General features: G+C 36.8%; 4 protein-coding genes across 7 annotated transcripts; 3 read left to right on the top strand and 1 right to left on the bottom strand.

The window, feature by feature from the left end:
* Nucleotides 1-29883: 29883 nt before the first annotated feature.
* Nucleotides 29884-34737, top strand: FUT8_9 (Alpha-(1,6)-fucosyltransferase; the record flags this gene model as incomplete). Of its 2 annotated transcripts, none has more annotated exons than XM_051218153.1 (3): nucleotides 29884-29930; nucleotides 31071-31200; nucleotides 32817-34737. In XM_051218153.1, 2 exons carry the CDS (start codon nucleotides 31198-31200, stop codon nucleotides 34002-34004), a joined length of 1191 nt encoding a protein of 396 aa, XP_051064592.1. The 2 variants fall into 2 exon arrangements, with proteins under 2 accessions (XP_051064592.1, XP_012797390.2); XM_012941936.2 differs by lacking the exons at nucleotides 29884-29930; nucleotides 31071-31200 and adding exons at nucleotides 32420-32448; nucleotides 32573-32603 and having other exon boundaries at nucleotides 32817-34004.
* FEM1C (Protein fem-1 C) lies at nucleotides 32661-85975 on the bottom strand. Of its 2 annotated transcripts, XM_035729735.2 has the most exons (14): nucleotides 85897-85975; nucleotides 82394-82598; nucleotides 82297-82352; nucleotides 80644-80823; nucleotides 78898-79051; nucleotides 73897-74036; nucleotides 67531-68809; nucleotides 64637-64749; nucleotides 63473-63708; nucleotides 61673-61918; nucleotides 58960-59353; nucleotides 48156-48389; nucleotides 45207-46103; nucleotides 34929-39829 (listed from the first exon to the last, which is right to left on the bottom strand). In XM_035729735.2, exons 2-13 carry the CDS (start codon nucleotides 82563-82565, stop codon nucleotides 45855-45857), a joined length of 3453 nt encoding a protein of 1150 aa, XP_035585568.1. In that variant the 5' UTR covers nucleotides 82566-82598; nucleotides 85897-85975; the 3' UTR covers nucleotides 34929-39829; nucleotides 45207-45854. The 2 variants fall into 2 exon arrangements, with proteins under 2 accessions (XP_051064591.1, XP_035585568.1); XM_051218152.1 differs by adding an exon at nucleotides 32661-32788 and having other exon boundaries at nucleotides 34929-43148; nucleotides 45207-53087; nucleotides 61673-63708; nucleotides 73897-79051; nucleotides 80644-85975.
* Nucleotides 85976-87971: 1996 nt separating this feature from the next.
* On the top strand, nucleotides 87972-97331 carry MS3_00009749 (uncharacterized protein; the record flags this gene model as incomplete). Of its 2 annotated transcripts, XM_012941934.3 has the most annotated exons (4): nucleotides 87972-88114; nucleotides 88610-88800; nucleotides 93630-93760; nucleotides 96639-97031. In XM_012941934.3, the coding sequence occupies 4 exons, from the start codon at nucleotides 87972-87974 to the stop codon at nucleotides 97029-97031; spliced, it is 858 nt and encodes a 285-aa protein (XP_012797388.2). The 2 variants fall into 2 exon arrangements, with proteins under 2 accessions (XP_012797388.2, XP_051064590.1); XM_051218150.1 differs by lacking the exons at nucleotides 87972-88114; nucleotides 88610-88800 and adding an exon at nucleotides 92524-92851 and having other exon boundaries at nucleotides 96639-97331.
* A 10659-nt stretch (nucleotides 97332-107990) lies between these two features.
* ATP11C (Phospholipid-transporting ATPase IG) lies at nucleotides 107991-143669 on the top strand. The gene is made up of 8 exons (XM_051219608.1): nucleotides 107991-110065; nucleotides 112840-113145; nucleotides 116118-116423; nucleotides 119764-120300; nucleotides 125153-125427; nucleotides 128414-128687; nucleotides 129679-129996; nucleotides 142838-143669. Exons 1-8 carry the CDS (start codon nucleotides 108398-108400, stop codon nucleotides 143165-143167), a joined length of 4014 nt encoding a protein of 1337 aa, XP_051064589.1. The 5' UTR covers nucleotides 107991-108397; the 3' UTR covers nucleotides 143168-143669.
* Nucleotides 143670-144179: the final 510 nt, after the last annotated feature.

The raw sequence follows: 144179 nt of genomic DNA, 5'->3' as shown, positions 1-144179 counted from the left end.
ATGAACGCGCTGGGGTAGCCGATCTCGGTCAGTGAGTTGTTGATACATTCAAGCTCCTGACTTAGAGTGTCTACTGTACAGAACTTTTTTGCTCTGCTAGTGAGACATCTGACCAAATTTCTCTTGTAACGTATGGGTGTGAAACTGCAGAAGTGAGTATATTGGCATGAAGAGGGGTTTCTTCCATACACGCTTCTAGTTAGTGTGCCGTCACTACGTCTGCTTAGTGTGACGACAAGGAAGTTCAGCTTCTTATCATGCTCGCTTTCACCAGTGAAAGCGATCGCTGGGTGAACACTGTTGAATTGGTCTAGGAGTTCCTCTTCACTAGTGTTTTGATCTACGATGATGAAGGTGTCGTCAATGTATCGGCAATATAAATCAAGTTTCTTAATAGTCTCATTGAGAGGTCCATTTTCCAGCTTTGCTAGGAAGAGATCAGCTAAAATCGGGCCTAGAGGCGAGCCCATGGCTATCCCGTCTATTTGTCTATAGTAAGTATTGTTGAAGACAAAATGTACATTCAGAGTACATCTTAGGAGCAGTTCCCTTGGGCTATCGTTAGGCAAGCCAGTGTTGATTTGTTTTTCTGATATTTGCTTGCATATAAACTTAATAGTCTCTATAAGTGGTACGTTGCTGAACAAAGATCCTACATTCAATGACATCATATTTTTCATACTAACATTAATATTTTCTACTTTGGAGGTGAAGTTGAAGACATCTTTTACACTATTTCTAACAACTGATGACGATCTAATTGAAAACGTTTGTTCGCTTATATGTGTTGTTTTTAATTTTCACAATGGGAATCTTTAATATTCTAAAATCATGAAATGTTTTGCTGTAACAAAGTCTTCGTTCATAACAGATGTTATATTGGTAGTTTTGATAGTAGTAGAAGTTCCAGTAGTGGTTTAATTGGTGCAAGTATTGTAATGCGTAGTAATATCATTAGTTTTGTTAGTGCTTTTAGTGATATGAGTATTAGAAGTATTAGTAATGGTAGTAATATTACTGGTATCGTCAGTAGTATTATTATTAATAGTCGTAGTAGTAGTAGTGTGAGTTGTTGTAAGATTATTAGCATTGTTAATTTTAATTATTGTACTTGTTTTAGTAGTATTGATAGCACCAATTTTAGTAGCGTCAGTAGATGTGGTGGTTGTAGTAACAGTATAAGTGGGACTATTGGTTTTGGTAGTTTTACGATTGTTATAAGCAGTAGCATCGTGATGTGTGCTACTGATGTCGACAGATATAAGTTTTATGTATCATCAATCGAAAGTGAAATGCCTGTAGTCTGAAGGTTGGAGTCATTGAATAGAAGAGAACGAGAACAGTGATTGATTGTTGTGGAGACAAAAGAACTATAAATTCTGAGACAATTGATTTACATTGTGCAATTGAAGTAGTTACTGTTTGGTTCTAAGAATTTACCAAGAAATTATGTAAAGTTGTATCAAAATACACTTGGTTGTCCCCACCTGCGTTCTCGTTCACTACAGTAGTAGTAATGGTCCAAATGTTAGCAATATGGAAAGGTTTTATATATATTGAGTGTTATTAAAAGGTATCTGCATAACAGATATACATAGGCTTCATAGGCTACTTGCACTTTGTGATGTTTTGGCGATTCTAACTTGGTTAACGACTGTTCTCTAGGAGTTCTGCCTACACCGTGCTTTTGATATTCGAAAACTCTACTCACAATCAAAGGCCGGTGATAACTTTGATGTCGCTTTCCACTTCCTACTATTTGTAAGGAATCTTATCAGTAGCGTGCTCCATTGTAGTAGTAGAAGTTGTAGTATTGTTGTGATGTATCTGCCTATGCTGGCTGACATGAATAATATTTAATACAAATCAAAAATAAAAGGTCTGGCAACAGAATAATGTGAAAATCGAGTTGAAGAGAACGTATATACATAATAAGGAGTAATTGTAACGCAAAAGAACTAAGGAACGATGAAGTTTATGAGGGAAAACTGACGGAAGATGTACGAATGAAGCATTTCATGTACGGTTTTCATATTTTACGACAACACTGTGATTTCGCATTTAAAATCAAATTGCTTGGCCTCACCATGTCTTCGTTCACTGTAGTAATGATAGTAATAATAAACATAGTATTAAAAATGGAAGCGGCAATAATGTCAGTGGTATTATTATTATGAATAATTGTATCTTTGTATTATGATCATTACTGGTAAGCGGTTTATTTATGGCACGAATGGTAGAATTTGTAGAAATAGCAACAATGATAATATATCTAATGATAGTATCGGCAGATGTAATCATAATAGTTAGTATAGGATTGGGTAGTTTGTCGAGTTTTATTTCAGAAGAGTCAATCAAAGTAGGAGATAATTTTCTGAGTTCGATTGGGATGCCGTGATCATTGTGGTTGATGTGCGTCAGGTATGGGCCAGTTACTCACATAAGACGATGGAGGATAGTCGCAAAATTTTGTAGATTCTTTGAAGTCAGACATTATCACTATAAGATACCGGCTCAATGATTTGAGGATAATCGATGGCGCGCGAGAATGTATGTCATGAGCTTTAGTCATACGAAAAGAACGTGTAGGAGTTTGTGGATAATGTAATTATTACCTACACTAAAATGTTTGCCATACAACAATGCATACAACTACGGAAGGAGTTTGAGTTCCAGACAAATATACATATCACATATTGAATCGATCTGAAATTGTGGTGGATGTTTCTTGTAAGACAGTTATGATCTAATGAATGTCTGAGTTGACTTGATAACATCATCTGGCTACAAACATTTCAGTTAAATGTTTCAATGACATCTTCCACATCCAGCTTGGGTTCAATTTGAAGTGCGTTGAAATGTTGTGATGAATATATTCAACAATGCTGTGTCTTTATGAAAACCAACACGTAACATAACAATCGAGTTCAACTTGATGAACATCTTGAAACGTGCAAATTTGTTTTCATCCGAGTAGACGCTGTGAAAAATCCACTGAAGCCACCATATGCAGGTCCTTTTAAAGTAAATAAACACACTCACAAATACTTGATTATCGACAGAAACGGGAATAAGGAGACCATTTCTATAGACAGAATAAAACCAGCTTTCCACAAAGCTTCTCAAGACAAAGAAGACAACACTGCGAATAAAAAATCCTTCCCATCAATTACTGCGAAACAAGAGATGGATGAAAAACTTAGCACTACACCTTCTTGTTTAACACGTTCTAGTTGACTTATAAAGAAACCTAAACGCTATGTACATTTTGTAGACTAGTAAAATCAAAAACATTCAATGATACAAATTACAAGGTTAAATCAACTCAATTTTCTAATGAAAACTATTTCTTTTCTTCACATGTAATGCTTAGATCTACACTTGTGTCTAATAATCACTCACATTCATCAGCATTACTTTTTGAACAGAATATAACAAAAAGATATTTGTCGAAACAAATGATTCAAATCGACTGATGCTGAACGTAATTCGTGTTAGTCTACACTAATGAACAAAACGTATCTGCATGTTACAGAGGTCTAACGCTCCCAAACAGATTCAAACTCGTGCTATTCAAATAAACAGTCTGACAGGTAGTCATCCAGCTATTTAGACCCGTACCTGGCTTCTGGTACTATTGAGATGTTTACAATTCATTAAAGTTCATTACAATTCATTCATCGTTGAAATCTGATCAATACTAAAAGATAAGACAAATAAAAAGTTGGCCAACATTCAGTGATTTATCAATTGTAATTGCTCCACAAAATCATGGAAGTTTGCTTTATATTAAGACAGATTATGCAGTAGACAATCAATCGCAGTGAACAAGTTCAATTTGTTTTTCATAGGGTTGACTAAAAGATCCAAATAACTGTAATTGCAGACACGACTGTTAAGTAATCATAATAATGGTGACAACAGTAATGATAATAATACTGGTTCAAGTGTTATGTAGATTTTCAGAAGTCATAACTAATTAGACATTTGAACAGATGAGATGCGAAACGGTTATTTTGACTAAACGTTAGAGCAGTAAAGCTCAGCATCAGAATAATCGTAAATCTAAAAAGAGAACTTGAATGAAACAAACAACGGTGAGATTAGACATGCACAAAAAATGATTGATTGCCGGTTTAAATGTGAAAAGCCCAACAGTAATACGTTTTGCTATAGGACATTTAATCGCTTTGCTATTCTGGTAATGGTAAAGTAAAATTTCAGCGAAGCTGGATAAAGATCTGAGAGATGTCCCAGCTCTGATCTCATCATGGCACAGACATTGGATTGTGTAAACATAGTAGGTTAATTGTAGATACATTCTTCTAATGCTCCAAATAATTAATTATTTCATTCATTAATTCATTCACTAATGATGATAATAATAGTAATATATGTTTCTGCTATGGCAGGTACACGCCATTTCTCCAAGCATGATTTACAAATTACAACATTCATTGTTTCACAGTACGCATCTCAAGCAGGGTTGTTCAATAAATATAATCTATAAAACTGAAGATCAGTTCATTCCATTAGATATACTGAGTAGTCTTGAAAATATTTTTCAAAGTGGTATGGCGTCCACGTTACACACCAGATCCAATCTCGGCATAATTGTGTTAGGATGTTGGTCGTGCTAATCATTTATGCAACGCAACTTCTTAAGTTCGTAGTTGTTATAAATTAGACTTGTGGAGCGCTTGGTGTGAACTATGACGTTGGAAAAACGCGTACATCGAGTTCGTGGCAAATGTCATTAGTTCCATAGTTGGTGCACTTAGAGCAAGATTCTGAAAAATAAGAAACCGAGGAGCAGCAAACCACTTGGATATGAACGATAAACAATGCTTAACGTTTTGCAGTGGAACAGACATAGGAATGATAAATTATTGGATCCAATTCATACTAGCTCTTGTTGTAACATAGAAATGTGATCAGTGGCTCCAGATGAGAGAATGCAGTAATAAAGAAAAATGAGAACAATGTGATACTGGTCAATGTGAAGTTAGTTCAAATGAAGGAATGGAAGTCATGTTTGGAATGAGGAAAGCTGTTTTATCACAACAGATAGTGCATACAGATAGTAAAGTGTTAATAAAACTAATAATTATATCCTTTATTGTATGATTTTTTCCTTTCTTTTTTCTACCCAATGCCTGCCACACAGTCCTAATTTAAAGTCGGAGTTAGGATGTTACAGACTGTCTTAATAGAATAGAAACGTGGTTACTAATAAACGTTCCATTGGTTCAGAAAGTGAGGACGTGAAAACAAACTGATTCTAGAAGAGAATGACCATTAAACTCACTTCAATTTAGATAGTAAATGGTTACAGTGTTTATTCATAGCTGAAACAAGACTAACTATGAATTGACTGCCAAAATATTTGTTTGCAAATTACTTGCTATTCACAAAAGCAGGAATGTTTTGTAAAATGAGACTTCCTTTCATCTCTGTTCTGCGTGTATGTAGATGACTGTCAGTCACATAAACACATAATTAGAAAGCGGTATTCATTATTCTAACAAAGTTTCATATCACGCGCACGACACAATAGACAATACCATATGATTTGAATAATTAAATATAATGAGGTGATAGATGAGGAGAAAGTATAATCATTGAAATTTCTACAAACAACTGAGGTCATCAGAAATATTCAGATGCTTCGCACTACTATTTCAGTGTTTTTTAAAAGAATATTTCTTGTGAGACAACGCATATCAGATAAGTAGAATTGAAGTAGATGCGATGATCATGTGCAATATTCAACTAAGTAAACTTGACTGAATCGTCAAGTGACATTCCCCAACCCGAATAGATTTAGGAGGACGTTAGAAGTACATGATGTGATCAAGCCAAGTAAAGACTGTTCATCGAGAATAATGTGTTCCTGTCGACCGATGTTATCTTCTAAATCCGTCCAACCATATCTTTTATTTACCAAACACATTGTGGTCTCAAATGAAGTACAGAAGTGAAACATGAATGCCTGCTTTATCAAAGTAGAGAAGACAAAATACAAATAGATAAACTAACAAGCAATCAATGATAATCATTATGGAACTGAAATCATGCTTCGCTGTATCTTTGAATATCACTAATTGTCAATAAAACTAATGAAGATGTTTCATGAAGAAACTTATCATCTTGACAATATCGACTCCTGAATTTGCACGATTGTATTTCCAGATTATGTTTTCGCATGTATTAGTGTGTGATATAACAGATGGGTGTTGCAGAATTATCGCAGATGATCAGACTTATTTATGCGGGGTTCAATCAAGAGGAATTTGTGTTGCGCATATAAATAGTCGAGATAATCAAGAACCTTCGAGTATTTGAAGCAATAATTTATAAATGGAAGGGTGTTATTTAATGGTAATCTAAGTCTTTGAAAGCTGAATAAAATAGGTTTCGTCCTTTGTCGACGTAGCAAACAGTCGAAAAGAGTCCACGTTGTGTAGTAGTATTGGCAGAGCTCAAAACAACAATCTATAAAACAAAAGATGGAGATAACTGTCTACTCAGTAGATGATGATGAATAGTAGGAGGTGAAGAGGAAGACGAAGGTAATAATCAGCAATTCTAATTTGTAACATTCGATGGGGTGCTAAGGCCGTTGACGAATAATAGATTAAACGTGAGTCCTCTCCTCCTGCTATAGCTTTGGCTTCATCCAAAGCTTTTTGAACCGGTTCTATCTATTGTGTAAGGGAATTTGAACGGAGATTCGCGTGATGGATGGCAACTGAATCGACTGTGTTTGACAACTGAGTTGTTGATTGATTTGTTCATTCTTTTAAATAATCATACAGAGTGGTGCTCGGATATTCGTTCATCAGGTACAGCCACAAACTACTTCACGAGAGTAAGCAAACTTGTTGATCAATATTGAGATGGCCAGAGGTAGCAAAGGATTCTTAAGACTTCCCTGAATGACTTTCATGGTTGATAAAACAGTTTGGAGCAGTGTATTAAAAAAGACGTTTTTCAAGGATTTGTACGTTTGTTCTTTGGTGTCTTAGATGCCCTGTCACCCCTGGATTCAATATTCGAGAACAGAACTTTCTTTGCAACAGTGGGAGATATTCTGACTTAACATCCCGGTCTCAGATTGCTTTCAATGCCCATGGGTTGGAGAAAATATTTCAGAAGCGTTTGTCGGATTATATTCAGTTCATCATCAATTTCGTCTACATTGCATATTTTGCGTCTCACTGAGATAGAGAATGGATTGAATTCCTCCTTCAACTCACAGCGCCTTACTCATGAAAGTTTGTATATAGCTCGTTCGGCTTCGTTTTGATTGACTTCCACTCAAGCAAGTTTGACTATCTTCGATAACTTAATCAACGCTCTATACTCTACCACAGAATACTACATACAAAATAGTTACCTATAAATGGGTTTGTAGAACTTCAAAAATTGATATTGTTGAGAAGAAAAATTTCCTCACCTAAACGTCTTCATTCTATTTTTTTCAGCGAATCACCATTAGTTCTAACATTTTTTGTTTAGTGTCTTCTCTTAATTGATACTGAAGTGGCTATTATTCTATCGTTACAAGAGTCACATTCCTGATCAGTTAATCATTCAATTTCACTACTTTTAATACTAGCCTTCCATCTCTACTTCGTCACTGATCTCAATGAGAATATTGGTTCAGTCAATCGAAAAGATACCTTACTTAGTTACATACTTACGCCTGTTACTACGAATGGGGTATAGTCCGCCGACCACCATTCTCCAACCCACTCTGTACTGGGCCTTCTTTTCTAGTTCCATCCAATTCTTGTTCATTTTTCTCGTGTCTATTTCCATTTCCCGGCGTAATGTGTTCTTTGGTCTTCCTCTTTTCCTTTGGCCTGCAGGATTCCATGTGAGGGCTTGTCTTGTGATACAGTCGGGTGCTTTCTTCAATGTGTGTCCCATCCACTTCCAGCGCTTCTTCCTGATTTCTTCCTCCGCTGTGATCCAGTTTGTTCTCTGCCACAGTAGGTTGTTGCTAATAGTGTCTGGCTAACGGATCCTTAGTATTTTGCGTAGACAACTGTTAATAAACACCTGTATCTTCTGGATGATGGCTTTCGTGGTTCTCCAGGTTTCAGCCGCATACAGTAGAACTGTCTTGACATTTGTGTTGGAAATCCTGACCTTGGTGTTGGTTGACATTTGTTTTGAGTTGTACATGTTCTTCAGCAGTAAATATACCGCTCTTGCTTTGCCGATGTGCACCTTCACTGTGTTCATCAATGATGCTGCCCAAATATGTAAAGGTTTCTACATCTTCCAAATCTTCTCCGTCAATTGTGATTGGATTGGTGCATGCTGTGTTGTATCGGAGAATCCTGCTTTTCCCTTTGTGTATATTGAGACCTGCTGCTGCTGAGGCTGCTGCTACACTGGTCGTCTTCTTCTGCATTTGTTGTTGCGATTGCGATAGAAAGACCAGATCATCTGCGAAGTCTAGATCGTCTAACTGCATCCTAGATGTCCACTGTATCCCGCATTTCCCTTCAGATGTTGATGTCTTCATTATCCAGTCGATCATCAGGAGAAAGAGAAAGGGTGAGAGTAGACAACCTTGCCCGACACCGGTCTTTACCTCGAACGACTTTGTCAACTGTCCTCTATGCGCGATTTTGTAGTTTAATCCATCACAGAAATTTTGTATGGTACTGACTATGTTCTCGGGTACGCCGTAGTGCCGAAGAAGCTTCCATAGTGCTGTTCTGTCCACGCTATCAAATGCCTTTTCGTAGTCAATGAAGTTGATGTAGAGTGATGAATTCCATTCAATTGATTGTTCCACAATAATCTGTAGAGTTGCGATTTGGTCTATACACGATCTTTCCTTACGGAATCCTTTCTTTTGGTCTCGAAGTTGGGCGTCTACGCGGTCCTTCATTCTGATTAGCAATACCCTGTTGAAGACGCTTCCTGTAGTTATCACAGTTGTTGAGATCGCCTTTCTTTGGTATCTTGATCAAATGTCCAGTCTGTTGGTACTTGTTCTTCATGTCAGTTCTTGATGATGAGAATGTGGAGTATCCTTGCAGTTATCGCTAAGTCTGCTTCCAGTGCCTCTGCTGAAATTTTGTCTAGTCTTGCTGCTTTGCCACTCTTGATATGCCTGACGGCCATGCTGATTTCTCCCATTGTTGACGGGCAAACATCGATTGGGACGTCCGTGGGTGCTGCTTCGATGTCGGGCGGGTTCAGTGTGGCTGGTCGATTCAATAGTTCTTCGAAGTGTTCAACTCACCTGTTTCGTTGTTAATCAAGCAAACGGGCTGGCGCGCTACGGACTGGACGTTACTTTCAGGCCGAGGCCTTTCTTTTTCTTTTTCTAGGATTCGCGCAGATCTGGATGGATTTTTGTTCTTGGAATTATGGAAGATAACTCAATTCTCAACTATTAACATATAAACTGTGAATTTCATGCCATATGATAAGATCTGAGTTTAACTTATGGTATTTGTGATCATATTTATACAATAATTCATATTCATATAATTACATATATTCATTTTGACTATACGATCAAACTATACTCTGTCACTTTGAAACCATATATAATCATATTTGACGAAGATTCGCATTTCATATCTGTATTCTATTTCTTAAGGAATATATGGTTATATTGTATTTGAATGCTTTAACCCACGTACTTTGTGCATCTACACGAGCTATTCAAACCTCTACCTAATATCAAGAAATATATATAACCGTGTATGCTAAAGGACTGTATTCACTATTTTATGAACTATCATTTAAATCGTGTTTGGATACTATAAATCATTTAATTTCCGAAATTACCTGTCCAATTCGGTGAGTCTGTCATAGTTTTTTTGACAGTACTTTTTTCCAAAAAGCTGTTTCATATCTTTGTTCATAAAGCAGCCTAATAATCTTGGACGGTAATAATCTTCTAAACTACTTATCTCTGCACCTCCCTTTTTTTCTAATACGGACTTTCAGTTTATTTATATATCACATACCGTACTTACTTTGATAGTTTGATACTAATTATCGACATTTCTAAATTACTTTACTTCGTGTCATATACATGTTAAAATTTATACAACTTGCTCCTTTATATTCTATTTTGCCTCCACACAGATACTGACATAAATACTTCATCTTCACTACTATCTTCCTGCCATTGTCATCTTTTGTTTTTGACACCACTAATCCTCACGATACATTCACTCTTGGTTAAAACATAAACTTTGATTTTTAGATGAACTTGGGTCCTCGGAATTGATTTTTTCCTCCCTTTCTATTTCCAACATTCTGTTCAATCCACTTGCTATACGCCACTTTCTTATCATGCCACAAAAGAAAATGAATACCTCTGCTTCAAGGCATCCAGCCAAAGTAGGAAAACAACACAATTTAACACCACTACTGGCACGATTTCCGACAGTTTCAACGAGACGAGCCACTCCGTTCATTCGGAAGCAGACAAGCTTTTACCAGTTGTCTCCATTCAAGACATGTTGAAAACTCTGCTGGTAAACAGTGATGATAATCGCAACTGCAACCATATGGATGCTATAAAAAAGTTGCAAGTAGACATGAACATTCTCAATTCGCTTAAATATCTCATCAATCCCAAGCTCACAGAGACTCTAGATCAAATGAATGACATAAATATTTTTCTAGATCGCGTTGCATCAGAGGTATTTGAAAGAATGAGACGATCTAGCAATGCAATTGTGTTTAATATACCGGATACACATGCCCTTAAAAATATTAAATCTAGTCTGCTTAGAGCCAGCAATATGACACACGTACCAGGTGTATGCACAAGATTAAAAAGAAGTCATCCTGGTATGCACTCACCGATATTGTTCAAATTCAACTCATCTGCAGACGTCAGTGAATGTTTAAGTTCCTCCAATTCATTGAAACAAAAACAGATTTTCAAGGATATTAAGACTCTTCCGCATAAAACACCATGCCAGCAAAAAGCATGAAGAGGTAGCTACAGACTACCAGCGTCAAACTCTCAAACGCATCATAATCCTAATGGTCGTAAAGTTAAGTCCGATTCTAAGAGGACGTCTAGCTTTACCCTTCTGAATCTTGTGAAGTTCAAAACCTAGAAGAAAGTAATCCCGATGTAGGTGGTGTCCATCCTCTTAAGAATGTTGACTTAGACTCAATCCGAAGTAGTTGTGTTCATGACGAATGGGATAACACAGCCCAAACCCCTGTTAGTGCAACACCCAGTTACAGTAACTGTGCAACGGATAACAGGAAAACTAATCATAACATTCATATAACTGACCACGCACTTAACGTTGATATATTCGAACCTCGCAAATCATCGCAAGTATGTTTAACAGCACACAATCCTCTCCAACTTATGAAGAAGCCAAAATCAACCACAAACCTTGGAAATAAACGTCCTAAACACGTTACCCATACGTCAGGTATAAATAGTTATCTGAATTGTAATTGGCCACTTGGCCGCACACATAGACCTGATAGCCTTCTTGGCCCGGCTCCCAATATGTACACTGTAGCGTGGCGTCGAGTTGAGATTAACTGTGAACACCGCTACCAAGAAACACGTGCCAGATAAATCACAAGGCGAGGATTGAACGTAACCAGATTTATTTCGTTGGCGATCTCGTGGTATTGAACGAATACCGAGATCGTGCCAAGAAAAGGTACAAGCGAAAACAGAAGAAAGGAGTACGTGTGAACAGTACCAAAAACCGCGGAACAATGATGGAAGGTAATGGAAGCACAAAATGGCTGCCATTATCACAGTCAAACAAAAGCACATTAAAACAAACACTGGTACAGTTGGTTATAATAATAATTGTTTTTATTGAACCAGTCGTGTTCTCGTGATAAACGTGAGTCACTACAGGAGCCCCCCGCTAAAAAAGGGTTTACACTTTCGATAAATAGCGGTTTGAATCGTGGGACTGATCGGCTGACGAGCGATTGTAGGACGGAAGAATTGGCGAACAGGAAAGCGATCGTTGATCGTCGAGTTGCCAACGAAGGTCGTTTACGGAGAACAGTACCAGGAGCGATGTGTTGTATTTATTGCTCGAGTTGGCATGCTACACCAGAGTGGTTTGTATCCAGAATCTGAAGAGGGCGTTCGTACGGGTCCGGACCATAAACGCTGCAGACGAAGGACGAAACCACGTTGAGCCAAAAGACCAGAAGCGACCATAACGACCAAGTCCGAGACCAAGCATATGCCAAGCATTCGAAACCAATATATCGACTGAGTACGTTGACAAGAGCGTGGGTGGCCAATCCAGCTTTCGCCAAAGTTGACTGAAGTCGACGGCATCAAACGGAGATGGTCGAAGGCGTGGGCTCAGGAAACAAAAAGAAAATCAAAAAAAGAAGAGTGTAGCATACGTGTAGTATAGGAATAATCCTACACCGTATCGGTTGTTGACTGTGCGACTATTCGCGGAAGCGTACGGGTAACCGTACTCGGCGACCGGAACGTGAGACGGCAGTCTCGTTCGCGTCGCGTGAGCCTGCAATCTCATCCGAAGTCAAGGGCGGCGTGGTCTGCTGATCTGGACGTGAGACTGTCGTCTCGTCCGTAGACGGTGCACATGACGCGTGCTGCTGACTGGGACGTGAAAATGAGGTCTCAGATGTATCTAGCGTGGGACCTGAAGATGGTTTGAGGATTCCGCTAGTAGGTTTGCTAGGTCTAGCATTGAATCTCAGGTTGTCAGATAGGGCACTGTCATCGACGTGTGCTGGTTTGAGACGATCAATGCTGACGATCTCGACGCGGCCGTGTCGATCAACCTTGAAGGTCTTTTCGTGACGAGCGATCACGCGAAAAGGGCCTTCGTAAGGTTGTTGCAAAGGTTTGCGTACCGAATCTACTCGTATGAAAACATGTGAACAGGTAGATAACTCTCGAGGAAGAGCGACCTGTCGATGTTGTATTCGAGTTGACACCGGAGGCAGCGTTCGCATAAATTCAGACAGTCGTTGGACGTAGTCTGATTTAGCGAAATTAGGTCTGCTCCGTGGTGTGAAGCATTCCCCAGGCAGACGCAATGTCGTGCCGTATACAAGTTCAGCGGCGGAACATTCGATATCTGCCTTTAAACTCGTTCTGATACCTAAAAGAACGAGCGGTAAGGTTTCGTACCAGTCGTCGTTTTCGTGTGCTCGAAGAACACTTTTAAGTTGACGGTGAAACCTTTCCACTAAACCGTTTGAAGCTGGATGGTAGGCGGTAGTGCGTATGCGTTCCGTACCAAGCAGCCGAGTAAGTGAGGAGAATAATGCCGACTCAAATTGTTGTCCTCGGTCAGTCGTGACAGTTGAGGGACAACCATATAGAACTATCCATCGTTCTACGAAGCGGTGAGCAACTGTCTCCGCCGTGATAGACGTGATGGGTATAGCTTCGGGCCATCTGGTGAAGCGGTCGATGCACGTGAGTATGTGATCATACCCGTGCGATGGTGGCAGTGGTCCTACAATGTCTAAGTGAACGTGATCGAAGCGAGCATCAGGCGTAGCGAATGTACCGAGGGGGGCGGCTATGTGCCTGTGCACTTTTGATCGTTGACATTGTGAGCATTGCTTAGCCCACATACGAACATCTTTATTCATGGACGGCCAGACGTATCGTGCAGCGATGAGGCGTAATGTAGCTGCGATACCTGGGTGAGATAATCCATGCAGGGCATCAAATACGAGACGGCGATAAGCAGAGGGTACGATGGGTCGAGGAAGACCGGTAGAAGTATCACATAGAATGGTGCCAGAAGTCGTGGCTAGAGGTACTTCCTGATACTGAAGGGACGTAGAGTGTGGTGCTTCTGTACAGCTGGGATCGTTTGCTTGGGCAGCGGCCATAGCAGGAAGATCGAGCACCGGCAGGGTAACTGCATTCATTTGGATTCGTGATAGAGCATCGGCAACACAGTTCGACTTGCCTTGGATGTGACGAAGGTCTGTCGTGAACTGGGAGATATAGTTCAAATGTCTGCACTCTCGTGGTGAGTAGCGGTCAGACTTGGTATGCAAAGCATACGTTAAGGGCTTATGGTCGGTGAATAAGATGAATCGACGTCCTTCTACTGCGTGCCGAAAATGTTTGATGGCGCAGTAGGCTGCTAGCAGCTCGCGACCAAAAGCGCTATATCTCGTCTCCGTGGCAGTAAGGCGTCGTGAGAAAAACTCGAGAGGTTGCCAACTACCGGAGATGTTTTGTTGCATGACTGCTCCTATAGCAACATCGGATGCATCAACCGCTATACTAAGCGTGGCTGATGGATCGGGATGGGCGAGAAGAGTGGCTTGCGCAAGAGCCGTTTTGATTTCAGTGAATGCAGTACGTGCAGAATCGTTCATTTCCAATCTGCGTGGGTTGCCGCGTAATAAGTCGGTTAGTGGTCGTAACCGTTCTGCCGCGTGCGAGATGAAACGACGGTAGAAGTTAACCAAACCGAGAAAAGCCTTCAGTTCCTTGAGTGAGGACGGCACGTTGTACTCCTTTATTGCTTGCACTTTGTCCTCACAAGGTAGAATACCCTCTTGCTTGATAACATGACCCAGAAATATTATTTCTCGTTTACCTAACTCGCATTTGTCTGGGTTAACTACTATTCCGTTATCCGAAAGGCGTTGGAATAATAGCGTAAGATGTTGATAATGTTCATCTACGTTTGATGATGCGATTAGCAGGTCATCAATATAGACGTGAACAAAATCGAGGTCTCGTACAATGCTATCGATAAACCTTTGAAAAGTTTGAGCAGCATTCCGTAATCCAAATGGCATTCGTAGGAACTCAAACAAACCGAAAGGAGTCGTGATAGCGGTCTTTTCGATATCTTCAAGAGCGACTGGGTTCTGATGATATGCTCGTACCAGATCGATCTTAGAAAAGATAGTCGTGCCCTTGAGCGATGCCGTGATGTCGTGTATGTGGGGTATAGGGTAGCTATCAAAGCGCGTAACTACGTTTAGAGCTCGGTAGTCGCCGCATGGTCTCCAACTAAACCCATCTTTTTTGCGCACCATGTGTAGAGGAGAGGCCCATGGACTGTGAGAAGGACGAATAATACCAGTAGCTAGCAAATTGTCAAACTCACGCTTAGCAAAAGCCAATTTGTCCGGTGCCAGTCGGCGAGGTCGTGCCGTGACTGGCGGTCCGCGGGTGACTATGTGGTGTACCGCACGATTGGTCACCGATGGAGGCTCCTCGAGTAGTTTAGTTAGTGTGGGGAATTTCTCGAATAAAGCGTGGAATTTATCGTCACGCGAGTAAAAAGTGCCGAGGATTCGGTACGCGTTCATGTGGGCTTTACAGCCCATGAATTTGCTGTTCGACGAAGTATCGATTAGCTGCAGCCTACGTGAATCGACAAGCAATTCATAGTGCTGTAGAAAATCGATACCTAATATGGCTGTGGGAACATCAGCAATGATGAACGTCCACAGATACCGTCGTCGGTTGCCCAGGTTGACCGCGAGTTGTCGTGTACCGTAGGTAGGAATGACTGAGCCATTCGCAGCGCGTAGTCGAAGCACTGTGGCTTGTGACTTGCTGCTACCTCGTGGTACGACAGAAACTTGGGCCCCAGTGTCTACTAGGAACCTAGCGTTTGTGCGATAATCGTGCACATAGAATAGGCGACCAACCTGGGGAGAAGGGCCGGCGAGTACGGCCGCTTTTACTCGCCTGCGCCGGCGTTTCCCGCCTTGTATGAGCATGGTGCTCGACAACGGCGGGCGCCAGACCCGAAGGACCTGTGGAACCAGCACCGACTGTCACTCGCTTCCGTAGCCGCCTTTCGGCGTGGCCTGGAAGATGCCCTTTTTGGGCGAGTGGTGACAGGTTTGCGAGAACTTGAGCGAGCTCGGGGGACGTAGGGTTGGGGTACGTTACAACGGTCTCGAAAACTAAGACGTGTGTGAATACACCCAGCCCTGTCACCATGAGCCGAGGAATGACCGGCGTCCATGTCTACTTTAGGACGTGCCGTCGAAGCAACTACATAGGTGTCTCTATTACTAGTCCTCGCCAAAATTTTGTCTGCTATGAGGGCTACCTGGTTAAGCGATGAGTCCTCGAGCAGTGCCGTCACAGTAGGTTGGATATGGGCTGGTAGTGACTCGAGCCATAATTCCTTAACTATCTCCGAGTCAGATGCTGTTGGTCCTGCAAGAGATTGCAGGCGCGTGAGGTGATGGCTTGGTTTAGCATCACACAGGGGGTGACGTGCTAACAGTGTCCTCAATCGTTCCTCCCTCGATGGGAGGAAATGTCGGAGAATTGCCTCCTTGAGGCGGTCATAAACATTAGGCACGTTAGAATTGAGGACAACCTCACGAACAGCTACTAAATGGTCCCCGGGTAACGATTCGAGAGCGTAGGCGTATTTTTGCCTTTGGCTCGTGATGCGTCGAGTCTCGAACTGAGACTCTATTGCAGCAAACCAGACCTCAGGGTCGTGGGGGATAAATGATACAGGTCGAAAATGAATGGCCTGTACGTCTGAGTCTATAACATTAATAGTATCCTTCTCGCTATCCGTCATGTCGTGTATATTATATATTAAAAATTGATATGAAAATATACGACAGACGTGGATAGATAAATAATAGACTCACCAAATTGGCTTCTTTGGAAGATTTGACCCGAGGTTGAGGCGTGTTCCAAACTTTGGGATCACCAATTGTAGCGTGGCGTCGAGTTGAGATTAACTGTGAACACCGCTACCAAGAAACACGTGCCAGATAAATCACAAGGCGAGGATTGAACGTAACCAGATTTATTTCGTTGGCGATCTCGTGGTATTGAACGAATACCGAGATCGTGCCAAGAAAAGGTACAAGCGAAAACAGAAGAAAGGAGTACGTGTGAACAGTACCAAAAACCGCGGAACAATGATGGAAGGTAATGGAAGCACAAAATGGCTGCCATTATCACAGTCAAACAAAAGCACATTAAAACACACACTGGTACAGTTGGTTATAATAATAATTGTTTTTATTGAACCAGTCGTGTTCTCGTGATAAACGCGAGTCACTACAACACTATGCCTTTATCAGATGTTGTATCCAATAGCAATGAGAAGACTTTTTTTGTAATTCCGCCGGCTTTCCTGCCGGCAACGGTAAACATATTTCATATGATGACAAAGTGGTTGAATCTGTTTCCCCTCGCAACACAACTTTTACCTTAGCTAATCCTACGAGTATTCATGGAACTACCAATTGCGATTTATACTCTAACCTGCTTCACTATGATAACTCTGAGTTTCTTATTCTTTCGTTCAATGCCCGCTCTCTGTCCAATAAAATTATTCATCTTAAAACTCTTTTATTCCTTGTAAATCCAACCATTGTACTTACTAAGGAAACGTGGTGTAATTTATCTATATCCGATCATTCCTTGAGTGTAGATAACTACGTTTTCTTTAGAACCGATAGATGTTATGGAATAGGAGGCGGTACAATTATCTATGTCCGTTCAGACATTCAAGCATGCAAATTTGAGGATAAGTCCCTTGATGCTATAGACGACTCCACTTGGGTTACTGTAAACTGTGGATCCCAAAATTATTTACTGGTGGAATGCATATATAGACCACCTCATGCGGATACTAAGTTTGATAGATTACTAACAAACATCTTTTCCATTGCTTCGCACCAACCGCATACTTTTAAAATCATCGGAGGTCATTTTAATCTGTCAAAAATTACATGGGGCTCGGCTCCGGTACCAGGTCGATATAACAAGCTAGTTGAAACATAAGAAATTTGTGGATGGGTTCAACAGGTCCGAAAACCGACCAGGGGGAATAATACACTTGATTTAATGTTCACAATCAACATAGACTCTATCTCAATGCATACCAGTCATGAGTTTTTTATGCGTGACCATAGAGTTGTATTGAGTATTATTCACTCTTTAAACGCCATACAATTGAACTCTAAAGCTTCATTGATGTACCAAAGCAGACATTTTGATCAACAAACATGGAAACGAACTGGAACTCTCATTCAATGTTTACCATGAGAAACTTATTTTACCACAAATAATGTTGACATTCCGCTTTCCAATCTATACCACAACCTGATATATTGTCTTGACTACACTGCTCCAGTTATTGGCCGTGTGGCTTATAATGCTAATGGGGGCCAAAATACTTTTAAAAGAGAGCTGGGGAAATTAAAATGCCGCTACTACGAGCAGAATGATGTGTATGCACTTCAGAGTATACCTAAATTAATAAACAGAAATGCTTCATCTAAACGTAGGTATTTTATGAATATAGAAAATAAAACTGTACGTAGTAAAAGCCCAGAATTATCAATACTTCGGCTTTTTAAATCCCGTGTAAAGTCAAATTCCCTTGGCACTACTAAATTCTTCATAGTTAACGGAAGCATTGTTAACGACCCGAATACTATATGCGAACAGTTCAGCAAGCACTTCTCGCAGTGCTACAAAACTGGAACTGAAAACTCCATCATTACATTTCCAATGCTGACATCCAGACATCTGTCGAATGGACTGTTTCGTGGAATATGCCACTTAATGTTGACAAAAGTGGATTTAATCACATTGATCGCTGCCTTAACTTAAATCTAACTGTACACACACACTGAAACCTCTCAACACTGTTCGTGACCTGGGTTTAAGATATAGCAACAGTCTGAACTTTTCTGAGCACATTATATCTCAAGTATCCAAAGCTAGAAAGCTGATCGGCTTGATAATGCTAAACTTTGATAATATCGAATCGAGATTGTTACTATACAGAAAATGTATCTTACCTATTCTTGAATATGGTATTTTAGTTTACAGTAATTGCAGACATAATGACCTGATTAAAATTGAAGGAGTTCAAAGAAAGTTCACCAAAGCTGTTCTGGGGTATTCTGATAACAAAGACTATCACCAAAGATGTCAACAACTCAACTTAGAACCTCTTTGGATCAGACGTATCAAATTAAATCTTGTCTTCATCTACCGGCTTATTAACGGTATTTCCTACTCTTCGGTATCCACCCCTTCATACCTTATGATATCATCCCACAATCTACGCAATAAGGAGAATATTCTAGCGATTCCAAGAGCCCACACAAACTTACGTCAGAATTTTTTCCTTATTCGCTACTCAACCATGTGGGACAGACTGCCAGTGAACCTCCGTTGCAGTGAAACTACAACCCGGTTCAAAAGTCTGCTTGAAGATTTTCTTTCCGACAGTGGACTATGTCACCTATTGAATATCAATGTATTTAGTAAGGATTTATACAAACAAGGTCCGTCATCCACTTAATTGCCTGGAAAACGAAATAAAATCTTTAAATCAATTCACGTCTATTTTATTTTATTTCTATTCATCTTGATATATGAAGTCTGCTTATGTTCGTATCTATAATTATTACTGTTATTAATATCATTATTGTTCCCCCGACATATTAGATATTCCTTTTATATCTTCTTATCTTAATTCCTGACTGTCCTTTGAAATTAATTGTGACTTTCATAGCATCATTCTTAATTATTATTGCACAAATATTTATACTAATATCCGGTTTCACTCTGTATACTATTACATAAATCTAAATGTGTTCATCTGAACGAATCTGTACGTGATCTATCCAGACAGGATAGAATAACGGTTATTTTTGGTGATTGGTAATTTTCTTTCATCCTTTATCAACTTTCTTATTTATTGTAGTTTAGATTTGATCAATTGAACAATTATTGGTTGGATAGCTGAGTGGTTATATTTGTTTGGGTAATAATGTACACTTAAATTTATGATAAATTATAGAACCGCTATCTTACCCAATTACTTTGTTTTTGGTTTCAAACGGGCGTGGGCGCATATCTAACTCATCCAGGCAGCTGTCCAGCAGTTCAAGCGTAGTTTGGATCTTACAGTATCTTTGATCCCGGACATTTTCTCTTCTCTTTGTGTTTGGTCTGGTATATGGAAGATTTGCTCCCAAAACCTAGCAATTGAAATTTTGTTCTGTAACTGTTATAATTATCATTAGAACGGTATCTGGGTTGATTGATAGTAATTTGCAAATGAATTTTGGTTCCATTGCTACTTGGATCGTAAATTACAAGTAGATAGATCTACTGTGCTTCAATAACGAAAGAAAGCAAAAACTCGAAAGTAGCTCTAATTATTCAGACTATGATATTCTCAATTGGAAATTGAAAAGATAGTCTTTGAAGTTCCAGAACATAACAACTCAACGAGTGATGTGATTAGCAACAGAGTGCCCGCCATTTTTGAATCATTTCGTGCCAACGGACGTTCTTTACCATCTGGAACCTACATACATCCGGTCAGGCAACAAGATGCAAGTATCGAGCACAAAAGCAAACTGGTACTGACTATCCCATATGTAGACTATAAAGGACAAGGTCAGGGACTATCTACTTGGAAATTTCAAAGTGGGTAGGTTACTCCCCGCCCACATAAAACTTATTCAGGTAAACAGGAAAGGAAAGTTTGCGTGTTTTAGATCGAAAGTATAAACTGCCTGTATCCAGAAGCGACGAGTTTACAGAACAAAATGCGGGAGTTGCATAAACTAAGCAACGTCATTAATATCCATTTATTAGGAATATCCGAAACATAGGTATCTTCTCCTATGACAGGCCATGAACCGGCAATAAACCGCATGTCTTTGTTCTGCAATAACAGAAGAACAGGAGTGAGGCGGGGTAGTCCTGTGCCTACGGTTCTAGTTGACAGGTCATCACGTACACACCCAAGAGTTTATCGATCTACATGAAGCTGTATGGTGATCGGTCAGATTGTCTGACATCTCAAGCTGTCTAGTATGAGTCATCTACAGAAACTTCACAGCTGACAATGAGCACGACAATTGTAAGCTGGATGGATCATATTGCTCTGTTCGTCTCTGATACGCTTACATACTGATTCTAGAAGACTTCCATCCCCTAAAGTCAACTTCGGCTGACACACGTACATTAGAGTTGACAACACGACCGAAGCTCGATACCTCAAACTCATCAAAGATCTAGAAATACATGAAGAAATAAGGCTAGCAACTCGCTCGAGAAATCGTCAGACGCTATCGCTTTTAGATTTCCTATTTACTGCTAAAGAATTACCAACTGACAAACTCCAGTCCTGACTCTCCTGGATAAAACTGATCACGTAGTCATAGCCTTTAACTTTATCAGCAAAACTGAGCTAAATCACCTTACATATAACAGGCATTGGAATTCCAGATGGTTGGATGTGCCATTTTTGCAGATCAATCTACAGTAGGTGGGCTCGGAAGCCAACCTTCAAATTGATGTGGCTGCTCATTAGAATTTCTAAATGGACACGATCTTAGATGCTACGAAACGGTCTGCTTCTCAAACGGTTGCCAAAAATAAAATGCAACGTACTACTATCAAGAATCGCAAAAGGTACCACTGAGCGAAAAGCAAAAGAATTGGTGAATACAGCATATATAGGCAAATCAAAAGGTAAAGAACTAGTGTGCAAACGCAACAAGAGGAGATAGAATCCATCACCAAATAAATCTAATCAGTATATTCGCCTTACGTTACTGTTATATCCGAGCAAAGATCAAATCACGAGTAACTCCTGAGACATATTAGTTTACTAATATTATCTATATATTCTTATGGTGTAACTAGTCAATAATTAGATTATGTATATTTATATTCCTTTTATTATAAGCTTCATTTTGGCCTATAATTTATTGTTGTACGATCTACTGTTCTTAGCTACGTTCAGTTTATTGACTACTGCCTCCCACGTTTACAGTAACCTTTTGGCTTTATTGTGTAACAACGTTATTTCCTATTTTATGGTGCGTTGAGGTCTGTTTGATTGATATATAAACCCAGTGTGTCTGAAACAAATGATTCAATTTGAGTAGTATATCGAGAGCTGGTATTTGGCATTCTGGACTCAAGTGGACGGGCTAGGCGGACATAGGACTAATACCTGTCGAACGTCATTGGTTTGGCACAACTCGTATTTTGATTGGTGGATAAATCACGTGATAAAAAGCTGGACATAAATTCACAACAATTACACTAACTTTCAAGGGAGTCTGACTTATCTGACCTTAAAGGCGGCCTGCTTGAATATCTGGGCTACCTGTTCCTCCGATCTAGATATTTCATCAAGTTATCTGTTTTGTTGTGCACACAATCTATTCAGGCGCGTTTATGAAAAGTTTACAACCTTTCACTATACGGGATACAAAAAGGTACGATCAGCGACATCATGGTGGCCGGCAATATGCATTGAAACGAATGAACAATAATCAAATGTGGATTACCGAATTCCTAACATCTAACTGGTCATCATTCAAAATTTATCGTCACAATCGATCAAGGTAAAAGGAAAGGAAACTTGTTGAAATACTTTATGCTGAGAATTCTATGTTGTACCAAAAACATAATGTTGAATAAAGCTTATAATAATAATGATAAAAATAAACAATAATAAAGCACTTCTTTCAGCACCCTCAGGAGTTATGCGGTTTCTGATTTAGAATAATTTACGTGAATACTTATTCTTTCCGCCCACCAACAACACAGTTTTAGAAGGAATCACTCGTACATCTAACCTGCTGACCGCGGTGGACAGACTGACAAACATGCTTCATCACAAGGACAAAGTTAATGTCACATACCTTTACTTCTCAAAAGCTTTTGATGGGGTCCATCATATATGCTTGTCAGTAGGCTCGAACGGTTAGGTTTATTGTCGGTGTTCATTGGTTGACTCGTTTCATATCTAAATAATCGACTTTTGGGGCCAGGGAAATATTTACTTCTCAAGCTATAGGATGTCCTGATTAGGTCCCCCAGGGTTCGGTACCAGGAACGCATTTTTCTAATTAACATAAGTGAACTTCCTCATAAATTGCCGTCTAATACAGTACTTTTAGCTGATGTCAAGCTTTGGAGGAAAGTATGCAAACTTGATTAAAACCTGACTTTTCAGGAAGATCTATCTCGACGTCACAATGGGATAACAACGGACTTACTTCTAGCATTTCAGTGTTAAGTAGACCATTTGAGATATGTTCCTAATTATCCATACGACAGGGGTCATTCCCCAGTACCAATATCTGAAGTTAGAAAAGAGCTGCGAGTGTTGGTACCCTATGATCTGAAGTCTTACGCTAACTATGACTTGCCCGCTGGCTTACTAGATGCTTGGAACCAATCCGCAAAAAACTAGCAGCCTACAGTTTGAAAGACAGCTTTGAATTTGGACAAAAACTTGATAACCTTAATGTCTCTGACAAATTCATGGTTTCGTTTGATGTCTCTTCGCTTTTCACAAATATCCCCTTGGAAGAAACGGCAGAGATCATATGTGAATATACAGAACTCCTGCCTTTACCACCCCAGGAATTTAAACAGCTCCTGTTTTTATGTGCAAAAAACATACAAATTAAATTTAACAGTGTTCTGTACCGACAGATTGATGGAATAGCAATGGGCAGCCCTCTAGGCCCAATTCTTGCCGACATATTTATGGGACATCTGGAACAAAAGAAACTGAAGCACGCAACCGACAGTACCACACTTTACTGCAGATATATGGATAACACCTTCCTTGTCTGCAAAAATCACCAACACTCCATGTAACTTCTTAGTCTGTTCAATAAAGTACACAAAGATATAGAATTTACCATGGAACATGAAGTTGATGATAAATTCCATTTCCTAGATATTGGAATTAGGCGAACATCAGATGGCACACTACAAAGACACATTCACCGCAAAAATACTTGGAGCGGAGTTTATCTCAACTTTAACAGCTTCTGTCCAATGAGTTATATAAAAAGGGTATTGTGCGAAACCCTTTTGACCGCGCACGAAAAATCTGCTCAAAAGAATGCCTCGAAGAAGGAATTACTACAATCACCAAATGCTTACGTGAAAATGCATATCCGGATAAATTCATCCACAAATATGCTAATACAAACCCTCCGATTAAGCATGATACAGTTGAAAAGAAAACTTACTTCCTATCCCTACACTTCAAAGGAGATGAAGTCGCCGGAATTATCAATCACAAAATTAATTCCGCTTTAAAAGTGACCTACCCGGCAGCCAAACTGACTACGTTATGGAAAACATACTGCTCACTGAAACAAACGAAAATCGACAAGCCCTCTCCCCTCAGTTGCTTCAACTGCATTTACCAATTCACATGTACGTGCCGTAGCACATACATTGGAAGAACTGAGAGAAGAGTACAGGTTCGCATTTTTGAGCATATTCCGAAGAACTTGACGCTGCGAGGGACTAAAGCTTTTAACAGTGCAATAGCTCGGCATCTACTTGACACCAGGCATACCGTCGATATTATGCGCGCGTTTAAAATTATCAATAGACAGAGATCTACTACCACTCTCCGCTTTGCTGAAGCCATTGCAATTAAGAAACTGAAACCGGACTTATGCATCCGAAAAGAGACTTTAATAAACTTATCACTACCCTGGTAATCTTTTTGTTTCTGTTTGTTTCGTGTTTTGGTTATTTTATTCACTTACTTATTCTAAGATAATTTATACTCCCCCCCTATTACCTAATTCTTAAAATAAATTTTATTCACACATTTCCACCACCTGATCCTCTTAAATTATCTTAACTTTCCAAACCCTATTTAATTATTATTACGTAATCTACCTCATCATTATTTAATTCCATTATTCTCTACAATTATCACACAATTTATGAACTTCACTAAATTATTACACCACCCACCCTGGATTAACCCCCTCTTTTGACCTCTGACCTGTTTCTAGCATATATATATAGTTATTATTGTAATCAAGTTATTTACACTCATTTATGTCATTTGTTTCACACTATCTCCATGTAAAAATTCTATCACAATTTTGGTTTGTAAGCAGCTGACGAGAAACCTCGAAATAATATGAATTCATACTATTCTGCATCAATGTTTGTTCTTGCTTTATTTATGACAAAAACGCTTTTCGAGTAAACCTTGCACTGTTAAGGTTGAGGCACATTTTGACTAGTTCGGCGGTAGAAATTTCCAATAAGGACATTCGGGATATGGAAATAAAAAAATTTCTCTTTTACTTCTAAAGGTTAAGAATACTTTGGAACGCATTCAGAGGCGAGCTACTAATTTACTTTGATAACACAAACTCAAACCTAATGAAAAGCACCATAAGTCACTGAGTTTTCGTACATCAGTCTTCAGTCTTCAGTACTAAGGATAGTAGGTTGATGAACCTGTGTTAATCATGACACATTGCTTTCCAGTGAAGGTCCAGCTTTTCCTTGAAAGTATTAACTGATGGAGCTGATACAACTTGTTCGGGTAAGGCGTTCCAATGATTGACTACTCGATGAGAAAAACGGGACCCCACTTTAAGTTTATTAGATCGTGGTTTATGAAACTTCTTGCTATGATCTCGGAGATTATTAGTGCTGGAGGGAGCAAAAAGATAAAATATATTAACACCCAAGTCATAATTAAAGATACAAAATGCCAGTATAAGGTCACCTCGTGTCCTACGATACGACAAGGGGAAAAGATTTAGGCGTTTTAAACGCTTATCGTAAGGGAGTCTAGAAAGACCCTTCACTAATTTCGTTCCCACACGCTAGACACGCTCAAGGGAGTTAGTATCCTTTACCAGACACGGGCTAGCTGTTTGGACACAGTACTCTAAATGTGGTCTAACATATACGGGATATAAGATTCGAAACGTTTCCTCGTCAAAAGATTTGAACGCTCGGCGAAGTGACCATAACGCACGAAAACCTTTGACAGCGGCTGCTTTGCAATGAGTAGTTGTTTTTAAATCATGACTTAATACTACTTCTAAGTCTTTATGCTCTTGAACGCATGGAAGAGGTTTACCCTCAATAGTGTAACCGTAACTATTACCGTGACCGATGTGCATTAGTACACTCTTCCTAGCATTGATTTCTAAGCCCCACTCTCGAGCCCATCTGACTAAGTCGTCTAAGTTAGCTTGAAGATCCACATGATCAGCCGCACTTTTTATTGTTCTCCAGATTTTTACATCATCCGCAAACAATAATGTCGACGACCTAAGTAACAGCGGTAACTCATTGACGTAGAGAAGGAAGAGCAGAGGGCCTAAGTTGGTGCCTTGGGGTACACCACTTTTGACAGGCTTCCAATCGGATAGCGTTCCATTGACCCTAACTCTCTGTTTGCGGTCACATAAGAAATTTCCTATCCACTCATGTACAGTACCTATTATTCCGAAGCTCGTGAGCTTCTGCATAAGACCTACGTGTGAAACCTTATCAAATGCTTTGCTAAAATCTATGAATATCACACCGACAGACAGACCGTTCTCTAGAGCTGCTGTCCAATCCTCCCTCGCAATAAGCAAGTTAGTCAAGCATGAACGTTTGTTACGAAATCCGTGTTGCTCAGGAGCTAACAGATTGTGTAAATCTATGTGGCTTAGCAACCTAACCCGAATTATCTTTTCAAGTAACTTAACGACTATGCTAGTTACACTGACAGGCCGGTAGTTAGATACTATCTGTCGCCGACCGTCCTTAAATATAGGACTAACTATAGCGTCCTTCCAATTTCTAGGGAGTTGAGCGAGTGAGAGGGACATGCTGAAGAGTGTCGCAAGCGGTTTTGAAATAATGTCCGCAAGAGATGACAGCAACTGTGGACGTAACCCGTCAGGGCCCGGTATCTTACCAGGTTTGAGGTTAGTTATCAACTGAAGAACAGTTTCCTCAATCACCTGTACAGATTCAATGGTTGGTATCTCGGTGTGAGTGGGACAAGTATTTGTTACAATAAACGTAGAAAAGACTTCGCTAAAATAGTCTGAAAAAGTCTCAGCTTTTGCTCGATCTGATTCAGCTAGTAATTATGAATTTTCGTGTAACAGTAACGGGGGAATACCATTACCACGTTTCATTTGCCGTTTAACATACGAAAACAATCGTTTCGGACAAGTACGGCTATCATATACTAACTGTCGTTCGTAAGTGGTACGGGATTTCGCTATGGTTTTCTTACAGATATTACGGTATTTTTGGTACTCACGCTTAAATGGTGCATGACCTGTCAACAACAATAAGTCTCAGAAATGTTTCCCACGCTTTAACAGCTTCCGGGTTTCCTTATTAATCCATGGAGGGCAATGTGATAGCTTACGTGCTGACCATGGGATAAACGGCGGCGTTACGGACTCGAATGTAGCCTTAAACTTAGTCCATTCATCTTCGATCAATCCATCCACGTCGACCGACCAATCAGTCGAGATAGCACAGTTTCTGATTTCCGGAATATTAGCTCGTCAGATTTTGGGACGGGGTGGAGAAGATACGAATTGTATACCATGTGTCCTAAACTTAAAGTGAATTACAACGTGATCACTGTTCACTAGTGGAGGAAGGTGCTGGATATCAAAGACATCCTCACAGTGGTGGGCGAGGGCGAGGTCCAGCAGTGACGGATCATGATTGAAATCAATATGTGTCGGTTTTGTGATACATTGTACAAGTGCACACTGAATAACGGTAGATAAAAGGTCGCTATCGAAACCACTACCTGGAGCTGTAAGCTCTATCCAGTTGATATGCGGTGCGTTGAAGTCCCCAATGATTAGACAACATTCTGCCATACTCCAAGAACAGATGTGTCTTAGGATAAAGTCGTCAGCAAGACAAGACGGACTACGGTATATTCCCCCTATAGTCACTAACCCATTTCTAGATTCAATCTTACAACATGCAACCTCACATGGCCACTGATATGAGCCTCCGACATGGTTGATTGTATACGACAGTGATCCCTAACATATAATATTATACCTCCCTTTTTGCGACTTGAAATTCTATCACTTCTGATACAGATATAACCAGCAATGAAAGGAGAACAGTCTATATCAACGGTGAACCAAGTTTCTGTAACAACGATTGTATCGGGACATAATTCTTTCACCATCAGACTTAGCTCGGATGTTTTATTTCTAAGACTACGAGCGTTCGTGTAGCACACACTTAAGGTGTCTTGGAAATCGATCGTTCTACCCATACAGGCCTCGGAAGCATTGGCTTCCAAGACCTGACTACCCGAAAACCCTTAATGGTAAGGTTATTTTCGTCAGCTTTCGACCATGACGTTAGATCCTGTATTTTAACCACAGGTATCTTAAGATTAGTCTTTACTGTAACAGAGTCCTGGGAGTCGAGCGAGTGACTCACAACAATGTTAGACGGAGCTTTACTATGGGACTTTGGCGGAGTGGTCTGAGAGTCCACCAAGGACTTATCAAGTAAACGGTCATTGGTTTTAGCTGTCTTTCCTAATCTTCTGCGTTTCCGTGTCATCCATATTCCATCAGTCGTAGCATCCACATTAGAACCACTCGCGACAGTAATTGTTTTATCTGGGTCACCGGTTGCTGCTGTAGCAACATGGCCACCAATATCTAATGAGGTGCCACTCATTGATTGTTTCGGGATAGACGGTTTAATAGCGGGTTGCGCAGTTAGATGTCTGGCTTGCGCCGTGACAGTGTAGAATTATAGTCTACTATGATATTAGTACTGCTCTAATAATAGACCTAATCCTAAAATTGTAGATTTGTCATGATATAACTGCCTAATCTATAAGATCTTACGTGGAAGTCACACCATCGACTACACCAACTCACTGTATCGTATCAATTACCAATACATGATTTAGAACAAGGTTAGGCTAGAGGAAGAACAATATATTTAATATGAATAGAAGATATAAGGTAACATTCAGCAGAGACCACGCCTGCATGGCCGAGCCATGCCACTCCATCAACTCCAGTCCATTCAATTCATTGTTCGCGCCTTCTCCATTGGTAGGTATTTCTCCGTGTTAAATATTGAATATCTATTTTCCGAGTAGTGTTGTGTTCAGCTTTGAAGATTGTGTGGATATGGTCTAATGCCACTACAACAGCACTCAAGACACTAACGCAATCTTCGCCATCAGCACAAATGTTATCAGTACAGCCCTCATCAACCTTCTTATTAGCCAACACCAGGAGACTAATTGCTTCCTGGATAAGCAATGTTTTGCTCGAGCAACAAAAACTACAAAACCAATGAGAGTTGGGCTTTGAGCACGTTTTATATGCAGTGGGGCTTAATCGGGTGCACATCTTATGGAACCACTTATTACACTCATCACATTGCATCCTTTCACCCACGGGAAATAAGGAGTATGGTTGTCCACATTTATGAGTAGATTTAGCCATCTTGAAAATCAACTAGAACGGTGACAAAAACAGGATATGTAAAAGGATTATCAAACCTTTACTAAATAAATCAAGTAAAAGTCGACCAAGTATGCTTCGATGCAATAAATACACAAAAGCAAAATCGAAAAACCCAATACAATATCACTTTAACTGAGGTAGATGCAATTAAAGTGTGAACAGTAGTTTTGATACGTAATTTACGATCAAAACAGTTAATTAACTCAACGAGAAAGAATACCACTGTCCTTTTAAATAGAGCGCGTTTTGATTATTCTCAACAATGGCTTTCTGGAGATTTATAGCACCCTAAAAACTCCTGAGCATCCCGTTAGACACCTACTGAACTCAATACCAACATGAACCTTATGAGTATCACCTAGAAATTAGAGACACAACATAGCAGAATAGACGGTGAGGACATTTTTAATCCTAAAATGTAATCAAATACTGAAAGTTGCCGTTAAATAAGAAATTGCAGGCAAATTTCGAGAATTTTTCCATTACAAAACTGCACATATTTTTAATGACTAAAAACAGTATCTTTTCAACGTTGTATAAGCCTAAGTATTTTGAATTAAAGCCGCGCTTTATATCGACTTGCGCTACGTCTCGAGTGGTGGTTACCGTGTTAAGTGAGTATATTTGGTAATTCCTGATACTATGGTGTTAAATTCCCATCAAAAATTCTCGGAAATGTAAACCTATTTGAGATATCCAGTGTCTTATCAGCCCATTCGAACCTTAAGGCAGTTGTTGGTGTGTACAGAAGTATTTCATTCTAGTGTTTCTGTTAATCTCCGAATGTGAGGACAATGATTTCTGTTAAACAGTCTGCAAGGCGTCTTCAGCCGACTTGGAATTTGGTGAGGCTATAACCTATGGGAAAACTAGTCACATGTAAGATAACTGCCCGAGCTCCCAAGTTTGGGGGAATTTTCAAAGTCAGATAACCTTGAACAAGGTTAAAGGGGAGTTTTGGGGAAATATTGGGGAATTTCTCCAGGTCTGGGGAAATGGCACAAAAACCTCAAAACTTCCCTAAAGTTCACTATAGCGGCTTCCCCAAAATGAGTCAAATTTTCCTCAAAATTGGGAGCTCGGACGGTCCTGGGTTTTGGCACGTAACTCATTCATCCATTTGGCTAAATAGCGTTTTGGCATTTTAGCTTATGTCAGTTTGTGATGAAAGCCCTGAATCTAACTCTTAATCCCAACTATCGACTGCGAGTCATAATTTTGATTCATCGCAACTATTTGTAATTCTCATTTTGTGCTAGCTAATAGGTGGACATCATCAAAGTCACTTTTGCGTCCCTCAAAGGTCGTCCATAATTTATAGTTTCACCCTAATTCTTTTTAACGGTTATTTTTCTTTAACAGCAGTCATTGGATAGAAGTTTGACCACTGAAAACTTTCTTGGTCTCACATTATAGCCTCTTCCAGGAAAGCTCTACTCTCCGACTTCGCAAAACTAAGCAGACGTGTTAATGCAACGGAGTTTAAAAACCTTGGTTGCTAACCTATCGTGTATTGTCAGCCCCAGGATCTGGACAGACCAGTGAAATATGAACCTGGTCTTATCATGACTAATAATGGAATATTACCTCTTAGTGTTGCTCCACCCTGACGGATAAAACATTCCCACCTAAAGTTCAGAGAAAGTAGTCCTTCAAGGGAACTAAGTGCCTTATATTAAATTACAGAATGAAAATTTTTTTAGATTATCCACTGTATATGATTTTTACTCGTGTCACTTTTTTGTTTTCTACAGAAAGACCGAAATATTAATCACGACGTTGAAAACGAATTATTTTTGAAGTATCTATCTTACAGAATTATTTCTATATACACCTCGTGAATTTCCCTGGTTCCCTCATTGTCTTATATGACACTGTATAATGGTAGGTTTATGAATTACGTATTTATAACTGTTATGTTTTCATTGACTTGGCATACAGTATCCCAGTGGTCTTGTTTCTAAAAAAACGTATTCAATTTAAGGCACAACCAGGTGTAGTAATAAACAATTCTAACCGATACTGAAGTGGTGTATTTGCCAAATAGAGATCTCTGTACTGAACTTCAGATCTCAAATTAGATGTGAGTGTCAGTGATACCACGTAGTTACCTGAACTAAGATAGGGTGGTCGAGTTCGAATATGTAACCTACTTGACCATGTCATCTCGCCGACTTTCACATCACATATTATTTACCGATGCAGGGACTGAGTGTACAAAGCGAACAACTGGTCACGTTATGATATAGTCCTCTGATATAAAAGATCTATATATAAGACTGAAATCTGTCAGTGCTTAGTTGTTAGGACGTTCGAATTTTGACCTCTAGGTCCTAGTTTCGAAATCTGTTCATTTGAGGAATGATTTCAAGTCTCATCGGACTTAATTCCTTTTAGCCACTTGTAAGATTATTACCCCTCAAAAAATATTGTGATTCAAACTTCCTTACGTCTGTTAGCATAGGCCACTCACCAACATTCTCCATCCAACTGTGTTCTGGAAAATTATTTTCCTGTGCTTTTGATTCACGATGCAGTGCGTTATTTAGTCTTTCTCTTTTCTGTTCTCCTTCAGAATTTCCCTCGGGATACAATTTAATGATTCAATGCTAAGTACATAAAATTCTACTGTGTAAATGAGATGAAGGATTAGTAATAGAAATGATAACTTGGTTTTCCAACACCCATTTAATTAAGATTTGATAACTGATCCTTCTTGATTCTATTATCATTTCGATTATCCCATTGTTTGTTTGTTTGTCTTTCATTGAATATTGATGGCGTCTGCTGGGATCACCGGGTAAGTAATAGTGAGGTTAGACGCAGGGTATTAGGAAATGATGGTAAATCAGTTGATGAGGTTGTGAATCTCCATCGACTGAGATGGTTGGGCCGCGTGTTACGTACGCCCGAACACCGATTACCACGACGTGCAATGCTAACCGGTGTTGGAGATGGTTGTAAGGTTAGGGGTGGCCAATCCAAAACGTGGCATCAGTGCTTGAAGTCACTAACTTATAGTCTGAGCCATGTTGGTAAATGTAGACTACTTGGTTGGGGTCCTCGTGACTATTCTGGCTAATGGTTGGAGACTGTTGGTGACATGGCTCAGAATCGATCACAATGGCGTAGGTGTATACACACTCTGTCTTCCCTTAAACACTGAGGTTAAAATCGCTTCAAATCTTTCATTCTACGAACTAATTCTTTCTTCCTGTACTATGTTCTTATATGCAATCTTTATTTTATATATTAGCACCACTGAATTAACTACTTTTATGAATCCGGTGTCCATCTCGTTGTGTTAATAAGGTATGGCAACTTGGACCGATGTATATATGTGCCTGGTCCTACGTTGTAGCTGACTTTGACTGACATTCAATTTGTTGTAGTTGTTATATCCATAACAGTTTCTGTTTTTCTAATTGTTTTATCGTAAACATGTTTGTTTGTTTTTTTTCTTCTTTTTTTTCTAAAAAAAAACAACATTCATTTTACAGACTTGTTTAAAATCTTCTATTAAAGAGATCATACAAAAAATTTTAATTAGTTCCGGTGAATCATTTCATACATCTGATCTTGTATTAGAATTAATTTATGATTATATACGTATAAATGCTAATCAAATGTTATTCTATTTATCCACAACTAAATTACCAGAATTATATGATTTATTAAATTTATGCAAACATCAACCCATTCGTTTAATTAGAATTGTAAAATATTTTCGTACAATATGTACTAGTTCATTTATTAAAACAAATGGATTAAGTATAATGAATGAAAAACAATTATCATCATTTATCAATGATGATGATGATGATGACCGTCGTGACGACGACGATGATGATGATGATGATGATGACGGTCGTGACGATGACGACGACGACGATGATGATGATGATGATGATAATATAAGAAAACCAAATCATATATTACCTAATTCTAAATGTTTCAATTCTTTTCTCCCTCATAACAATTCAAATTGGATACGTTTAAATAAATTATTTCATCAATTATCTATCCCTTTACCAACTATTCATCATCATCATCATTATTATCATAAGGATAATTCATTTTGGCAATTGTATCCATTGAAATTCAAACAAATTTATTATCAATTATATAAAGGTAAATTATTACGTTTAACAAGAATTGATTTAATGACATGTAATGAATCTATTGAGAAATTTTTATCATTTCATCGTTTAAGACAATCAGCTAGTTTATTAAATTTAACTAAATCATGTAATTTAAAAAAATTTCTTTATTGGTTTTACTATTGTACATTGAATAATAATCATAATCATGATGAAAATAAAATTACATTGAAAACTATCAATGAACAATATTTGAAAATGTTACATAATAGTATGACATGTTCTACTACTACTACGACGACGACCTCCTCCTTCTCCTCTTCGTTGTCATCATCTTCTTTGATCATCGATTCGACAGTACCATCTGGGTCATCATCCTCATCCTCATCATCATCACCTCATGAAGGTTTACATATACTTGCTTATTTATTAAATGGTGATATCTTAGATATAATTGATATGATTTTATTTAATCGACAAAAATTAAATATTAATTTAACATCACCTATTACACCAATTGAAATTAAACAAGTTTTACATATGTTTACTAATATATTGTATCCAAGACAATCATCATCATCATCATGAATAGATTGATTGTAGATAGTTCTCTTACATGAAATTCTGTTTTCCATCTAGATCTATTCAAATGAGATCTATGATAGATAATTTAGATCAAGTTTTGTTCTTTGAAATTGAATAGATAAGAATATTCATCATATTTCCTGAACACACTATCCCCCCTATCATCTCACTGATAGGTTAGATATATCATATGCATTTCATACTTTTTTTTGCATTTTTATATTAGTTCTTGTTCCTGTCTTTGTATCTAAGTTACTATTATTATTATTGGAATATTATTCACTGTTGATTATTCATAATAATGAATAATTACTTTGAACATATAGTTGGCTTTGGATTTAGTCCGATTTCAATGTGATCTGTTGTTGTGTTGTTGTTGGGTTTTTTTTATACTGAGATTATCCATCGGGGAACATTGTAGTGAATTTATGACTGCTGTGTAACATCTCATAGTCTATGGTTTGACAGTATTACATCTAGTGTTCGAATAAGTTAAATGAACTTTATAAAATATAAATTGTAAATTAGATACTTGGCTTATCAGTAACCAGGTTATGCATTCAAATAGTGGTGGTTGAGGGATTAAAGCATTCTACTTGCAATCGTTCAATTGTAGGTTCAAACAATCATTCGTGTAGCCCTCAAATGCCCTGGTAAGGCCGGAAGTGGGAAGAGTTAGCTTTCCCTCTCGAAACGCTCTCACATGGCCACGCGTATACAACCACTACCAAGGGAGTCTTACTCACTGCCTTCTCGCGGCATTACTGTTGTTTATGGAATTGAGAGGACGGAAAGCGAATGTCTGGCGCTTTAACCAGGTTGGTGGATAGAGAGAATCCACCTAGGGGAGTTGGAAAACCCTTACTCAACACCGATGGTGCACATGGTCTCCAGAATCTTGAGTGAACAAATGGCGTACAGACTTACTGTTGATCATCGGCTACCATGGGACTGCATCTCCTGATGTTGCTCCACTGCGTTGTGGATCAGACATTTAGGTCGAAGGCTCTGGGTGTGACCTAAGAAAACCACCTGCTTCGGTTTGGGTATTCAGGCCGTAACACAGCCCACACACAAATCGAGAGACTTGTATGGCGCATATGTACTCGATGCCCCTTTGTACCTATACTTATGTGTTCAAATAAATAAATAAAAATCGTGTACTTCACTTTGAGTGGCTGTCATGTAAAATATTATGGCTTAAACTTCAATAACTAAGTTGCATTAACTGTACTACGGATGGATACGCCAGTTAGTTTAAGATGGCATGTGGAGAATGGTTATTCTTTTTACGGCTGGTACTGTATGTCTCAAATGACCGTACAATCACTTCAAAATACATCGTATTATTCTCTATTTCAGCCATTAATACTTGATAGGTCAACCAAAAATTTATTTGTTACTTTTACAAGCAAGATGACATAATTAGAAATTCATTTGTATTTATAGACTAGCCTTGTGCATTAGACACTAAAAGTCTGGGTTTTAATGGACCATGTTTGAGCTCAGCTAGTATCAGTAAAGTCTTGGAACCCAAGATCGATAGGAAGATAGAGTGAATGTATCTATACTAAAATGAACAATTCTGAACCGTTTTACCCGATGTGTCCAAATTCTGATCGTAATTATCTCACAGAGCCTTACCAGATAATCTCCATCTCCTAACATGCCTGAAACCAACAGTCAATGACTACACGGACTGACGACACGTTTTGATTTAGCTTCGCCTAGCTTTCTTACAACTTATCTCTACATTAGGAAGCATCGTCCGTCGAGGTAGGCGATGGTTAGGCATACGTGACACATATTCTAATCACCTCAGGCAATGAAGTCTCAATACCTCATCAGCCGACTTGTCACTTTTAAAAAATAGCCTATACCTAACCTTAATATCGCTTACTCATCCATTCCATAAAATGTGAGCAATACTTCGATAGTCTTCAACGTATGTACGCCTTCTACTTTCACAGATAATTTTTCATAGTTATAGAGTAGAACAGACAGGATTGCTGTAAATCATGTACACCCTTCGATTGAGAAATGGACAACTCACCTACGTCAGAAGTGACGCAAATTGACAAACGCTAACCGGGCTCTAAAACTTTTAAAATGTAATTTATATTTACATCTGCATTACTCCATTATTAAGAAATCTATCATTTCTATAACTTCATAATCACTGTTCTTTTTAACATAAAGAAATATGACATTGTTTACTACACACAAAAAAATCTATCGAAGGTAATGAGGTTGATGGTTAACTGAAAGTAATTGTATTGCCGTAGTGTATACTCCTTATATGGACAGACATAAGTAGTATGTAGCGGGAACTGGAAGTACAACTTACTGACAGAAGAGAAAACAAATGAAAACACAAATCAATTGGGGTGACAATAAAAATGGAAGAACCAGGGAATCTGTAAGGTATAATTAATGCAAATGGTGCATTTAATATATTGTTTTCATATTTAACAAATGTAATGGGTAATTTCCATCAGCATGGATGATTATGATCCAATTAAGTCTTCGTTCGTTACACTACGATCTTCTTAACAGTTGGTGACTGTTATATCCCGATGAGAATAATGAATGGTAACTATTGGAATCTATTTCTGGACTAATACTATACGTAACGCCCAGTCTCCCACATTCACAGCCACTTTTGACTAAATCTTGTACAAATGTTGTTTGCTATTTTATGGTATGATATGATCTGATTTGCCTGTATATAAACACAGTATGTTTGAAATAAGTAATCCATATCGTAGAGGCTGATATTTGTGTTCTGGACTCAACAGACAGGGCTAAGCGGGAAGCAAAACCGATAAAAATTCTAGACTGCTCGTATGGGTTTTATGCGTCATTAGCTCGGTCGATAAGCCACTATTCTCTAATTGGCGGTATCATTACGTTATTACATTGATAAGGGTACAAACCCACAAGTTATAACAGTGACCAGTATGGTGTAATTTACATCATACAGAATTGTTTATCTCATATTTTGTATAAACAAACATAAGTCGTTTCATTGAAAATAACTGATCTGAAAAATATTTACAAAAACGAATTACTCACTAGTTTGTCGCATGATTCAAAAAGAAACAATCACCTGACTAGTGATCATGAAATAGCGTGTTTTTACATTGGTATAATTAAGTAAATAATAATTTAATTGTTTATTCATTATTAATTGAATTCATGAGCCGATTACAGCTAGACAACCATGGAAAACCTGGAAGCACTGGACGGCCATTTCGTCCGTCCCGCATGAGGGACTCGAACATACGACGTTCGACGTCTTATGCAAACTCTCACTAGAACTCCAGTAAGTACCTCTTAAAGCTCAGTGGTCTAGAGGTTAAGTGTTCGTGTGCGAGACTGAAGGTTCTAGATTAGAATCCCGCGAGTAGGTACATAGATGCGCACTGTTGAGGAGGAGTCCCATACTAAAACGAAACGGTCGTCCAATGCTTTCAGGTTTTCCATAATGGTCTAACTCTAATCTGCTCATGAATTTAACTATTAAATTACTACAATCTCCATAAACTCGCATTCTGAAACTAAACAGTATAAGCTTACTTTAACAATAACTACAAAATATCAAGCAAATAGTGTCTTTCAAATAATCGATAATAGTATATTGTTCTAGTATTTGTAAACATTAGGTCATAGAATGAATTAAGATTGAATTGATTAAATAATCACCAAGAATACACATTGTTTAAATGATAACCAAGATTTAATTGACTTCAGTAATAAAGATGAATGTATATTGGTTAAAGAGTTTGAAATTAAAACAAACCTATTTTCCAAGATTTTAACATAACACATGATGATAGTGGTTAGTAATGAAGATGAACAATGGTTAAGCACCCGCGCTCGAGACTGATAGGTCCTGGGTTCGAATCTCGCGGGGGGCAGGATCGTGGATGCGCACTGCTTAGGAGTCCCATATTAGAACGAAACAGCCGTTCAGTGCTTCCAGGTTTCCCATGATGGTCTAGGTTCAATTGACTCATGATTTCAACTAGTGAAATTTCTAAAACCTCCACAAAACCCCTTCTGAAACTAATTGTTTGACTAAGATTTTACGAATAATAATTTGTAGATTATATTTGTCATAAATCGATATTAGTTGAGATAGCATTGATAATCAAAGTGTAATTTAATAGTAATTTTGTCTTGGTATGTGAAAATTCACTTCAAAGTGCTTATCAGGATTTGAACGAATGTGATTTGTCATGAAATGTAATTTTATGGCTAAACTATTCCATACTTTTAACTTGAATTAACTTTCTACGATTATCCAACAATGTTGGTAATAACTATCACAATCTTGACGCAGATGAATTCTTCTTGTTATGGCATATTATTAGACATGTAGTTGCGGAGATCAGTTTAATTTGTATGTTTTTTGAATGATAAACTGATTGACATTAATTTAGGTAATATTGCTGAATACCGTCTAAAACTAGTCAAACAATTATTTGTTATGTAGGTTATGTTCGTCATAGATTAATCTGATTTAGCGTATTATTGAAAGCCAAGGAGCATAGTATTGCACTCACTTGGTATTGTTTACTCGAATCTTCCTGTTGATATTTACGACGGCAATTGATCAGTCTCTTATTGGCATATATATGCATACTGTGTGTATTGCCTTAGGTTATAAACATTATAAGCAAAGATGGATGGTGTATGGCAGTGAAATCAAGGATGCGCGTTTCGTCCCATTTGGGACTCCAGCTAAATGTACCTGCATTCCAGTGTTGATATTCACTAATGAGTCCTAAGTGGAAAACGCGATGGCATTGGGATCGAATGGCACTGGGTTCGAGTCTCGAAGTGAACACCAACTCTGAGATGCAAGTACATCCAGCTGAAGAGTCCCAAATAGGACGAAACACGCGTCCTGGATCCCACTGTTAGCCACTATCCGTCTTTGCTTATGGAATTGCGCTGTTTGGTAGCAGTCAACATCAACCCCACTAAGAACCCAGCCCATAACCATCAGGTCTTCTGAATAACTTTCTAATCATTAGAACCAATGGGTTGGTATTCCATGGTACTCTACATTATCAACAACCATGTTGAGAACTATTTTACTCCTGACATTGTGATGTATGCTACTGATGTCGATAGATATAGGTAGTATATATCATCAATAGAAAGTGAAGTGAGTGGTGACAGAATGTTAAGAAAATCAAAGAAAAGAGAATGATTAGTGTGGAAACGAAGGAACAATCAAGTCTGAGACGATTGATTAACATTTTGCTAATGAAATATTCACTGTATAGTTCTCAGATTTTACTAAATGATTTTGTAATTTGGGTATTCAAATACATTCAATTATCTCCCTGCTTGTGTCCTTATTCACTACTGATATATCAAACCTCCACTAATTCATTTTAGTTTCTTAGTGAAAGAGAACACAGATGAGGACAACCGAATTATATTCATCGCACCATTACAGAGTTACTTGGTAAAATAGAAAAACTATACTATAATACATAATTTGCAAAATGTTCAATAATTGTCTCGAACTTCGTTGTTCTTGCATTTCCATACTAATTGCTTTCTATTTCCGTTCTTCCTTTCTTGATCTTCCCAATCTTCTGCTGCCAGACATTACATTCCTGACTCGTGTTATATACTACTTATTTCAATATAAGTAGCACGCATCACAGTTTAACTAACATCAATCTATATTGAACACAATATACAATTTAAACTGATCCACTTGATTTGATCATTTAACTGACATGAAATATAAACAATAATAAATCTTATGTATAATGTTTAAATAAATTTCGGCTTTTACTTTGTGTCTTTAAGAAGAAAAAAAAGTAAATTACAATATTTAATAAGTAATTTAAGTAGTCTGTCTAAATTATAAACAAAACAAAAAAACAAACATGCATTTCGTAATTAAAAACAGTATATGTTATTTTATACATATAATTATGAAAAGAAATAGTTTTATAGTAAGCAAAGGTGGATAGTAGTAGGACTTAGTTTGATGCGCGTTTCGTCCTATTTGGAACTTGTCACAGCTGGATGTTCTTTCATCTCAGAGTTGATGTTCACTTCACGACTTGAACTCAGTACTATTCGATCCCAATGCTATCGCAAATAGTTCTCAACATAGGTTGCTGAATAATCTTTACGTGTTATCATTATATTGATTATTGTTGATAATGTAGAGTACCATGGAATACCAACCCATTGGTTCTAATGATTAGAAAGTTATTCAGAAGACCTGATGTTTTATGGGCTGCGTTCTTAGTGGGGTTGATGTTGACTGCTGCCAAACAGTGCAATACCGTAAGCAAAGACGGATAGTGGCTAACAGTGGGATCCAGGACGCGTGTTTCATCTTATTTGGGACTCTTCAGACGGATGTACCTGCATCTCCGAGTTGATGTTCACTCCACGACTTGAACTCAGTACTATTCGATTCCAATGCCAACGCGTTATCCACTTCGGACTCAGTAGTGACGAGTTCCAAATAAAATGGAACATACATCCTTGATTCCATTGCTAACCACTATGCATCTTTGTTTATAGTGCTTGTGAATTAAGACAATAATGAGGCAATACACACAGTATGTATATATGCCAATAAGAGACTGATCGATTGTAGTCCTAAATATCAATACGAAGATTCAAGTAAAACAATACCAAGTGAATTTAGTTTCATAGTATTTCATGGAATTTTATAAATTCGTTATTCATTTATGATAGAAACAAGTGCTAACTTGAAATCCTGAAAGGAAATTGAAATGCAAAAGACCAAAGAACACACTACTTCGAGAATTGGAAGTAGACATGAAAAGTATGAATAGAAAATGGAAAAGTTTGTCCAGGATAGAGTTCGATGACAAATACTGGTGGTTGGCCTATGCTCCTCGAGAAGGGTTAACAGGAGTAAATTAGTAAGTATTTATGATATTGTTATATCCTAGCGTAGATTAAATTATGGGTAACTTCTTATTGTATAACTGTTATGAAACTAAACACGATTTACTATTCTCAATCCATCAGTCAGTTTCTCACAAACACAGCCACTTTTTGACTTGATCTTGTATAATTGTTATTTTCTACGTTATGGTATGGTCGACTTGTATATGTAAACTAAGTATATCGGAAATACATGATTCATATAACGAACATTGATATTGGTATTCTAAACTGAATTTGCTGGGTTAGACGAAAAGCTTCTATCTCAAGGACCAATAAGTCGGTAAGTCAAACAGGCGATCATATATATTAACGGGGCACAAAGGTTCACAAGTTGTAACAGATATAAACTAATTAATATGAATCAAATTATGTATTGTGTTCTTACATGTCTTACAAATCTAATTAATGTAATCCATTGTGTCAGTGAATAAAAATAAAGAGTATTCACTTTTCAATGAAATCATTTACTTAAGCTGTACATTCATACAAAGAGATTACATCATTAAGGGGTCCGACATTTCATATATCATAAGAAAGTTGAGTAATAATTGAGAGGTTCGAGAAGAATAAGAAGACGAAAGATAACTGTCCACTCAACGGATATAAAAAAGAAATGAAAAACATCAATGTCTTAACAATAATTAAATAATAATCAGTATGGGCTTGTGAAGATTGTTGAGTTTCATTGAAATCATGAACCGATCCAAGTTGAACCACTAGTGAAGACTTGAACAGCTGTCTTATACTTGTATGGAACTCCTAAGCAGTGCGATTCCACGACCTTGCACGTGTAAAGACAGTTTCCCAATGTCTTGGAGTAATCGAGGTTGAACATTAACACCGTTGGATGTCAGCTCAGCGGTCTGGAGGTCAAACAATCATACGCGAGATCAAAGTCCCTGGGCTTCATTTCCACATGAGGGGTTGCAGATGCCCACTCCTAAGGAGTCTCATAATAGGATGGAAAGGCTGTCCAGTGATTTCAGGTTTCCAATGGTAGTCTGATTTAGATCAATGAAATGCTTTTCAGCTACGACATTGAAAGATCGCCGCGTCATATCGCGAATTGATTCTAGTTGATGTAGTGTACAATTGGATAATAACCGATTGCTTTTAATGTTCAGGCATTCTCCACCAAATCTGATGGTTATGAATTCGGTTCCTGGCGGAGTTGAGAGTACTTACTGCCGAGGAGTTCACTTCTAGCACTAAACAGACATCGTGTATACCGGAAGAGATAAACTCCTGACAAATACCTTCTAGCCATAATAATATGGACTTCATCTGAAATAATGATTGACAATTGAATGTTCAAACCATCGAGTTAAAACTCCACATTATTCCGAAATTACGTTTAAACTTTGATATCACCTTCTCTAACCCAACTCAATAACTGACCATATATCTTTAACCATACTCTTTACAGATAGTTATACCATATAAGTGACCAAACTCAAGCAAGCAAAGCCTAGTTGGGACCTAAGACATCTTGGACTACAATCGAGAAAATGACCCGCTTAACGAATACACAGACTAAAATCTTTGAAACTTGAGAAAAAAATACTTTAGAAACTTAGGAATTCTTGAGGGACGTTCATATGGCTAAATGTAAAAAGACGTGTATGTGAAGATTCAAAGAATAATTGGATTACAGGACATTAGTCGACGTTCTGTGTTGGTCAAAATATTCAATGTATACGATCTCTTGTGTTTTCTTGTTATGACGGGATGAAAGGTCAAAATTTGATTGATTTATTCAACATTAATTCCGTTTAATTCAATTTGATGATCACTCTGTATAGTATTCGGCTTCGTTTTCACCTATGACATTTTATTCTGCATAACATACGATATTGTTGTATGAAGCATTTTTCATATATGTGATTCATTCAGATTATTAATCAAAAATGGGTGTACAAATCAATATATAAATGAGTGTATTTCCGACTAGACAGGTCGGGATCGCTCGTGCTTCCGGTTGCTTGTGTAATATATTTCCCCGTTCGAACTTCGACTTTTCTGTCTAGTTAACGGGGCTGGAACGCATCAGAATAGCTAGCTTATTGGTCTTTGGTCACAGAGTCTTTATTCCGTTCGCAGACTAGGTGAACTCATAATCGCTTCAAACATAGCATTTCCTCTCCCCGACTCACCGTCTGGATGACTTTTTCTGAACAAACAATTCTAGAAAAATACAGAACAAAAAAATAGCTAAGAAGCCTGAATCAAAGATATCCTGGGGAAGTGTTGAGCTTCTGTAACGGAGTCCATGACTATGAATGTAGAATGTTCTGAACGAGCTAAGACTAGTGAATCACAAACTTCTGCAAAATAAGATAAGGTTTCTTTGAATCCAATGTCATATATTAGTTAATAAACAACAGAGTTGTCAATCTGAAGTAACAAACACGTAACAATAAAAGCATTTTATGACGTTCACCTAATTAGTAATACAAACCAAGAATGTTCAGGAAAATTCCTTTTGTAATCTTAGAGTAAAAATGATATTACACCTATCGAGTACTCACATTTTACATAACACATGAATTAATCAGTTTTCATTTTATTTGAACATGTTTGTATTGAATTTAGAAGTCATTTTATTTATAGTTCGGTTTGCCCCCAAATGATCATGTACGGCCGAGTGCGGTGTCAGCTCTCCCATGGCCAGATGAAAAAAACCACTGCCGGGTAAGTCCTGCTCACTGCATTCTCGCACCGCGGGCGTTATTTACAAAGATGGGGGGATGAAAAACGAATGTCCGGCGCTTTAACGGGGTTGGTAGTTATGGAGGATCCACCTAGGGGAGTTGGAAAACCCTGATTCCAAACCAATGGTGTACATGGGATCCGGGATCCTAAGGAAACAAATGGCGTATGAACCAATCATTGGTCACCGACTACAATGGGACTGCAACTCCTTACGTTGCTCCAGTGCCTTGTGGATCGGACCTTTGGGTCGAAGGCTCTGGGTGTGCCCTCCTAAGAAAACCGCCTGCTTCGATCACAGCCCTCACATAAATCGAATGATCAGAAAGACATTTGTAGCTTGAATTAATTTACATTCAGATCCATGGTGATATGTGACTATATAATCATGAAATTAAAGTCGAAAAGGTTCTAGTAAGACTCGAATAATCAATAAGCTCCATAAATATGAAGTCTCTGACGAATTACCGGCAAATAAGAGTCGAAATAGTGTGATCATTAGAAAAATTAATTAAAGTTCATCTATATACTACAGTCCCACTCAAGAGTCAATGATTTGAGGGAAGTCTTACAAATAGGGCAGAATATTTCTCAAGGTTCCACCTTTTACAAATTATTCACCTAACAACGAGTACTGTTATATTTATACAACCATTTATTACTTTGAGTATGGGGGTTTGTAGGAGTTGCTAAATGTTAATGAAATTACGAACCAGCTTAAAATAGACAATTATTAAAAATCAGAAGGAACTGGAAAGTTGTTTCATTCAAGCATGAAACTCCTCAACAGTGTATATCCACAACTCTACCAAAGTTCGATCCTGGTGGGATAATAATGATGAATATGCACTGCTGAGGAGTATATATTACTTACCATCTCAACCATTTCTTTTATTTTATTTGAGCACATAAATATTAGGGGCACCGAATACATATGCGTCACACAAGTCACTCGATTTGTGTATCGGATATGATACTGCACGGGTGCCCAAATCGAAGCAGGTGGTTTTCTTAGGACGGCACACCCAGAGCCTTCGACCTAAAGGTCTAATCCACAAGGCACTGGAGCAACATTTGAAGATCCAGTCCCATGGTAGCCGGTAACCAACAATAGGTTCATACGCCATTCGTTCTCTAAGGATTCTGGAACCTATGTACACCAATGGTTTGGAATCAGGGTTTTCCAACTCACTTAGGTGGATCTTCCTATATCCACCAAACCTGTTAAATCACTGGACATTCGTTTTTCGACCTCTCAATTTCGTAAATAACACCCGTAGTGCGAGAAAAGGCAGTGAGTAAAACTTTCCTAACAATGATTGTATTCACGTGACCATGTGTGAGAGCATTTCGAGAAAGAGATCTGACTCTTCATACTCTCAGTCGTACCAGATCATTTAGAGGCATTTCAACCATTACTGAAAATACTTAAAAAAAAACACACAACAATAATAATAAAGTAGATAATCTAATTTATTTTACGTTTACAAATCATTAACCAATAAAACAAAACAAGAACAAACTTTTACTCACTCACTGCCTTATTGTTATCAGTATCAAAGGCATTTGATTCATTCATCTATATAAAAAAAAAGTTCTGTACAGAAACAAATGTCTATGTATAACGATAGGAAAAATCAATCGAAAGGAATTCTAATCATCATCATAATAAGACGAGTCATTAGTAAACACGAATAGACTTCAACAATAAATATCACACAATGAAAATAGAAAAGAGTAAAGTATTTTATTTAAATTAATCAATGTAACATCTTTCTGATCAAATTAAACACTTAAAATAAGTGATTATACAATTTGTTTTTTTTAACAAAATACATTCATATATGATAGTAATATGTTGGCGCAGTGGGTATATGTGTTTCTGGGTGGGTGGGGGGGGTAACGGAGAGAGATGGGGGGTGTGTGGAAGAAACAACTCATATAAAGAGATTAAAACTATAAGAATTTAAAGAAGAAAAAATAGTTGTGTACAGGGATATTGTGCTGTTTTGTATTGTTTTTCTTCTTCCTTTTAATATTATTAATGATTGAACCAAACTTTGAAAAAACTGGGAGGGGTGGGAAACAACCAAACAATTAGAGTAAACAAAGTTTTTGATTTTAAGTTAAAGTAGAAAAAAAATACATCAAGCCGTTTAACCCCTGTTATTATTTAGTTGTTTACTGATGCATTTGTAAGAAAAATAATAAATTATTCGGTAAATAAGCTTGAACTGATGGATTCGATGCAGTCAATCCATAATGATTTGCTACACGAGCAGCATGACAAGCTAAAGTCACATGATCCAAGATTTGTACACGAGATTCCAGGAGTACATGATGAAAACGTTTATAGAGAATAGTTAAAGAATTCCGATTGGTTGCATCTAAATGAGCACCACATTTAACCAGAGTATGAACAAGAGAGGCCTATCAAAAAATGGATAACATATGAATGAAAATAAATAAATACATTTAAAGCGAGATTCAATTATTGAATAGTACTTCAATGTTGAATGTTATTAGATTTACAGGGATTGAAAGGATTCAGTCGATCAAGTGATCAATAAGTTAATTGATCCAAAGAAGATCTGAGACCTTTTTCATGTTAGTCGTTGGGACTCATTAGCTGAGTATATCCACAATCTAGAGACAATTGACTATGACACAAAATTCAATCTCACGCGAAACAACAATCCTCTAAAAATCGTCCATATGTCACATAGTCCACTTACGAGAAACATTAGTTAATAAGATGTCTCTAAGGAAATAAGTTAACAAGATGATATGTAGGTGAACAAAATAACGATTGGTTGCTTACGTAGTCAGACTACTAGATAATCTGATAGGTATTAGGCGTGTTATTTAATTTCCGACTCCTTTTTATCATTATTGTTGTCGGTTGTTGACATTGAAATACATTCACGTTCTAGTCAGACCAGTCACGTGTTCTTGAGCTTAGTTGTGCTGATGTCTACTATAATAGACACCTGCAGGGTATCATCTAGTGTAGATATTCGTCTAAGGCAACTCATTGTCCCATTGGTGTAAAGGAGAAAATTAAGAGTCATTTCAGTGGCGACGGTAGTTGAAACGGACGTACACGCATATACTCAGTGAAAGTGGATTTTATATCACTAAAATGAATAATCTGAAATCATTATTGAAACAGCAAAATGCTCTTATCGAATTGTTGGTCAAGAATATGTCGATATCTTGGAAAACGCAGGTATCTTTCTCTACTATGACTTCAAATACTGAGATTATTATTATGAAAACTCGGAGTTTTGGAACATGAAAAGTTTTGTAGTTTTATTCTCCCAAAGAATCCAGCCGACCTAACCTTCTTGGGAACAGTTGAGTGCCTGACACATATATTTGATGGAACGGTCATCAATGTTCACATTAGATACTAGTGTCTTCAGTTTGTGAAAAGACCATAGGATGACTAAGTGACGTACTTCAACATCGCAAACCGAATACAGGAAATATCGCCAGACCAGTTTAGATGTTTTACTTTTGTGTGTGGATTACGATCTGCGGCAGATACAGATATCACAACACGGATGCCACACAAATCACTTGATTTGTGTGTGGACTGTGTTACTGCCCGGGTGCCCAGACCGAAGCAGGTTATTGTCTCTAGGTTATAAGTAACAGTTGATGCGAATCCATGACATTGAAATGAATTCTTCTTATTCTGCTACATTTGTTATTTTCGCTTTATCAGAATGGAGATTTGTGAAGACTGCAGATCGGCTCATGAATTCACTTGTTAAAATTACTACAATCTCCATAAATCCTTATTCTGATAATAATCATGTGCTGATTATTGACTAGCTTCAAGATGGAACTCCCGGAGTTCTAGTGAGAAGTCGTGATTAATGGAGACAGTTATTCACTTTTGACAATGGATGAAAGGTTGCGCAAGAACATAAATCAATTGAAATTAGATATTAACAGCGCTGGATGCCAACTCGGTGGTCTAGAGATTAAACGTTCGTGTGTTAGACCAAAGGCCCTGGGGTTTGAGTCCCACGTGAGAGATCGTGAGTGTACACCACTGCAGAGTCCCAGACTAGGACGAAATGGCTTTCCAGTACTTCCGAGTTTTCACTCGTCGTCTAGCCTAGGTCGACTCATAAATTCAGCTGCTAAAATTTTTACTCTAGCTAAATTTATCAAAGGAAAAAACGCTAGACTTCTGTAATTAAATGTTTTTGAATCATGATTGAACAAGAACTCAAAGTTTCCTTTTCATTTAATGAAATGAATCCGTATTATATGGGCTATTATGTGCACAGGTAATTCGATGGAATATTGAAATAGCATATTTACAAAATATGGATGAAAATACACTTCCTGGATTCGACTACCTACCTGGAAAGTAGAAAACAAAGCAGAAAAATTACATATAATTCAATGTGGAATAAAATGCTCACAAACACACACATATATAAGTATATATATTCATATACATACATGTTCAGAACTTTTTAATCGACGTTGTGCTAAAACATGACCAATCGGACGTTGTCCATCAACATCAGCACAATTAGCATCAGCGCCTAATTCAAATAGCAAAGATAAAACATTGACATTTGGAAAAGTACAAATTACAAAACGACCAACAGTTGAAGTTTCTGGTGAACAAGCTAAATGTATTAAACTTTGACCACGATGTACTCTAGGATCTAACTTGACTAATCTATAAACCTAGATAAAAAATAATAAAGAAAATGTTAGTCAATAAATTGTATGAATAATTCTTTATTTGACGAACAAAATCGATTAACTGCACATACCTTACCTTGTTCAAGGTGAAATAATTATTTACTTAATAGTTGAGATCATGAATCAATTGAAGACAGACCACCATGGAAAACCTGGAAGCACTGGACGGCCGTTTCGTCCTAGCATGGGGCTCCTCAGCAGTGCGCATCCACGACCCCAACTCGCAAGATGGGAATCCAGGACCTATCAGTCTCGCACACGAGCGCTTAACCACTAGAACAGGTTTTCCATAGTGCTCTAGCTTCAACTGACTCATAAAAACAACCATTAAATTACTAATATCCACACAAAATACCCTTCTCTGATTATAATTATTTATTTATTGTAATTATATACTGAACATTGAATCTATTCAAAATGAAACAATACAAACCTATCGCTTACACATTATTTATAAAAACAATTAATTAGTGGATTAGACATTAAAGAATTCAGTCATCAATCGTTAAGTCCCAGGTTCGAGATCAGCTTCATCTTGGCATCTAATTAGTAATCAATAACTCCTTGCAAATGAGTTACATTAAACTAATGAAAATTATTCAAAACGGTGATCTGTGATCGGTTAATGAACAACAATAGACAGCCCCCAAATGCCCTGGTATACCAAGAGTGGGGTGGGCCCGCCCTCCCTCTCGAAATGCTCTCACACGGACACGCGTATACAGCCTATCCCAGGGAAGTCCTACTCACTGCCTTCTCGCACCACGGGTATTGTTTACGAAAATGACAGGACGAAAAGCGAATGTCCGCCAGGGGCTTTAACCGGATCCCAAACCAATGGTGCACATGGGCTCCAGTATCCTGTGGGAACGAATTGCGTATGAACCAATCGTCGTTCACCGGCTACCATGAGACAGCATCTCTTCACGATGCTCAACTGCCTTGTGGATCAGACCTTTAGGTCAAAGGCAAGGGGTGTGGCCCCCTAGGAAAACCACCTGCTTCGGTCAGGGCACCCGGGCAGTATAACAGCCCACATACAAATATGATGAAATGTCGATATTTATGGAAAATACTTTTCTTACTTCGATTAACAATCAAACGATTCACATTATTATTATTATTATTACTATTATTGTTACTATTATTTTTTTACGTCATATATTCACTCTCTTTTATTCCCACTCTGTCTATCCTTACTTTTCGACTTATACAACAGCTCGCCCATGGTGAAAACTCGGTTCTATCTAATCGTCCTCGAGTCACAGACTGGTTGAAAATTGTATGCTACCACCAAATACGAATACTGAAGCAGTTTTTCTGGAACCACGTGCACCATTCAAACTGGCTGCCTTCAACGTTCGCACACTTATGCAGGTCGGACAACAGATAGGACTGGCTATGTCTTTGCAATGTCTATCCGAGACCCGTATTCAATACTCTGGTGAAGTACTACAAATTCGCTGTCCAAGTGTCGCTTCAAAAAGCTTGTTTTACGTGCGTTTATCCGACGACCCTGTGTCATCTTCCGTCTGGTCTTGCTGGGGTTGCCCAATCACACCATTCCTCTTCAACTTTGCCATCGATGACATTCTAGAAACAGCTCTGATGGATGTAATTAATGGCGGTGTGGATCTGTTGTCTGGAGAAAGACTTCTCGACCTTGAGTATGCGGATGATATTGTTTTACTGTACGATAATGCCCAAGGCATGCAATCCGCACTTAATTAGTGTTCGTAAGTATGGTAAGTGTTTTGCACCTTCCAAGTGCAAAGTACTTCTACAAGACTGGCAGCATTCTAATCCTGTACTCACCCTCGATGGTGAGCAGATAAAAGTAGTCGAGAAGTTCGTGTATCTGGGTAGCTGCATAAGTGCTGGTGGGGGTGTGAGTGATGAGATCAATGCATGTATAGTGAAAGCCAGAGCGGCTTATGCCAATCTGGGTCATCTTTGACGCCTTCGTGATGTCAGTCTGGCTGTAAAAGGTCGGGTCTACAACGCGTCGGTGAAAGCAGTTCTACTCTACGCTTGTGAAACCTGGCCTCTCCGAGTTGAGGATGTTAGACGACTCTCTGTGTTCGATCGTCGCTGTCTCCGAAGGATTGTTGACATCCAGTGGCAACACCATGTTAGTAATGCAGAGGTTCGGTATCGTGTGTTCAGGCGCAGAGACGATAATGCAATCGATGTCACCATCTTGAAACATCGACTTCGGTGGCTTGGACATGTTCTACGAATGTCGTCCACAGAATTCCACGTCGTGCATTATTTGCCGACTCTGGGACTGGTTGAAAGAAGTAGTCAGTGTATGACATGGTGTCGTGGTATGAAAGAGAGCTGAAAAGGGCTGGCTTCTGTTGATCCTTCACGACTCCCTGGCTGGGGTCCGAGAGATGGTGCTACGCAGTGGCTAGAGACATTATCAGATATGGCTCAGAATAGAAGCCAGTGGCGATCCTGATGTAAACTTCTTTTACTTTCTTCATAAAAAAAAGTGGTTGTATCTTCCTTAACTGAAAGATTTCTTCTGGTTGTACCTTCCCGTTTCCCCCATTATTACTATTATTAATTATTACACTACATTACACTAATCTGTTCGTTATTGTGTTTTTTCTCTTTAAATTCTAATTGTTTTGTGTGGTGCATATATATTTGGTGCCCTCTTGTACCAATATTTATGTGTTCAAGTAAATAAATTACATAGTATTGTAAATTCCTTTCAACTAGTGATTTCATTATACTATACTTTGCATTTACGCTCATAAACGTCAATGTCTATTCATATTATCTAGTTCTTAATAATTAGTCGAAATTTTGTCTGTCTATCAGGTGAACTAATATCTAGTGATTTAATTACCAAGAGGTATTACTTAATGTACCCAGTCGATTATTCATTGTAGTTTCGTATTATATATCGAGTGTCAACAAAACAATCAGAAAAATAAATTTTCTATAATATTGTCTGCACTTTACATCATCAGGTCTAATAGTCCGATACCTCATATTTAATATATTATGATTTGAATAACCTAGAGTTTAGAAGACCATACATATGTAACCGATTTTGAACTACGTCAGTTGAGGTCTTCTATCTATCGATAGATTGTGAAAACTTATATTCCACTATAATTAAAAGTTCGGTTGGCATCTGCCAACTTACATTACTTGTTGAGTAGGCAAGATACTTGTTTCCCAACCAAAAGACGAGAGTGTCCTGTACACTAGTGAGCTCCATTCTATTTTATGGATATGAGAATATTCGTAGGTTACTAGTATTCCATAATATCAATCTTCCAAGAAGTGCTAGTACATGTTAGTACCACTGAGTTAGAGAATCTGAGGTTAGACGTAGAGTACTAAGGGTGGCAAACTACATGACGAGGAGGCAGGTCTTTATTGACCGAGATAGTTGGAATAAATATGACATATGCCCACTCACCATCTACCTACAAGCCTGATGATTGGTGTAAATGTAGGTTAGAAGAAAGCTATGCGTGAACAAACAAAGACATGAAGACACTGAATGTTAAGTCATGTAAGTAAGTGAAGACTACCTGGTTACAGTCCACATGATCATCGTAACCAATGGCCAAAGACTTGGAATGACGTGAATCAGAATCGTTTACAATGGCATAGGTTCTTTCACTTTTTGTCTTCCTTCAGATTCTTAGATTCTCAATTACCTACAAGTTTTTTTCGGTTCTATTTCTAATTTATATTTCCTTCTCCCACTTGTATCTCCGATGCACAATCGTTTCTGTTACCGCTAATCTTTTTACTACTTCTACTACTCAAGGATTTGCGCTGACAATTTGATCTCTCTTATGCTAATGAGTTATGGCATCTTGAGGCGATGTTAACATGTCCCAGGTTCTACGTAGCGTTTGCCTGATTGACCATAATCAGAAAAATTTCATTTCCTAATTACGGCTTAGTTCAGTAGTCAATGAAGTGATAAATTAATGACATCCTTTATGGTCCGTATATTTTTAATCCTAGAATACTATGTAGACAATGGGCATATTATGACTACCATTAGGTTCATTAACCGTGGAAATCATTAATCTAATCAACGGAAAAGATATTATAGACTGACGTGACAGACAAAAACATCATTTGAAAGTAGAAAGTCAGTCAATCGGTCAATATAAAACCTAGCGATAAACCCACAGTGAAACGATACATCAGCACAGAGATAAGACATTATCAAAATGAGTACCAACGTTGTAGAAGTAGAAATAAAAAAGGAGATGAATCGAGAAGGATGGATTCAAAATATAAAATAACTTTGAAACTAAGAATGCACGAAGTGAAAGAAGAGCGATTGCATCTGTGTCATTGAGACTGATAATTAAATTAAGCATTAAGGATAAAAGATAGAAAAGAACAGACGAGATAAGGTGATAAGAAATATTTCAAATGTAAGTTTACGAACCTCTCCGTTGTTTGTGTTAAGGACTACAATTGATCAGTCTCGATTTCGATATTAATCATAAGTGTTTGTAAGTAAATTTTATAGAGTGGTTAACAGTGGAATCTAAGAAGCGTGAGTTATTTTTCAGTTCGAGACTCGTCAGATGGATGTATTTACCACATCCCAGTATTGATGTTCACATCGATACTCGAACCCTGTTTCTTTCGCTCTAAACACTGAAACTGTTAACCACTACAATCCAACTGTGCTCAAAAAGGAAATAAGAAATATAAAATGATATCAGTATTCCGAATCTAATGAAAGATATATGCTGAATATATCTAGATTACAGTGACCAACTTCGAGCCATATCAATCAATCATTGATCATGATTATCACGGTAGAGTGCAAACAGATAATGTACAAATACCATCATGAATAAGACCAATAATTCAGTCAGTCAGTCAGTAACAACGTAGAACTTCGTACGTATGTACATTAGTTCGAGTTGCCACACCACATTAGCACAGAGATGCAGTTGTCGATTCAAATCCCGTAGTGGTAGAGGTAGCAAGAGTATAAGCAGTAATAGGGAAGATTAGGGTTTGGAGATGTTATTTAAAGAGTATAATCCAGTGAAGTAAATTTGGAAAGATGAAAAAAGGGACATGGAGAATTCAGAAGATTAGAATTTGGGAAAACACAAAGAGTGGATGCACTTGCGCCATTGCAAACGATTTTGAGCCATGCCATTCAGGGTCTCTAACAATCGGTTGCTATCATCTCGTGGTCCCCAACCAGATAGTCTACACCTACCAACATGACTCAGTCCACTTGTCAGTGACTTCATGGACTTGTGCCATGTTTTGGTTTGACCGCCTCTAGCTTTCTTCCAACCTACTCCTATACCACTGAACATAGCACGTCGAGGTAGTCGGTCGTTGGGCATACGTAACACGTGTCCCAGCCATCTCAACTGATGAAGTTTTAATACTTCATCAATTGATTTGCCATCCTTACCTAGCACCCGTTTCCAATAATTAATCAATTCATCGATTGATCAGTCAGTCAGTCAGCTACAACGTAGGACCAGGCACATATATGCATCGGTCCAAGTTGCCATACTGTGGTGTTTGAATGAACCAATGATACCTTTGTACTGGTTGAATGTTTGATTTCGAATTCTAAATAAAGTACATTCGTTGTGCCTGTGTCTTCTTAATTCAATTGCGTTAATCCTGGAATTCCTAATTCATACGACAATTAGAATACTATATTGGCGTCGTGATGCAACCTGCAATGGAAAATTTGGATATTCATTCAACTCCTGAAGCTATTGAGGATTATTTGGAAATGTTCGAAATTTGGAGCATGACCAAGAAAGATGTTAAAGGTGAGAAAATTGTGGCACATTTTCTGACATTCATTGGGAGAGAAGCGTACAGCTTATTAAAAACTTTGGCATATCCAGAAAAACCTATCTCACTCCCTTATGCAACTCTTAAAGAGCTATTGTTAAGTCATGTAAAATGCACCAGTTTTGAATGCCGTGAAAGGGCGAAGTTTCATAAGATGGTTCGTCAAAATGACCAAAAGGTTCGGGAATTCATCCTTGAATTACAGAAACAAGCTGCCAAGTGTAATTTCGGTGATCAACTTCATGTGCAACTGAGAGATCGATTAATTGCAGGAATCAACATACCGAGTTTGGAAAGAGAGCTGTTAAGAATGCCAAACTGTTCCTTTCAAGATGCTAGAACTGCATGTATTAACTACGAAGCAGTCAATGAACTTGATATCCAGTCGATGAAGATTTCTAATACTTTGCTTAGTCGTCTTGATGAACTACAATCTCAGGGTCAATCAAACTTGCGTTCATTTAACAGTGATTCCTATTCTCGTGTAAATATGAAAGGTGTTTCAACGAGGAATTACAAAGCAAATCACAAAGGTGAGATGAAGTTTGGTAAATGTTTATCATGTGGAAAGTTTCATGCTCGTAATTCATGTGTATTTCGTAATGCTAAATGTTTTAAATGTGGTAAGGTAGGACACATTCAGTCAGTATGCAAAGCTACTGTCCATTTTGCTTCGAGCTGTACTAAATCTTGTAATTTAAATTTCAATAATTCGGATGTTTCTAGTGATCATTTGTCTTTGTCCACTATTTCGAAAGGTAATGCTCATATTCAGAAGCGACTATATACATCGCTTGGTTCATTTCATGACTTTATTCTGGACACAGGCAGTATAGAGTCCATTATTTCATTCAAGAACTTGAAAGCTTTAGATCCTAACGTTGTTGTACGACCCACTGAAGTATCAATACTGGGGATTACTGGACACAGACTGCCCATACGAGGATGTTGTGAATTACTAATCAGAGATGATAATTCTTCATACATACCTTGTGAATTTTTAGTTAGCGAAACAGGACTGTCAATATTGGGTTTAAAGAATTTGAAAAGGCTTAAGGTGGAGTTGTCCTTCTTAGTTTCTAAAGAAAATTCTGATACTTTACTTAAAGATTTGATAGCTATGTGTGCTAAGTGCAGTGGAGGTATGAAAATTAAGTCTATAAAACTTCAAGTACAGGGTGATCCCGTCTTTCTTGAAAGACGAATAATTCCCTATGGTCTTCGAGAAGCAGTACATAAGACATTAAACGATTTGTGTGTGAAAGGCATAATTGAACCAATTCAGTCTTCAGCATGGGGTACTCCTATCGTTACGCCACTGAAGTCGGACGGCAAGACCCCTAGAATTTGCGGTGACTATAGATTAACTCTGAACTCCCGTTTGTTGAAGCAAACGTGCACGACGGTAGAAGCTGAAGATATTCTAAATCGACTTCATGGTTCTTAAGTGTTCTCGAAAGTTGACCTAAAAGATGCTTATCTTCAAATTCCTTTAGATGAATCTTCATCTATTTTGACGACAATTAACACTCCTTTTGGTCTGTTCAAATACAATTTCCTTCCATTTGGTCTAAGTTGTTCTCCAGCCATATTTCAGGAAGTTATGAATAAAGTAGTTAGTGATCTTGAAGGTGTTGAAGTTTATCAAGATGATCTCATTGTTCATGGCTCTAATAAGGTAGTTCATGACCAGAGACTTATTGCTTTATTGCGTCGTTTAATTAAGAATATAACAGTGAATCCAAATAAGTGTTCATTTTGTGTATCTAGTTTTGAATGTCTTGGATACCTAGTTGATGGTAATGGTTTTAGACCAGATATGAAACGACTAGCTCCACTGATTAATGCACCGTCTCCGAAAAATCTTACAGAATTACGTTCACTAGTGGGTGCTCTTCAATACTATTCCCGTTTTATTCCTAATTTTTCTTGTCGTGCGAATTGTTTATATAATATTTTAACATCCAATTCATTCAAATGGAGTGAGGAACAAGAGTCATGCTTACGAAGTCTACTGAAGTTTCTTCAAAGTGATGCTGTTCTTCGAACGTACTCCCCTAATGTACATTCTGTGCTTATTACTGATGCATCACCTGTGGGAATTGATGCAGTTTTGGAACAGGAAGGTAGACCAGTTATTTGTGTTTCACGCAAACTTACTGTTACTGAACAAGGTTATTCACAGACTCAGCGAGAAGCATTAGCTGTGTTTTGGGCTGTTAAAAGACTTCATAAATATTTATTCGGAAAGAAATTCACTATTGTTACTGATCATGAAGCTTTAAAGTTTATTTATCATCCCGAAAAATCCTTAGCACGTTCCTCAGCAGCTATGGTTCAGCGATGGAGTATTGCTTTGGGTGCATATGACTATACGGTTCAGCACAGAAGTGCCAAACAGATTCAACATGTTGATTACATTTCTCGACAGTCATTACAAGATAAACCTATTAATACTTCGGATTGTTTGTTAGTGCAACCTTTACCAGTGAGACGTTCAGATCTCATTAGAAAAACTCGTAGATATTTTGGATGTATACTCAGTGCTATAAGGAAAGGTTGGAATGCTAATTTGAAACGGAGATTTCCTATTTATTTTTCAAAGCGGGATGAGTTATCTACTACTCCTGATGGTATTCTGTGTTTAAATGATCGTGTTGTCATTCCTCCTTCATTGCGTAAATCTGTTCTTGAAGATCTTCATAGTGGTCATTTAGGTGTTGAGAAAATGAAGTCCTTGGCAAGGCTCACATGCTGGTGGCCAGAGATAAATGCAGATATGTCGTACGGCAAACAATTGTGAGAAATGTCATCAGTTGAAAAATCATCCTTCGAAGTGGGTGCCATGGCCAGTATCGTCTGAGGCCTGGCAGAGGATTCATGCTGACTATTGTGGACCATTTCTTGGTAAATACTACGCACTAGTAGTCATTGATTCTTTTTCAAAGTGGCCTGAAGTTTTTTTCACAACTTCACCAAATTCTGATTTCACAATACAAGCATTAAGAAAGGTGTTTAGTCGAGAAGGTGTTCCCTTGGTGTTGGTGACTGATAATGGCTCACATTTTGCTGCAGATGCAGTCACTACCTGGTTGAACGGTATAGGGTGCAAACATCTATTTACTGCTCCCAGACATCCGTGTTCTAATGGTCAGACAGAGAATTTTGTTAGGACATTAAAGACTGCTATTGATTCTATAGCCCACTCAACATTTAATGAGCTGGAGAGGGGAGTAGATACCTTTCTATTGCAATATAGAAATGCCAAACATTCGGTGACGAAGGAGACTCCAGCGAAGCTATTGAAAGGAAGAATTCTTCGGTCGAATATGAGATGTCTGGAGTCTGCAGAAGTTACATACTATCGAGGAAATGATCTTCGACCATCTACGGGTATTGTTCTGAAGAATGTCGGAAAATCGATGGTGCGAATTCTAGACATCGATGACTTAAGTACACACAGTCGACATGTAGATCAAATACAATTTCAGGAACCAGGTGAGTCAGTTCCAATTTCGATTGTTAATTCTAATGCTAATGAGCATATTCTAGATAATACAGAATCCTTATCCAATACAATGTCAGACAGACTCAGGATGAATTTGAGAAGAAGACGTACGATTGATTACAAACACCTAGACTCCAATTTAAGCTGTGGCGGATGTGGTGTTTGAATGAACCAATGATACCTTTGTACTGGTTGAATGTTTGATTTCGAATTCTAAATACAGTACATTCGTTGTGCCTGTGTCTTCTTAATTCAATTGCGTTAATCCTGGAATTCCTAATTCATACGACAATTAGAATACTATACATACCTCATTAACACAACAAGATGAACACCGGATTCATAAAAGTAGTTAATTCGATGGTGGTAATATATTAAAGATTGCATATAAGGACATAGTACAGGAAGAAAGAATTCTTTCGTAGAAAGAAAGATACGAAGCGATTTTAATCTCTTAGTTTAATGGAAGACCGTTGTTGCTACCTTGATGTGGTGGTCCGGCTCGCCTATCTTCATGAAACAACCAAGCTATACTGGATGGAACAACCGTTCCTCAAGGTCCTACCATGTCAGACATGTCGGTTGAAGAGCGGTAAGACTAAAAGCAACAAACCCAGGGTCCGAAGGCGAAGTCGTACTACTGACTGTACAGAGATGTGACAGCAGTAAGGTGTTTCCTTCAGACAACCAGCATGACAGCGATGCTGCCTTCCCACAAGGAGGTGTGGGGTTAGAAAAGGTCGACCCTAAAAATGCACACCTCGCCTTATTCCACAAATATCCGTCTCCGGTGGTAAGGTCTCAACAAGTACAGAGCTAACACAAAGATTACTCATAAAAAGGTTGTGTGTGACCGACCTCAAGCAGTTGTCCCTTGGGCACTGCGGTCACACTCTCAGGTCACTAAGACCACCTCTAATCCAATTTCCTTTTCAGGTACCTCCAGAACAACCCTTCCACGGTGTGGGAAACCGGGAAGTGATAACCGCCCTCATACCTCTAACTGCACTCAAGACCACTGTATTCATAAGCATCGATTGATGCTCCATCTTAGTTTGAACACCTTCCAAATTTCTTCACACTTGATTTCTACACCATCTAACGTTACATGACAAGTCCTATCACCACATTCATAGTACCATCAACTAATTCATCATCTTTTAAGGATAATGAAGTAATTTTCATCATATAGAGAAGTAATTCACTTACTTGACGGAAAAATCGTTGTTTCAATTCAATTGGCATACGTTTTTTCATATCATTAGATAAACTATCTATTTGTGATTCATTTTCAGTACTACTATTATTATTATTACTAATTAGCTCTTGTTGATTAAGCATAATATTTGATAAATTCAATGTAGAATTTTGTAATAATTCATTAAAATTTTCTTCAACTACTTGTTTTAAATTAGATAATTGACGTCGAATAGAACGTATGGTTGGTAAAGCTTTACAATTTGGCATATAATGAATAAGAATCATTGCTATAAAATGTAAACATAATGATACATGACGCATTAAATTAATCGCTTCTTTATCCGCTGCTGTATATGACCATGGATGTCGATGATGCCAATGATAAAATGAATAATCCATTCCACTATTGTTAATCATTAGGAAGAAAGAAAAAAGAAGAAAATGTATACCAGTACACATACTACTCTGTCCAATAAATATACAGATCAAGATTGTAAAAACTACAAAATTTTCAGAGTTATCAATATGTTATCTGTTGGGGATGTTAGATCCTCAGAGCTCACTTGACAAATACTTTATTTTTGTAATTCTATTTTAAAAATTTGAATTTCTTGTGTTCGCGCCAAAATCTTCCATTCTCACCTTTGTTTCGCATTTAGGAGGACCTTAAGTGTTATTCGTTCGTTGTCACTTTTGATATGCTATGACATTTTTATACTGTATATATAGGCTTGATTTGTGCTTTGTTGTTATTGCTCGTGCTTCTGGCTGCTTGTGGAATATATTTCCCTCTTCTGAACTCGAACTTCTCTCTCTAGTTAGCAGGACTGGGACGCGTAGGAATAGCTAGCTTAGCTGTCATTGTGTCACAGAGTCTTCGATCTGTTCTCAGATTAGGTGAACCCGTAATCTCTTCAGCCATAGCATTATCTCCTATTTTAACTACGCCCCAAACCCCAGTTATGGTAATATGTATATATACACACATATTTGTTTCGTTAGTTTTTATTGTTTAAAACATGCAGGAAATCAAGTTCTTCCAATCATCGCTGTTATTTATCGTTTTCGAACTGTGCTAGTGCCGCCGCTTTCCACCTATATAGTCTATCTATATTTAGAAGACAAAAATAAATCTCAAGAAGACAGGTTTGGTGATTAGGGAGACTGGTGCTCTTGATTGCTCATAAGATTGCTAGTAAGAGACTCGCAAACGAACCCTGTTGAGTAATCATAATTCATTAGTGGCCAGTGTCATTACATATGATTGTTGAAGTGCTTGAAAACCTTCTTATCTCTCACGATAAAAGGAAGAATTCACTGGTTATCTTTCAAGAAGAAATTTATGGCAAGCAATACCATGAATATAAGGGTTTTTATAAATGTCCCATTTACTTTTAACTAATCAATAATGTATAAGATTCGTATTATTTGCTGAATTTTTTTAAGAAAACACAACATACTGAATACTGTAAAATACAAACAGAAACTTATAGCTGATGATAAGTATGCTTTTTCCATTTTGTCTATCCCCCTCTGTGGTAACAAAGTGACACCAATTGAATTATTGTCGCTATGCTCGAACACACAATAGTGAACCAGCCTGCTCCAAGCGAGTCAATCTTTCTTGGATTTTGGACAAACTACGAAGCATGACGGAAGTCAATAGTTTAGACTCAATCGGAAGTAGACATATCTCCCGATAATTGTTACAGAAACGACGTGAACCCTTTTTATAGATAAGAACAGCCATAGAATCATTTCATGATGTTGGAACACTCTCCAATCGCCAATTCTTTGTAAACAACTCAGACAGTTTCTTAACCAGACAGTCATCACAATCATAAAAAAACGCCAGAGATAGACCATCTTAACAATTAACGTTAACATCTAAACTCTAAACTATGACTACTAGAATTACACTTTATAGCTACAGAAAATACTATCGAATCAGCTTTTATTATTTAACTCTTTCACTTAGGATTAAAATAAGATAGTTATATGTTAATGTTCACAAGAACATAAGTATTAATCTCTCCAGAAGAGAACACTATCGTTATATATTGCAAGTGCCTAAAAGTATTTTGCACTACAATCACAATATCACCCAATATATATCATAATTCAATTAGTAAGAGATTGGCAAAGCAAGGGCCGCATTCCTACAATTGAAGAACATATGGAACTCAAAACAACTTCCAACCAATATCAAAGTCACAATCTTAAATACGAATGTCAAGGCAGTTCTACTGTACGGAGCTGAAGCTAGAAGAACTACTACAACCATCATCAAACATGAACAAGTATTTATAAATAGTTGTCTACGCAAGATACTCAACATCCATTGGCCGGATACCATCAGCAACAGCCTTCTCTGGGAGAGAACAAACCAGCTTACAGCTGAAGACAAAATTAGGAAAAGACGATGGAAATGGATAGGAGATACATTACGCAAATCGTCAAGCTGCATCACGAGACAAGCCCTAACTTGGAATCCTGAAGGGAAGCGGAAAAGAGGAAGGCCAAATAACACATTACGTCGGGAAATAGAAGCAGATATGAAAAGGATGAATAACAACTGGAATGAGCTAGGAAGGATTGCCCAGGACAGGGTTGGATGGAGAATGCTGGTGAGCGGCCTATGCTCCTCCACGAGGAGTAACAGGCGTAAGTAAGTAAAGAGATTATATAGAAAAATGGATAATAATCATTAAAAGTTACTTACCGTTCAATATTATCAACAGCTAATTCTAAACAATCTACAATTAATGTTGGATCTAAATCTTTTGCTGGTAAACCAATACAATTGTTTGTTAATACAAAATGAAATAATTCAGCAAAACTAACAAATGCAGCTTGTGATACATGACATAATGGTTCAACAAATGTACGTTGTAATTCTAATGCATAACGCCATAAACTTAAACATTGATGAAAATTATCTGCATCTGCATAAATTGCTCCACGATAACTACAAAAGAAAAATGGGAAAAATACAAAAGAATAATGGTTAAGAAAACCAACAGTATCATTATTTATTTATTTACATGCGTAAACATTGGTACAAGGAGGCACCAAATAGACATGTACCACATAAATCATTCGATTTGTGTGAGGGCTGGAATTCTGACCGGGTGCCCAAATCAAAGCAGGTGGTTTTCTTAGGGCGCCACATCCGGAGCCATTGACCCAAAGGTCTAATCCACAAGGCACTGGAGCAACATTTGAAGATCCAGTCCCATGGTAACCGGTAACCAACGATTGGTTCATATATCATTCGTTCCCTAAGGATCCTGGAGCCTATATACATCAATGGTTTGGAATCAGGGTTTTCCAACTCACTTAGGTGGATCCTCTATATCCACCAAACCTGTTAAATCACCGGACATTCGTTTTTCGTCCTCTCAACTTCGTAAATAACACCCCTCGTGCTCCAGTATCTTGGTCATGTCAGATGAGTCGTGGTGCAAATTATTATTATGGTAGACATGTTTGTTTCTATTCAGTTGTAGGCGCGTGTAGAAATGTGAAATAATCTTTAAGAAAACTACTTATTGTTTTTAATGTCAAATCGACGACTTGATTTATTTTGACAACTATGGAATGCTAGAAAGTACTGGATAGATGTTTCGACTTATTATGAAACCCCACAACAATCCTCATCCACAATTCAGAACTTTCATGTCTCGTGACTTGATCAATAACGGCTGTTGATATGTGGTGAATATGTATTTGGTGCCCCATTGCACCAGTGTGTTCAAATAAATAAATAATGACAGTTGGTGATGTGAGACTTTATCTTCACAGTACCCTATAACTTATTATAATGTATTAAAATATAAATGAATCATGAAAAAAACACTGTTCCATTAAAAATAATAACACTTATTTATGCTTACTTTACAATGTAGTAATTAGATATGAGATTCAATGGCAAGGGATGGTAAAGGATTTGAAAGTTCAACCCATTGACATGGTTGATTAGTGGTTTAAAGTACTTGGTATTCAGCCAAAATATCAATCTTCCTGGTTCGATAATCACGAGGACCTTAGCCCAGTAGTCTGCACCTATTAACATGGCTCAGTTCAGTTGTCAATGACTTCGTGGACGGCTGCCATGTTTTGACTTGGCCGCCCCTAACCTTCTTCCAAAGTACTCTCATACCAGACAACACATAGAAGTGGGTGGTGGCGGAGTATACAGATCACATGTCCAAACCACTTCGTTTAGTGAAGAATTACTATCTCATCAATCAACTTACCATCTCTACCTAGAGAGCCATTCCTAACCCAGGCATTCTTTACACTGCGGTCCCAAAGTTAACGAACAATGCTTCAAAGATGGTGGAATACTAGTGACTAACAAATATCCTCTACTTCCAAAGATCATGTTTCACACTTATCAATTAGAGAATCTCGAAAAAACTAAGACAAAACATCAGCCCCCTTGATTTTCACCAACCCTCCGGCACTAATGTATGCGGTAAAAACAACAAATTTATGTAAAATAAAACACTTTAATTACCGGATAAAATAAATGGTATCTGGATGATCTGGACCTAATATACGTAAGCGTATAAGCAATGATTGTAAGCGTAGAACATGTGTATTTGACATTAAACTGGCTAGATCTTCACGTGTTTGAAATTCACAAACATGTCCAAAAGCTTCTTCACCACATTGTTTTAATCGACGAATTAACGGATGATTTTCAGTGGCAAAATGACATACTGGACAAACATATTTAAGATTGTTTTCATTCTGTTAAAAGATAATCGAATAAAAACACGGTGAATAAGTTAAAAAAGGCGGTTGTCACTTTCCAGTTAGTTAATAGCCGATACAGAAATATAATCTTCCTTTTTGCCCTGATAATCCGTTAGGTTTAATGAAATACGTTTGAGTCTAAGTTCAACAGTCAAACCTAAAGGATAGAGACGGTTGCTGACTGACCGTCAGTAGTATATTCTACCCGTTTACAGTATTTCAATAGCTTAGATAATAGTAACCAACTAGGTTATCTGGATTATCTTCAATAAAAATGTTCATTTTTAGGTTCAACAGTTTGAGGTGTAAAATAAAAAATGCTACCCTAACCCACCTATTCTACATTTCACAACCCTATTCCAAATGAACTAATGATCTATCAACATTTAACTAGTCTAAATGGCAGCAAATAGTATCCAATATGGAACTCACTTAGATAGGGTGTGCAAAAAAGTTGGTAGCCATTCAATGCACAAAAGTTAAGTGACTGTATAATTCAGCAACAAAGTACAAACTTATAAGTACTATATTTTTATACTTTCAAGTTATGATCGACGACTATCAACCCATTATGATATACCGGTTGGAATCATGATTGAATTGTATCTCCTCCGCCGATTATACACTAATCTCATTTATTTATTATTTTATTGTACTTCCTTCTTGTTGTTTAATTTCTTATCATCATGTTGCTTTTGTTTTTATGTCAGATACTCTTTTGATATCTAACAGTAACAGAATATATGTATGTATCAAACAGGTATGCTGTTGTTATCGAACTGTTCAATATTGAAGTAATTAGAGTGGGACTCGAACTTGTAACCTGAATAAATATCAGTCAATTATTATTTAAATCACTAAACCACCGTTTAACTGATATTATTATTGAATATATTTATTGAACACAACTAACAACACTTACATTATTATAATAATTATGATTATTATCATCATTATTATTTGATTCGTAAGGATAAGATACTTTAGAATACTGATTTGTTGAATGGACTGTTTGATTTTCATTTGAAGAATTCACTAAAATATAAAAAACGAGAGAAGCAAAACAATGACTATGATATCAAGAATGATGAAATAGCATATGTACGTACGTGTATACGTAAGTACGTATGTATGTATATATGTATGTGGGTAGGTAGGTAGGTAGGTAGGTAAGTAGGTAAGTAGTTAGGAAGGTAAATTTGGCAACTAAATTTTATGAAATATGAAAAAATATTATTTGATTAAATTATTATGTAATTCATGTGATGCAATTTGTTTATCATATATGTTGGTTTTCATGTATTATTCATAGTTTTATGAGATATAAACTTATGTTGTATAAGACAACAATTACTGCCATGAAAAGGTAATGAGTAGAACTTCTCTAACAGTAGGCTATATACACTTAATCATATGAGAGTATTTTAAAAAGGAGAGATTGAACTCTCTTCACTTTCGGCGATATCCGGGGTATATTGGGGATCAAGGAAACCAGAAACTTTACTACTTACAAGAATAGCTAAACTAAACACTCATGTTATACTAATATAATACAAGATAAATGCTACGAATATCATAGTCAGTCAGCCAGGTACAACGTAGGACCAGGCATATATATGCATCGGTCCAAGTTGCCATACCTCATTAACACAACAAGGTGGACACCGGATTCATAAAAGTAGTTAATTCAGAGGTGGTAATATATAAAAGGAAGATTGCATATAAGGATATAGTACAGAAAGAAAGAATTAGTTCGTAGAAAGAAAGATATGAAGTTAATGTTAATCGTAATAACAATAATAATAATGTTGCATAATACAAAAATAAACAACACATCCAGTAATGTCCATTAAACATGGACTAGATAATGATGATACTATTTACCCAATGAATAATGAGGTTAGGTAGAAAGTATGAAATCAAAATGATAAATTAATTGATGGTGCTATGAATTTTTATCGATTAAAAAAGTCATGACAATTCTTACACCATACTTTGTCAATTTTAACCCTGGATTCCTATGTTATCCCTAATATTGAAACTAAGAGGAGAAGCAATAGAAGAAAGTTAGACATAAATGACAAATTAGTCTATTGTTAAACAGGATATGTGTTTAAATATGGAAGCTTTCAGGTTGGAGATTTGAAATAAGTGTGTAATCCATGGATGAAAACGTTAGGTGATAAGATCCAAGTCTACAACATGATGATGGTGGTGGTTAATAACATCAGACAATAATGATTCAAAATCGATCACATTAGTGTTGAGGTATTCAACCTCTCTCCAACGTCAAAATACAACGTTTACAGTAATCTGCACTCCGTATAAATTACTAATAATTACAGACTCATAAGAAGAATTTCAGATTAATTTAATAATGCAGTTTATTACCAGATATGTATGACTTTCTACCATGTCATAAACGTGTGACTTATTATTATTATTATTAATACCACACTGTTTAGTTGTTTTCATGTTTAAAAAACCAGTTTAATCTTTGCTATAAAAAAATAGATCGATATATAAAATGAACTGGACTAACACAATGGATAAGACCACATAGTTCAGTGAATACGAGAGTGACCAACCAAAACAGATATTTATAAGAGAATCGATCAAACAGCATGATTTTGAGACAGAGACCAAGAACAACCATTGAGAAAATATTCTACACTGCAAAACTGATTGTAATCGAAAAAAAAAAAACAAATTTATTATCCTCTATAGACCTAGATATTCATCAAACGTTTTCATCACATTCCACAGGTTCGGGTGGACATATATACATAGGAAGGAATGATCGAACAATTCAATCAAGGGTTATAGGAACACGTGCTTACATCGATAAACGTAGAAAGTAGAAAGCATCATTCATCGATATAAAACGGGGTATAGAATTGACATCAATAGTTTTTTTTTAAAAAAAAAAAAACGTTGTATACTAATTTTCAAGGACGAATTTTCAAGTTTATAGAAGCCTTGGTTATAAGAAAATCCAAACCCCCTTTATACACACAGAAACAACATATTGTAACCTTGAATGTGCCCTGACAATCTTTAAACCAGTTTATAGAATAAGGTAATGTGACAATTTTCCATTCTTCACATATTATATTAGCTTTCTTCACGTCTTTGTTTATGATTATCACTTTAGGTTTACTCGATCTTTTATTGAATTGATCATCATTTTCTTAGACATAAACAGATTGACAAGTGTCACCAGATTGTTCGGAACGTATAACGCAAACACACCATACTTTTTCAACTCGACTCCGTCTTCCCACTGTTCTATCATAACGGATATTGTACACTCATCTGTAACATCTAATTACGTTTATATTTTTCAATTAATATTTTATGCATAAGCGTGTCTTTATTACAGTGAAAAGTCTACTCCATTGAGCAGATGCTATCTTGTATTCAGATGTTCAGTTCAATTTGGGAGCGTGCGTTGATAAGCTAGTCTCGTGAATAGTTTATACTCTATCATATTGTATCATTCCACAATATCATTAACCGATTAGTGTATTGTGTCGAAAAATAACCAAGTCTTAATTTAGCACATATATATATATATATATACATCTATAATTTAATATGCTTTTCTAGGCAAAAGATAACACATTAGACGGCAAATGTACGAAGTGGTGGTTCAGTGATTCAGATTACTCACCACTTCATTTTGAGAAACCTCGCAGAATCACTAAACTTGAGTTTAAAACCAAGCACAGTCCTCTGTACATTGGTGGAACAGGATTACAAATTAAATGAGAAAAAAAAAACATAGTAAAAGGAAGCAAATGATATGTAACTTACAAGAATGATTTACTACTAGTGATGTCTTACAAATGGGACAGGTGGATTGATTTGAAAGTAGACTTTCTTCACTTAAATTATTCATTGAAACAAGTATTTGTTTACAATGAGGACATTGATTTATGATTTTGGATGGAGTGAAATCCTCTGTATTATTATGCAATATGTTACTAGTGTTATTATGATCAGGTGTTGTCGAAGATCTGACTTGGTAATTTTGATGAATAGGCTCCAGAAGCCATCGACGATATCGTGCAATTTGACAACATTTCGGTTCAAAGCCTAGAATAGGATCGACGGGTATAACAGATTGGACGAAAACACCACCAGCACAACTGCCACTGTGATGTCCTGTTGTTGATAAAGGTGGTAGAGAGGAGGATGAAGATGTTCCAAAATTCAAAGAATTCGTTGGTGATGGTGATGATCTACAAACACCTTGTGATAATATTGAATTGGTAGGAGAAGACTGATCAAAATACTCACTAGAACCATTACGACGTAAACCTAAACGTGAATTATGTGAACCTTGAAGAAACACTGAACAAAACGGTGGTGATTGTACATCAACAGTATAATCTTTTAATGAATTCGAACGATACAATGAATGACCTAAATGTTCAAATTTACATTGATAAGCATTTTGTAAATCAGTTTGTAATTTTTTATATTTTCTTTGAAATAATTCATGTAAATCTTGTGAATATTTCGTTGTAGACTTTTGTCGTATAGTTGATTGATGAATTGAATTATGATGATGAAATTTTGTGGAATTATAACTTTTAAATAAAATGTCATGAATTCTTGTAGATCTTTTATGACGTTGCCAATTAGATGTTAACGAATAATGTTGTTCATCAAATCGACTAGTTTCAGCCATTCCAATTGCTTCACGTGCAGCTAATGAAATCAATGACCAACAATTATTCGATGAATTAGTAGCTGAAGTAGTAGTTGTTGTTGTAGTGGTGGTGGTGGTGGTTGTCATTGTTGGTTGCCCTTCAACACATGACATTAATTCATTCATACAAGAGCATTGTGGTACTGGATGTGGGATAAATTTATTATTACCACTATTAATATTACTACTATTATTATTATAAGTAGACAACTCTTGGCGTAAATTTATCGCATGATACCAAGCAGCTATAGCGTCTTGAATTAAAGAATGTCGATCGAATAGACTAGCACCAAGTAGATCATATGCAGCAGCTTTTTCACTAACACTTATTGTTTGTGTTGAATCAGGAATTTCAACAGTAGCCAAATAATCTACAATCTATAAGAGTTTATATTTTATTGTATATTTTAACATTGTTTACAGATTAAATGAAACCGAAAATTCAACAACAACAACAACAAAAAGAAAGAAAATATACTTAATGAGTATCATTATGATTTGTTAATTAGCTATATAAGTTACAAATTATGTCATCATATATTTATCAAACATAGGTTGATAATCATTATTAGCATTTACATAGAATAGATGAATTAGTACAGTCGAAAGTGGGGAGAGTTACCTCTCCCTGTCGAAATGCTCTCACATGGTTACGCGTATACAAACACTGCCAAGCAAGTCCTAATCACTGCCTTTTCGCTGCATTACTGTTGTTAACCAAATTAAAAGGACGAAAAGCGAATATCCGGCGCTTTAACCGGGTTGGTGGATGTGGAGGATCCACCTAGGAGAGTTGGAAAATCCTGATTACCAACCAATGGTGCATATGGGCCCCAATATCCTACGGGAACAAATGGAGTATGAACCAATCGTTGGTCACCGGCTACCGTGCGACTGCATCTCCTCACGATGCTCCACTGCTTTGTGGATTAGACCTCTAAGTCAAAGGCTCCGGGTGTAGCCCTTTAAGAAAACCATCTGTTTCGGTCTGGGCACCAGGGAAGTATCCCATCCCATACAAATCAAGTGACTTGTGTGGTGCTCATATGTATTCTGTACCCCTTTGTACCAATATTTATATGTCCAAGTAAATAAATAAGATGAATTGGTGGTTAGTAATGGAATTTAGGATGTAAGCATATTTAACTCTATTTACAACTTATCCTTAACTGGATATGTATCTATCACATCCCAGTGATGTTAATCACTTTAGGATTTCAATCTAATACGTTTCTCTTTAAATATCAACGTGTTATTCACTTAACTGATAAACTCAGCTAATTACTCTTATTTGTACAACGAGTATGAACTTGAATTTGATTTGTAATCTTTTTAATTATCCTTTATAATCATACACAAACATATACACTTCACAGCATTATGTAAGAACTGATAATATTGAAGGAAAGATTTGAACTTATAAACCAGTGAATGAAAATCTGATCAATCTATATAAACAATAAACCATAATTCCAAATATATAATATAATGAAACAATTTTAAAGAAAAATCAGTATAAAAAATTATGTCCGATGTACAGATATATAACAGTGCATTGAATAACACGAAAGTTAACAACAAAATATGTAAATCTGTCGCTCAGTAATCCTCGATTCTACGGCAGACCCAAAATACACAAACCAAACATCCCACTACGTCCAATTGTAGCACTCCCCGGAACACCAACGTACAATTTGTCAAAAGAAATTTCAAGAATACTGAGACATCTAGTAGATTCAGCCAAACACTCCATCAAATCCCCTACACAATTCCTGGACCAAATTAAGGACATCCAAATCAACAACGACGAACTGATGATAACCTTCGACCTAACATCACTATTCACCTTAATTGAACCAAAATTAGCAAAAGAAACTATATCCCTGCTACTCAACAACGACACAAACCTCACTAAATGCACGAAGCTTCAAATTCAAAGTCTACTGGAACTCATCGATTTATGCCTGAAAACATATTTTCAATTCAACAACAAAATCTACGAACAAACGAAAGGGACACCAATGGGATCACCAATATCAGGATTGATCACAGAGGCAGTGATGCAAAGACTAGAAGCCGCTATATTACCAGTGATCAAACCAAAAATTTGGATTCGCTATGTGGACGACACCTTCGTCATCGTCAAAAAGAATGAACTAGAAAACACTTACAACCTGATCAACAACGTCTTCGATGACATCAAGTTCACCATGGAACAGGAGTCAAACAACCAACTAGCATTCTTGGATATATTGATCACTAGAACCGACACAGGAAAACTGGAAACTCAAGTATATAGGAAACCGACCCATACGGATCAAATTCTCAACTACAATAGCAACAACCCACGAGCTCACAAAATCAACTGCGTACACAATTTGTTCAAGAGGGCGAGGACACACTGCAGCACACTAGCAGCACGAAAAAATGAAGAGAAATACCTGAAGAACGTATTTCAAAAGAACGGCTACCCCATCAACTTCATCAAAAAATACCAACCGCACACAGCATTAGAACTCAAGTCAAGCACAAAAATCAACAAAAGGATCACCCTACCATATATACAAGGAATACCAGAAACCGCGACGAGACTGCTGAAAACCTTCGGAATAGGTGTGGCACACAAACCGACAAAATCACTACAATCAATCTTATGCAAACCAAAAGATGAAATAACAAAGGAAAACAAATCAAACATCATCTACAAAATAAATTGTGCCAACTGCGAAAAACACTACATCGGACAAACCGGACGCCCCCTCCACCTTCGCCTACATGAACATCAATTAGCAGTCAAACGGCATGATATCTCTTCACTTATATCAATACACGTGGACAACTGCGGACACTCATTCGATTGGAAAAATGTGGAAATCTTAGACAGAGGAAACTCCAAAAACACCAGAGAATTTTTAGAAGCCTGACACTCAGGTCAATCAGAAATCAACAAGCATATTGAAATCAATCCAATTTATCAACCAATCAGAAAAATCATGCACAAACATAAGAACAAAAATCAAAACAATGGGAGACACAACCAAAACAAAGAAGTAAACAATGATAAATTTAAGGTCAATAAGAACCAATCAACGTCGAGGTGCACAGAACAAACTTTGAGACACATATGGAGAAATTCAAACACTTCACTTCTATCTGAAGTTTGTGCTGATGATGTCGTTCAGAAGAACGATGAAAGCTCCACGACCAAACCATCCAGCTCAGAGAACAAAACTCCACCAAAGTAATCTATGTATATTACTCAACTTAGTTAAAAGGGTCAGCTCACCCTAGTGGCTTACTTTAAGATGTTCCTAAAGTTCAACTATGAAGTCTTAACTGATAGAGTTTAAAAATATCGAAAGTGAAATAGTTTTATCAGTATGGGGATTTGTAGAGATTGTAGTAAATTTAACAGTGGAGTTCATGAGTCGATCTAAGCTATACCATCATTGAAAACATGGAAGCACTGAACAGCCACTTCGTCCTGTTATTGAACTCCTCAGCAGAACGCATCCACGACCCCCCACATGGAACTCGGACCCCGAAACCTTCGTTCTCGCGCACGAATGCTTAATCTCTAGACCGATGAGCCGGCATCTAACGGTGTTAATGCCTAGCTTCAATCGATCCATGACTTTGCACAACCCTTCATCCATTGTCTGACGAGACCGAAGGTTCAGGGTTCGAGCATGTGAGGGATCATGGATGCCAGCTGCTGAGGAGTCCCATTCTGGGATAAAATGGCCATCTAGTGCTTCCGGATTTTGAATGGTTGTCTAGCTTAGATCAACTCATGAATTCGACTGTTTAAATAGTTTTCATCAGTGGTATTAAATGATTATTGCGCCATATCGGAAATTGACTGAAGATGAAGTTGTACCATTGAACGCTGACCAAGTGGTTTTAATGGTTAAACGTTAGTCGCAAGACCTTAAGGTTACAGGTTTGATACCTGGCGGGGTTGTGTCCAATATTAATGAGTCCAATACTATAACGAAACAATTTTCGAGTTCTCCTAAGTTTCCAATGGTATCTCAATAGAAACTTATCTGTGAAAAACAAGGCCTGCAAATCCCAAATGAAGTTTTCAAATGAACAGAGAGACTTCAACCCTGACATGTTCCGCATAATGTGTGTACTTAACACGATTATCAAACAGTATTACCATATATACAACTCTATCCAATAGATACACGAAATGAAGTTGTAAAAATTTAATTCTACAGAACCTAAGGACTATTAATCTCATTATCTCATTCGAAATAATCCCTCTATTTATGGCTACACATTATTTTGTCTAAACTATCTCAGAAGTTAAGTTCTTCGAATGGATTGATTTACCATCTCTATATCGTCCCAATAAAATTAGTAGCATAACTGTAATCTTGTGTTTGCCGATAGTATATTTCAAATTAATAAAATAAAAGTGATATTGGTGCTATAGTCGATTGAATTAGGGTTCTGGGGGGGGGTACATAAACTCGAAGATTGTCAATAAGGTTTAGTAATTCATCAGTAAGATGGATGGTAGTGAAAGAGTCAGTACTTCTTTTCCTATCTGTTTATAACCCCTTTAAAAGATTTCATATTCTAGATAAACTCATTCAAAATCGCTGCTTACAGATCATAAAAACAACTATCCTTAACTCAAAGACAGATGTAGACAACCTTAAAAAGTAACCTATTAAAAACGAATAAAGCGCATTACCTCTGACATCTTTGCATAAAGAACTATACAAACTGGAAATTCGACAACGCACTAAGAATCATTACGGTAATCATATTAAAAAAAATACTTGAAGGCCACTAGCAATCACAAAAACTTAACAAACAAACAACAAAATATATCCAATATAAATTGACAATATCACTTGTGGTTATGATCTTTGACCCCCCCAAATGCCCTGGTATGGCCGAGAGTGGGGTGGGCCCGCCCTCCTCGAAATGCTCTCACATGGCCACGCGTATATAGCCTCTGCCAGGGAAGTCCTACTCACTGCCTTCTCGCACCACGGGTGTTGTTTACGAGATTGAGAGGACGAAAAGCGAATGTCCGGCGCTTTAACCGGATTCCAAACCAATGGTGCACATGGGCTCCAGTATCCTACGGGAACAAATGGCGTATGAACCAATCGCTGGTCACCGGCTATCATGGGACTGCATCTCCTCACGATGCTCCACTGCCTTGTGGGTCAGACCTTAAGGTCAAAGGCTCGGGGTGTGGTCCCCTAGGAAAACCACCTGCTTCGGTCAGGGCACCCGGGCAGTATCACAGCCCTCACACAAATCGAATGATTTATGTGGCGCATATCTATTTGGTGCCTCCTTGTACCAATGTTTATGTGTTAAAATAAATAAATAAATTTCAAAAGTGATATATTATTTCACTTTATCTTGGTCATATGTGATCTAATGTAACATTCATATTTCATTGAAAATCTTTTCTTAACCAGTAACAAACTAACTTTTTTGTAAGCTGCATTTGCACCAGACATAATTGGTAATTGACCATATTCATCTTTACGCATAATAGCTCGATGATTTAACAATAACTGTAAACATTTTAAATTGCCACTTTCTGTACAATCATGTAATGCAGTGTTACCTTTAAACAAAAAAGAAACGTAATAAAAATTGAAAATACAAAAAGTGAATTGAATTGAAGTATTTTATCGATAATCTCTTACCTCTATGAGGTGAATCGCGGTTAAGGAGTAGTAAGCCTAATGGTTAAGGTGTTCGACATAATCTGCAAACTCGAACCCACTCCATCTTCACTATGGCTAGGATAACCGCGTACTGGTATATCACTAGTTCTTATAATTAAAGTATGGTTTGAAGCCAAATACACGATTCTGTACATGGTAAATGAATTAATAATGATAATCTCTTCTACCTATTACACATCAATTTCCTTTCTAGAGTAATTTAGTAAATGTGAACTATTGGTTGCAAAAATAATAGTTTGCAGCTCCTATTCAATTAATTTCTATGACAGAATGAAATCTATCTACAATCAGTAAGATGATTAAGACATTCTGTGAACAGAGCATATTTCGAAAGTTCATTGTTTGCATCAAGTAGTATTGTCCAATATTCTCCTCAAAATTAGTGTGTATATTCATGATCAAAATATTGATCAATCCAAATGGACACTTCTAATGTTTATACTACTGAATAATAACCATTATTATCGATTCACAAAATAATTTCGCCTTATATCCAATTGTTTTATCCTCTCAACTATTAATATAAAAGTAACTGGCTTATTAATAGACTACTTTGTACAATATTGTATCTATAAAACAAAATGTGATCTTTTCTATACATTAACATCAAATCTCTTTGATTCTCTTGTCTTATCTTGTTTTATACAAAAAGATATTCCATCATTGAAGAATTTATACCGGATATTATAGTGAACGCGAACACAAATGGGGACAATCAAATGTATCTGAACACAAAATTACAGAACAACTTAGTAAAATCTGACAACTAAACAGTAATTACTTCATTTACAAAATGTTAAACAATCGTCTCAGACTTCATTGATACTTCATTTCAGCACCAATCATTCCCTGTTTTCGTTCTCTTTCCTTCGATCATCTTAATCTTCAACCGCCAGGCAATTCACTTTCAACTTATGGTATATAAAACTTACATCTTTCGACAACAGTAGCACACACCACAATACTATTTATGAATTTCCGATTTCCGTCCTGTCGCACACTGCACTCTTAATATATTGATAATAATATCCACTTTACATTTCTCAATGAAGCTTGAAACAATGATTTGAAGTTCTTACTTAGTAGTTAGGGCACTCAAATCTTTGAACATTAACGTTTCAAGTTCAAATCCTACCTAATACACCTCGATTTCATCAACTGGATGTTAGTAATAGTTTATAATTTTCTTCAGGAACCGATATTAGTGAGGTAATTACAGGAAACTAAATAGCTGATTCGTTCAAGTATAGAACTCCTCAACAGTGTGCACTCACAATATCACATGAACCTTCATGTGATTTGGTATTTAAGACTTAAACGCTCTCTGAGAGACCTGAATGCCTTGTGTTAAACTGCCGACTGGATAAACGATGCCTATGGTTGAGGAGTTGTATACTAAAACGAAACAACTGTCCAGTTCCTCCTGGTTTTCACTGGTTACCTGACAAATGCCAGTTTGTTATGTAAAGCACATAATTCAGCAATGTCTATAAATCCCTTATATTCAGGATAGTAGCAACGTTGAGATCTAAACGAAAACATATCTAGAATTCAATTATTAAAACTCGGTACTTGTGTACTGTGGTGAACGAGAACATAAGTGGGGACAACTGAATGTTCACCCGGCACCCGAAATGTTAAACGCCTGCGCTCCAGAGACCTGCTGAGCCATCTACATCCGATGTCCACCCAGTAGCCGCACGTCCCACTTCTCCTCTCCGTCGACAAAACCCGCTACAGCCAACGCCACTCCGCCAGAACACTCCACTTGACGTCACCTTCTAGCACCTCAGCTCCAGGTCCGCAACGGCGTCCTCAGAACATCACCTTTCCTCCCTTCTGGTTGACAGCGACACCGAATATAGCGAACGAGAACACAAGTGAGGACAACCGAATTTATTTCAACGCAAAATTACAGAATCACTTAGTAAAATCTAAGAACCATCTACATTTGCAAAATGTTAAACAATTGTCTCAAACATGACTGTTCCTTTTGCAAAATGTCAATCAATCACCTCAGACTCCATTGTTCTTCCCTCTCCATACCAATCACACTCTGTTTTCTTTCTCTTTCCTTTGATCTTCTTAACCTTCTGCCGTCAGACATTTCACTTTCGATTGTTGATACATACTACTTATAACTGTCGACATCAGTAACACACACCACAGTACTACTACTAATTATATTTATTATTATTATTATTATTATTATTATCATTATTAAAATCTTGTATGTGAGAATTGATCACGCAAATTTCTCTTTCGAATATCTCACATAGATATGAAATTATTACCAAGCGAAAAATTTTGTAGTAGCAGATCTTGGATAACAGTAACATACATAACGGTAGAAAAACAACGATATCTCGTGTATTGATTAAGGTTAGACTTGTACACCGTCGGACCGCCCACTTAGTGGTCTAGGAGTCAAGCTTTCACGAACGCAAGATCGAAGGTCCTGGATTCAATTCTTGGACGTTGGATTATGGATACGCACTGTTGAGTCGTCTTATATTGGGGAGAAATAGTCGCCTAGTACTTCCAGGTTTTCAGTGACTCGTGATTTAACTTATGAAAATTCTACAATCTCTACAAATCCCGCTATACTGATGTGATAAATTTCCTTAATCATTAACAGTGCGAAAGTAATAGTTTATTGGTCTAAAGCCCTTCGATATTTAGCCGTTCAAAACGCATGATTTCAAGATCTGTTCCCTACATCCTACAATAGTGGACAACTAATTAGCAGTAAAACTAACTGCTAGGTTAAATATGTAGTTTGAAATTTCTTTGTCTAAAGCGCATAAATTATGATGCTTTCGGGGACCAAAATAAAAATGGATCACTTAAATGAATCACTAGTGTTGTGATGAAATAAGTGGGAAAGAAGATGAATAGCCAACGAAGAAATGAACAGAAATAATATTTATTGATAGGTACAGTTTATTTGAAGTTCACAAAGAAAGGATTCTTTCAGTTAAAGATCATCTTACTTTTATAAAATGTAGTCGAGAACTACATCAGGATCACGATTGAATTATATTCTAAGAAATCCGATAATGTCCGAAACCACTGAGTTGCCCCATCTTTAGGACTTCCACTCAGGAACTATGATGAACTGACAGTAGCAGTCATATACAGTTACCTTTCTTACCATCCCACTATGTCATAAATTGGCCATATTTCCCTTGTTTCTAAACAGTCCCTGCGCCAGAAAATAATATGCAATTTGGAAGTCGATAGGATAAAATTTGCAAGACATAATCAAGACACTGAAGTCAGCATTTTAAAATAGTGGTATCAATTAAATCATTACCACTGTGCCTGAACGTACTATACCGAATGTCGACTTTATTAACTTGGTGCTACTACTGGATGGAAGCATTCTTTTAGAGATAGTGATGATTGAACAAAAAGTCACCAAACAACATCAGCTTGAGGGAACCAAGTTTCATAAATCATGAGTAGAACTGTTCTCGCTGACGTGCAGTAAACCCAACGTTTTACAGCTAGACTAATGTTATAATGGCAGCAAACAGGACCCAGTGGTTCAATGACCCAAGCATGTACTTGGTTACTAACTTGTATTCAATTTGATTGCTAATTATATGTTAGATAACTATACAAAGAAATGAAAATCACTTGATGTCATTTGCTTTATTTTTCTTAACTTTAATCAATCACATTTTCAGTTTTTCTCAATTATGTATAAATCAATAGAAAGAACAAGAGAGAGAGAGAGAGAGAGAGAAAGAGCCAGTGAGCGAGCGAAAAAATCGATTTACAACGCACTAGTTTAACGAGCACAAAATTTTTCACTTGATAATAATCTCATATCTACATGAGATAACCGAAAGTGAAATTTGCGTGATCAATCTTTACACACAAGATTTTAATAACAATAATAATGTTATTAAATATAATTAGTAGTAGTACACAAGTACCGAGTTTTAATAATTGAATTCTAGATATGTTTTCGTTTAGATCTCAACGTTGCTACTATCCTGAATATAAGGGATTTATAGACATTGCTGAATTATGTGCTTTACATAACAAACTGGCATTTGTCAGGTAACCAGTGAAAACCAGGAGGAACTGGACAGTTGTTTCGTTTTAGTATACAACTCCTCAACCATAGGCATCGTTTATCCAGTCGGCAGTTTAACACAAGGCATTCAGGTCTCTCAGAGAGCGTTTAAGTCTTAAATACCAAATCACATGAAGGTTCATGTGATATTGTGAGTGCACACTGTTGAGGAGTTCTATACTTGAACGAATCAGCTATTTAGTTTCCTGTAATTACCTCACTAATATCGGTTCCTGAAGAAAATTATAAACTATTACTAACATCCAGTTGATGAAATCGAGGTGTATTAGGTAGGATTTGAACTTGAAACGTTAATGTTCAAAGATTTGAGTGCCCTAACTACTAAGTAAGAACTTCAAATCATTGTTTCAAGCTTCATTGAGAAATGTAAAGTGGATATTATTATCAATATATTAAGAGTGTAGTGTACGACATGACGGAAATTGTAGATGTATACTGCTAAATAATATCAATCTATCTCGAGCAGTTAAGTGTTCCTTAGTTTCCTACAATTCTCCACTCAATATTAGTTTATAAACAAAACTGACTTCAAATTACTCAACTATTACTTCATTCATGCATGATTGTATCAAATCGTTAGTCACTTAAGAGACAGATATACAAATATACAAGGAAATTTATGAACTAACCTTTAGCACTTCTTCGATTAACTCGAGCATTTTTACTAAGTAGATATTCTACAATACTATCATGACGACGATAACAACTAATCATGAGACAAGTATGGCCGTGGCGATTTGGATTTTCAATATTTGCTCCATGTTCAACAAGATATCGAACAACCTTTGTAGAATGAAGAAAAAAGAATTATTCAAATAGACACAAAGAAATATCTTTTTTTTTAAAGAAAAGCACGAATCTTGTATAATGATGCACTAATTCCAAATTACCATTTACCATACACTCAACTATGGTTTTACTTACTGTATTACCATTGCAAAGGATTTAAGCTGTCACGTTTTTAATAATCTTAACGGAGTTTTGAGCAATTCGTTTTGGTACATGTGTATTCTGTGAGGACTGACTCTATAAAGATGCTATGTAGCAAGTTTTTCATAAAGCAGATAGATCAGTGTCTAGTAGTGGAATTTCGATGGTTGCCGCTTCTTCCCGACTAGGACTCATCAGTTGCCTGTACTAGTATAATAGTGTTAATGTTCACACCCAGATTTAAACCCATTCCCTTTCGTCTCAAATGCTCAATTAGTTATTCACTGAATTACTGAGTCCAGATAGCCACTCGCTTGTGCTATCGGTATGTTATTTGCATTATTATTAGAAAGGATTTGAATTAATCGGTTTATTTTATTTTATTTCGTTTCAACACATAGATATTGGTACAAAGAGGCACCAAATACATATGCGCCACACAAATCTCATTCGACATGTGTGAGGGCTGTGATACTGCCAGGGTGCCCAAACCGAAGCAGGTAGATTTCTTAGGGGACCACACCCCGAGCCTTCGACCTGAAGGTCTGATCCACAAGGCAGTGGAGCATTGTAAGGAGATGCAGTCCTATGGTAGCCAATGACCAACAATAGGTTCATACTTCATTTGTTCCTTTAAGATACTGGAGCCCACGCACACCATTGGTTTGGGATCCGGTTAAAGCACCGAACATTCGCTTTTCGTCCTCTCATTTTCGTAAACAACAACCGTTGTGCGAGAAGGCAGTGAGCAGGACTTCCCTGGCAGAGGCTGTATACGCATGGCCAAGTGAGAGCATTTCGAGAGGGAGAGCGGACTCTCTCCACTTTCGGCCGTACCAGGGTATTTGGGTTGTTTACCCTAACTAGATTTCACTACTAGCCACAAATCCATCTATTTCGTGAAAAAAACGTAGAAAAATAGCTTTAGTGAGGTAACTCCAGCAGGGTACATACGTACTAACAAAGTGATTAAAATTCAGTCAATATTACCAACAACGAGATAACTAGTTGGGCATTTGGGACGAAAGGGAATGGGTTTTAATCTGGGTGTGAACATTAGCACTATCATACTAGTACATGCAACTGATGAGTCCTAGTCAGGACGAGGCGGTAAGCATCCAAATCCCATTGCTAGACACTAATTCATTTACTCACTTCAGTCCCATCAGATACAAACTACGCTCCGGAAACGCTTATCCAAACACTTGTCTTCCTATCATCATTTGGTAAGCTTCTTGACAATAACACAAAGTGTGCAGTATTCTTTTGTTTTATAGAGACAGAGAAAAGATTTATCAAGTTTGAGAATAAATAACGTATAGAAATCGATTATTTAAATCAAGCAGTTCAAAAAAAATCGACTGCATATCACTCAAATTTTAACATAGAAAAATCTGTAAACATAAAAAAACAAGTGATCATATCTTGCTGAGAAAGAAACGCACTTGTTCATGTCCATCAAAGCAAGCAGCACGAAGAGCTGTTGAATTAGTAATTGTTGTTCGATTAACGTCTGCACCACGACTAATTAACAATTCAACTAATTTCAAATGTCCAGCTGCTGAAGCACACCATAGTGGAGGTACACCTTCTACTTGTTCTCCTTCAAACTCTACAACACCAACCTGAGAGAAATATACGAGCAAAAAAGAATGAGTTAACCTTCATTATGTAAATTTTATGACCAGAAATTTAAGTAAGATACGTTTTTAACAAAATAATGTGCCCAATAATATTATATAATATTATATTATACACCTATTTTTCCTATCATCACAATAAGAATCATTTATGATTACTGATGGAACGTGGTTAGTAGTAGAATCTAGGAAGCGAGTTTTGTCCTGTTTCGGACTCGTCAGCTGGGTGTGCTTGTAACCCGACGTTGATGTTCACTCCGGGGCTCGAACTCAGTATCGTTTGCTTCAAACGCCATCATGTGATCCGCTTGGCTACCGATTCCAGGTATGGACTCTCAGATACGATCACTATCTTTTTTACATAGAATTTATTAGTTGAAACTAAACACATGAACATGTGTTTGCTTACCGGATTGTATTTAATTAATCCCTCCACTCTACATTGTATTTACGAAAATTCCTGAATATTTGAGTTTAGTAAAGTTAAAAAATTATTGTAAGAAAAAAGATTACTACCAAAACTGGTGTAAGCCGTATAAAAAAGTTCTTGCTGTAAAACGAAGAGAATCTAAATTTTCGCTCTTTATGATTGTTATTCCAAGTCAGTAATGGTCAATGTATGGTCAGACACAAATATGTAACGGCTCAATTTGTAGATACCATGTTCACTCCTATTTACTATATTCATTGGTGGCACAAAGTAATGTGAAGAGCAACATGAAAAATTTATCGAGAATTGATTTCAACATTTTAATTGTACACTGTAATTATTTAAAAGAAAATGAGATCTAGCCTATGAGTAACAGAAAAGATTACTTGATCAAAACTGAAAAGTTACAACATTGATCAAGAGAACATAAATTACTTTATTATCAGTGTCGGAAAATTATGTTTAGAATTCAGAAGATTGTTAGAATACCAAAGCTGTCAATTCAAAATCGTCAGATACATTAGAGCAGTGGATTTATGGTCAGAGAAATTGGTGTTTAATTAGTAGATCATCGAATACCATTGCATCTATTATGATTTCGGCAACTAAAAAGTAGCACTACGTATCATATTTGTAAAGTGTTACTTAAAACCGAGTGTACTATGTACTTCCAGAGCGAAATGAATTTAAAAACGAGCTGCAAATACAGTGGCTTTAATAGTATAGTTTAAAAATCAAATGTAGTGAACACTAGTGCAATAGATGTGTGAAAGGACGAATTGAGCACACTGAATTGCAATATTGCAATAATTTAAAACTATCTAAATCTAAGCAGAGATGGATAGTGGCTTGGAATCGAATCCATGGCTTGCACTTCGTCCCTTTTGGGACTCGTCAGGGACCAGCTCAAGCAACCAACATAGCTGAACTTAGTTGTGAAAGCAGAAAAATCTAAAAGCAATTTATTCGCTAACTACGAGTGCAAAAATTCCTGTAAAAGCTGAAACTATACAGTATAAGAAACTGACTTGTTCAACATCTGCCCCATGACAGTCGATTAAGTATTCGGCAACATCTAAATGTCCTAGATGACATGATTCACAATGAGAAAAAGAGCAAAGTTACCATTTCTACATGCTACAATGAGACAAGTTTGACCATCAAGTGAATTTTTATGAACTACTTGACCAACAGAACGTGCACATTCTTTTAATGATTTCAAATCACCAGAGATGCAATAATTGAAAATATTTTGCTCTGTAACAAGTCTACTTTCTGTTTTAGAAGCAGTAGCCATCAAATAATTCAACGTCAATGTCTGCTTATGAACCTGCTAATATGAAATAAAAACAACGGAAATAAAATTACATTACAGATTGATGTTAAATTTGTCTAAGAAAAGATTGCGGATAACAAAAAACCAAATGGTAGAAATATATAAATGAGACACCAACTTTGCGATCTAAGAAAAGATGGACAAACTTTGTATACTAACGAAATATTGGTTCAGTACAATCTTGTCAGATGATGAAGCGGACGTTCCTCTTAATTTTTAAATCTAACTTATTTACTACGTATAAGTTTATGTACTAACTTCTAAGTTTTATTAGTACTATTTGTTGGTCAAACTGGAGCGCGGTTTAGACCCATGACTAATTGGTTGTAAGTCCGTTATTCAGTAGAGTGTGTTAGCTGGAAGCACTTCCGATCACTAAAAATCCAAAGTAAGAATCACCAAAAAGACAATCTGATACTGTTGAAAACGGAAAATCGGCGAGACTATAATTCATGGACGAACCAATCAGATTTACGATAACAGGTCTTGGAGTTCGGCGCCAAATTCTTTATCCATTTGACTATATAGCATCTTGACATTTGAGCTGATATCAGTTCGTGATGAAAACCCTAAATCTAATCCCTATCCCTAACCATCAAATGCAAATCACAATCTTCATACTTCACACAGGTTTGAAACCCTCATTTAGCCCTGGTCAGTAGGGGGACATTCTCAAGACTACTTTAGTGTCGCCCAGAGGTCGTCCATAAATTATAGTCTCACAGGAAAATCATATGTACTCTAAGTAATCGGCCATGAGTCATATATTTTTGTATAAGAACTATTTATTTAAAATGGGCCCGGGTTAAGACCTACAATCTATTGATTTAGAGTGATTTGACTCCTAACATTGAGTCGTGAATTAGGGTAGTGGTAGATAGTATGGATCAGGATGAAGCCAGTCACCGCGAAGCCATTTCAAAGCCTTATTTCCTTTGTTTTATTATTTTCATAGCAAAATAAAACAAGTGGTCTCAGTTTTGATTAGTGCATGGATTATAAACTGAATATGCTTTCTGGAACCAGATGTTTGATGGTGCTGTCAAACTATTTTTATCAGCTCTAAATTAGTAATTCACGTTTAAGAACAGTTTAGTAAGGCGGTAGTACAACTCGGCTCAGAATCAAGTAAGCTAGAAACGGTCAGTGGAAGAACTGTTCAGATTTGTCTTTCTTGACATGTGAATAAATAATTTAGTCTGACCTGATACATATTTATTCTGATTGTGAATCTTATAATTTCACTCAACATATAAGCTGATTCTAATTAGCACTACATACGAGTCATCTCAACATTAACAATTTTATTTTATTTAATAATCCTAAATTCACATGCTACAACTTTAAACGATGCACTTTTTCGTGAACCTGACCACTTTTCGGATTATTAATTTGGATATATAATTCTAGAACCTGAAGAGAATTAACTGAAAACAATATTTTTCGTCCGTATATTAGTCTCTTAATATGACTGGGATGTTTAAATAATTAAAGAGTTGTGAACAACTCATTGCGTTGAAGGAGTTCAATGAGTTCCTGAAGTATGATGTAAAGTCCGTTGGGACGAAAACTGTTAGGGGATTTATCAACAACTGCACTGACTCAAGTCACCACTCAAAATTATACCATACATTGTTACGACGGAACGGAGTTTACCAAAATAGAAAAATACTGAAACGCTACGTCCTGAACCAGATTGACACTTTGCATTCCGGTATTGAAGAGATGTAAATAAATTATTTTTGCAGAAAATATGCTGTAGACGACCTAATGGATGGTTTGAGAATGCTCTTTATGGATTATGTTACGAACGTTATGGAACAGAGAGCAGAGACGAAACGTATCCAGCTATTGAAAAGTCTGAAGAATTAAACATTTGAAAGTAAATTTCTAGCTTGTTGCAAAACGGATGTCCATAATTTTTTAAGTGTTGAACTAGATAAGGAAAAACCAGAAATATTATCCTTAAGTATGAAATTCTGTGATACCCGGAATCACTCTAACCACAAACAGGTATATAGTTTGACTATTTATATAGTCATGGCATTTATTTGCGAATTCCGGTCAACAACTATAATATTTGAAATCAAACTTTGTAAATTGTTGTTACCAGCATAAAAAAATTTAATTAAAAAAGCATTTTTACAAAAAAGTAAAAGGACGCTATCAACATGCTCCAAAAGGATGAGACGTTATTGATTACGAAGCCTAACAAAGGTTCAGTTGTCTTTCTTAGTAAAAGTGATTATATTGACAAAATGGGTACCATCTTAGATGAAATTGAAATTTCAAAAACTAACTTGCCAGAAGGTAAAAATGAATAACCTACAGTGGACTCAAGATATCAATCCTCTTGGCATGTTTATATGAACACGAACTACTCTAACGTTGACTTTATAATTAGTCAAGTAAACTTCACTACCCATCATCTAGATCGGAGTGTTAGAATTGATGATTGAGTCTATAATTTATGGACAACCTTATGGCGACGCTAGAGTGACCTTTAGAATGTCCGTCTACTAACTAGGACTGAGGGCTGTAAACCGCTGTGGGAAATTAGGATCATTATATACAGGTAGTGGTTGTGGTTAGTAACTATATTTAAGGCTTTCATAACGAACTGAAACCAGTTAAAACGCCAAAACGCCATTTGGCCAAATGGATGAATGAATTTCGCACCAAAATTCAAGACCTGATATCCTATATCTGATTGGTTCGTCCGTAAATTATGGTCTCACCTATTGGCGTTTTTTGAGATTGTGTTCACTCATATAGCGTTGAGTGAAGTTTTCAAAACAGTTATACGTAAAGTACTCAGAGGAATCGAACTTAGTGTATATTTGTGCTTTTATAGACTACGAAATCTGGAAATATCATGATTAGTGAGTTGGTTATTTTTCAGTAGGGTCCAATACCGGTTGGGCACAAATGGTTCGTTGTATTACGTCGAATGTAACACCCTATGTAGTTATTAAAATTGTTGGTAGAAATTATTCTTATCTCCGTTAACTGTATTAATTAATTCCCACTATGGTGGAAAGTCCCTAGATAAATCTAGGGACATTTGGAGGTAAAATTCTAACAGTCATCATATAAGTGAGCTTAGAAATTACTTCAGATCAAAGTCATTTAAAAACGGAAATAGTCAAATCTACACAATAACAACCGAAGGATAGGCCTACTTAAATGAATTGACTTTCAGACTGAAAATAAAACTTCATGGTGATCTTATTTCAAAATTTTACCAGATCTGTGTCTTAAAACGAATACTTCGCAGGATGAACCTACTCACCTGACCGTACAATCCCAAACAGCGCGCTCAAACTTTCCGATTATCAATAGATTCAGATTCAAGTTTGCTTATTGTAGACAGAAGGCTGAAATTCGGTATTCACCATTTTCTAGGGGGACAACATGAGTCTATTGTCCTCTCTTGAGTCAGTGAGTTCAATGTTTGGACGCTATTTCACCCCGTCGTAGTGGTAAATAAATCCCCGAAATCAATTCTTCGATATTTGATGCTGGCCGCATTAGCTTTAATGCGACAACCTAGATGAAGGCATACAGTCACGCACCCGCGCCAGATCACGAGTTAGTACGCCGAACCTCATATCTCTTACGACCGATAGCCAGCTTAGATTTATCACTTCTAGATATATCGATAGTCTATCAAATATATCTTCGAACCTCTTCGCTCCTGACTTTTGATTTAAATGGGTTGGCATATTTTGATTACAAAAAGTGTTGCTAGTTAAAGTGTCATCAAACTTCGAATAATTGTGGCATCTGTAAGCCAATTACACGGCAATAAGATCTTCATACCACATGAAGTTTATCCGTTGCTGACTTGTAAGCGTGCTCATCATGTCCCCCCAGTTAACCTAACTCAGGCAGAGGAAATGGGGAATATATAATATGTCCGAAGTCATCACATATTACCTTACACATCATGATTATATCTCTTCATTCCACAATTAAATAGCTCAGTATGGTCTAACTTTGAAAGCCTCACTGTGTATTCTGAACTTCAGAATTCCATAATTACGTTGATAATCGTCTCTGATACTTTTTCCAAGATATCCGAGCCTGATCTGGATCTTATTAGGTATGTATACAGTGGTAAATTTCCCACACGTTACAAGACTCGTGGGGTCCCTAAACCCTTAGCTTTAACGAACTAGAAGTCACAGCGTGTCTAAACTAACGACACTGACGTTGTTGTCATTAGCTTGTGGTGGGAATCCTGTCCTATGTAAATGATTTCAAGTCACTGAATGGTCGAAATTTGAATGCTGCATCTCAAACATAGACTCGTGTTGATCACATTGCGATCACCTAAGCTGGCATGGTTGTGTGCTATAATGGCGATCCTTTCGGCGTAAATATTTGGACTCTAATCACTCTCTTGTTTGCGCTAATCTGACCTTACTTTTCGTTGGCCAACAAATTCATCGTCCTACACGTATTGATATCAGCGAATTGTTAGTAGCTTCTGTTGCAACTACATATCAAACCGAGCTAAGTTCACGGCTAGCTGCCAACCCACCATGAAGCATGAATGAGTGCTAGTTGCAATTTTGTACCGCCATGAAAAAGGTGACTAAAGTCGCTTGCAGTTTCACGAAAATTGCTGCCTACAATCACCGGGTTTCCACAGGTTCCCTAGAACTCATTAGAGCCTGTAGCTCTAGCGTGCAGCAGCCGCACCTGATAACTAACGGAAGCTCCTTCAACTCACCCGAGTCACTGGTAGCAAGAAGTCTAGTGTGAGTGTAACAATCTATGAAGGTTACGGGATGCCAGCAACTACTATATTTCGACGTCTTGGACGATCGGCAGAGTTTTTTGGAGGATCAGTTCAAATGGTCTGCTGCCCCGACAATATTGATCAGACTGTCCTACCCTCTATGGCCTATGACGACTGACCCACCAAACAAGGCGGACGTCCTCAGGAACTCCAACTCTCGGAGCGTTAAAAATCACCAAGGCCAGATGACTCACCTAGGATCCTTTGTAAAGATGGCGGTTTAGCTGCAGAAGACTTAGATCTAACAATAATTGTAGACTGTTTAGAATTAGCTGTGGATAATATTGAACGATAGGTAACCCTTATTGATTAACATGCATTTCCTGCATGACCTCAATTCTTTACACAGGACTGTTCTCAGGGATTGTCTATTGAAGAATGGTGTGCTGGAAAAGTTCATTAACATCTTGAAAGCCCTATGTACAAACACCTCAGGCAGAGTGAGAATATACAACCACCTACCTCTATTGTTCCATTCAAGCAATGTGGTTAGGCATGGTTACCTAACCTCACCATCTCTCTTCAACGTTGCTACTGATGACGCTCTGGAAACATGCCTGATGGATGTAGGTAACGGTGGTGTGGATTTGCTGTCTGGTGAAAGACCTTTAGACCTCGGGTGTGCGGATGATACTGTCTTACTGTGCGATGATACCCAATCCATGCAGTCCGCACTTAATCAGTTGGCAATCAATGTTCGTAGGTATGGTATATGCTTTGCACATTCCATGTGCACTTTCGCAAAACTGACAGAATTCTAATCCTGCACTCATCCTAGATAGTGAGCAGATAGAAGTAGTCGAGAATTTCGTGTGTCTGGGAAGCTGCGTAAGTACTTGTGGTGGCGTGAGCGATGAGATCAATTCACATCTAATAAACGCCTGAGTGATTTATGCCAATCTGGACCATGTTTAGCGCTTTATTGATGCTAATCTGTCCGTAAAAAGGTAAGATTTACAGTGTGTCGGTGTGAGCAGTTTTGCTCTATGCTTGTAAGACCTGATGTAGTTGAATGACTCTCTGTTTTTGACCGTCGCTGTTGCCGAAGGATTGCTGACATCCAGTGGCAACACCATGTTAGTAATGTAGAGGTTCGACATCGTGTGTTTGGGCACAGAGACGATAATTTGGTTGGTGCCACTGTCTTGAAACATCGACTTCATTGGCTTGGATATGTTTTACGAATGTCGTTCTGAAGATTTACACGTCATGGAAAAGGTGGAGGGGTGTTCAGTATGACATGGTGTCGTGGTATGAAAGAAAACCGTACAGGACTTGCTTCTCTTGGTTCTTCACAAATCCCTGGTTGGAGCCCAAGGGATGATGCAACACTGTGGCTTGAGACGTTATCAGATATGGCTCGTAATAGAAGCCGGTGGCTATCCTGCTGTAACTTACTTTTACTTTCTTCATAAAAGCAAAGTTTACTTCTCCAACTTAGGGTTGGTTTTATACTCGTATTTTTATTATCGCTATCATGATTTAACTATCGTGCACTAATTTCTGTTCACTGTTTTTTTATTATACGCACTTTGCATTATCTTTCACTCCACTACCTCCTTGTTATTCAGCGGCGCATATGTATTTGTTACACCCTTGTATCAAAGGTTATGTTTACAAGAAAATAAATACACCTGGATATTGCCCGTGCACACATACACACTCAGATGTACTGCTTGACAATAATCATGATCTGTACCAGCTCGGCATGGTGTTGAGTCGCCATGAAGTGCCGAAAATCAGAATCCTATGCCGATCCCCTTCATATTGATATCGGTGTCGAAAAACCTAGTTCACTGACGTAGAATAGAGACAGTCTACCGGATTACTTTCTCTCACACTTCTAATATGGATCCCGTAGGGTTAGCCGGTTTGAATTTCGTTGGATGATTCTCCGACCAATCTCTCAAAGTTTTCGTGGATCTATGTCGGCAAGCAAATCCCCAGGATAAAGTGTCATTAGCCACCGACATTGACAATCAACGTATTGTTTTTTCTCTGGACGTTAACAACTGAAGTGTTTCAGCACAGTATCAGCACGAGATTGAATTTCTGTGCGCCATGTAGCACTTATGACGAATAGTTGGCTTATTTCAATGTCAACGGTAAACAGGTGATTGAAACTGGTCGTTAGCTGACAGTTTCTGCAGCGCTGGATGTTGATCTGCCTAAACGATAGCGAGCAAAAGGTAGACGAGGCTGATTGTATTAGCCAGACAATTCGGTAATGACATAGTTTTTATTCCCCCGGATTACAACCCAACAGTCAATTTCGCTTTAAAATTTACCAGTATAAAAAAGGCGTCTGTTACGTTTTGCTGTTCTACTCCAAGTTCTTTAGCTGAACAGTCAAAATATACCACAACAGTATTAAGACAGCCTAGCGAGTAGAAATGATTACGTCCGAACTTCACTAGTTATGAATATCGACGTTAGACAAATATAGATCGCCTGGATATTGGATACTACTTTACCTTGTAAGATTTAGGACTGGGCAAGTATTAGTGGCATTTTTCTATGCTACCAGAATAATATTCCTAATTCAGTACTGTGGACTTGCCATGATACAACTGCCTAACCTATAAGATCGTACACAGGGATCACATAATTTTCTATGCTGACTCGTCCTGTCATGATGATTAGTAGCATGCTTTTCATAGATTTTGGAAAAAATACACTGGAGCTGGGGACAAATTGACATCCAATAGTCACATTGCCATTCGGTTTCATGGACAGTGAGATAAATAGCCCCGAGAACTGGACTATGTACACAGAACAACGGTTGTTTTCATCAGTCGGATTATGAAAGGTTTACGGGCTATTGACAATAATATGAGACATGGTTATCTTTGAATTAAATGCTCCCACGGTTCTCTGATTCAGATATCGTCTGCGTTAAGTAACTAGTCAACAGAGATGTGGTAAGAACCAATGCAACCAAGCATCAGATATCGGCACCAGAAGAATTAGTTTTGATGCGGCTAAACAAATGTCAATAATTCCGACAACTCAGCCTCATTGGCATAAGTCCTGGGCCTTTGTTCATACTGTTAAACTCCCGATTGTATGAGGTGTATTATGAGTTGTTCACTACATTACCAACAGATATGTGTACAAAAGTGACCTACGATGGATAATGTGAGTGACGGAAATGAACGTTGATGACTTATGATTGTGATGTAAAGAGCTAATACTAACTCATATATTCCGGTGGTATCAGAAGGAAGTTGCGGGCCAAAAAGTTTACCGTGACAATATATATGTATTGGTGGAGCCGGCATACTGACGCTATTTGACCTTGTGTAGCCCCGTGTGAATTCCATTGGCTCAGCTCTCATACGCTAATCGTTGATGAATAAAACGTCTGTTCGAGTGATATAAATCAAAAGCATAAACTCTATTCATTACTTTGTTCTATCAAATGGAATTGTCAGCAATTCAGTCTGCTGACGCAACAATGTATTTCTCTTGAGCTGATCAGCAATTCACTGTCAAATAATTTAGTGTTATTATTGAGCAGTTAACGTCGATGACAAGTGTAACTGGTATTGCATGGTATCTTAGGTTCAAGTATCTACCAGCCGTTCTACTCAGCAGCGACAATGTAAATGAAAATATGATTGTAAGATGAAACAAAATCAGAAAAGTGATGATGATAAGTCATGCTAAATGAATGCTTGGTTCGACTTCCTAGCAGCGCCTATAACCCCAGGCTGAATCTACGCGGTAACTTGAACACAAGAGAAAAGACTCGAAGATTGATGATAAGGATTTATTCCACTTCTTAAATGAATCGAACTGATTTAATAATACATCATATTTAATATTACTTGTTTACAGTTAGACTGATAGTCAGATTTGTGTAATTTGTACTGTGTTGTATTCAACAACAAAACATCACTGACTTACTTTATGAAAGTATTTACCTTACTGTACAATCCGGCATCCACGATACTTATTAATTTGTAAATACATAATCATAAAAAGTTCATATATCATTCGCAATCCAATCAGTTAACTGTTACTCGCCATACCAGGAGCTCGCAAGTACGGAACACTGCTCAAAACTAGCAGTAGTTGAAGGTCTAGGGAATATTCGACTAACGTTCGAGTTAGCATCAAGTAAATTAAAATCCTTGCGCTCAGAAATGTTGCCAGGATTTGATAACATCTCACCATAATCCTGGAAACTTATGAGGACACACCAGTCTACTGTTATGTGGCCTGTTCAGATACTCACCAGAGTACTGTACATACTTCTCATGGCGAAGGTTGAAAAGATGGGTTTCGCTAACCCATTTCCATCTTAGATCACAATTTACCCCGAGAGAGGGTGGTATCAGTTCCTTAATATTAAGTACAAATATGGCTTAGCTTCTGAGCCAGGTCGAAAACATTTTGTGGTCACTTCAGTGTTCACGATGAAATGTATGTGTCACTTTCTTATTAAAAAAACATTTCGGTATTTCCTAAGTATGATCATAATTACTTCGTAAGTTATTTAATGCGGTTTCACCTACCTGTTATGCAATCACCTGAAATCTTATCTCATCTAGATGCTGACATTCGCGCTATATACTTATCAGCTACAAGGAACCGTCAAATATATGAATAATAAAAATCGGCCACTAGATGTCACTCTCATTTTATCGGCTCATGTTTACCAACGGTTAGTGAAAGGAATAGAAAAATTCTTTATTTCACTATTAAGTAATTGAATTGTAGGTTACCAATGTAGATGATCTGCGTCGATGACCGGTTCCTACAAGGGTTGGACAGGAATAATTTTTACGTTGAAGTCACGCCACGCGGTTAACACTAAACCTCGGTTATGCTACTATAATAACCAGGTGACTGGTTAGAATAGATACCACCAGCAAGCAACGGCATACATTAGTATTTGCAGTTAACAAAAGCAAGAGGTGGAACCACAGTTGCCTATTCATAGTACACAATTGAGTAGCGAATGTTAGTTATATCTGACATCGGCGACTAGTGCACTGCACGACATTCAATAACTTCCCTCTCGAAAGACTTGGCTAAGACCTAGTGACATCATTGACCCTACAAAATTAACATCTGCCCTTGAAGTATGTTGAGTACACGGCAATTGAGTGACAAAGCCGTTTGAACTGAAACTACACAGCATTTCAAATTACTTTGTAAACACAAGCACACTGTGTGGTAAATAAGTCCGAAGAAACTAAATATTGCTTCCATATACTCATTACAAATACGAGTAAAAATTGCATAAAATTTTAGGCTGGACGTAAAGTTTTGCCGAAAACGGGTAACAGTTTTGTAATTATTGTGTACGTAGTGCAAATTTGTTTATACTAGTCGTTTGCATTTAAATATACATATTGTTCGTTAATAACTCTCTTTTGGATGTTGCGTTACTCTGTCTGAAGTTGACTGCTTGGCATCCGAGGAACAATTTGTAAAGTTGAAAGTTTTCTTAAGTTGCTTTTGCTTCAGTTACGTACGTTTTGTAAAATGGTTAATCAGAAGTGTGTGAATTGTGACTGAATGTACGTATCCAAATGCATGTGGATATGTTTGTTAATATTTGCAGTTTAGTTTTCGGAATTAGTTATTAGTTACTGAGAGAGTGGTATTTATACTGAAATCTCGTATATAAGCTAGGCTTAGCTGTTTACTTACGCAAGTTGTTGCCGCTTAAACGGTAAAAATATTCTTCCCAGACATTTGTCATTGAATCACAGTGAGCTTTCCCGCTTGACACCATGTTCGTGTGACTGCGATATTCGTTGTATTCAGTTCATGTTCGATCCCAATAACGGTTATTCAACTGAATAACTAGTTCCAATCTTGTACGACTTACTGTAAGTTATACTTTATTATAAGGCTAATCAAATTATTCGGTTGTCGAACTCAAATTTGTAAGTTTGACAATTGTATTTGAATATGTAGTGGCAAACGACTCGCTAGTATAGATTTTTTCCTTGAAACTCAATATTTATTTTGATCTCGTTGTCTCAATGGACATAACTAGTTGATAGCGCTCAGTCAAGCATCACCAGGTCACAACTCAAATTAAAATGCCACTCCTCTACAAAATCAGTTCAAAATCCCTACTTCCACTTTTCTATTATCAGACGTACTATTTCTCCGAACAATCGACCATTCCAATTATTAAATGTCTCCAAGTTTTGTTTGTTCTTGCTCTATCCTAACTTGATTTTTCCATCTTACAGACATACACAAGGAGTTGGTACCTTCATATCAATTTGATAAGCATTTAATTGGGTTCATGGCCACGGAATTAAGAACAAATGTAGAATCAGAAAGAGAGGAACAACCAACTACAGTTGCTGATGTCAATCAGGTGAAAATGTATTTCGAATTTTCTATTGAATAGTTTCCTGGTGATTTGGAAACATGAGAAAAAGTCCAAAACTACATCTACATATTATTTACTCCATGATGTCCGATAAATTGGCTGTAGAGTTATGTTTTGAGCACTACAAAGCCCCTACAGATTTTGTTGAAGGACCTAAATATTTCTGGCTGTTTTGTATGTTATCAGTAATCTCAGTGAGGTTAATAGGTGTTTATTGATATCTTTAATGATTCAGCGACTTTGGACAGACGTGCATATACTGCCTTTATTTATTGATTAACTGATTAGCTATGAATGTTATTGATCAAGTCGATCCCTTCATTAAAAAATATTTTCTGGTTACATTAACTTTATCAAAATGTAAAGTGAATAGATCAAAGAAAACCGAACTGAAAGAATGGTCATTGTATGTAAATACATTTACAGTCCTGTTGAAATTCTAAGAGATCTTAGCTAGAATCTGAGATCTGGTCTCTCTAGGCGACCACCTCAGCCTGTAAGAAGGAAAAAATTCCTCTTGTGATAATCACAAAGAAATCAGTTTAGCTAATATAGTATCTAAAATATCGATCTCAATAATACTTCGACGCCTAACTAGAGATAGTGAATAGCAAACACAAGGAAACCAGGCTGGTTTCAGACCTGGATGCAGATGTATGGATCAAATGTTCACCCTTCGGCAGGTTCTGTAACATAGCCAGACTTTTTGACGCCTGACTATAGTTGCATTCCTTAACCTTATGGCGTCGTTCAACTCTTGATCGTGGGGTTCTGTGCTAGTGCTCGATTAAGTTTTGCCAACTTGCGTCACTTGTAGCGTAAGCAAGATATCCGTCTGCCAACCAAATGACAAGCTCACTATTCAACTGTACGCCCTATTTCTGTGGATGCGAAACATGTCCGTCAAAAACATGATATCCGTAGGTTACTTGTATCCAATCACAGGTGTCCTTGAAGCACTACTCATGTATTTTGGGACCACTGAGTAAGCATTGCCTATGTTAGAGATCGGATACATAATAAAGATGGTAAATCAATCGGTAAGGTAGTGAATCCTTGTTGACTGGGGTGGTTGGGACACGTGTTACGCACCCCTAACCTCCGCCTACCTCGACGGGTAATGTTTTTTTGCTGTAGGCGTTGACTGGAAGCTAGGTGTGGCCAAACCAAAACATTCTCCCTGTCCATGAAAGTCACTGACAGTAGGACTGAGCCATGTTAATAGGTGTAGACTTACGTCGTTTGGATCTGTGTAACTACTACAACCAGTGGTTAGAGACTTTGAATGAAATGGCCCACGACCGTTTGTTAAGGCTCAGGTACATCCATTTTTTGTCTTCCTCCAAATTCTTAAACTTCTGAATTCCTCAGAACTTTCATTTCATTAATTCTTGTCTTCTTGGTCTGTATTTTAGATGCATAGTCTTTTCTATTACCACTGGTACTGTAACTACCTCTACTACTCTGGGATTAGGCCTGTCAGTTTCATCTTGCTGTGGTAATAGTTATAGCAATCTGAACCTGTTTACATGCGTACAAGGTTTCACGTTGTAACTGACTGATAAGGAGTCAGGATAACAGAATTTTTGACAATAACTAAAATCCAGAATCCTACAGTTAGCACTCAAAGTAGAAAAAGAAACTCAAATTTAGGAAAACAACACAATAAAATAACAAGTCGCATAATTTTTTTTCGAGAATAAATCATCTCGAATAACTACCAATATAAAGAAATGCTTCATAAAGTGTACACTAAGTATGTGCTGGTTGATGCCGACCGAACTTGTTGAGTGTACTTATTTCTTAGTTGATGCTGATAAGATAACTACAATCTATTAGTTCTTATAAATACCATCATTTTCGGAAACAGCGATAATCAGTTTAACTTTCATGTCTTACAACTGGACTAGTGCTCTGTTGATAGATGTCAAATCAATGCAACATGTAATGAAGTTCGTTCTGTTTATTTATTTATTTATTTGAACACAAATATTGGCACATAGGGGCACTGAATACATATGCGCCACACAAGTCAATTAATTTGTGTATGGGCTGTGATAATGCCTGGGTGCTCAGACCGAAGCAGGTGGTCTTCTTTGGGGGCCACACCCGGGACCTTTGACCTAGAGGTCTAATCCACAAGGCGTTGTCGAAACGTAAGAAGATGCAGTCTTAAGGTAGCCGATGACCAACAATAGGTTTATACGCCATTTCTTTCTTCAGCATCCTGGAGCCCATGTGCACCATTGGTTTAAAATCACGGTTTTCCAAATCCCCTAGGTGGATTCTCTCTATCCACCAACCCGGCTAGAGCGACGGATATTTGCTTTTCATCCTCTCAGTTCCATAAACAACACCCCTACTGCTAGAGGATAGTGAGTAAGACTTCCCTGACAATGGCTTTATATGTGTGGCCATGGGAGAGCATTTCGAGAGAGAGAGAGCTAACTCTTCTCATTCTCAACCGTACCAGGGCATTTTGGAGCTATTATGTCAGTAAAACTTAATGGAAACACTTGGACATACAATTTTTAAATATAATAAGCCGAAAATAAATGAAAATACTGGACTTTCCTGACAAGTAAGAAACACTGTGACATCATCAAGTTAAAAACTCTTTGTATTTATATGTGTTTGATTAAAAACACTTAGATTTCAGCAGAACGAATCGTTCCCACTGAGTCACTTTGTTTAAGGTTGTCATACTACTCAGTCGACGCTAAATATTTGCTTTAGAACAAATGACGATAACGTGTCACATATGGAATGGTAATTTTTAAAGTTGACTGTTTCTAAAAAAAATACTATTGTGACTAATTTAATTGTTGACCGATTCTTGTTGATTTCATTTTCATCTTAACAGCCTCTATTAATACGAGGAACTAGCAATACTCTAACAGTTGATAATGAAAATAATCTACCTTCTTCTAGTCATGGTCCAGCAATCCGATGGGCTGAAGGTACAGTAGATAATGAATTTATGGGTAAAAAAAAGTCGAATTGTTGTTGCATTTATGAAAAACCAAGAAAATGGAATGAATCATCTAGTTCATCATCAGATTATTCTGATCATTCGTCTGATGATAACAATGATATAAATAAACAAAACACACATAAAAATACACATTGTACAGAACATTGTCGAGGACATACAAAACGATGCTTTCGAAAAAAGAAAAACAATAAAGATACAAATCCTGAAAATTTTGAAAAACCAACTTCATCTGACTTCAATCCAAATGGTTTATGTTCATAATTTAAATAATTTTGTTTTAATATGGTCAACATTTGTTGGGGGAAAAGATATATATACATACATACTAGCTGTTTGAATAGTTTGTTCTGTTTGATTCGAATACTTATTAGTTTGATTTGTATTTTGGAGAATATATTTCAATCTGTTCATTCTTTGTTTTACTCTTACATTTTTTCCTTTTATTACTATTACTATTATGTGAATATTTTCCAATCTGTTGTTACTTATAAATAAAATATCCTACAGATGTATATTTCCGTTGTCTTCAAACATCAAATTTGAAATAAACTATAAACAAACTTATTTTGTGTTTTTTATTAATTATTTGATCTATGTCAACATCTGAACTAAGAATAGGGAGTGAAGTAGTCGAACGCATTGACAACCTCACTTATCTCGGAAGTCTGATCAGCCCTAATGGGTTGGTGTTTGGTGAAATTTATGCACGGATTCGAAAAGCTCGTTTGGCTTTTGCCAACTTACGTCACCTATGGCGAAGGCGAGATATCCGTCTATCAATAAAAGGACAAGTATACTGCGCGGCAGTCCGTTCTGTTTTAATTTACGGCAGCGAAACATGGCCATTAAGAGTAGAAGACACTCGTAAGCTACTAGTACTTGACCACAGATGCCTTAGAAATATTGCTCGCATCTGCTGGGATCACCGGGTAAGTAGTAGTGAGGTTAGATGCAGGGTATTAGGGAATGATGGTAAATCAGTTGATGAGGTTGTGAATCTTCATCGACTGAGATGGTTGGACCACGTGTTACGTATGCCCGAACACCGATTACTACGACGTGCAGTGCTAACCGGTGTTCGGGATGGCTGGAAGAAAGTTAGGGATGGCCAAACCAAAACGTAGCATCAGTGCTTGGAGTAACTAACTTCCAGTCTGAGCCATGTTGGTAGATGCAGAATACTTGGTTAGGGTCCGCGCGACTATTTTTAACCAATGGTTGGAGACTGTGACGTGACTCATAATTGATCACAATGGCGTGGGTGTGTACCCTCTCTGTTTTCCCTTAAACTAAGAGATTAATATCGCTTCATTTCTTTCTTTCTACGTACTAATTCTTTCTTCCTGTGCTATATCCTCATACACAATCTTTTATATATTACTACTATTGAAGTAAATACTGTAAATTTTGTGTTCATCTTTTTATTCTGATGAGGTGTGATAACTTGGACCGATGCATATATGCGCCTAGTCCTACGTTGCAGATGACTGACTGACTGACGCTTATTAATTATGATAGATTTCGCTTGAAATTCAGAACTCAATAACCATTAGTCTTTATATTATTAAGAGTTAAGTAAGTGATAAATGTAACCTAAACTGTGGTGGTTACTAGGATAGTACGCGTATCAATTCTTAACAAGACAAGAAAAGGGTTAAACGTCAACAGCTCTTAAGTAAATGATTAATATGTAGTGGAAAATAATAAAAAAAAAATGCATCGACACACTTTAAGGATAATCTACAAATTTTTATGGTTTGAATCCAGAAAATTACTTGGTTAAGTATTCACAAATGTGGTTAGAAATCATCCTCCCATTCTAAACACATCTGATCTTAACAGTAACGTTCTCGGTTTTTATGCATTAAATTATTCATTTGTATCACCTCCATCTGGACTGAGTGGTAACCGAATCTCTTTCCAAGGTCACTTAAAGGTCGTTAGTAAAATATATATTCACAAACAGTTGCTTAATCTAGTGGTTTTGCTCGTTTTAAGATCCAAGTAAATTGTGGAAATGTTAACATACCAAAGTTTTTCTAGAAATATGACATTGATGATCAACGTCCAAATCATGCAGTAACTAAGCATGATTGAAAGGAAATTCTGTTTGATTTTCAACTAAGGGCATTACGAAGATGTTGCGATCTACTGGGGGTAGAGAAATAACACACGACTATGTTAAGCAAGATATATCATACGTTAATAGAAACAAAGAAAACACTGAATTCCCCTTTATGGACGAAGTTTCAAATAATTTCATACACAGAAGAGACACAATAATATAAGAAGGATACGAATGAATCAGAACTCTGAAATAAAATGGTGCTTAAACAAATACCACGAGGAGGCAAGTTCAAAAAAGAAATATGACGGGAATGGCATAAACGACAAAGTATAATTCAAACTACTTTGTAATAGTAAGTAGTGTGATTCAATCACGTTTATGTGGGACATGGAGTATTTACATTCTCTCGAAGTATGATGAAATTTGTATTATTTCTAACAGTTTACAGTAGTCAAGGGTACTGATTAATAATCATTCCAATAGAGAATAGTATATACGATGAACTTCAGTCATACAATATCTTAAGTGAAGAAAGCAAACTGTTGTATTATTATTTTAGTGGTTTATTTGCATTGTGCTCATCGTAAAACTCTCAATCCCTGGGATTAATTTTGATGTGAAATAATGTGTTCAGTCATCGGCATAAAAAATCGACGTATTTTCAATTTATTCTAAGGTAAGTGTATGGAGGGTATCTCACATATGAATTTCATGTGAAGATCAGTGTTAGACAAGGTTGCTTACCATTTCTTCCGGTGGTCGATTGAATTATGAAGGCCTTGACATCTGACGAGAATCATGGAATAAAATGGACAGCTGGGAATCAATTAGAAGATTTGGATTTCGCAGACGACCTAACTATTCTATGCTATACAAATCAGCAAATGGAAATGAAGACAGCTAGTGTAGCGGGAGTTTCTGTATCAGTAGGCCTCATTATACACAAAGGAAAAGGCAGGATACTCAAATACAACGCAATCACGCTTGATGGAGAAGGTCTGGAAGATGTGGAAACTTTCATGTACCTGGGCAGTATCATTGATAATCATGAGGAATCTGATACAAGTGTGAAGGCAATGATTGGCAAAGCTAGGACAGCATTTTTATAACTGAAGAACATTTGGAACTCAAAACAACTGTCTGTCAGTCAACACCAAAGTCAGGATTTCCAATACAAACGTAAAGACAGTACGATTGTATGGAACTGAGTCTTGAACAACTACTACAACCAGACTCAAAGATATGCAATTTTTATAAACAATTGTCTACACAAGATACCATCATCAACAACCTATTGTGGCTGAAGACAAACCAATTTCCAAATGAAGGAGAAATTATGATTCTGTAAGTGTAAAGGACACATATGGTGGAAATCATCAAACTGCATCACAGACCAAGTTCTAACTTGAAATTCGTAAGCAAAAGTAACAGAAGCAGACATTTAAAAGATTCACAGAACTTGGAACCAACTTGAAAGGAGAAACCAGGATAGAGTTGACTGGAGAATCCTAGTCGACTCCCTATGCTCCACGAGGCGTAACATGCATAAGTAAGTAAATAAGATTATCTTTCTTATTACACAGAAAAACAATTAAATGATAGAATTATATCAACTAAAGCGAAAAGTTGGACATGGGAAATTTACTATACTATGTACTCTATATTGGGGAGGTCCAGAAAACTCGAAAAAGGCTCAGGAAATGCTGAGAAGCATCTTATCCAATCAGCATTCAATAGTTTTACCAGAAACATCTAGAAAGTGAAAAGTCACATGTCGAGATTTTGATTAGATGATTATCTATATTGTTACCTTGTTTAGTAGCGTTCCTGAAACTCAAGGCCATGTAAATTAATATAAAAACCCTAGATTTTCTGTACATAAACGAACCTTTAGAGTAAAGTGTTTGATCCATATTCCGCACCTTTTCTCTCGCGTTCAAGTCGCTGTGTAGATTTAGCCTGGGGGTTACTATAAGAGTTTAGGAAACTGAATCCTGCATTCAATTAACAAGACTAATGCTTAGTTTATATGAAATTATCAAGTTAAACCTTATGAATGATACTTGTGTGAAGTATAGTTTAGATTGTGTAAATGGGAACGAAGTATAAGAAGTTAAGAGTAATACAGAACTGGAGATTTGAACAAAGATAGTGAATCAATATAAACTGACCGTTCTGATTGATCCATTATAATCCTAACTAATCGAGTAGTCTACACCTAATGATATAGCTCAGACCAGTAGTCGGAAAGTAAGTATTCATTTAGACATTCATAATGAGCGCCTAATTACTTCTCTAGGATAACCTTGTTTTTTCTTCTATTTCCCTCATCATTAAATTATTTCTATTTTGATTGATATCCCTATTCCCACTGACTTTGTTGTTATAGTGATTTATAACTTTTTGAGTAATTGGCTTCCTCCTTCAGAGAGAGTATCATGTCGATTATGAGCCTAAGTCTAACGGAGATCTATTAACATACAGAGAGAAATGGAAGCAATGTTTTTTATGGAGTTTTGTTCTCTGAGCTGGATGGTTTGGTCGTGGCTCTATCATTAGCACAAGCCTCAGGTAGAAGTAAGATGTTCGAATTTTTCCACCCACTTACAGAGAAGAAAAATGAAGAAAAATATCTTTCAAAAGAATGATTACCCGATCAACTTCATCAAAACAGTATCAATCAAATACATCAACAGAAACAAAACCAAGTACAGAAACCAATACCGGATCATTCCACCATTTATAAGAGATATATCGGAAATTGTTGAAGCCTTTTGGAATAGGTGTAGCATATAAATCAGCAATATCATTTCAATCAATCCTATGCAAACCAATCGACGAAGTGACAAAAGAAGAAAAAATCGAACATCATCTATAAAATGAATTGTTCCGACCGCGAAAAACACTTCATCGGACAAAGCGAACGCCTCCTTCATCTTCACCTGCATGAATATCAGTTAATGGTCAAACACCGTGATATATCCTAACTTACATCAATGCACGTGAACAACTGTGGACATTCATTCGATTGGGAAAATGTTGAGATCTTGAATAGAGACAATTCTTAAAACATCAGAGAATATTTAGAAGCTTGGTACTCAGGTCAATCAGCAATCAAGAAACACATTGAAATCGATCCAATTTATCAACCAATCAGGAAACTTATGGACAAATATGGAACGAAGAATAAAATCAATGGGAGATGCAATCAAAATGAAGAAGTAAATAATGGTAGGTTAAAGCTCGACAATAACCAATGAAGATCGTTGTCTACAGGACAAGATGTGAGTCATATATGCGGAGAAATTCGAACATTTCACTTCTACCTGAAGTTTGTACTGACGATGTTGTTCAGAATATTGCTGAAATCTCTACAACCAAACCATCCAACTCATAGAACTAAAACTTCATCAAAATCATCGACCATCACAAAAAAATGTTTCATTTCATTCTAGAATTCTTTATCAGTTAATATCCAAGTGTGTTATCAAAAACAAACAAACAAACAAACGAAACAACTGGCAAATGATTTCAGCTTGTTAAACCCATCTAGTACCAGTAATAACTTCTTCTTGTTTTATAAATTTTTAATAATATTTTATTAATATCAGATGGTGGTCTAGCTTCAACTGACTCATGATCTTAACCATTGAAATTACTATAATATCCACAAAAACCCCTTGTGATATTAATCAACATATGCTCACTAGTGAATGACTTCAAGAGTCATTTCCTGGAGTTCTAGTGAGAAGTAATGACCAGTGGAGTTCAATCAGGTCTGTTGTGAGATAGTAACTCACTGAAAACAATGGTGGATGTATCGCTCAATTTCGTGGATTAGTTGAAGTTAGACATTAACACCGTTGGATGCCGGCTCAGTGATCTAGTTGGTTAAGTGCTCGCGTGCGGAACCAGTAGGTTCTGGGTTCGGATCTCGCAGGGGACGAAGTCGTGGATGCGAACTGCTGAGGAGTCCCACAATAGGATGGAACGGCCGTCCAGTACTTCCAAGTGTTCTATAGTGGTCCGACCTCAACTGACTTATGATCTCTTAACCATTGAAATGTTTTATTACACAATTCATGTAATCAATTAACTTAGAAACATACCATAGAAACAATCAGAATAATAATAATTTTATCATTGATCAAAGTGCATGTGATAAGATTTCAAAAAGAAAAAATTGTTTTTTCTTCTTTTTTTTTCTTTTTCTTTTCGGTTAGTCAAGTCTATAAACAATTTCACATTTGTTTTTCTTTTTTTCTTTTCTTTTCTTTTCTCTTCTTTATTCACATCAAACATACAGAAGTTAATTTTAATTATGAATTTATAATAAAAAATATCTCATATGATCTCATATTATAAAATTTATGATCATAATGAACCGATCCAATGAATCCATTAAACAATCTAAATCTCAGCGGATTCCAACAAAAAGATACAATGAATGTATTGTAAACATGTAATTAGATTTGTTTTTTTTGTTTTGTTTTTAGTCATAGTAACCAAGTTAACTCTAGAAGATGTGAAATATTTCATGTATCTGAATAGTATTATTGATGAACAAAGAGGATTGGATGTAAATGTTACGGTGAGGATTAGTGTAACAATGATAGGATTTCTATAATCAAAAAACATATGGAATTCAATACAACTGCTTGTTAACTAATATCAAAATCAGAATCTTTAATACAAACATCAAAACAGTTAGTTCCATTGTATGGAGTTGAAATTTGGAGAATTACTACAACGATCATCAAAATAGTACAAGTATTTATAAACAGTGGTTTATGCAGGATACTCAATATCCGTTGGCAGGAAACCATCAGCAACAGCCTAATGTTGTTGCTACTTTGACGTGGTGGTCGGACTTGCCTATCGTGATGAACTAGTCGAGCTATACTGGCTGGAACAATCGTTCCTCAAGGTCCTACCATTCCAGACATGTAGGTTGAAGAGTGGTAAGACTAAAAGCAACAAACCCAAAGTCCGAAGGCGAAGTCGTACTACTGACTGTACAGAGGTGTGGCAGCAGTAAGGTGTTTCCTTCAGACAACCAGCATGACAGCGATGCTGCCTTCCCACAAGGAGGGGTGGGATTAGAAAAGGTCGACCCTAAAAATGCACACCTCGCCTTACCCCACAAATATCCGTCTCCGGTGGTAAGGTCTCAACAAGTAAGGAGCTGACACAAAAATCACTCATAAAAAGGTCGTGTGTGACCGACCGCAAGCAGTTGTCCTTTGGGCACTGCGGTCACGTCCTGAGGTCACTAAGACCACCTCGAATTCAACTTTCTTTACAGGTACCTCCACAAGAACCGAGGAGTGATAACCACCCTCATACCTCTAGCAGCACTCAAGACCACTGTATTCATGATAAATTTCCTTCTTCAATTCCTATTATTCCTCCTACACTGACTTTCACCTCTAAACTTCTGAACCTCTTCAGAAAGCTAAACGTTCAGACATAGTACGCGTAGCAGGTGACTTTAATGCCCAAGTAGGAAGCTTAAACCAAGCAAAGAGACAGTTAGGTGGGTATTTTAATATACCAGCACAACGAACAAATAATGGTGATCATCTGCTGCAACTGCGCCCAGACAATCATTTAGTTTTAGCAAACACAAATTTTAAGCATAAGGAGTGATATCGTCTAACATGGCGACCCTCTGCATCAGACCAACGGTGCACTAAAATAGACCATGCTGTCATCAACCATCGTTGGAGAGGCTCGATAGAAGACTGTCACTCGTTCTGGAGTACATGTTTAGACTCTGATCATGCTCTAATAAGCGCACTCATTTGCTTGCGCCTCACTGGACACAGAAAAGGTACATTAAGAACACCCATTAGAATTGAATTAAGTAATGTGAAAACCAAAAGTAGGTCCCAGGAACAACTGATGTCACACTTAGGTAGTTCTGAAAACGAGGCTGACCTAGATGTTGCTTGGAAAGATATACAAACAGCTGTGGAAACAGCAGTGACATTTATCAGTGATTTAAACCACAAGGTTACAAAGAACCAATGGATTTCTTCAAGGTCTATTGCACTGATGGATTCTCGTAAACTCATCCCATCAGGCTCTGAACACGATGAAAAGCGTAAAGAAATCAGATCTAGGTTAAGCAAAAGTCTAAGGAACGACCGTGAGCAGTGGTGGGCAACGAAAGCAAAAGAGATGGAAAAGATGGCGGCTGTAGATAACACAAGATAGCTCTACTGACTAATAAAAGAAACTGGAATTAATAAGTTAAGTATAAGTGAGACTATTTCGGAAAGAGAAGACACTCTTATCTGCTCCTAGTCCAGACGTTTAGAACGATGGGCGGACCACTTAAAGGAGTAATTAAGTAAGTAAGTACGGTAATAATCAGCTGAGAGAATTGTGTCATTTTATCATATAATAAGAACTTTTATCTGATCTTTGACTTATTACCAAGTCTATAATGTTTTAAATTAATTTCTGCATAAATTCACTCGGTGTTGTTTATGTGTATCTTCCTATTGTTATTTAGGACTGAAATTGATCAGTCTCTTGTTGGCATATGTGCATCCTGTGAGAACTGCCTCGATCTAGCCTTACTTCACAAGCTTTATAGAAGCAAAGATGAATAGTTGCTATCCAGGAATCGTATTTTGTCCTATTTAGGACTGGTCATCTGCAATTACTTACATCTGAGTCGATGTTCATTCTGGGACTCGAACCCAGTATCGTTCGCTTCAAATGAGCGAGTCACTTGTACTATTTTGAATATTATGTTTGACAAATGTAAATCAGTGTACATATAGGCTATTGTTACATTTGAACTACTGATAGTATTCAGTCTTCAATTCTATTACTACATTGTAAAAACAAAAAAAATAATGAGTTAGTTAGTGTTCTGACTGGATGGTAGTTTGTGTTGCTGGTAGTTTCCACTATTTGGTTTGAATTCTGTAAATGTGTTTATGATCCATAGTTTAAATCTAAAAGATTATCTACTTCCAATAAGCTGTAGTCGTATCAGTACACTTACTTTCTTACGCCTGTTACCCCTCGTGGAGTAGTATAGGCCGCCTATAGCTCTTCTAGGGCTACTGTTGATTCCAACCTCGGGGTAAAAAAGAAAAGACAACCTTGCTAAATAACGCTAACCAAAATAAACAAGTTGGATCATTTAAAATCTGTCCTCTGAGTTGAAGGAAGAAGTATGAAGCCTCATAGTGAAAGCCTATATTCTTCGAAAGTCACTAGGTCGATGCCACTTCTAACAATCAAAGCAACAATTAATATAAATATATGGATCATATCAATATAATATGCAATAAAATGTATTGGCTTGTTTATTGGAAACACTGAATTCCGGCCACTGCATTCTAGATTCTTCAAAGAGTCCAGTTTGAATAGTTTGATATTATTATTAACATTATCATACAGATGCATACAAATGCATAGTGTAATTTGAGTCTTACTTACTGACTTACACCTGTTACCCACAATGGAACATAGACTGCCGACAACCATTCTACAATCCACTCTGTCCTCGGCCTCCCTATTCTAGTTCTATACAATTCTTGCTCATTCTTCTCATGTCTGTCTACATTTCTCGGTGTAATGTGTTCTTTGGTTTTCCTGTTTTCCTTTGGCCTTAAGGATTCCAATTGAAGACTTACCTTGTGACACATTTGGATGCTTTTTTCAATGTGTGTCCTATTCACTAATGATTAAGTCATAATTGTTATTATGACAAAGTTGTTTGAAACTATTAAATTTTCAGGCTTAATTGGTAACTGATTTCAGTTTGAAAAAGAAAAAAACACATTAGTAACTAAATGAGAATAGAAAACTATCTTTTTGTAGTATAATACTATTCCATAGTAAGTATTCAGTACCTGGAAACGGGTACTAGGTAAGGATGGCAAATCAATTGATGAAGTATTAAAACTTCATCAGTTGAGATGGCTGGGATACGTGTTACATATGCCCAACCACCAACTGCCTCGATGTGCGATGTTCAATGGTATAGGAGGAGGTTGGAAGAAAGCTAGGGGTGGCCAGACCAAAATATGACACAAATCCATGAAGCCACTTACAAGTGGACTGAGTCATGTTGGTAGGTGTAGACTACCTGGTTGGGGACCGCGAGATGATAGCAACCGATGGTTAGAGACCTTGAATGAAATGGCTTGAAATCGTTTGCAATGACGCAGGTGCATCTACTCTTTGTGTTCTTCCAAATTCTAATATCCTGAACCCTCCTTGTCTCTTTTTTCTCTTTCCAAATTTATTTCAATGGATTATACTCCTTGAATAACATCTTCAAACCCTAATGTTTCCGATTACTGCTTATACTTTTACTACCTCTATCACTACAGGATTTGAATCGACGACTGCATCTCTGTGCTAATGTGGTGTAGCAACTCGAACTTATGTACGTACATACGAAGGTGTATGTTGTTACTGACTTACTAACTGATTCAGTAGATTAAATCTTATCGGATTTGACATTTGATACCTTATATGTGTAAACTTAATCAATATTCAACAGTCCTGTTGATTTCTAAAGGTTCTTTTACTAGACTTAGTGTATTATACCACCAATAGTAATAATAATAATAAAAGTTGTTTCGAAATTGAGAAATCAGCAGATTAACACACACACCCACCCACCCACACATACACATAATTTCTCACAACAATAAGTATCCATAGTCTCAGCAAGGAACAAATCTAGTACATTAAAGCATTATCAAATATGACATTCAATACTTTGTATATGTTAATTGAATCAATATTCAATAGTCTCCTATTCAAAGTCTGTTGACTTTTTTTTGAAGGTTCTTTAACTAGACTTTGTCTACCAATCATAATATGAATTGTATGGAAATTGAGAGAAATCAGCACATCCACACACACACACACATACACACTTGTGTATACAAAGATGATTTTCATTGTGTACATTTATATATTCATGTATATTTAATATTGACAACATCTATTTACATATACACAAATGGTATTGTACATGGTGTAATAAAGAAAGGTACTATCATTAATTATCCAGGTAACGAAAAGATAATACATTAAAACGATAGATATACATATAAACGAATGACTATAAATATAGATGTACATCTAATGTTCTTCTTATTGTTGAACTATTTCATATACAGAATAAACAAACTAACAATGTTTAGTAAAAAAAAAAGATGTAATTCACGTGTTTTCATCATAATCTATTGAATTTACTAATTAGATTGTCATGTTACTTTATAAATGAAACACAAGACTATTGTCATCATCATTATGATTATCGTCATCATCACCATGATCGTCATCATGATCATGATCATCATTGGAAATCATTTGTTTCACATATATTTTTCATCTAGTTTTGACTGGATACTTTACTTTCAACCACACACACACACACTTGCACACACACACACACATACAGATTGGCGCACATGTACTGACAATAGCCCATTTAAAGAAGCTTTCTATATATCATTCATTCATTTATCCAACCATCCATTTCTCGATTCACTTCGCTCAATTTATTTCCATCAGAATGAATTGGAATCTTTTTCATAAGAAACATTATACTACTGATAATCATTATTCATCTACTACACGTACAATATATGCTCATCATTATAAGAATTTAAATGGTGAATTATATCATCATAATTATTGTAATAATCATATACATTCAACACATTATAAATGGTATAATTTTTTTTATAAAAATTTCTATGAACAATTTCATAATATAGCAAATATTTATTTTTTATTAATTATTATTACTTATTTTTTTGTGGATGATATTGGGAATGCCTCAATAACTATTATCCCATTAATTGTTATCTTAACCATCACAATGATTAAAGATGGTTTAGATGATTTATTACGTTATCATTTTGATCAACAATTAAATTCTATTGAATATTATGTATTAACAATTGATTTTCATCGAAAATCAATAAATTGGATCTTAAAAAAATCTTCTTTATTATTAGTTGGTGATGTAATTTATTGTCAAAATAATCAATCATTTCCATGTGATTTATTATTATTATATTCATCTAATAATAATGGACAAGTTAATATTACTACAATGAATTTAGATGGTGAAACAACCATTAAACAATATTATTCATTAATTGAATATCAATCAATTTATTCACAATATTCAAATAATCATTTAATTCAAACACATTTGAAACAATTCAATTTTCAATTTATCATTGAACAATTATATTTACATGTAATATGTCAACAACCCAATGAGAATTTAATGACCTTTCAAGGTCATTATGAAACCGCTCAACATTTAAATCATCATCATCATGATGGGGATGAAGATGATAATGGAACATATTTACCATTAAATAGGAAAAATTTAGTATTACGTGGATCTAAATTAATATCTACAGATTATATTATTGGTTTAGTAATATATACTGGTAAAGATACAAAATTATCATTAAATAGTAAAAATTCACAAAGAAAATATAGTACACGTGAAAGATTATCTAATATTATTTTATTAATGTTTATGGTTGCCATGGTAACTATCACATTCATTGTTACTATCATATCAACTTTATGGATAAAACAAAATATCAATAAAATATGGTATATTACATTTGAATTATTAACAATATGGCAATTTATTCGTAGTATATTTCGTTATTTATTTATTATTAATTATTTAATACCAATATCTATTATAGTTACTATAGAATTTCAACAATTATTATTAGCTTATTTTATATCAAATGATATTACTATGTATAATTCTATAGAGAATATTAAAAGTTATGCAAATAATTCACAATTATCCGATGAATTAGGTCAAATTGAATTTTTATTTTGTGATAAAACTGGAACATTAACACAAAATTTAATGAGATTAAAATCATGTTGTTTATTATCTAATGAACAATTATATCAATTTTATAATGATCATGATGAGGATCAAGATCAAGATCAGGATCAGGATGATGATCATCATAATAATACTACTGAATTAACTACTTATAATGTATTGAATTCATCTTTGAAATTATTAGAGATGAATGAAAAGTTTTGTGAATTTTTAACTATTATATCATTATGTCATACTGTTGAATTAAAAAATCATACTCAAATGATTAGTAATAATAATAATGATAATAATAATGTACAAGAATCATCAATGAATACTGATGAACCATCTAGATTTTATGAATATGAAGTAAGTCTAAGATAAACTAGATATTATATGTCACATTTTGTCATTCGATTTGTATGTCGGCTACGATTATGTCCGGGTGTTCAAAGTGAATCAGGTGGTTTACTTAGTGGGCCACATCCGGAATCTTTGACTACAAAGTAGTGGAGTAATGTTAAGAGAGATGAAGTTCCATGGTAGTCGGTAACGGTTATAACTTGTGGCTTGTGTGCCCTGTTCATGTATAACGTAATGATACCGCCAATTAGAGAGAAGTGAATTATCAATCGAACCAGTAACACATAAAACACATGTGAGCAGCCTAGAGTCTTCATCGGTCCTGCTTTCCGCCTAGCCCAGCCAGTTAAGTCCAGAACACCAATCTCAGCCTCTGCGATATGAATCATGTATTTCTAGCATACTGGGTTTATATACCAATCAAACAAACCACAACATACCATAAAATAGGAAACAACATTTGTACAAGATTTAGTCAAAAGTGCCTGTGAATCAGGGAGGTAGTGACTAATAGACAGGGTATAATTCAAGAATGGTAAGTCGTATAATAATACTCCATAGGTCAAAATAAAGCTTATGATAAGAGAGACATGAATATGTATAGTTTAGTTACTTAACAACTATACGATAAGAATATATGCATAGTATTGGTCTATAAATGGAACTCAAAAGTTACCATTCATTCATAGTAACCAATAATAGGTCTATACACCATATGTTCCTTCAGTATCCAGAAGCTAATTTTCTCATTCTCTTGGAGTCACATTTTCATCTTGTTAATTATTTGCTTATTAATTTTGGCTATTTCTATATGAGCATATATATGTGTATACTTCCTATCCTATTCATCACATTCTCTGTAACTTATTTTTATCTGGTTATAAATATTGATTAACCGCTTGATGCAATCGAGTTGGCCAGTATGCTTTCTCCACTGTGTGCCATTTCGTTTCGTTTCGCTTTCTCTTCTTTACTTCATTCGTTACGATTCTCTAATTCTTTGTTCCAATCAAAAATTATAGAAAGTAAACGTATTCGAAAATCCATTCCGTTCTAGACTAATTTGAGTGAAGTCAATGATTATATAAGAGGATTGATGTTATGCATATTTCAATATAGATCAGCATATAATCTAATTGAAGTCAGACCTCGGGGCCACTATCATAGCAAATATTAAGTGTTTACATTCAAATTACTAATATTAGTAAGCTGTAAACTACTTAAATAATTATTTATAACCCATTTATATGAAGCGAATATTTCACTTTTCAATTGAGATTATCATCGAATAACAACTGCTACTGAAAAAGAATATTGTGTCATTATTGTGTCAATATAACAAGGCTTGGATTTCCCAATTTACTCCATAGAAGATCTTTATGAATAGAAATTAATAAAAAAACATTTGGAAGCATTGAACGGCCGTTTCCTTCTAGTATGAGACTGCCCCGCCCTCGAGGTTCGAACCCAGGATCTTCTGTCTCGCTCGCGTACGCTTCAACTCCAGACCACTGAGCCGAAATTCAACAATGTTAATGTCTGATTTCAATCGATACACGAAATTATGCCACTGTCTACCACTGTCTTCAGTGAGTTACTGTCTCACAACAGAGTCGTGGATATGCACTGCTGAGGAATACCACAGAAGGACGAAACGGCCGTCCAGTGATTCTAGGTTTTCTATAGTGATGTAGTTTTAATTGACTCATGAATGCAGCTTTTAAATTCCTACAATCTCCACAAAACCTTCTTTCTGAAAATAAATAAGGTTTTTTAATTATACAGTAGTTAGAAATGTAAACCAGTGAAATGCAACTTTAATCTGAATGTTAAGAGCTCACTATTAACCGTCAATGTTCTGGAACTGACCGTCTGATGCAATAGTCGATTGACATTGTTAAACAGTTCCAAACTAATATGAAACAGCTTTCTGGTACTTTTTGTTTTACAATTATTGTCAAACAATTATGCACACAGTATGAAGTTACTCAGATAAGTAGCTATTTTTCACCTTAGTTGATAGAATTCGGCTATCCATGAGAAAAAGATCTACACAAGGTTGGTTAGTACTCGATGAATGCATTTGGTTAAAATCACCTTCATATTAACATATTTTATAATCTATCATCCTATCAATGAAATTGTGAAAACATTTTACAAAATTCCATTAATACACAAGAATTGTTTGATTATTTCAGTTATAATGTAGTGTATGCTACTGATGTTGACAGATATAAGTAGTATGTATCGTCAATCGAAAGTGAAATGCCCGGCAGTATAAGGTTAAGAAGATCGAATAAAAGGGAACGAGAACAGTGAATGATTGGCGTGGAAGCGAAAGAACAATGAAGTCTGAGACGATTGATTGACATTTCGCAAATGAAGTAACTACTGTATGGTTCTGAGATCTTACTAAGTGATTCTGTAATTTAATGCTCAAATGCATTCGGTTGTCCTAACTGGTGCTCTCGTTCACTATTCATATAAGACTAAAACTTTGTGTACTATTACCGACTGCTTCATTATAAGTCAAATTACATTAACACCGTTGGATGTTTGCTCAGCGGTCTAGTTGTTAAGTGCTCGCGTGCAAGACTGCCAAACACTGGTTTCAAATTACGCAAGTGGGCTCATGGAGTCCCACAATAGGACGAAACGGCCGTCCAATGCTTCCAGGTTTTCCATCGTGGTCTAGCTTTAATCAGCTCATGAATTCAACTATTAGATTACTATAATATCCATAAAATCCCTCTCTTCTTTATCTTTTTTTCAATTTTAAGGCAACATCACCTGATGAGAAAGCATTAGTTGAAGGTGCTTCAAAACTTGGTGTTGTATTTTCAGGCAAAGAACCTGATTTCAATGAGACTGGTTCATATAAATTATATATTGATTATTGGTCATATTCATCAACAGGAATAAAAGAGTCAAATGATGAAAAGTTTATTGATCGTCAATGTTATATTATTGATGCTGTATTGGAATTTGATCCAACACGTAAACGTATGAGTGTTATGGTACGTTATCCTGATGAAACATGTTGTGTATTGAGTAAAGGAGCAGAAACTGCAATTTTAGACCCTGAGGTAATTTCACTTTATCTATTATTATCTATATTCCTAGTATGTTAATAGTTTTATGATGAAGTAACATCACTTAAAGCAATATTATGAAGATATGTTAAGTCCTGAACAGTGGTTTCGGTTTTATACGACATTCCAATAGTAGAGTTGGAACCTACCACCATCTTCGAGACCGTTAAAAGTACATTTAGATATCTGCTAACTCTTAAATAAAAGTACTCATTACTTATATGTGATTAGTACTATAATTGTGAATATGTATGTTATCTTATTTAAGGGTAAACATTTAAGAGAATGTACCATAATCTTAGCTGAATTCAATAATGTAATGACTTATGATAGTTACCACTTTTCAACCAATGTATTAATACTATATGATAATAAGGTATCTTTTTAAAGATCATACGTTCATCTTTTGTAAACTTTGAAAGACCATAATGTCGGAATAAGAATCTTCACAGTTACTGAAAGAACCCTATTGAAACTGTGAACAATAGTACCTACTTATTTCCGTTCTGATAACTAAGTACTATGTCTATATGTTATATTTATCATAAATTGATCTTAGTTCGAGTATCTTTGAGAACCAAGAATCAATGAACAGCTGTTCAGTCCGGGTATGAGAATCGAGACCGCGCATCTACAATCCTACTAGAGAACAACCCCAGGTTCTTGAGGTATCATAATAAATGCATAGCCATTAGAACCAATAATTTATTCTTCAGCAGAGTTAGATAGTGGCTCAAAGTGGAGTTCAAGATGCACGTTTTCATCCTGTTTTAGACCCATTGTCTGGATGTATCTACACACATGTTGAAGTTACCACTGGGACTCGGACTCAGTAGCTTCCGCTTTAAATACCGAAGCGTTATATACAGCGTTACTACATCCAGAGAAGTAGAGATGTGTGTAACGGGTTGAATTCCAAATTCACCCATAATGTCCGTTTAAATCTTCTTTCTGTTGATGTTAAGGACTACAATTGATCAGCCTCTTTTAGGATATACGAATTTTGTTCTGATTTATTCAAGATAAACAAGATTCATACATTTCAATAGATATTGGCCAATTGCAGACCTTAACAAAAACAAATAGAAGATTCAAATGACTTTCACCGGTACCATTATTTGTTTACAAATTCTTAGAAGCGAAATTCATTGCATTGCTGATCTAGTAACCTTAGCACTCGGTAGAATATGCACTGATAATACACTTTAAGATCAATTTACCATCAAGATTTTATATCAGCCCCCAAATGCTCTCACATAGCCACGTACACATAACCACTGCCAGAAAAGTCCTACTCACTGCATTCTCGCGGCATTAATGTTGGTTGCAAAATTGAAAGGACAAAAAGCGGATGTCCGGCAATTTAACCAGATCGGTAGATACGAGGGATCTACCTAAGAGAGTTGGGATACTCTGGTTCCAAACCAGTGGTGCACAAGGGTTCCAAGATCTTGAGGGGACGAATGGTGTATGAACATATTGTTGGTTACCGACCACCACAGAAATGCATCTCCTCACGCTTCTCTACTGTAATATGGATCAGACCTTTAGATCAAAGGCTATGGATGTGGCCCCCTAAGAAAACTACCTGATTCGGTCTGAGAACCCGGGGAGTTTGGCAGCCCTCACATAAATTGAATGATTTATGTGGCACATATGTATTCAGTGCCTCTTTGTACCAATATTTATATGTTCGAATAAATAAATAAATATCAGCTTCAGAAGAATAATTGGCAACCAACAACAGTGATCACCTGTTTTATCTACGACAATGAGTGTTCACGAATCATTCACTCAAACGTACATACATTCTTGATATTCATGTGTCATAATATTGGGGATGCCAGATCCCCAGAAATCACTTGGTAAATGTCATAGTTTTGTAATTTTATTTTGGAAATTTGAATTTCTTGTCTTTGCTCATAAAGCTCCTATTTTTACCTTCATGTCGTATTTTCCATTTGGGAGGACCTTAAATATCATTGGTTCGTTGTCTCTTTTAATATGCTATTTTGTAACGTTTCCCAAGGACATTTTAATGCTATATATATATATATACGTTTGAGGTTTGCTTGTCATTGTTTATACTTACGGTTACTTGTGGAATACATTTCTCTCTTCTAAATCTGAACTTCTCTTTCTAATTTGCGAGGCAGGGACGCATTGAAATAGTTAGCTTGTTTGGATATTATGTCACTCAGTCTTTGTTCCATTCGTAGATTAAGTAAACTAGTAATCTCTTGAAACATAGCATATACTAACTAAGATATCATGAAAAACAATTTATCAGTGACAGAGTATGATCTTTATCTTTCTGCTTAATAAACCCTTTACATATCTGGTCAGCATCATTGATGAACACGGTGGATCTGATGCATATGTAAAGGCGCGAAATGACATAGCAAGAGTAGCATATCTAAAATTAAAGAAGATATGGAACTCAAAACAACTCTCTGTCAATCAACACCAAAGTTAGAATTTTCAATACAAATGTCAAGACAGTTCTACTGTATGTTGCGGAAACCTGGAGAACTATGAAAGCAATCATCCAGAAGATACAAGTGTTTATTAACATTTGTCTATGCAAAATACTTTGGATTCGTTGGTCAGACACTATCAGCAACGACCTGCTGTGGGAAAGAACCAGATTTCAGAGGAGAAAGAAATCAGGAAGAAGTGCTTCAAGTGGATAGGACACACATTGAGGAAAGCATCCAACTGAGTCACAAGACAAGCCTTCATATGAAATCATCAAGGTCAAAGGAGAAGAGGAAGACCAAATGAACAAGAATTGTATAGAACTAGAAAGGAAGGTCGAGGACAGAATGGATTGTAGAATGGTTGTTGGCGGCCTATGCTCCATTGTGGGTAACCGGCGTAAGTAAGTAAGTTATTTACATCCATAAATCATACATTATCTATCTAATAAGGAAATTTCTCTTCTTTTTTTCCTTTATTTATTAAAGAGATGCAGTACTACATCTGGTTATCTACGTTCACGTGCTATTCATTATGTTAATGAATATGCAATTCATGGTTTACGTACACTTGTATTTGCTAAACGTATATTACATAAATCTATTTATATGAAATTATTAGAACAGTTCAAATATGCCTCTAGTCTATGCGATAATGAACGTATTCATGCATTAAAACAATGTTATAATGAAATTGAATATGATATGATACCAATATATGTCACTGGTATAGAAGATAAATTACAACCTGGTGTAAAAAATTGTATAAAAGCTTTAAAAGAAGCTGGAATACAAGTAAGTTTAGTATAAATATAATGAGTATCTTCCACTTATTGAAATCATGAGTCATTTGAAGCTAGACCACCATGGAAAACCTGGAAGCACTGGACGGCCGTTTCGTCCTACTGCTAGACTCCTCAGCAATGCGCATCCACGATCCCACACTCCACGAGACTCGAACCCAGGACCTATCAGTCTCGCGTGCGAGCGCCTAATCACTAAACCACTGAGCCGGCGTCCAACGGTGTTAATGTCTAACTTCAACCAGTCCCATACTAGGACGAAACGTCCGTCCAGTGCTTCCAAGTTTTCCATGTCGGCCTAGCTTCAATTGATTCATTGTTTCAATCAGTGAAATTTCTAAGATCTCCACAAAGCCCCTTCTGATAATAATGAGTATCATTAAGAAATGATTGTTGCTATGCCGATTATTGATCATTCACTATTAGACTTAATCTTACTTCACCAGATTAGTTACTTTCAGATTGTAACAATATATCAAACAAAGATGTAGTCAAACGGTTAACAGTTCTATTTTAACCCATCTAATTCAGACGGGATATACAGCCAATATAGAGCAGACTTTAGCAATAGTATATCATGTGAACAACAGTCTATGTAATTCTGTCAGATTGAGAATCTGGCAGACACAGAAAGAGGTGGTTGGTCTAGGCAATTTATCTTTCAAGCTCGGAGTCGTTATTGGACGTATGGAAAACATTAGTTGTAGTTTATCTGAATTAAAAGTCCTTTGAATTGATCTGCTTTACTTCAGCCTTAGCATTTCATTCGATGCATCGCCTCTGAGTTGTAATCGTATATACAGAGGCTTTTTATTCACGGTTAAACATTCTCTATGCCCTTTTTTATTGGCTATGTTGTTACTTATAAATTTCTCGGGATATCCATTTTCTTTCAAGGTTGTGTATAATGCCTTTGTTTCATCTTCCACCGTATCTAGAGAGCATATAGTCTTGATTCTATGATGCAGTGTCATAATAAGGTTCCTTTTATACTGTAGATGAACAATACTAAGAAAGTTTTTATATTGGCCCGTCCGATTCGTTTTCTTGTTTATGTTTCGTTTTAGTGACCCGTCTTTTCTTCTTGTATATAGAACATCTAGAAAGGCTATTCTACCTATACTGTCCTTCTCACATGTGAATTTTATGGACGAGTGAACTGTATTGAAACGCTCAAGTGTTTCTATGAAGTCCGTATAGTTGTTACAAAGGATAAATGTATCATCTATGTATCGGCAGTAAAATGGAAAATTGCCGATCTCTTGTGCCAGTTGGTCGTTTTCTAGTTCAGAGAGGAAAATGTCAGCTAATATAGGACCTAGTGGTGAACCCATCGCAACACCATCAATACGTCTATAGATTTCACCATTGAATTTGAAATGTACATTCATAGTACATTTTACTAATAATTCTTTGATGATCTCCACAGGGATTGTCGTTTCTAGTTCATGTTCTCTAAGTTGTTCACAAATATATTCTACAGTTTCTCTGAGTGAAACATTTGTGTACAATGACGTTACGTCAAAAGACATCATCGTTTGACCTTTCGTGTTTATGTTTTCAATCTTGTCAACGAATTGGAATACATCCTTAATACTATGCTTCACTAGGTGTTTGTGGAGTGGTTTCAAAACGGTTACTAACCACTTTGCTACAGTATGATATGGGGAACCATACATGTCCAAAATTGGTCTTAATGGAATATCCGGTTTATGTACCTTCGACAGTCCATGTAACCTAGGTAAATGCTTACCCATCGGCTTAATTGTTTCGTATATGCTTGGTGGAATCATCTGTTGATCTCTGAGCTTTTTTAAAGATCTGTTCAGTTCATTCTCTATCTTATTATTGATATCTTTTTGGTTATTCAGTTTCTGAAATTTTTGGTGATCATTCAAGATGTTATTCATCTTGTCAATGTAGTCTATTTTGTTAAGTGGGACAGTTTCTGTTCCATTATCAGGCTTTGTGAAAATCAGATTTTCGTCATTACTGAGTTCATTGATGGCCTCTTTGTGTTTTTTAGTTAATATACTGCTGTAGTTATATCTACTATTGTTAAACTGATAGCAGTAGTCAATTAGATTTGTTTTCAAACGTTCAAGTTCTTGGTCAGAGGTCGGGACTAGATCTTGCAGACGGCTGAAGAAATTACTATTCGGATAGAAATGATAGAGCTTTGAATCTAAAAGAAATATGTTCAGCCGCTCCTTTTACCTTAGCCAGCTTCGGGGCCAACTAGTTACTAATCAATTTTATAATATGATGATGTAATTTGATTATTGTTTATTTTTATGTTTTTGATAGAGTTTTGTTCTTTAGCTGGATGGTTTAGTCATGGAGCTTTCATCGTTCTTCTGAACGACATCATCAGTACAGACTTCAAGTATTCGAATTTCTCCATTTGTGGTTTAAAGCTTGTCCTGTACACCTCGATGTTGATTGGTTCTTGTTGACTTTAAACTTGTTATTATTTACTTCTTTGTTTAGGTTGTATCCCACAATGGGAGATTATTATTATTATTATTACACTTGATAACCTTTTTGAGAAATTTATTTAGCATCCACCCCTATCTACTATATCTGACCTAATCCATATTATTCTACATATTATGTAATTTCTGATTTGTAGTTCCATTATCCTCTCCCTCTGTCACTCACCCCATGTTGACCATATTTATTCTGATCATTATTTATCTCACAATTTCATTTCACTTATAAACTGATTCAAGTCAACAATTTCATATTATCAGAATGGGTTTAATGGAGATTTTAGTAACTTCAATAATTGAAATCATAAGTCAATTGAAGCTAGACAACCATGGAAAACCTGGAAGCACTGTATAGTTGTTTCATCGTAATATGGGACTTTTCAACAGTACGTCTGCATGATCTCGTATAAGGGACTTGAACTTAAGATCTTCAGTTTCGCATGTGAACACTTAATCTCTAATCTCATACTAAGACATAACAACTATTCACTACACTTGGTATCGTTTGGCTTGTATTTTCCCACTGAGGTTTAAGACTGCAACTGATCAATCTGTTATTGGCATATGTGCATACTGTGCGTATGTCTCGATAGTGCCTTCATTCACAAGCTTTTTGTAAGCAATGATGGATAACGCGATGGCGTTTGAAGGGAATGATACTGGGTTCGAGTCCCAGAATGAACATCAATTCTGAGATGCAAGTACATCTAGCTGACGAGTCCGAAATAGGATGAAACGCATGTCCTGGATTCCACTACTTCTAGGTTTTCAATAGTGATCTAGTTTAAATCTTCACAAAACTCTTTCAACATCTAACTCTTTTTTTTATTATTTCTCTAGATATGGATATTAACCGGTGATAAAGCTGAAACAGCAATTACAGTAAGTCAATCTATTGGACATTTTACATTGAATATGTCATTAATAAGAATAATGAATTGTCAAACATTACAATCAACAGCATATAAAATTTATGAACAATTAGATGCATTATATACATATCATAATGATCATAAACAAAAACCTAATCATCATTCTATATTAACAATGTCAAGGATTAAAACAATAAATTATAATAGAAATTCATTTCATATAACCTCCTCCTCCTCCTCCTCCTCCTCATCATCATCATCATCATCATCATCTACTTCAAGATCATCTTCATGTATGGATGGACCATACAATAATAATACTAATAGTAATGGTAATAGTAATAATAATGATGTTTATTATTATGGTTCAAATGAATTCATCTTCAATAAGAAAGATTGTATAATTAGTCGATATATAAGACGAAAGCATAAAAAGCATCCTGGTATGGCAAATGAATCAATTGGTCTTGTTATTGATGGAAAAAGTTTACAATATGCATTACATGTAAGTAATTTATTTGCTGGTTTCGTTTGAATGATATTTTTCTACTTACTCTTATTTAGTTGTTTGTTTATTTGAATATAGAAAGATTGGTAGAATGGAGGCACAGAATGCATATGCAGTACACAAGTCACTTCATACTGTGATATCGTCACTGTGACAGTGTTTAGGTGATCAGACCGAAGAAGGTGGTTATCTTAGGGAGTCACACTTGGAGCCTTCGATCTAAAGGTCTGGATCCACAAGGCAGTGATGAAACATTAGGAGATACAGTCCCAGGTAGCCGATGACCAACAATTGGTTCATATACCAGTTGTTCAATCAGGATCTTGGAGCCTATGTGGACTAATGGTTTGGAATTAAGGTTTTCCAATTTCTCTAGGTAGGCCCTTTGTATGTATTAATCCAGTTAAAGCATCGGAAATTCACTTTTCGTCCTCTCAATTTCATTTACAACAGTAATGCAGCGAGAATGAAGTGAGTAGGACTTCCATGACAGTAGCTGTATACGCGTGGCTATGTGAGAGCATTTGCAGTGGTAGAGAGAATTCTCCCTACAATCGACTGTACTAAGGATTTTGGGGGTTTCTGAGTAATTGAACAGGAATATTTGTTTAAACTCATTTTCCACTACAGATTTTCATTAACTGAAGATTCATTGACAATTAGAAAATATAAGACAGATATACAAATCCATTACCACTGTACCGAAAATCTATTTATGTTTCCCATTGTTCTTGTGCATATATAACAATCTCTCTTTATTAGGTATTCGAATAACTCTTCTTCATTGTACTACGAGTTGGAATTTATTCATACATCAACTTATCATTGATAATTACTTGATTACAGTTGACTTTATTATGTATGTCACTTTTCTATTCTTTACCTGGGAACTATTCGGAGGGACAGTTACTTTTGAAGTATTCAGTAATAAAAATTGTGATGCATATAAGAATTTAGTTCGGAATTGGATCGATAAAGCAAGGAGCAACAAACCGTAGACCATGTTAGTTGTAATAACCACTTTAGAGCAAAGCTTCTTATAAGTTATTGTACGATCATAAGTTTATATTGTACAGAATTTCCAATTAGATGATGCACTTATTAGATATCAGTATCATCTATAGGGAATAATATTACATGATTGACCGAGTTGTAGAGAAAATTCATCATGATAAGTTTATTTATTTGTTTATTTGAACACAGAAATATTGGTAAAAAGGGGCACAGAATATATATGCGCCACACAAGTCACTGGATTTGTGTGTGGGCTGTGGTACTACCTGGATATCCAGATCGAAGCAGGTGGTTTCCTTATGGGGTCACACCTGGAGCCTTCGACCTAAAGATTTGGATCCACAAGGCAGTGGCGCAACGTCAGGAGATACAGTCCCATGGTAGCCGATGACCAACAATAGGTTTATATGCCACTCGTTCCTTCAGAATCTTGGGGCCTATGTGTACCATTGGTTTGGAATCAGAGTTTTCCAACTCCCCTAGGTGGATCCTCCGTTTCCACCAGTCCGATTAAATCGCTGGACATTCGCTTTTCGTTTTCTCAATTTCGTAAATAAATGTCTGGCCACGAGAAGGCGGTGAGTAGGATTTCCCTGGCAGTGGTTGTATAATTTAAGTAAACAATTATTATTATTATATTCATATTGATAAACTAATACACACGTGATATCTCATGGTCAACCAGTAAACAACTATTAATGTGAATAAACAAGAGTGTTTAACTGAATTTAACCATCCCAATATTCATTATGTAGTTAATTTGTCAACCGATTAATCATGATCTGTTTTAGTGTCAGTTTAAAACGAATAATGGAATGATCATTTTGTATTGCCTTCCTTAACCAACATACATTATACCAAAGCACTACTTCACATCCTTCATTTGTGGTCATTTAATGTCTATAAGCATATATAACCGTATTCTTGAGTAATTCATTATCTTCTTAGTGCTGAATGATGTTATCTTAATTGAAATTCATCATTACACAACTTATAGTCGGGATTATTGTTTTAAATCTATCCTTTATGACACTGAAATCACTATCTGAAAGCTATTTGATTCATCTTTAAAGCATAATTGAACTCATTTCTAAACATTATGGTGTATGCTACTTATGTCTTCCGATATAAGTAGTATATCACACAAACCGGAAGTAGAAAACCTAGCAACACAAGGCGAGAAAGTTCAAGTTGAGAAAAAATAGTAATGAAAATAGAGAAAAATTATGAATTGGAACGATCATACAGAATGTAACGACCGAACCGCCAATATTCAGTTTGAACGTAGAACTAACGAACCAAAATTTATTCGATTAGACCAGACTACTTTCTTCTGTATAGCGTACGAAGCGTTTTTGAGTTACTCGTATTAAATTATATCACAACACAAACTCTGTGCTCAATTTAAACGGTTCTACTTTAGAAAATAGAACAAATTATATCAGAAATGCAAAATACCTCAAATGGTTCGGCCTATCCTATACAGTCAAAAGTTTCTCTAACACAAATTAGCATGCTAAACAACAAAAGGAACAGTGAATATAAAAGAGTTCAGTACCTAGGAATCAATAAAAAGAATCCCTACAAGATGGTATCCGACATCTATCTGCAAGGATTCCAGCAATCTTCCCAAGCAGACAGTCAAAGGTGAACAATCATACAATGAATCACGCCGTGACCTTGAGCTTAGTCAAACACGACCTCACTGTCAATAGTCCAACAACATACAATAGAAAATTAGGTAACAAAAGGTAATCAAAATCACATAATAAAAGCTCAGACGAGGAAGACTGAAGAACAAACGGTGTGGTTAAAAGAGATTTCAACAAAGGTTAAAATACACGACAGGGAAAAGAAATAAATAAATAAAAGTACTGTCCAACATAATGCTTTGGAGGGAGTTTCAGCGTTTTTTTTCGTTACACGGAATATGAAGAACAATTGATGGAAGATTTGAAAATGAAGCATTATATGCACGGTTCTCATAGTTTACAGAGATATTCCTGTAATTTTGCATGAATTAATAAATTGATCTTTCCCAACAGAGTTCTCGTTCATTACAGTAGCACTACAAAGGTTTGATTTGATGATTCCAAATAAAGTAAACATTGAGTAAATTGTCTGTAACAATAGAAAAACTTATTGGAATCGTGGATTGATTATGCAACCATCGAAACCTACAAGCTTTGGACGGCCGTTTTATTCTAGTATAGGCCTCCTCAGCACTTTGTATCTATAATGCCCCAACCGGGAATTAAAACCAGGACCATCGGTCTTACGGGAGAACGCTTAACCTCCAGACAATCAAGTCATAATTTAATGGTTTGCAAGTCTAAGTTCAGTCAATCGACGATATTACAAGATAATCTTCCAACCTCTTTTATGGTAACCTTCTGCACATTCAACGTGATTTAACTCAACCGGGTTATATTCTTCGTTGTGTGATGGTGGATGGGGACTTTTGAGGAGTTCAATACTAGAACAAGACGCCTGTTCAATGCTTACAGGTTTTTAATGGTGTCTGGCTTAGATCCGTCCATAATTTTGATGAAATTCAATAATCTAAACCACATATGGACAATAATGGATTTCAATAGTTGAAATCATGAATCAATTGAAGCTAGACCACCATGAAAAACAAGGAAGCACTGGACGGCCGTTTCGTCCTAGTACGGGACTCCTCAGCAGTGGTCTAGTTGGTTAAACACCTGGTGTGAGACTGATAGGTTCTGGGTTCGAATATCGTGGGGGGCGGGATCGTGGATGCACACTGCTGAGGAGTCCCATACGATGACGAAACGGCCGTCCAGTGCTTCCAGGTTTTCCATGGTGGTCTAGCTTCAATTGACTCATGATTTCAAATATTGAAATTACTAAAATCCCCACAAAACCCTTCCTGATAATAATATATTTCTCATGATTTTAAGAGAAGACTCCACAATGTGAACTTTAGCCAATTCTGTCAGGTTGTAACACTTCAGTTTACTTTATCTTAATGGATTTTAGGGTCAGTGAACAGTCCTGATGCTTATATGTTAAGTGCAAGCTCAAGCCAACATGCACTAATTGGCTAATTTTTGAGAAATCCCTATTAGTGGTTTATTCTAGAATTTTCTCTATTGAGTTTTATGTGAAACCTTGTGTTTTTACTAATGAGTCTGCTGTTGTCTACTTATCTTTGCTCTGATTTGAGAGAGTTCAATGTAGTACAATGACCGAGAAATACTAGTCAATTGAGGATGTAACACAAACAATATGAAGTCTGTTACCCTGTCAGTGTGAGAATCAAAAGGACGGCTGATTGAGGCCAGTGTTACAAGACCTTTAATGCAAATGGATTTTAACACATTAACTCCCTACATTTTAGAACTTACCACTAGCACTGATAATCTATAAGGGTAAGGTGAGTTGTGCTATTTTCCAGATTTTGATCTACTATAACTTCTCCCTTCCTTTGTGAGCTGGAAACATCACTGAAGATGCTTCTTGCCGGAAGGAAATACCTTACTGTTATCAAACTTCAGTTCAAATGGTCGTAGGACTCCACCCTCGAGTTCTATCTTACCACTGTTCAACTAACCTGTTTAGCATTAGAGGACCTCGGTGAACAAAAGTTTTCTGATCAGTATAGGTTGTTTAAGTAGTCACAAAGAGGAAGACCTGATCATCTTGTCAATAGAGCAGGTATAATCGAGATGACAATATCTACTATTCGAATGAATTGTGATACTTAATACTTATATTTAGTATTAATTCAGTTTGTAAATGACCTTTAATCCATACATACTATGATTGAATACATTATTTGTTTCATAATCTTGATTTTTTTTGTTAGACCTCAGTACGTGATGCATTTCTAGAATTATGCATGAATGTTACAACAGTGTTATGTTGTCGTATGACACCACTACAAAAAGCATCTATTGTTAAATTAGTTCAAATTGGTTTGGCGAAACATACACGTTATGGTATGAAACCAGTTATAGCTGCAGTTGGTGATGGTGGTAATGATGTAGCTATGATTTTACAAGCTAATATTGGTGTTGGAGTCTATGGAAAAGAAGGTCGTGAAGCAGTTAGAGCCGCGGATTATTCAGTGACACAGTTCAGGTAAGTAGTCCTACTAAACCTTCTGTATAGTTTTAATAGTATTTAATGCTTAAATTAAAGAATTCTAATAATACTGGATACCAACTCAGAGAACTAAACGTTAATTTCTTACTGAGAACGATTTAAGTCCTGGGTTCGATCTCTGGCAGAGTAATGCATGGTCGCTGATTAGGAGTTCCATACTAGGAAAAAATGGATGTTCAGCAACCCTGATTTAATTTGCGATACCTAGAATTGACAATTATATGGTTACATAGGTTCTCAACACTGTTTTATGGTCTCTGTGTATATGTGGCTTGTCCACCAACAAAATATTTTCTTGATTTCCTCTTCAACTGAATGCTAGTTTGTATTCTGTCACAGCAGGTTGTTGCTAATGGTATCCGGTCAACAGACATAGTGCATCTTGCACAGACAATTGTTTATAAGTACAAGTACATTTTGATGATGGTTATGGTAGTAAGTTTCCAAGTTTCAGCTCTGAACATTGTATTGACATAAGTTATAAACTATGGATGAAAATTTTTGCACGAATAATAGTGTTTATTTTCGTACAATTGTGATGTGCTACTGTTGTTGATAGATATAGGTAGTATATATCATCAATCGAAAGTGAAATATCTGGAGGCAGAAGGTTAAGAAGATTGGAGAAAAGAGAATGATTGGTTTGGAAAGGAAAGAACAATAAAGTCTGAGACGATTGACTAACGTTATTGAAATGAAGTATTTACTGTAAGGTTCTCAGATTTTACTAAGAGACTACATTCTGTGAGATAATTTGGAGGTATCTTTGAAAAGTGTCGGAAGTATGATTAACTTAAGTTGATTTAAGGAAATATGGCACTTAATATGGAACACTAGTAAATTCAATTCGATCCACGATACTGTGCGACCATCTACCATTGTCTTCAATGAATAATTCCCTCACAACAAACATGGTTGAACTCTACTGGATCGATTGAAATTAGACATTAACACTTTTGGATACCGGTTCAGCGGTCTAGAGGTTAAGCGTTCGCGCCCGAGATCGAAGGTCCTGGGCTCGAGTACCGTGTGCAAGATCGTGGAAGCACACTACTGAGTCCCATGCTAGAATAAGCGGCCGTCTAGTGCTCCCAGGTCTTCAATGGTGGTCTAATTTTGATTGGTTTATAATGTCAACGAAATTCAACAGTCTCTATAACCTCAAACTGAAAACTCATTAGCATTTTTTACGGGAATTTTTAAGCTGCTATGCACTCCGAATATGAAATCACACTCTGCACAAGTGAGAGAGTAAACTAAATAGTGCAAAATTAACTAACAATAATTTAAGTGATAAATCTTTCAACTGGACGCTTAAGTCGTTTCCTTAATCTCTTCTAATAACCCCAGACTGAATCTACATGACAACTTGAACGCGAAGGAGAAAGCATAAAACATGAAAGGAACACTTTACTCCAGCGTTAGTTCATTTATAGGAAATCGAGGGTATTTATAGCATTTAAAATGGTCTTGGAATTCTGGAAGATTCTGAAACCCTAGTGAAGATAATAGTAGGATATGTAGTTATCCAGTCGAAAATGTGGGACATGATCTCACTTTCTACATGTTTCTGAGAGAAGTCTATTCAATACTGATTAGTTAAAATGTTTCTGTGTGTTTTCAGGACCCCTCTGTGCTTCTTTTCGAGGAATAATTTGGATCTCCTCAACATGAAGAATACTAGATCGTATTACAATAGTTTATAGATCCATTGAAAGCTTACAATATGAAGAATCTGGCAGTAAAATTATCTCATTGTTATACGATAAAAGTATAGATAATAGCAAAAACCTTTAAATTAGTATCAAGAGTTAAACTTTATTTGATAGTTCCCCCCCCCCCCAACAAAAACGATCACGATCTTCAGAATAAATTATTGTAACTGGAACTTGACTGGAACACTGAAAAAGCTTGTATATTATTTATAAGATTATTGAGACCATTTAGAATAGGCGTAGAGCATTAATCAAATAAAATCACTTCTGTAAATCTTATGTAAAACTCCATCTGGAGCCCTTCTACGGTTATTGTAGGTCTCATGCAAGGATAAAGATAGAGATTTGAACATAGGATTAGCACCGTCATGCCACAAGAAGTGACCTTGTTAAAAAGATGCTAAGATGAAAAAAATATTTATTTTCACCTTTTAAATTCTGCTCTGCGATTTCAAGGATCATTATCTAGAAGAATAATGATGCTATGTGGTGAAAGCTCAGATTCATTCTATTTAAGACTTGTCAGCTGACTGTATCTGTATCTCAGAATTGTTGATGTTCACTCTGGGACTCGAACGCAATGCCTTTCTCTTCAAGTGCCATAGCATTATCTACTTAGCTACTGAGTTTTAATAGCCACTTGCTTGTACAATGGGATGAAGTTTAAAATCATTTAGTATTGTTTACTTGAATCTTCCCATTGGTGTTTAACACTGTAATTAATTAGTCTCTTATCGGTATATGTGTATATTGTGTGTATTGCCTCAATAGTGCTTTAATTCACAAGCATTATAATCAAAGATGGATAGTGGTTAACAGTGGAATACAGTTTGACGTCGGTTTCGTCCTATTTAAGACTCGTCACCTAAGTGTACCTGTCATATATCAGAGTTGATGTTCACTCTGGGATTCGAACTGAGTATCGTTCACTTCACCTGCTTGTACAATGAGATGAAGTTTAATTTATATCTTCTCATTATTATTTAAGAGATTATTAAGTTTCCATTCATATCATGAATAGATCAATATTAGACTACTATTGAACACTTGAAAGTATTGAATGTACTTGTCATAGAACCATTTTGACAATGTATATACATGATCTATGAATCCCAGTAAGCGTTACTATCTATAGAAAGATAGAAACCAAGCCACCCACCACCATACCCATTACCCCCCCCCCATTTTGTTTCATTCTCACTATTCTTTACCCTTCTTTTCTTTTTTCTTTTTTCTTTTTTTTATAGACATATTCAACGATTATTTTTGCTACATGGACATTGGTCATATTATCGTATTACAATAACCATGTTATTTTTTTATCATAAATCTGTAGCATTTGTAACTAATCAATTATGTTTAATTTATTTTAATGGTTATTCAGATATTCCATTATTTGGTACCATTTTATTTGTATGTTATAATTTAACAATGACATTTTTAGTTAGTTTAGGTTATGGAATGTTTGAACGTCATATTCAAGAAAAGATTCTATTGAATAAACCATATTTATATAAAGAAGTAAGTAAATGATACGTTTTCTTTTATACATATAGATACATCATAAGATCATTTATGAAGTATAGAGATTGTGAAGATCATGAACTGATTAATGTTAGACTAATTGTTAGAAACCTGAAAGTATTGAATGGCCGTTTCGTCCTATTGTGGGACTCCTCAGCAACGTGTATCCATGATCTCACTCTACGAGATTCAAACTCAGGAGCTATTAGTTTCGCACGCGCGAACGATTAACCTACTGGACCATTGAGTCGGTATTCAATAGTGTTAGTGTTTAACATCAACTAATCCATGAAATTGCGCGATCATAATTTATTAGATAAAGGGATTCGAACTTAAGAACTTCAATCTTGTAAACAAATCTTTAATTATCAAATCATTGAACCAATTGGCATAGGATAGTGTTAATGGGATTCTTTAGAAGTAAGCATCTATGATCCCGCTTTGTAGGGTTCTAACTTAGGATCTATTAGTCTCACATGCGAACGATTAAATGTAGACCATTCAGCTGGCCAGTATACAACGGTGTTAATGTCTAAATTCAAAGAATTCATGAAATCGAGCCATACGTCCACCATTGTCTTCAGTGAGTTAGTATCTCACAACAGACCTGGTTGAACTCTATTGATCATAGACTCTCACTAAAACTCCAGGAAGTACCTATTGAAGCTAGTCACAAGTGAGCATATGATGTTTATTATCAGATGGGGATTCTATTTGAATTTCAGTAATATAATGGTTGAATTCATGAGTTGATTAAAGTTAGACCATCATAGAAAACCTAGAAGCACTGGAAGGTAGTTTCGTCCTAATTTGTGACTCCTCATCAGTTCGCATCCATGATCACATTCAAAGGATTCCAAACCACTATCTATCTGTCTCATGCTTAACCTATAGAGCATCAAGTTGACATAATATTCTATCTATTTACAATTCATATTGTTATAGTTTAATCAGTTTCTATTCATTATTCTTTCTCATTTTCAATTAGATATCCCATCAAGCAAATTTAAGAGCATGGTATATTCTTTTATGGATTCTAGATGGTATATGGCATGGTGTTGTAACATTTTTTATACCATTCTTTTGCTTAGCTGGTGGTAATTTATATGCTGAAGCTATTTTCTATGAAACTAAGAATAATTCATATAGAATTTATGATTTTACAATGATTGGTAATGCATCATTTATTTATTTATGGATTGCTGTAACATTACGTTCAACAATATGGACAAGAGATTTTAATATGATGTTAATTATGTGTCATATTGGGACAACATTAAATGTTGTTATTTTATTTCTTTTTCAAGTAAGTTAGTTGATTCCACTACTAATTTCATTTTGATTAGTAATATATTCCTACAATGTGAACATCAACTCTGAGATATGACAGGTACATTCAGCTGATGAGTCCCAAATAGGACGAAACATGCGTCAAACTAGATTACACTTCTAACCACTATCCTACTTTGGTTACTCTACCTGTGACTTAAGGGAATATCGAAGCAATCTGTAAAAATTGCATCTATGGCAATAAGAGACTGACCAATTGTATTATACATCAATGGGAAGATTCAAGTAAATAATACCAAATGAATTTAAACTTCATCTCATTGTACAAGCAAATGATTATTAGGAGTAAGTAGCTACGTGGATAACGTGATGGTGCTCAAGGCGAATGATACTGGGTTCGAGTTCCAGAGTGAACATCAACAATTCTGAGATGCAGATACATTCATCTGACGAGTCCCAATTAGGACGAAATGCTCATTCTTTATTCCATTGCTAACCACTATCCATTTTGGCTTATGAATTTTGTGACTTCAGGCAACATCAAAGTAGTCCGTACAGTATGCACATATAACAATAAGAGACTGATTAATTACAGTGTTAAACATCAATAGGAAGATTCAAGTTAAACAATAACCAAGTGAATAAAATATTTATAGTTTTAATCCCATTGAACATTGAATACACTTTGAGTGAATTATCTTCGAGACAGTTCCAACGACGTTGTATAAACATTCGTCTTCATCACTGTTATTACATAACTCTTAACGATGTATAAATTTCATAAGACAATTTGAAGCGTTGACTACAGTTTATTATTATTGTACAATTCAGATCATTAAGTTCTCAGTCACTAAAACAAACTTTAAGCAGCAATTCCCAATGCAAGTGAACGTAAAGGAGTGACTATAGAGGGAAATAATGAGGCGTATTAAGAGTCATATGAATTGAGAAGATTACAGGATATACTACATATACGAAAGCGAAGGCGTCGTCCAGCGATCTAGCGAGAGAGATATGTACGTCAGCTGTAACACATGTGATCAAGTACACAAGTTCGTACAGACATGATCATAATATCAAGAGATATAAATAGTTACCATATGAATGACATAGTTTGATACATAAACTGATTGAAGGACTTTATAACAGCTGACATACAATTGAGTTTGATCATCACATTTAATTTGGTTAAACCTATTTGTTAACTTATTTAACGGATAGAGTCATCCGTATAATAACAACAACTTAGCTTATATCATTGTACCTTTATTATTGTTACACTTGTATGAATATGTATGCTTGAACATTGTGCTTACTGCTTATGCATATATTCATTCTGCTATCCTTACTATTAGTTGCTTAATTGATTCGATGATTTATTCATTTCCCTATGTATATGTATAGATATGTACATTTTAATCTTATTCATTCGACTCGCATGCTGAATTGCTTGCATCTTGGCTTTAGCTTTTCATTCTGAATTCATATGCGTATAGTTTCGATGATCTGTGCGTGATGTAATAATAAATGTGAAAGACGTTCAGAGGATCTAAAATCGTAATACGTGCAGTACAGGAAATCATCCATACGCCTACAGAATAGTCGGCCTCTGGAGTCATGATAAAGTCTCAAATACTATTTCAGCCTCGATCATATAGCTTCACTACTGTTTGTGTGCACTCCGATTGTTGAGTACACAAAATGCTACTAGTGGATAACGACACGATACAAATAACCAAGTCTATGTAGGAGTCTGTACGCTCTCCAGTCATCCGTATGTAGTGTAGTACCTGGCTGCAGCCAGTGTTACTGGTGCTTTTATTATCCAGTTCTCAATAATTGTCATAATTTGCGTTAATTAAGAATTATATATGGGGTTTTCATCACGAACTGACATCAACTATAATCCCAGAAGTTTATTTAGCCAAATGGATGAAAGGCTTTCACGTTAAAATCCGAGATCTATTATCTTATACCTGATTGTTTCGTCCACAAATTATAGTCCCGCCGTTTTATTTGTTATAGCTGCTCAATTATCACGTATTGTACAAAATTCCCTGTGAACCGATCATACGTTAGCATTAAGCACTGAAGTTGGCGCCGTAACCTTGAAATCTCTAAAACGCTTCTGATTGGCTCGTCCATAAATTACAGTCTAGCCGGTTTAAGTGTAATTAAGACGTTATAAACTTACTATCTCCTGCTTTATCTCAACGACCTCACAGAATTATATAAGATTCAAGACGATATGCTATGGGTACTCGCCTACATGTTACATGTTATCGAGTATTCTGGTTAACAGCGTTTTTTGTCATCATACGTCAATTTTTGTAATGTTTGTGCTTGTTACATAACTTTTCTTCTCATTAATGAGTAGTTTGACGTAGTTGTTACTTACTACCTAAGTGAATGTTAAATCAGCTTAATGTAAACTTGAACAAGTGAAACTTTTCGAATCTAGAACCGTTAAGTTCTGCTTATTACGTCGTTCTTTGGATCTTATTAACAAAGATAAGGAGGTTTAATACAGTAATTGGTATCTCAGATCAATTTACAAAGTAACAATCAATCTGACATGTACACTACAAATTAGAGACAGTTAAATTATTGTTTTATACAATGATTTTACTGCATCAAAAGACTAGTTAAGTATGAGAACACTTACAATTCATACAACTTAATGAAGATCTAACAGACCCAAGGCAGTTGAAATATAGAATAACCGCCTCATAGTAAGCCGTTCATGGTCATTGGAACAAAACGGTAGGCACCTTTGAGTGTGTATACCATTTTCTACTATCCCTTAGAAGATTGATTCATTTGAATGAAAACCTTTTTGTGTATAATTATGTTCTCAATTGATCTTGGAAGTTATACAAAACAAAAACGGTTGCTGACAAAAACAAATACTGACGAACTGAAGCATCAATTACCACCGTTCAATTTAAAGATAAAGCTGAATAATTCAATTATCAGAGAAGAGTTTTTGAGGATATTACTTACTTACTTACTTACGCCTGTTACTCCCAATGGAGCATAGGCCGCTGACCAGCATTCTCCAACCCACTCTATCCTGGGCCTTCTTTTCTAGTTCCATCCAATTCTTGTTCATTTTTCTCATGTCTATCTCCATTTCCCGGCGTAATGTGTTCTTTGGTCTTCCTCTTTTCCTTTGACCTTCAGGATTCCATGTGAGGGCTTGTCTTGTGACACAGTTGGGTGCTTTCCTCAATGTGTGTCCTATCCACTTCCAGCGCTTCTTCCTGATTTCTTCCTCCACTGGGATCTGGTTTGTTCTCTCCCACAGTACGTTGTTGCTGATAATATCTGGCCAACGGATCCGAATTATTTTGCGTAGACAACTGTTAATAAACACCTGTATCTTCTGGATGATGGCTTTCGTAGTTGTCCAGGTTTCCGCCCCATACACTAGAACTGTCTTGACATTTGTATTGAAAATTCTAACTTTGATGTTGGTTGACAGACAGTTGTTTTGAGTTCCATATCTTCTTTAATTTTAGATATGCTACTCTTTCTATGTCATTTCGCGCCTTTACATATGCATCAGATCCACCGTGTTCATCAGTGATGCTGACCAGATATGTAAAAGGTTTATTAAGCAGAAAGATAAAGATCATACTCTGTCACTGATAAATTGTTTTTCATGATATCTTAGTTAGTATATGCTTGGTGTTGGTTGACAGTTGCTTTGAGTTCCAGATGTTCCTCAGTTGTAAATATGCTGCTCTTGCTTTGCCGATCTGTGCTTTCACATCTGCATCAGTTCCACTATGTTCATCAATGATGCTGCCCAAATATGTAAAGGTTTTTACATCTTCCAAATCTTCTCCGTCAATTGTGATTGGATTTGTGCATCCTGTGTTGTATCGGAGAATCCTGCTTTTCCCTTTGTGTATATTGAGACCTATTGCTGCTGAGGCTGCTGCCACACTGTTCGTCTTCTCCTGCATCTGTTGTTGCGTTTGGGATAGAAGGGCCAGATCGTCTGCGAAGTCTAGATCATCCAACTGCATCTTAGATGTCCATTGTATCCCATGCTTCCCCTCAGATGTTGACGTCTTCATGATCCATCCAGTCGATCACCAGGAGAAACAGAAAGGGTGAGAGTAAGCAACCTTGCCTAACACCGGTCTTCACTTTGAACGACTTTGTCAACTGTCCTCCATGCACGATTTTGCACTGTAATCCATCATATGAGTTCTGTATGATATTGACTATCTTCTGAGGCACGCCGTAGTGTCGAAGAAGTTTCCATAGTGTTGTTCTGTCCACGCTATCAAATGCCTTTTCGTAGTCAATGAAGTTTATGTAGAGTGATGAATTCCATTCAATTGATTGTTCCACAATGATTCGTAGAGTTGCGATTTGGTCTGTACACGATCTATCCTTACGGAATCCTGCCTGTTGGTCACGAAGTTGGGCGTCTACGCAGTCCTTCATCCTGTTTAACAATACCCTGTTGAAAACTTTTCCCGGTATTGAGAGAAGAGTGATGCCCCTGTAGTTATCGCACTTGCTGAGATCGCCTTTCTTCGGTATTTTGACCAGAAGTCCTTCTTTCCAGTCTGTTGGTACTTGTTCCTCATCCCAAATCTTATTGAAGAGAATGTGGAGTATCCGTGCAGTTGCCGCTACGTCTGCTTTTAGTGCCTCTGCTGGGATGTTGTCCGGTCCTGCTGCTTTGCCACTCTTGATTTGTCTGATGGCCATGCTGATTTCTTCAATTGTTGGTGGGCCGACATTGATTGGGAGGTCCGTGGGTGCTGCTTCGATGTTGGGTGGGTTCAGTGGAGCTGGTCGATTCAAGAGTTATTTGAAGTGTTCTACCCACCTGTTTCGCTGTTCTTCAATGTTGGTGATTACCTTGCCTTCCTTGCTTTTCACTGGTCGTTCTGGTTTGTGGCGATTTCCAGACAGTTTCTTTGTCGTGTCATACAGTTGTCTCATGTTTCCTTCTCTTTCAGCCTTTTCCGCCGTCGTTGCTAAATCTCCCACATATTTACGTTTGTCGGTTCTGATGCTCCTCTTCACTTGTTTGTTTATTTCCGTGTATTCAGCTTGTGCCTTGGCTTTTTCTGCTCTTGTTCGGCTGGTATTGATCGCTGCCTTCTTGTTCCTTCTTTCTTGAATCTTATCCAGTGTATCAACAGTGATCCATTCTTTGTGATGGTGCTTCTTGTGACCCAGGACCTCATGACATGTTGAAGTGATTGCCTCTTTGATCCCCTTCCAGTTGCTCTCCACAGTAGTTCCTTCTCCATTGAGTAGATCATGAAAGGCCTGGAACTTGTTGCTGGGGATTATCTTGAATTTGTTGAGTTTGCTAGTATCCTGGAGAAAGGCCGTATTGAACTTTTGTGATACTGTCCGCCCCGTTGTCCAGTGCTTCTTGAGTTTCAATTTCATCTTAGCGAACAGTAAGTGATGATCTGATGCTATATCAGCTCCTCTCTTGGTTCTCACGTCCTCTATAGTCCCCCTGAACGTTTTGTTGATGCAAATATGGTCGATTTGGTTTTGTGTAGAGTGACCCGGTGAAGTCCATGTGGTTTTGTGTATGCGTTTATGTGGGAATATGGTGCCGCCTATGACCAGCTTATTGAAGGCACATAGATTTGCAAATCTCTCACCATTTTCGTTTCTTTCTCCCAGTCCGTGTCGTCCCATGATGTCTTCATATCCAGTGTTGTCCGTTCCAACCTTGGCGTTGAAATCTCCCATCAGAATGGTCAGGTCCTTTGTTGGGCACTTCTCGACTATTGACTGCAGCCTATTGTAGAAGTGATCTTTGGCGTCTTCATTGTAGTCGTTGGTAGGCGCATAGCATTGGATGATGTTCATTGAAATGCCCTCTTTCTTTGTTTTAAACGACGCTTTGATGATCCTTGGTCCATGAGATTCCCATCCTATAAGTGCATTTTGCGCTTGTTTGGACAGCATCAATGCAACTCCTTGTGTATGTGGTGCATTTACTTCTTCATGGCCGGAGTATAACAGGAGCTCTCCTGTAGTTATTCGTTGTTGTCCAACTTGTGTCCAATGTGTTTCACTGATCCCAAGTACCTCTAGGTTGTATCTTCTCATTTCTGCAGCAATTTGGAAGGCTCTTCCGGTGTCCCACATTGTACGAACATTCCATGTACCTAAATAAATGGTCGCTCTGGTTGTCAGAAGGGGCATCGGCCTCGTAACTTCCGAAGGGATTCGGCTTTCATCATGAGGCGTCATAATTCTTCTAAATGAAGATCTTCTGACTCCCAGGGCAAAGTTTAAAAGGTTTGAATAATTTTTTCTGGTTAGCGTTTTTTTAGCGAGTTAGTTTTCTACGGGATGGGGACGCTAACCCCATGCCCAACCCTCCTCCTTTATCCGGGCTTGGGACCGGCAGTAGCCCCCGGAGGGACTCCAGGCGGAGTTTTTGTGGATATTAAAGTAATGTTATTAGTTGAATTCATGAGTCCGTTGAAGCTAGACCATCATGGAAAACCTGGATGATTGTTTCGTCCTAATATGAAACTCTTCATCAATCCGCATCCACGATCTCGCCTTGCAAGATGCCTCGTATACACAAACTGTTGAAGAGTCTCATACTAGGACGAAACAACCGTCCATTAATTCTAGATTTTCCATGGTGGTCTAGCTTTAATCAACCCATGAATTCAACTATTAACTGTTGAGGACGTTAGATCCCCAAACTCATATTTTGTAAATTTATCTTTGTGGAGCTTGTATACAGATGTATGCTTGGGTATGTCTCACCACCTCCGCACATAGTCGATTGACGAACTTATTGATTAAATGTTTAAAAACTACCATGGCAATATCGATTATCGACGGCAGAAAAAGCTGCTAGAGAAGGAAATATGAAACAGCTCTACGATACAACGAAGAAACTATCAGGGAAATACAGTAAACCAGAGAGGCCGGTCAAAGACAAAGAAGGCAAGCCAATCACTGAAATTCAACAACAGCGAAACAGATGGGTAGAATACTTCGAGGAACTCCTGAATAGGCCGGCTCCAATGAATCCACCGAACATCGAAGCAGCACACACAGATCTTCCTATAGATGTCAACCCACCAACGATGGAAGAAATTAGAATGGCCGTCAGACAAATCAAGAACGGGAAAGCAGCAGGACCCGACAACATACCAGCTGAAGCACTGAAATCAGACGTCGAAGTAACCACAAGCATGCTTTACCCTCTATTCAAAAAGATTTGGGAGGAGGAACAAGTGCCAATGGACTGGAAAGAAGGACACCTCATCAAGATTCCAAAGAAAGGAGATCTGAGCAAATGTGAAAACTACAGAGGCATTACACTACTGTCAATACCAGGGAAAGTCTTCAACAGGGTGTTGCTGAACCGGATGAAGGATGCAGTAGATGCCCAACTTCGAGATCAACAAGCTGGATTCCGAAAGGATCGGTCGTGCACAGACCAAATTGCAACACTACGGATCATCGTCGAACAATCAGTTGAGTGGAACTCGTCACTATACATCAACTTCATTGATTATGAAAAGGCATTCGACAGTGTAGATAGGAGGACATTATGGAAACTTCTTCGACACTACGGAGTTCCTGAGAAGATTGTCAATATTATCCGGAACTCATACGACGGACTACAGTGCAAAGTAGTGCATGGAGGACAGCTGACAGATGCATTCCAAGTAAGGACCGGAGTCAGACAAGGCTGTTTACTCTCTCCCTTCCTCTTTCTTCTGGTGGTCGACTGGATTATGAAGACCTCGACATCTGAAGGAAAACACGGAATACAATGGACAGCTCAGAACCAATTAGACGATCTGGACTTCGCAGATGACCTAGCCCTCCTATCACGTACACGTGAACAGATTCAGATAAAGACAGCCAATGTAGCAGCAGTCTCTGCATCAGTAGGCCTCAGCATACACAAAGGGAAAACCAAGGTCCTCAAATTCAAAGCGGAGAACAGCAATCCAATCACACTTGATGGCGAAACTCTGGAAGATGTAGAATCCTTCACATATCTGGGAAGCATCGTCGATAGACATGGAGGTTCAGATGCAGACGTAAAGGCGAGGATTGGCAAAGCAAGGGCCGCATTCCTACAATTGAAGAACATATGGAACTCAAAACAACTTTCAACCAATATCAAAGTGAAAATCTTCAATACGAACGTCAAGGCAATTCTACTGTATGGAGCTGAAACTTGGAGAACTACAACAACCACAATCAAGAAAGTACAAGTATTTATAAATAGCTGTCTACGCAAGATACTCAACATCCATTGGCCGGATACCATCAGCAATAGCCTTCTGTGGGAGAGAACAAACCAACTTCCAGCTGAAGAGGAAATTAGGAAAAGACGATGGAAATGGATAGGGCATACATTACGCAAATCGTCAAACTGCATCACGAGGCAAGCTCTAACTTGGAATCCTGAAGGGAAGCGGAAAAGAGGAAGGCCAAAGAACACATTACGTCGGATAATAGAAGCAGATATGAAAAGGATGAATTACAACTGGAAGGAGCTGGAAAGGATTGCCCAGGACAGGGTTGGATGGAGAATGCTGGTGAGCGACCTATGCTCCTTCACGAGGAGTAACAGGTGTAAGTAAGTAAGTAATATCGATTATATACATTTTGTATAAATATGCTTGATTTGTGTGCTTGATGAGACTGGTATCTTCTGGTTGTCTGTAGAATACATTTTCTACATCTTACCAAGATTTCTGGATCGAGTTAGCTGAGTCGGGGACAATGGATCAGTATAGCCTATCGACTCTCTGAATCCTTGATTCTTCGTTCCATTCCGAGTAAGACGAATCAGTGGTAGTATTCAAGTTAACGAACATAACATTAACATTACTATAATCAATAATTCACTCAACATAATAAATAGTTGCTAATTGGCTCCGACATTTTATAATATAATTTTATTGACAGATTTTTCTCTTTTGAAAAGATTTAACTAAAATCCTGCATTAAAATCAATTAACGGTTATTTTTCAAATAAATAGATAGAAAATTTTTTGTTACAGACAGACGGTGAAGATACGTGAATGACTGTTGCCATGGTAACTATGGATGAATAATAAGTAATTGAAATGAATTGTGATTTAGTTGGAGTGTGAGAATTTACAGTCAGTTAATAGTTTACTAAGCGGTTCACTGTTATAAGCAAAGATAGATAGTGGATAGATGTGTAATCTAGTTTGACGCACATTTCGTCTTATTTGGGACTCGTCAACTAGATGTACCTACACCTCAGAGTTGATGTTCACTTTTGAGATTTGAACACAGTACCGTTCGCTTCAAACGCTATCGTGTTATCCACTAAGTTACTGATTCTTGATAGCTACCTGCTTATGTGATGGTGTGAAGTTTAAATTCACTTGGTATTGCTTTACTTGAATCTTCCCATTGATGTTTAAAACTGCAAGTGAACAGTCTGTTATTAGTATATCTGCATACAGGGCGTATTGCCTCGATATTGTCTTAATTCACAAACATTGTAATCAAAGATGAATAGTGAGTAGTAATGAAATCCAATTTGATGCATGTTTCGTCCTATATGAGACTCATCAGCTAGATGTACCTAAATCTCAGGTTCATTGTTGTTTCTAATCCGATTATGTTATAATTTTAGATAATCATTTAACTATAATTAAGATTATTTTAGGTTTATTTGACATAATTTCATTGAATGTTATTACAATTGAATGATACTTTAGAAAGACTAGCTTAATTTTTACATATGGATTATATTAATCTCTGCAAAATCTCTCAGATAGATTGCAATCGTGTATTCATTGGAGATTCGCTTGAAGACAGAGTTTTTCTGTGTGTTTCGAATTCCTATCACAGTTCTAGATGTTACCGTCAAGCTATTAGAACCTTAGACTTTAAACTATGCTGTAACAAGCTGGAATCCCTGTAGTGGGGATTATTTCCTTCAACATTGTATGTAGGTAAATCTTGCCACTGTAGAGTGGTGACTATCACAAAAATCTTGGTACATGATTTTCTAATGATCATCTCTCACCACCTAAGTTCTAAGCACAAATGATCTCAAATCTCTTGTACTAGGGATTGCAATACAACTCAATCGATTAAATTCAATCAACACTAACGAATAAACAAGCAGTACGTTTATCAGTACTGACCAATCAGTCCCTATGAAGATGGAGATCCTGAAGTTTTAGCAAGCAAACAATGCTTATTGTATTGATTCAGTTATGTTAAGAGTGAGAGGTTTAACACAATTGATTGTAAATGACTAATGTCATTATATTATTATTTAAGTGAGATCAAAAATATGAATCATAAGATCCTAAGTTAGTTATCATTCGGTTAACTTGATGAAACAATAATAACAACTATTTGAGTAATAAACATCGGGTTCAGTTTTTAGAGGCTCGTGCAGCTGACTACAATCAGAGGAGTTGGCTATGTTCTATTACATTCACTTTACATACAAAATATATGTATTCAAAGGCCATTCTCGTTAATTGACTTATCTAAATTCCGTTATTGACTAACGCGATTTAAGTCGATGATTATATACGAGGATAGGTGATAACAAACATTCATACGATCTAATTGGAGTCAGATCCACGGGCCTCTAAATGTTCAACTTCCTTGATCCTTTTATAGATAATCAGTTAGTTGTACTATTTCAATGAACAACATGTTATAGACCTAGTGAAACCTCCTGAAAGAAATGATATCTCTCAAATATATATAAGATATTTCTTTAGAAATATGTAACTTTGTCTCTTATAGTAATGGAATCGCTTGTCATTGTCGTTTTCTAGTTTAAATAGAATACTTATATGGTAATCATTTTCATCATGAAAGTGAATCTTAAGTTTTACCTTAAACAAAAGTTTCTTTAGAAAAGATGGTCGTTAGAGGTAGTCAAATTCTATCAACTAAGGTTTCTTGTCGATTACTTTCAACAACCATCTTATCTCAACATAGAGCATCCAAGGTCGAGTCACCTAGACCGATGACCATATTGCATGTTGGTCGATAGGATTCGATCTACACTAGGAAGGACTTGATATACACGACATTGATCATCACTCAGTGATCAATTAATTGTATATAAACGTTTCTATAATATAAAATAGGAATTTCTACTATTCTAATGAGACCTTATCACAACAACCATTGGAAGTATAAAAGAACAAGGGATCTATTTGTTTTATCATTGGAATTGATATTACAGTGTTGATCTCATCTAGATGCGGAGAATAATCTATGATATATTCAGAGTAAATTCATCGTTTAGCTCATATTGGAACACTTCTTAATGTATGTTAGAACAAAGAAGATAGATTGAGATTTCTTAAAATGAATTCATAAGACAAATTAGAAACATATTCCATCATTTCAGTCCTTACTAGTTAAACTTGCTCTAGAATATCTGCTTTATAATTAGATTAGATATCAAAAATACTGTTATATATATATGTATATCGGATATAACATTCTAAATATTATTATTTAAGTTCTGAAATGACATAAGAAGCGTCACAAGACCAAGAAACCTTTTGAACTGCCCATTGTTTCATGGATATTCTTTACTATAATTTCTTTTTCTCCTGGTAATCGACCGGATGGATCATGAAGACGTCAACATCTGAGTCGAAGCATGGGATACAATGGACAGCTAGAATGTAGCTGGACGATCTAGACTTTGCTGATGATCTGACTATTCTATCGAACACCCAACAACAAATGCAAGAGAAGACGACCAGTGTGGCAGCAGCCTAAGCAGTAGTAGGTCTCAACACACACAAAGGGAAAAGCAAAATTCTCCGATACAATACAGCATGCACCAATCGACCACACTTGACGGAGAAGATTTGGAAGATGTAAAAACCTTTACATATTTGGGCAGCATCATTGATGAACATAGTGGAACTGATGCAGATGTGAAAGCACAGATCGGCAAAGCAAGAGCAGCATATTTACAACTGAGGAACATCTGGAACTCAAAACAACTGTCAACCAACACCAAGGTTAGGATTTTCAATACAAATGTCAAGACAGTTCTAGTGTATGGGACGGAAACCTGGACAACTACGAAAGCCATCATCCAGAAGATACAGGTGTTTATTAACAGTTGTCTACGCAAAATAATTCGGATCCGTTGGCCAGATATTATCAGCAACAACGTACTGTGGGAGAGAACAAACCAGATCCCAGTGGAGGAAGAAATCAGGAAGAAGCACTGGAAGTGGATAGAACACACATTAAGGAAAACACTTAACTGCGTCACAGGACAAGCCCTCTCATGGAATCCTCAAGGTCAAAGAAGAAAAGGAAGACCAAAGAACACATTACACCGAGAAATGTAGACAGATATGAGAAGAATGAACAAGAATTGGATGGAACTAGAAAAGAAGGCTGAGGACAGAGTGGGTTGGAGAATGGTTGTCGGCAGCCTATGCTCCATTGGGGATAACCGGCGTAAGTAAGTAAATAAGTAATTTACCATTCTTTATAATCAGTGACTTTAAGTAAGTGGATTTCCTTATTTTATAGTGATATGAGCAGTCAGAATAAAAAGTCTATACTGCGACACTTTAGCTAGGATTTAGTCTTAATGACCACCGATTTGTTCATTACATAACATTGTTCAAATAGCTCATTAAGGCTTCTGTATAGGATCTACATCTAGAGTATCCTGAAGGTTTTTCTTCAATTCCATTTAGCCCCAATTAATTAAAAACAAACGAAAATATACAGTGCTTTACGAACAGAATACCTATATTCTAACTACATTTCCACTTTAAACTAACGTATGTTTTGTAAACCTTTATCCTGTCCTAATTACACAGACATTTGTTCCTTCTACAAGTAATGAATATCAAAGATATGCTCAATTATGTCGAAGTCCTGCATTTTGGTTTGCATTCCCATTAACTGTTTTTATAGCCAATATTCCAGGATTAATTTGGCGTTTAGCCTCAGATACATGGTGGACTATACGTATTGAATTGAAAAATTTACCTAAAAAAAATAAGCGTAAATCTTATTTGAATAATCCATTAGTTTGGTTGAAAGCATTCGTTTTTGGTCAAACAGAAGAAAATGAATCAATCCTTCAGAAAAATGAAAATGATATAAACACTTTTAAAGAACAAATAAATCATAGTTACCAGTCATAAGACATGTTATTGTTACTATGTGTATCCCTTGGATACAAAGAATAATTAGTTTATCTTGTGAATTTTTGTAAAAAATTCAAACTGTTACATTTAAAGAAAAGATTCATAATCTTCATTTACGTTTTTCTATTTCATTTTGTAACTAAATACTATAAATATACTTTCATTTCTTCATCAAGTGCAATAATACAAAGGTACATTGTAATATAAATTTCGGTTAAACTATTTGCCTACTCATGAGTAAGCAAACTTTGATAGACAAATTATTTGTTACTTGCCTTGATTATTATTAAAACCTGTTGTGTACAATGTGATTAATTTGATGAATCATCGTTGTACCTTTGATATATTACACAAAGTGTTCGTGTGTTTCTAAGACGGTTAACATTTACCCATACATAATAAGTGTACAAAATATATTGCATGCATTACTTGAACATGAATGGTTTTGTTTGTATTGTGTTATGATGTACTGAATTTCAACAATTTCATGACAACGTCACATATTGATACGATCATTATTGTCAGCTGATTCTGATAATGTTTACGTGGCTTTAAAAGAAAAAAGACAAACTCAGAATGAAACGTTTATCCATCTTAAAATAGCTGACTGATAACAACTTTATTTTTGTTTTAAATCATGTGCTCTACAAAGTTTTCTTTATCACAATGATGTATGTGTGACTGAGATACGTCTCATTTCTATTTATATCCGATGAGATAATTTAGTCTTTTTGAACCATAAAACTCCAATTTCATGGATGTATAATGATAAAATGTCTCCTGATCAATGGTCACTAAAGTTGTTTCAAGATTGACTTAATCGATCACTGAAATTCAGATGTCAATTATCATCAGTGACGTTTAGTCACAACTCAATATAATAGCATGTCATGATGTTGTGGTTTAAAAGAATTTGATCATATTAACATCAATTATTATTAAATCGAGAGCAGAGAATTATAAGACAACTCAACTTCGTTAGTTCATGAAATAAGTGAACCACGTAATT

The sequence above is a fragment of the Schistosoma haematobium genome, chromosome 7 (genome assembly GCF_000699445.3).
Source record: "Schistosoma haematobium chromosome 7, whole genome shotgun sequence".
Classification (NCBI taxonomy): Eukaryota; Metazoa; Platyhelminthes; class Trematoda; order Strigeidida; family Schistosomatidae; genus Schistosoma; species Schistosoma haematobium.
Note: the sequence above shows the minus strand (reverse complement) of the source record. Positions and strands in the feature narration are given on the sequence as shown.

Coding starts and splice junctions, on each gene's coding strand:
- FEM1C (XM_035729735.2), bottom strand. CDS start 82,565: ATGGCTACTGCTTCTAAAACAGAAAGTAGACTTGTTACAGAGCAAAAT. Junction 79,052..80,643: donor GCTTTGATGGACATGAACAA/GTGCGTTTCTTT, acceptor CATTCTACAAAG/GTTGTTCGATATCTTGTTGA. Junction 61,919..63,472: donor GATACCATTTATTTTATCCG/GTAATTAAAGTG, acceptor TTTCTTTTGTAG/TTATCGTGGAGCAATTTATG.
- ATP11C (XM_051219608.1), top strand. CDS start 108,398: ATGAATTGGAATCTTTTTCATAAGAAACATTATACTACTGATAATCAT. Junction 113,146..116,117: donor CTGCAATTTTAGACCCTGAG/GTAATTTCACTT, acceptor TATTTATTAAAG/AGATGCAGTACTACATCTGG. Junction 129,997..142,837: donor TTATTTTATTTCTTTTTCAA/GTAAGTTAGTTG, acceptor CTAATTACACAG/ACATTTGTTCCTTCTACAAG.